The sequence below is a fragment of the Malaclemys terrapin genome, chromosome 6 (assembly GCF_027887155.1).
Source record: "Malaclemys terrapin pileata isolate rMalTer1 chromosome 6, rMalTer1.hap1, whole genome shotgun sequence".
Taxonomy (NCBI): domain Eukaryota; kingdom Metazoa; phylum Chordata; order Testudines; family Emydidae; genus Malaclemys; species Malaclemys terrapin.
The window spans coordinates 98650186-98794364 of NC_071510.1; the positions used below are offsets into that span (position 1 = coordinate 98650186).

Genomic DNA, 144179 nt, shown 5'->3' on the forward strand with positions numbered 1-144179 from the left:
AATAAATAAAGGCTGGGCCATTAACTGGGAAAATATTATTTCCAGGTGCCAGCCAAAATTACACAGCTGGGTTGCCAAGACTGAGAGCCTAAGATCAAAAGGACATGGAACAGTTAAAAACTCTCTCTCTCTGGGAAGATAGGGAGGTTTAGTTGTCAGGGCTGTTCACAGACAGCAGACAGACTGAGATGCAGACTCTGTGGGATGGACCTGGGCAGCAAGACTGGCCCAAGCCCCAAGCATGTAGGCCATTTGTTGTTTTAAGCTTTTCTCTGATCTTTGCGTGAATAAAGAATATGCTTGTTTTTGAAGAAGCTGTTTTGAGTCACTTTGATTAGCTCTGATCACAGGCTCCTGGAGGGAAGTTTCTTGCAGGTGCCAAATATATGTGTGCCTGTCATGTTAACATGGTTGGAGAATAGGTGGCTCCACCCCAGAGTTCCAGCCTAACAATAGTTGAAACATTGGATACCACCCTTGAGAGGCGAAAGAAGCAAAATCTGTCACCTGAGGGGTACCCTCAAGAGGGACTGCAAAGGGGGCTAAGGCAGAGGTCATCCTGTAATTGTGATAGAGGTCTGCGATGAAGATGAAGCCCAGGTTATGGATCTGAGTGACAGGCAAGATGGTGGCCACACTGATCAAGAAATGAGATAGGGGTTAGGGCTTGGGGAAGAGGGGGAGATTAAGAGCTCTGTTTTAGCCTTGTTGAGCTTGAGCTGATGGCTAGACATCCATGAGGACATGTCAGAGAGAGAGGTTTTAATTTGGGACAAAAGGAGATAAATCTCTGAGTCATCAGCATAGAGATGGTAGCTGAATTTGTACTTGCGAATAAGTTTGCCCAAAGATAAGGTGTAGAGAGAGAAGAGAAGGGGACCAAGGACTGAGCCTTGTGGAACCCCCACAGAAAGTTGTAGGGTGGATAAAGTGGATCCTCCAAAGGACACGCTGAAGGAATGATTAGAGAGGTAGGGGGAGAACTAGGAGAGGACAGTTCTAGACGCAAAGGGCACACAAGATTTCAAGAAGAGGAGCATGGTCAAGGGCTGCTGACAAATCAAGCGGGGGATAAGACTGGAGTACTAGTTGACATTTGGCTAGGAAGAGGTCATTGGAGATTTTCGTGAGAGCAGTTCCAGTTGAGTGGAAGGGGCAGGAGATAGATTGGAGAGGGTCTAAAATGGAATTGAAGGAGAGGAACTCTGGACAATGATGGTAGACAGCACATTAAATGAGCTTGGAGATGAAAGAGAGAAGGGAGATGGGGCAATAGTTGAAGAGGCAAATGAGGTCAAGGGTGGTTTGTGTTTGTTTTTAAGATGGGAGATACTAAAGCATGTTTGTATTGTGAGGGGAGGGAGCCAGAAGAGAGTTAGAGGTTAAGGTGAAGAGGAATGGAGGGTATGAAAATGGGTGCAAGGGAGATCAGGAGATGGGACAAAATGGGGTCACTGGGGAAAGTGGAGGGGTTAGAGGAGGAGGAGAGCTGTAGGAGAGAAAAGGAAGTAAAGCAAGGGGAGGAGGGAGGTCACATTTTGTAACCTTTATTTTGGAAGAAATCAGTGAGATCCCGAGAAGTTGAGGCAGGAGGAAGTGGGGGTTTGAGCAGTGAGTCAAAGGCAGTGAAAAGGTAGCTGGGATTGCAGGTGTGGGATTCAGTTAAGTTGGAGAAGGAGAATTTAGATAGGAAGGTGGCAGAAGTGGAGGAGGAGGAGAACAGATTTACAGTGCAGGAAGTCAGCCTGCATGGGAATTCTGCCAGAGATGCTCTGCAGCATGACAGCAGGAGCACAAAAGCAGATGTTGGGGATAAGTAAGGGCTGGGGGTTGGCAGGATGAACCTGGTGGTGGGAAAGAGGAGCAAACAAATGAAGGGTGGAGGAGAGTGAAGCATGGAGAGAACCAACAGCCATATCAATAGAAGAAAGGGAAGAGAGGGCAAGGAGGACAGGGATGAGAGCAGACAAGAAGTCATCAACACTGATGGATTGGAAATCATAGAAAGGCTGAGTGACAAGGCAAGGCAGCTGATGGGCAATGCTGGGAGAGACAAGGTGATAATCAGAGAGGGGGAACTCAGCAATAGAGAGATTAGAGAGAGCAGTGCTTGGTGAAGAATAAGGCAATGTCTACATTACGGAGCCTATACCAGCATTGCTCTCTTGGCATAGCTATGCCACCAGAACCCCTAGTGTAGATGACCCCAAAAGAAGGGTGAATTCTGCTGGTATAGGAACACTACATCCCTGAACAATGTCTACCCTGGGGGTTTTATCTGCATAGCTATGTTGGTTAGGGGGGGTGTTTTTTTCACACTCCTGACTTACATAGCTATGGAGGTATACGCTTTAAGCACAAACCAACCCTAAGTCAAACAAACAGGCCTTCTGATGAGTGGGAGAGTTGGACAAGCACTGCAGGTTCAGTAAAGAGGTAAGGGTGAAGAAATATACAGTTAAGGAGTTATATAAGTGTGGGAGATTGAGAGGAGAGGCTGAGAGAGTCAAAAATCAGAAAGAAAGGCTAGTGGGAAGGAGTTGGATGAATGGTAAATGATTGCAACATGGAAGAGCTATCTGTGTGGAGGAATCATGCAATGAGTCCTCAAATCAAATCATTCTCATCTTTTTTGTCAACCATGGAAATGGAGATGATTGGTCTTGGTCTAAAATGCGACACACAAGCATGCTGGTGAGATGGAAGATTTTTCTGGCTCTATTCACATGCTGCTAGTAAAGGTTGGAAAAGGTTAATACTCCTGTCCAGTTGTCGGACAGATGTTCTGTTTTTTGGAAATGATAACTTACTTCTCTGCGTCATCTTTACTAAAGAGCTTGGATTGTGAGTTGCCTATGGGGTTTGAGCTAGCTGGATCACTTGAGCCCAATTTGGGCTATTTCTCTGTTGCATTTTTATCTGGCCTTGCTTCTTAAATACTGGTCTGCTGGCTTAACAGCCTGTACCAGTATTGGGGGTAGAGGAGGGATTCTACAAACTACATTCTGAACCAAAGAGTACACTAATTATACAATTGTTGTAGACTTATCAAATCCAAAGTTCTCTCTATTGTAAAGACCTGCTCCCAAATCCCCATTCCTTTAGGTAGTCTACAAAACAATTTGTAAATTCAGCATAAAGTTCATCACTCTTTAAAGTCCCCTAAAATTTCTTCCTGTAATTTTCAGGGCCAGTTCAAATTTCTTTATCAAGGTGGTTTTAAGTTTATCATACCCCATGCAATCCTTATTTGGCATTTGCTGCCAGCCCCTTACTGCTCAGTAAGGGAGTTACAAACTTCATCTTATGCATTTCAGCCACCTGGTTACAGGTCCACCCCTCTTATGGAACTTCATCAAAACATCTAAAACACTACCCCGTCACTATATTTATGTAACCACTTATAATCAAAATTGTATAAGAACTGGATGTGTGGTTTTTATCTGCACTTACCAAATCTTTTAGACACTGGCAGTGCAGTGTTGTGATTTCCAGTTCATACTGGCACTGTTTCTCTTCCTACTGCCACAATTTCTCAAATCTGCACTCTGCCAGCTTTCCCCTTGTCAAACTGTCCTGCAGCGGCTTAAGAGCATGAGTACCAATCTCAGGGAAGACTGGCTGTGAATTCTATACTTAGATTTCACCAACCAAATATCAAGTATAACCTTCTCAAGACCTATAACACCTTAACTATGGAGTCACGGACAATCCCCTGATCTATTTTGTCATGTAGGCAAACTTACCTTTGTGATAGATGGTCCTTACACCAAAAATCACAACATTCAGGTTACTCACAGTCCCTACTAAATATTTATTAACTAGGAAAAGGAAATAGTTATTTACCAGGTTAAAGCAGGTAAACATACATACACAAATGATATACAGTCTTAAGTTTCAAAAGGTAGAAGCTGCTATAATAAGCAATTTCTATATGTCCCTTACAGCTAATCCAAGCTAAGCACTGGGGATCTCTTGCTTACGCCTAGAAAAAAACCAATTACTTATCTTTCCATAACCGTTGTTCTTCGAGATGTGTTGCTCGTGTCCATTCCAAGCAGGTGTGTGTGCGCCACATGCACAGCCGCTGGAAGGTTTTTCCCCTAGTGGTATCTGTTGGGTCGGCTATGGCACCTCCCCTTGCCTGTCCCCCTTCACATCCCTGGGGCTGTGAGAGGAAACACAGATATACCTTTCTTAGATCAAGAGCAAACAATGGCCCAAGTAATGACGCTATTCAAGTGCCACTAAAAAAATATTTGACCTAAGCACTCCTTATAGCGAATGTTATAAATTGTATTTCCTGGAGCATCAGAGGGGTGAATCACCCCCAAAAAAGAATTATCACTAATCTAAAAACACTGAAACCAGATATCTTCCTACAGGACACGCACCCCAGTGACTTGGAGGCAGAGAAATTTAGGAGGGGGCAGATGGGGGAAGGGGTGTTTAATAATTTCTCCTCCACAGTAAAGGTGTAACACTATTGTTTCATAAAAGACTCGGCTCACAAATATTATATATAAATAAAGATGAGGAAGTTAGATTTTTGCTAGTGAAGGGCTAAGATTTCTGACTCTCTCCATACCTAATTAATATATAGAGACCCAATAAAGATGATCCAAGTTTTTTTAAACAAGTTTTTTTTTTCCAAATTAATTCATATTCCACTAGAATCAACCATCATAGTAGGAGATTTTAATGAGACATTGGACCCTTTTTTAGGCAAATCAGGGCAACCCCAGCATACACGATCACATGCTAGATATATTATAAAAGATTATATAGAAGAATTGGAGCTAAAAGATGTATGGCATTTGAAGAACCCTACAATGAAGGATTTTATTTTTTTTCCTCCCTACATTCCGCATATTCACAAATAAATTTCTTCCTGGTTTCTAATCTGATGGACTCAATGCTTAATAATGAAATCAAGACTATCGTGATCTCTGATCATGAGCCAGAGATACTATCATTTCCCCCTCCCAAAACAAATTGGACTTGTTAAAGATGGAGACTGTACTCTCTTTTGAAAGATAAAAATTTTCAGAATGTCACCGAAGAAATTTGGTTTTTCTTCAAAACAAATGACACACAAGAAATATCCCGATCCACCCTTTGGGATACACTAAAAGCATTTATTATTAGGGGTAGGATCACTTCCTACTCAGCAGGTCAGAAGGCAGCTAGCCAGGCTTGGCTATGGAATCAACCAAACAACTTAAAGCTATTGATTCAGATTATGCAAGCTACCCTTCCCAAGAAAATCTTTAAAAAATTAATCAGTCTTCACTTGGAAGTAAATAGACAGCCTTCAGCACAAGCTGAATTTGCTCTTTTTATACTCAAAGATATTGAGAGTCGGGGGAGAGAGCAGGGAAACTTCTTGCATACAGACTAAAAGTGAGAGGTCAAAGGCCCCAAATGATACCATGCAAATCGGAAGGTGAGTAGGTTATTATTAACCAAAAAGAGCTCAATGATCAGTTTTTGAAATTCTCTTTACAATAATGATTCAGCACCTGACCCAAAAGAACTGAATAATTTTGTTAAAACTCTTATCCCACAAATCTCAGAAGAGCAGCAGACCAGGCTGGCCTCTCACTGGCAATCAGAGGAATTAATTAAGTCCAGGGAGAACATGGGTCTGGGACACGGACGGACGGACACACACAATTCTATTGGTAGGCCATCGTGTATCAAAAGTTCTGGCCTCCTCAGCTTTTATCCATTTACAAAGATGCCTTCAAGAAAGGTACCTTACATCCAAGTATGAGAGAAGACCTAATTACTGTGCTACTTGAATCAAAGGATGCACAAAAGTGTAACAGCTATAGATTCATCTCTAATAAATACTGATATAAAAATACTGATACAAAAATATTGGCTAAGAGGCTTGAAAAAGTTATGAATGATATGGTTCACCCCAGTCAGCTGGGATTTATTAAACAAAGGCATAGTTCAGATAACACACTTCAGCTGATTAATGTTATGGCGTTCCATCAACACTCTAGAAATTCCCATATGATCATTTTACTTGAGAAAGCCTTTGGCAGAGTGAACTGTCAGTGTCTCTTACACTGGATGCATTTGGGCTGCAGAATTCCTTTATTTCATGGATAAAGCTGTTATGTTCCAATCCCAACTTGTGTCCTAACAAATAGCACAATATCCCCCACCTTTGTTCTGTTTTGGGGAACTAGAGAAGCATGCCCCTCTCCCCACTCCTGTTCAATCTAGCATTAGACCCACTTGCATTACTAATTAGGGAACATCAGAGTATTCAAGGGATCAAATCCGGGTCTCAGGAGACAAATCTTTATGCAGACAACATCTTCCTATTTATTAAAAATCCAGATCAAACATCCTACAACAATAGATAACTTTGGCAAATTCTCTGGCTACAGGATAAATTGGGATAAGGCAGAAGCAATGATGATCAAATTGGATTTAGTTGGAAATTGCTCCCCACAGGAACATTTAGATGGCAACAGACAAACCTCAGATATCACAGCATCCTGTTCCCTAAGGAAATTAAAAGCACAGTGTGATTAAGTGGGAATTTTTTAATAATATTTTTATGAAACCTATGTGTCCCTCCTTTTCCTGTACATGCTGCGTTGTTACCTAGTTAGGGGGACGGGGGACTGTTTGCTCTCAGAGCAGGCTAAGACATAGGTGTGAGTGAAATCTAGTTAAGTGCTAAGTTAACCCCTATGTTCTGGGAATGCTCCTATACCCATATGTTTTAAGAACTTAATTGCAGACTTAATTTTTCCCTATCAGATCAACTTGTGTTACAAGTTAAACATGTAATTTTCAACCTAATGAATGTTAATTGGAAGCTGAATAAATCTGAATAACTGTGGCTCAGCAGAGCACTAAGAATTGCTAAAAGACTAGAACTACAAAAATGGAAATCTAAACATCAACCAACAATTGACGGCTAGAGCACAGACATTGTAAGCTTGGCCACCATGGACAGAATTGTATACCAGAATAGAAATACCCAAGACAAATTCTGGGGTATGGATGGTTTGCCTAGATTGAAGTAGCTGAATTGCCCTATTTAATGCTTGGGCCTCCTCACTTCCCCCTCCTCTCTACACACTTCCTTCCCTCCCCATTTATCCCCCTCCTCTGAATTTTGCTTCTATTCTTTGCCTTATTGTACTATTTTTAACTACACCTCTACCCCGATATAACACGACCCGATATAATGCAAATTCTGATATAATGCTGTAAAGCAGTGCTGGGGGGTGGGGGGGGGGTGTCTGCGCACTCAGGCGGATCAAAGCAAGTTCGATATATCGTGGTTTCACCTATAACGTGGTAAGATTTTTTGGCTCCCGCGGACAGCGTTATATCGAGGTAGAGGTGTAGTTGGATTTTCATAAACAAGTTTTGCTTATTTGTAAACTGTGTAACAAATTGATTTATATATTATATATTAAATGATTCAAATATAGTTAAGGTCAGGTAGCAAATGGTTAACATATTATGAGAAGTTTATGTATAGTTTGTTTTTACTATATTATATATATGTTAATTACAAAACTCTACCCTTACAGTTAAAGACTTTCCTCAGATCTAATCTAAATCTGCACAGCTGCAAATTAAGCCCATTACTTCTTGTCCTTCCTTCAGTGAACACGGACAACAATGAATTACAGTACTTTTTTAAACAGCCCTTGACCTAGTGGAAGACCGTTATCCAGTCCCCCCCCCCCCCCCGGGTTATGTCTACACAGCATAGTCAAAGCACAACTCCCATTGACTTTCAATTGCAGTTGGAAGCACCCAGGTTTCTCACACTGAAGTGGCCACCTGTGAAAAGTTTGATTGCAGTGACTTGACTGGCATCATACGAACTCCGTGGAAAAGGCTGGGATGGAAACGGGTGCATGTGTTGAGGGACAGGGGAAACAGCATTCAATTGCCTTACCACAAAACCATTCTTTTTCTTCTTGCAGTCACCTGTCCCACTCCCTGCACACTTGTGACTCTGTGGGCGGGACTTCCTGCTACTACTAGAGGAGGAGAAGGCTGTTTGCTGAGGAGCTTTTGCTTTGCTGCTGGTGGTGAGGAGAAGCAAGGCATGGAGCCCCCTTCCTGCTGCCTCCACCCACTGCTTGACCACTGCTGCAGAGACGCTATCAAGAGCGCATATCAGGGCACCTGCACATACCGCCTCAGACTTTCCACCCATCTCCTCTCCTCAGTTTTCATTGGGCTGGTGGGCATCCCCACCTTCTCCCCATGCCTGCCCAGCAGCTCCCCCGTCTCACGTGGTTCAATCCTCACAGTTTGCTGTTGCTCTTTTGTGTGGTCCCTCTGCAGTTGCTGCACCTTCTCCACCATGCATGGTTCCCCCCACCCCATTTCATATGGTGACTAGTTTGTTACTGGCTTCCCCCTTACTGGTTGTTACCTGCCTCACCCAGGCCTCAGAGCACACCTCCTCCACCTTTCTGTCACGTCCCTGCAGTCGGCATATAGGTGGAACTCACCTCAGTTACTGAGGAGGACTTCCTTGTGGCAGGCTTCCAGCCTATCTTCCAGGAGACTGAGACTCTAGGTCTGGCCTCTGTGGCCCAGGGGGAGGACAACTCTTTGCCAGCCACCTCAGGCTGGACACTGAATCCATCCCTGGGCTGCATCCGCTCCCTCGCCCTCCCCCAGCCCCACCCCCTGTCCCCAGGCTGCAAATCAGAATGTTGCCCCTACCTATGCTTCTGGGGCACCCCCTGCCCTTTCCATGTGCCTGGTACCAGTGCTGGAGGCCATTGAGAAATGGCGGGTGCTGAGCAGCCAGGCGTAGAGATTTCCAGGGTACCCCTCCCGAGATGGAGCAGCTGTTTCTAGACCAACTCACACCCCAGCCCCATCCCACCACCTGAGCCCATGCCTGCTATCAGAGAGGGCCCCCCACACCCTTACCTGTCTCACTATGGCTGGTGAGGTGATGATACACCCCAATCCCACTCCCAACTCTCCCCTCCCCTTCCACCTCCCATGCTCCTGTTGCCCCAGAAGTTGTTGCCTTGCCTTTCTGGGGGGTGGGGAGGAAAGAAGCATGGCCTACAAGATTGTAGCGAAAGCCATCTTGTGTTAGTCTGGTCATGGCGGATCACATCTTCAACAACCTCTATCTGGGTCCAGACCTAACTCCATCTGGTGTGTAGGGATGGTCTGGCACACACCTTCCTGTCCCTGGACCAGAAGGCATTTGACAGGATGGATTACAGGTATCACATGGTCACTCTGCTTCAGACCCTACTGACTGCCAACGTGGAGTGTCTGGTCAAGCTCAACTGGGCCTTAACTAAACCCATTACCTTTGGCTGAGGGTACAACAGGGCTGTCTGCTCTCTGGCCAGCTCAATACCATCATTAGAGCCCTTCTTCCATCTTCTCCTCTACAAGAGGATAACAAGATTGGTGCTGAAAGCACCAGACTTGCAGGTGGTCCTGTAGATATATGCCAACAATGTGCTTTGTGGCCCAGGACGACGGAGAGCTGGTGCAGTGTCTTGCCAAGCCATCTGTTTGTTGGCATCCTCCAGCTGGTTGAAGAGCTCTGGCCTGATGTTCGGGGTACCATCCTCTGGGCATTTACCTTTCTACCACTGATCCCTCCCTGCTGGAGAATGGAGTGATCAAGAGGCAAGGTGACTGACCAGTTACAGAGGTGGAAGGGGCTGCTCTAGTGCCTCTCTCTTTAGAGGAAGGTGCTGGTATTCAACCAACTGGCACCAGTTCAACATACTGAACCTGCTCCCAGGAACCTTGACGAGCCTCCATCTTTTCCTGGAGGTTTTTCAGGCTGGGGCTGTACTGGGTCTCTCTCACAGACTGAGGCAGCAGAATAAGGAAAGCTGGGATAGGCAGAGTGGATTGTCTACTCTGCATCTGGTCCAGCTGCTGCCCTTTCTGCCTCTTGACAGACACACTAAGGACTGATTTAACTATCAGTTTAGAAATTGATAAATTACTGCCATCCCCTAATATGGATGCAGTTATGGTATACAGGTACTTATATTGGCCAGCCAGTGTCTGTGTCAAAGCTATACACATAAGTAACTGTTAAGGCCCATCATTTTCAGTTTTTACCAAAAATATTCTCAGGTTTTACACATGCTATTATTCAGTTTTTATGCATTTTCACCTGAATTTTGAATCAAATCCAATTCACTTGGTAGATGTGTTTATAGGAATAAATTAATTTAAGTATATACGTGATGCTGCCAAAGTAAGGCAATGTAGTGGAAGATATATTCATGTACATAGTGTTAATGTTCTTGAAATAATCCACAGCATTACACTTACTTTCCATACTTATTTTTCTCTATTTGTTGCTTTTGTTCTGTCCTCCCATTGCCCAGTATTAACCCTGATATTTTCCCAGAAAACTGGAGAGGTCTTTTGCACCAACTTTCACCCATTTTTAAATGTTTGTAATTAACATCTATAAATTCCCAGGAAATTTTAAAACAAAATAAAAACCCGAAACAAAGGGCATTGGCAACTTTATACTACTATAATTGCAATCAAACTAGACACTTGCACCTAATTAATTATACCAGTTTCTGGATAGGTCAGTTTGTACAAAACCATATTTAGAAAAGTCCTAAACTGTAGAGAGCCAACAAGGGTAGTCAAGCCAAGAGGATAATGCAGTTTCAGCTGTGCACAGCAGGGAAGCTTGTAGGCCTGGTTCTCCCTTCCCCATCAAATCTTGCCACGGGTTCAGTGTAAAGGCTAGGACTGCCCCCTTCAAACACTCAGTTCATAGATATTCATATATCTATTCACCTGTCAAAAATCAAGTGTGATTAATTTACAACAGTATAATTTAGAATGATGAAATCCCCATTCTGATAATACCATTTCCCCCAGACTGGGTACATAACAATGGCTCTATACCACTTACAGCAATAGCTTTCTAAAGGGATACTTATAGAGGGGAGAGCAGGTTAGCTTTTGGAGTACACACCAGAAACAAGGACAGCTGGTTCTATACTGAAGTCGGCCACCAATTCCAATGTGTAACTTTGGGCAAGTTACTTAACCTTTCTTTGCCTCAGCTCATCCAAGACAAGTAGGAAAAACCTCAACACTGATGGAAAAACAATTATAATTTATCCTCATTAGGTGATTACCAACGTGCCTGCATCTTTACTCAATTTTAAAAGATACCTACAATTATTTAGTCCCATCATGCTTGGAAGACTATAGTAACAAAGCCCTACATTTTTGGTTGCTTATTTTATTTAAGATGCTCAAGCTAATTAAAGAAATTCCAGGAGGCTTCTGCTTTCTATTACCCAGGGACAAGTCCCAAAGTGCTAAAGGCGATAACAACCTTGACCATAAATCACTTAAGAGTGTTTACACAAACTCAAAAAGGCAGCTTCCATAATTTTTTTCTATCTTGTTTTATCTTTCCATATTAATTTCCTTTCCACTATGTACTGAAAACCTACGTATGCATTGGTTACTGAAATTTGTGCTTTGAATAAAATATTCAATATTAGTTTTTAGTTGCAGTTGTAATATACTGCAAATGATACATCCAAGGACCATTTTGGTAAAAAGGCATCAAGGAATTTTATCAAAAAAGATACTAGTCTGGTATGAAATCTCATTTGATAGACTGATTTGTTTTAGAAAGGGTCCCAATTTTAAAAGACGGAAAGGATGTCATTCTTTTAGAAGCAAAAAAGGAGTAATGCATAAGAAATGTTACCAAAAGCCATAAAACTAAAATGTTTAATAAAAAGGGGGACGGGGTCAGGCAGTCCTTTACCTATTCCCTTTCCTCTTTGCAGAAAAAAAAAAAAAAAAAAAACCTCAGTTAACCCCTTCAAAATTATTAGGAGTAATTTCTTCAATAAACACTCAAAATCTTTATTTTTGAAACCAAGAAAAACCATTGGTTTGAAAATACCTTACAGAATACGTTGTTACCTCTGACTCAGATTTCTTCTCAATGGTGCAAAGTTTATTCCTTAGATGCCTGGAAATGACAAGCTTCTTTTGAGATGCGTTTTTGCAAATGTTACCTAAATGCAAAGCTAACAAAATGTAATAGCTCCCTAATATCTTTGCTACATAAATGGCAAGATGTTTTATGTACCAATATGGCGTTCAATAACCTTGCTGTAACTGCTCACTATAAAAGCAAGAAGCCATTTGAGTATAGAATATTTATATTAACTGGGAATTAATTTATCTGGCAAAGCTTAAGCAATGTCCATACCAACTCAGAACAACAACAAAATCACCGCTTCCAAGATTAATGAGAGGACAACTACTTCAAACCAAAAAGCTTTAAGAGTATGGAATTATTTGAAACAGAATTTCAACTCCTATTATATCCTTTAGCTTCATTAGGGTATAATCTCAGAAAAATATAGACTAAAACAAAGATGTTCTGATAATTTCCTGCCACAAAGACAAAGGAAGGATAACAATCAAGTTGAGGAAAAATTACACCCCCTACTGCTTATACATTATTCACGAGCTGAAAAGGTTACTAAGGCCAACCCAGGAAGGCATTGAACCAGTGAATGGATGACAACAACTAATTTGAACTTAATCAAGCCTGACAGGTTTGTTTTCCTCCTTGCATAAACTTAGAGGAGAGCAGTACAAAATTCTGAATTGAGCAAGCAGTTCACTCTGTGCTCCCCTCCTCGACTTTACAGCACTCCGCACAAATCATCCTGTTCATCTCTGCCAGGTAGCTGTAACAGACTGCAAAAAAGAAAAATCAGAGCAGCATCAAAAAGAAAACCTACTAGTTCAAATGACACCTTCAGGACTTCCGCTAACTTCCATTTTACTGATCTATGCTGAAGCACTGCCAGAGAATTAGTTTTAATATGATATTGAAATGCTATTGTAATTTAAGATACTAATAGATTCCCATGAAACACCACACTGTTCAGAACATGTATTCCTTGAGAGGAAACTTAAGCCTAATATTGATAAACAGAGGCAAATAGTGGGATTTAATTGGTATTTAAAATTCTTGTTTTTCATTAATTTCCCTGTCTTAAGGCAACTCCTTGAATGGCTACTATTAAGTGATTTGAATACTTGCCATAGTTTCATAGGACTTAATTAAAATTACTCACCTTTGCCCATTTATAAACTGTTCAGGTTACCGATGACATACCAAAACAGGACTCACCTACCCTTAATGAAATTCTTTTGTCCATCTATAAACTGTTTTAGTTGTTCTCTATGACACTATTCATTGCTACTTCTGGGGAATAGCATACTCTCCCTCTTAGCTTCCCAGAGGTAGGACCACTCTCCAAGGGTGTAATCTGTTAAAAGTTCTCCACAGAAAAGACACAGAAAATATCGTAACTGAAGTAACCATTGTTTACAATTTTTGTTCTGTTTTGTGTTGTTTAATATTCTCTTTTCCTTTAAGTTAATCATTGTGCTTATTTTGCTTGCTTTTAATCACGATGTACCTTAAGGCAAGACCAAGCCCCTCATGCACCTAAAATAGTCAAAATGATGACGTTGAAGTGGCATTGAGAGAGAATTGTTAAAATTTGGCCTATCGTTTCTTATTTCCCTAAACTATATTTTTTAGTAGCTTTTGGGATAAAGTTACTTGGCATGCAACAAAACTTAACACACGTCTCATCTCCTGGTAAAATGGGTATACTTTCCCATAGGTGCAGAGTTTCTAATCTGCCAGGGGGTTACCCCCCAGGCTCCGCCCCCACTCCACCCCTTCCCCAAGGCCCCACTCCTGCACTGCTTTTTCCCCACCCAGTTCCACCCCCCCGCCCCCAGGCACGCTGTGCCCTCACTCTTCTCCCCTTTCCCCCCCAAGCACCTCCTGACATCGTGGAACAGCTGATCTGCGGCAGACACTGGGAGGGAGGGGGAGGCACTGATCTGCAGGCCCGCCAGCAGGTAGGAGATGCTGTGGGGAGGAGGCGGCGGCTCTGGTAGGGGGCTGCCAGTGAGTGCTCAGCACCCACCATTTTTTTCCCCGTTGGTGCCTATGTACTTCCCTACATCTGTTAAGATGGGTGACTTGTGATATCTAGACAATTTTGATGACAGCATTGTAGGCCTGGGACTTGACTTAACTTCCATACTAAACTAGCTTGACTAGCCTTCGGTGAAATTTTCAATTTTACCACTAAAATTGAGAAAAATGCTCTGCTGCTAATAAGGCACCCCCACCTCAGGAATGCCCCTAACAATAGTTACAACACCAAGGGCTGTAAAATAGAAACACCCAGGCACTGGAAAGCTTAAACAAATACAAAAAAAAAATGGTAAAATAAATAAAATAAGCTCTGACCAGCAAATTTATGCAGACCGTTTGCACAAACTAAAAAAGGAGTCATAAATAAGTTACAATTTAAGCATAAAAATAAAATTTAAAAAATGTAAGCAAAAAGGTGGAAACATAGGTGCCAGTGCATGATTGGGTAAATTTTGTTACCTAGGGGTCATAAATAAAATAGGTTTAATAATTATTTTTTTAATTAATTTTATCTATATAATATAAACAAAGCTCTTTAAAACCCCTCTCTGAACTGCAGTTCAACATCAAGATGCTAAAACTCTAACCCCTCTGCACAACAATAACGTGCAAAGGCATCGTCAAAAAAACCCAAACAAGTAAATCCTGACTGGCCATTGGGAAAAGTTTATATATTAGAAATGGTAAGCATAAAAAATTTGCTTGGCATATATATTCTACATATATTGCTAATAAATAAATGTTTAAAGCACAGCTGTGTAAAAAATATCCCGCAAACCCATAAAGTAAACCCTAAGCAAAATAAGCTGTCATGGGATAAGAGGGAAGGTTCCCTCATGGATTGGTAACTGGTTAAAAAGACAGGAAACAAAGGGTAGGAATAAATGGTCAGAATGGAGACACAAATAGTGGGGTCCCCCAAGGGTCTGTTCTGGGACCAGTCCTATTCAACATATTCATAAATGATCAGGGGAAAAGGGTAAACAGTGAGGTGGCAAAATTTGCAGATGGTACAAAACTACTCAAGATAGTTAAGTCCCAGGCAGACTGCGAAGAGCTACAAAAGGCTCTCTCAAAACTGGGTGACTGGGCAAGAAAGTGGCAGATGAAATTCAATGTTGATAAATGCAAAGTAATGCACATTGGAAAACAATCCCAACTATACCTATAAAATGATGCGTCTAAATTAGCTGTTACAACTCAAGAAAGATCTTGGGAGTCATTGTGGAAAAGTTCTCTGAAAACAGCCACTGAATGTGCAGCAGCAGTCAAACAAGCAAACAGAATGTTCAGAATCATTAAGCAATGTATAATAAGACAGAATATATCATATTGCCTCTTTATAAATCCATGGTACGCCCACATCTTGAATACTGTGTGCAGATGTGGTCACCCCCATCTCAAAAACGGTATTTTGGAACTGGAAAAGGTTCAGAAAAAGGCAACAAATGATTAGGGGTATGGAATGGCTGCCATATGAGGAGAAATTAATAAGACTGGGACTTTTCAGCTTGGAAAAGAGACTGCTATGGGGAGATATGATAGAGGTCTATAAAATCATGACTGGTGTGGAGAAAATAAATAAAAAAGTGTTATTTACTCCTCCTCATAACACAAGAACTAGGGATCACCAAATGAAATTAATAGGCAGCAGGTTTAAAACAAACAAAAGGAAGTATTTTTTCACACCACGCAGTCAACCTGTGGAACTCCTTGCCAGAGGATGTTGTGAAGGCCAAGACTATAACAGGGTTCAAAAAAGAACTAGATAAATTCATGGAGGATAGGTCCATCAATGGCTATTAGCCAGGATGGGCAGGGATGGTGTCCTCAGTCTGTGTTTGCCAGAAGCTGGGAATGGGCGACAGGACATGGATCACTTGATGATTACCTGTTCTGTTCATTCATACACCCCGAGTCCTAGGTAAAAAAAGGATGGGGGTACCTAAATTAACCAGGTCACGCCTTAAGCCCTTGGTAGGGTACAGGGGAATTGCCCTAATTTTTGCAGGTAACAGCATAAAAAAAAGGTGCTATGAAGTGAAAAATCAATACAAACCAGATTAAGCTATCAAAAGTGAGTGATGGGGAGGTGCATTTCGTAACTATTGCAAATTCTGATATTAACATGGCAGTTCTCTTTAGAAAGTAAACATTTCTATTCTTATCAGCATCTTGGACAAAACCAGGCAATTAAAGAAAACAACATCCTTTCAGATATTCTTTGCCCAAATGAACACACGCTTAAATTTGTTCAATTTGCAGTAGAAACCTGCCTTTATGCATGGACTGAAAGTGTATTTGTTTAAACTCCTCTTTTACTCTTTGCCAAAATGAGTCTATGTTCACTTGTAGAAAGTTTTCCCAACCCTAAAAACTAAAATATGAAAAAAATCTGCCCTTTAGGAAGATAATTTTCACTGTGAAAGTCAATCCTGGATAAAACATAACACTATGCAAGATCTAGTACAATAGGAAATATTTTAAGGGGAAGTCTACATATATCTATATAGATCTACATTATAGAAGTATGAAATCATATCACAATGCATTTATGCTTATGAATTACACTGTTGGAACCTCAGAAGGAAAAATATAAAGAGCTAAAAAGGAAAAAATGAACAAAATAAACCTGTACAAATAATTTAAGAATTGGCACTGCCAAATTATCTCCAGTAACAAATAAACCATATAACAAGACCACAGTGGTTTAAGAATTAGTGAGACTATAAAAAAAGATTTTAAAACTAGGCCACTGAAATAAACTGCATATTGTACAAATGAAACTGACATAGCAGTAAACGCAAAGACTGGTGATCAAATTTTGTTTTTCTTTCTCAAAGCTTGAAAGTCAACCATGGCTGTCACAGTATACTTGCAACCTAATAAAGATCAAACTAATTGGGTTTTATAAACAATACTTGTGATGCTATGCACTGAGACAATATTCTGTAAATCCAGTTTATTTTCCATGTAGATCCAGTCAGTATAATCAATTTTTCTGCATGTGAATAATTTATCAAAATGTTTATTTTCCCACAAAAATCTTTGTTAACATCCACTCTGAGAATCCTGAACCTTGCAGCACCCAAATAAAGCTCTTGATTTTAAGTCAGTTCTATAAATCTGAAACTGTAGCAATAGCCTTTTGCTGTAACAATAATTGAACTATTAATGGCTAAAGAGCAATTATGTTTGGAAAAAGTGGAACAGTACAACAGCTCAATTCAGGAAAACAAAGTTTTAGTGCACTTTGCTCGTTTTAGCCAACATGCTACATTGCCCTTTTTTTTTTGCGTACAAAGTAGACTTGAGGGTTTCCATTGTAAGAAAGAAATGACTCAGCAAGCAAAACACTGTCAAGTTGCCCCTTTTTGTTAAAGATCTGGACATTTTAAGACAGAAGCTTTGCAAAACATTATACAATTTTTGTTTTTATTATTAAATGAGAAAATCTCATTTGTTACATTGTCACATTGCTAGTCAGAGAAATGCTGCAGTGATGAAGAAAGTCGACGCTGGATCAACCAAAGTCCTCATTCTACAACATTGATTTACAAAGTAATTATAGTAATGTTCACAGCCCAACACAACATTCCTTGTTTTCTTCATAGAGAAGTCCCAAAATTCTTCCTCTAATGGGGTATTTTTCTACATAAATTATAGTTTGGGGGTGGGGGGCTTGAACAATTCACCCCCAAACCTGCATGAGATCACACAAGCTTCTAAAGCTGTTAGAGAATTCTTCACACATCATCATCATCTGATGTGTCACTGCTGCTGGTCTCTGTATCCTCATTCTCAATTGTGGGTTTGAAAGTGCTGTTTTTCCAGGGGCTAAATTTAAAGTCACAGATGAGGCCATTTTTTAGAATGCCATTTTTTCGAAGGCCATTTTTTCGTAACTGAAATGTAAAAACAAACATTTAGTGGGCTGAAAATTGACAGCAGTAATGATTTGCACTAAAACAATATTGCTTTTTTGTACATCAACAACTATGCCACTCATAGGACAGTTCATATGTATAATGTGGTAAGACTCCACAAAGAAATAGATTTTTTTCCATGTTAATTAGGATCGTATACTAAAAATGAGAAAAAAAACTGTCACAACATCAGAACAGTTTCTTCACCCCTCTTCCTTGGAAATCAATGAACAGAGGTTTCCAGAAGCCAAAGAAAACACAGATTTTAAAAAATTATGCAACTGCAAAAAAGCATGCAGGTAAGAACACTCCCCCCAGTCAGATTGAGATGAAGGAATTGGAGAGTCTATGGACTTAGTGCAGCTCCATCACTGAAAGGAAATTAAACAGTTCTACTGCAAGTCCTAGATGTAAGCTTATCTTTTATAAACAGACATTTGATGCAGCATGAATTTTCAAGGCTCACTCCCTAGCCTTTTGATTTTTAGAGTCCTGCAAATCTGCAGATATCTGCTGATCATTTTGGGGGGATTAGATGCGGATACAAATTTTGTAATCTAAGGATTTTAAATAAACTATTAGATTCAGGGGCGGGGAGGGGGGGAGGGGGAAGAAAAGAAAGGGGGATGTTAAGTGCCAAAACCCTTTAAGAGATACAAGGTGGGTGAGGTAATATCTTACTGGACCAATTTCTGTTGGAGAGAGAGACAAAGCTTGTCTCTCACCAACAAACATTGGTGCATAAAAGATATTATCTCATCCACCTTATCTCTCTAATATCCTGGGGCCAATATGGGACAACACTAGTGCATTAAACCCTGTAAAGCCATCCAGATTTCTGAATTTTCCTTCATATTGCAGAACAAATATATTTATAACTGTTGCAGAGTCATCTCAAGCTACCCTGTTCACTCAATGTCACAATCCAGTTTTGACAATCCCTCAATTGTGTTTTTTGGAACACAAAGTATAAACAAATAGAAAATGTAATGCTTAGTAGTTTTTAGTAAGTATCACCTGTTCACTAATGACTTGGAATTCCCTCATCTCATCCTCTGTTAGTGGAGCACAGGTTTCATCATTTTCACTGTCTTCCTGCCAACCCATCTCCTTTAACAACCTTTTAAAAAAAAAAAAAAGAAAGAAAAAAAAAACGACAACATTGTGACATTTATATCAAACATTCAAAATTCTGCTTTTAGAACACTGCTCTCAAATTTTGAAGACATGTATCTATTTAAGCAATCAACAATACCCAGTTGCAAAAAATACATACTTCATTAGGTTTTTGACTCAGTGGGAGTTTGTTGCTTTTATTTTATTTCACCTATGCACACAGGTTGAAACATGAGCTTGTCCTTCAGAGTTATTCTGATTCTTCAGTAATGCCTATATTTGTAACTTTGATTAATTTCCAAACATGTCTAAATGCTAAAGGTGAAGCTTTCAACAGATTTCAAAAATGTGTCCGCAATACCTGGCACTTGAACATACCAACTGTGTAGTTAGGCATGTCACTACCAGATTTACACATGCAGAGATAAACTGCTAACTAGGAGGCCCATTGAAGAGATACCCATAAAAATCTACTTTAAACAAAGACAGACCACCACCAAGTCTCATACCATCCTGAGTGAGGAGGCAGGGACATATTGTTTACATAACAGACAGCATCCTTGTTTCTGACCACTCAGAATAAATCATATGATCTTTTTTCTAGGGCTGACAGGAGTGCTCTATCAGTCTAAAAATGAACTGAGGGTTCTCTCCAGAAGTATGGCAATAAGGAAAAGCAAACAGACTAGAAGACCAAGAGAGATGGAAGCTGAACCACAGGCAGAAAGTTAGAATGTTGGTGTACAGTCTGTCTTAAGACAGACAATGTGTTAGCAATAAGGACCTGAAGTTCATTAAACTATTGCCATTAGCAAGGAGAGTTAAGATATCTGGGACAACTGTCGATGGGCTCAAAATAGTGGATGCATTAATCTGTTAAGACCAAAATTCAGATTCCATGCTTGAGCTAGTAACATTACCAGATGGTGAAACATACAGCTTTATAATAGGATAACCCAAGAGTAGTTTTTCCAGTTCTGGAAAACGTTATAGATCTACAAGGACTAATGAACTCACATTGGGTCTGCTTGTATCACTCAGAGGCTTTACTCTGCCCCAACTCTTAATACCTTATGGGACCACTGTGTTAGAGAAGGTGGCATACAGGAATTGTTCCTTGAAGGGAAACAATGAGAATGATCTTCCCCCAACCCCCATTTGATACATAGTGACAAACATGTTCTGTTCACTTTACTTCGAGAACCACATAAGAGTCCTCCCACAAGTCAAACACCATCAAAAAAAATTCTAGAAGAGTCCATTCACAGGGCACCAGTACAAGGAATCAGGACTGTCAGCTCAGTTTACCACACCAATAGCGTATGCACAGAACATTTTCACTACAATCCAATCCCAGAAAGTCATCTTAATCTGGAAAGCTGTAGAATACTTAGATGAACACTGTTCAACATGTGTCACTGCCTTACCAGAAAGAATGCAGGCAAGGCTAACTAAGATTCCCTCTACTTGAGAATGTTTCTGTGGAAATCAGTCTAATGATAACTCCAAAAGCCCAAAATGTGGTCTTTTAAAATTGATAGTGTATAAAAGAACCAGTACAGGCAAATGAAACCTAGTCCATAGGGCTCTGTCCAAACATTAAAAAGTCGAACAATTAGGTTTTTAGAAGTACAACTCACTAGAAGTTATATTTTAAACCAATTAACTATGAACTCAATATCACAGCATTAGTTTTATCCATATATTTAAATTACTTACGTTTATATCAGTCATGAATAGGGCCCTACCAAATTCATGGCCATGAAAAACACGTCACAAACCGTGAAATCTGGTCTTTTGTGTGCTTTTACCATATAGTACACAAATTTCACAGGGGAGACCAGCGTTTTTCAAATTGGGGGTCCTGACCCAAAAGGGAGTGGCAGGGGGATCACAAAGTTATTTTAGGGGGGTTGTGGTATTGCCACCCGTACTTCGGCTTCCCAGCTTTGAAGGCAGCGCAGGAGAGTGGCGGCTGTTGGTCGGGCACCCAGCTCTGAAGGCAGCACCCCGCCAGTAGCAGTGAGGAAGTAAGGATGGCAATACCATACCGTGCCACCCTTACTTCTGCACTTCTGCTGCGGTGGCTCTGCCTTCAAAGATGGGCTCTTGGTTAGCAGCTGCCACTCTCCAGCTGCCCAGCTCTGTCTGAAGGTAGCACCGCTGCCAGCAGCAGCACAGAGGTAAGGGTAACAGTACTGCAACCCACCTCCTACAATAACCTTGCAACCTCCCTCCTCCCACAAACTCCTTTTTGGGTCAGGAACTCTACAATTACAACCATGAAATTTCAGATTTAAATAGATGAAATCATGAAATTTATTATTTTTAAAATCTTATGACCATGACATTGATAGGGACATGAATTCTGGAAAAGATGCTCAACAGCCGCCACAGGCATTGATATGAAGTACATACCTATGCTCTGCCTCAAGTGAACTTGAAAGGACATCTGTCTGAGGGAAAGTTGAAGACCGAATGATCTGTTGAGAAATCACTGAAGCATTTCCATTCTCTTGAGGAATTTCATTTTCAAAGTTTCTGTTTATGTCCCTCTCATGATGAGAATTGTTGCTGTTATGCAAATTAAATGAGTCATCCTGTTAAAAAAGTGCATTAAATATACATTATATATAATTCAAAGGAGACATTATCCACGAAGTAATACTCTGACAAACTGTCATTTTTCTGGGATTGTGTACCATTTAAAATTAGCTTTAAACGGAGAAACTCACCATCAATTCACAAAATCTCTTTATTCATACTTCTAAATATTTAAAGTTAGAGGTACTGGATTGCCTGCAGCAGTGGAAAAGGGAAGTTAGTTACCTTATTGTAACTATACTTCTTTGAGATGTGTGGTGCCTGTCTGGATTCCACTATAGGTAGGTATGAAATCCCCGAACCTGAGACTGAAGATATCTTGCAATCAGAGTCTGTTGGTTGATGCCTGTGACTCAGCTCGCCTCGTGCTCCACCTGGTGTGGACTGACTGCATATCCAGTTCCTTCTCTGCCAAGAATCTCGTCATGTTCCGACACAGAGGGGAAGGGATGGGGACAGGGACCACACCTCTTGAAGAGCTCATTATAATAAGGTAAGTAACTTCCTTTTCTTCAAGTGCTGGTCTCTATGTGTATTCCATTGTGGGTAACTGACGAACAGTACTCAGAGGAGGAGGGTATGAGAATGCTAGTATAGCTGCATGTAGAACTGCTGTGCTAAATGATGCATAATGTCTCGTGAATGTATGGATGAAACTACACAGCTGCCCTGCAAATATCAAGCAGGAACACCTCTTGAAGTGATGCAACTGAGGCTGCCTGTTGCCTTGTACAGCAGTGGTCCCAAAACTTTTTCAGTTGCATCCCCCTTACCAGGTCCACATCTGTACCATCAGAGTAGGTGTCGATGGTAGTTCCTTATGGGGCTCTGATGGTATTGCTGGTAAACAAGTCTCCAACCTGATTGTATTTGACAGTACCAGCAATTCCCAGTACTTTGAGTCCCAGTGTTTCGTTTTAATTGGTGCTACAGTTGGTGCAGAGGCTGGTACCGAAGGACCCTGGCCCCTATGTGCCTTCTGATCTGCCCATAAGGATTGGGGGGAAGAGGAGGTCGTAGATTCTTGTGACTTGGGCACACTTGTCCACAACTTGGAAAGGGCTGGGGATGGATCTCTCCTCCTAGAACAGGGCGGAGAAACTTTTTGGCCTGAGGGCTGCATCGAGTTTCCAAAATTGTATGGAGGGCCGGATAGCAGGGGCTGTGCCTCCCCAAACAGCCAGGCGGGGCCCGGCCCTGCCCCCATTCGACCTCTCCTGCTTCTCGCCCTCTGATGGCCCCCCCGGGGACTCCTGCCCCATCCAACCCCCCCCATACCCTGACAGCCCCCAGAACCACTGCCCTGACTGCCCCCTGCCACCCCATCCAACGCTTCCTCTCATTCCTGATTGCCCCTTCCCAACCACTGCCCCATCCAACCACCCTTTCTGCCTGACTGCTCCCGGGATCCCTGCCCCTGACTGCCCCCTGCCATCCCATCTAACCCCTCCTCATTCCTGACTGCCCAGGACCCCTGCCCCATCCAACCACCCCTTTTCCCTGACTGCCCCCCGCTGCCCCCATCCAACCCCTCCTCTCATTCCAGACTCCCCTCGCCTCCCCCCAACCCCCCAGGACCCCTGCCCCATCCAACCACCTCTTCTCCCTGATGGGTCCCAGGACCCCTGCCCCTGACTGCCCCATCCAACCCCTCCTCTCATTCCTGACTGCCTCCCCGGGGATCCCTGCCCCATCCAACCACTCCTTCTCCCTGTCCCCTGACCACCCCCGGACGTCCTGCCCCCCGCCACCTCATCCAACCCCCCCCTCCCTTCCTGACTGCCCCCGGGAACCCCTGCTGGCATTCAACATCCGTTTCCTGCCCTCTGACTGCCCCGACGCCTATCCACACCCCCGACCCCGGACCACCACTCTGAACCCCCCTGCCCTCTATCCAACCCCCCCCCCTCAATCCCTGCCCCCTTACCGCACTGCCTGGAGCACCGGTGGACAGAGCGCCAGCACAGAGCACCGGGTCAGGCCCAAGCTCTCCAGCTGTGCTGCCCCAGGCGTTTGCAGCCCTGCCGCCCAGAGCACTGCGCCAGCAGTGGAGCAAGCTGAGGCTGAGGCCGCGAGGGAGAGCAGGGGAAGGGCTGGGGGCTAACCTCCTGGGACAGGAAGTGGCCCGTGGGCCATAGTTTACCCACCTCTATCCTAGAAGGTGTATGGGGGGAGGGGGAGAGGATCTGCTTTTAAAGTTTGAGAGAATGCTCTTTATTCTCATGACAGGGCCCACACAAAGGTCATTTCCTCTGATCTTTTCTGCTCTGGAGTCAGACAGTAGTAGGCAGCACGCTCCTCGATGACTGGCCAAAGAACAGTGGGTCTCCCCTGCACAAGTCTGACTGGGGCCTTATTGCATGCACCACAATGTGCTTCTGAAGCTGGAGTTCTCATGCCTGCCACATTCAGCTGGGAAAAGAGCAGCTGCTACTGCACTCAGTAGGGATAGGAGCTTCTCCAAGGCAGAGGCATTGCTGGTGGTTGTCGCTGACCTAAAGTGAGCCAGAGCAGGAGATGCAGTTTTTGAAGCCTGGTATTCTGGACATAAAATTTAAGTCACATGCCGGGAGACGGAGAAGGTTCCCTGGGGTGGGGATTCTAACTAAGTAACTAGGAAACTATCAGAAAACTAAAAAAACAAATATAACTAAATATTTATAGAAAGAAGACAAAGGATGAGCTCCGGACAATAGTCTCTGGTCATGTGCAGTAAGAAGGAACTAGAGAGATAGTCCGTCCCACCCATGCCCCTTATTCCTTCTGTGTGGAACACAAGGAAAGCAGGGGTGCAGGCACAGCCCAACAGATACTGTTTGCAAGAATTTTCCGTTTTAGGCACATGGAGCTTATGTATATCCATAGGCCAGAAGAAGTCTCTTTCCTGCTGCTTATCAGGCGAGTATGCAGGCCACATTCTTCCCCACCTGTTTCTGCTACTCAGTAACTTCTAAGCCACTTCTCTGAGCCCACTACAACCAGTCCCTTTTGCAACCAATTTATCAGACTCCTTAATCAGTGCGAATTTTCACTCCATTACATGAAAAAATCTGATTTTACAACAGCAACTCATGCTCTCTCCATAGACAGCTCCACTGGAGTAACTTCATGTATTTGCCATTCTAGAAAACCAATCACCCTATTATGCACAGCTGCCTCCAAGTATCCAGGCAACCACTGAGTGGTGGACATTAGTATGAGAATTTAATCTTCAAGTATTTAAAGAAAGAACTTCAACATCTGTTTCCCCTTTCCCATTTTGAAGAATTGATAAATCCTCAAAGTATTGTTATAACAATAGTTTGCCTCATAACTAAGATTACATGCATGTTAACCAAATATTCTATGATGAACTGTATCACTAGCAGAGATCTCCAGAAGGGGCATTTCCAGATCAGCTCCAGACACTATAAGGTTTCTGATGTGGCATCCATGCAAAATGCAGGCACCATTTCAGTTTTGGAATTTCAAAGGGGCTCTTTCGACATATGCACTGCTCTCAGGTATGTTCTGTATAAGATATATTCTCTTCCATTCTGTTAGAAACTGACCATCAGAACATCCAAAATATAATGAGGAAAAAAAAGAGATGTGTGTTGATAAGTGGAAACGGCCCACCATCTTAATGGTTTCTGTCCATTAGAGGAGAGAAGGGGATTGACAGACTAATATAGTTCTGAGGCATTATTCTATAGGTAGGTCATCAGATCTGTGAGCCCCAAACTGAACAATGTGATAGGTTCCTTTATGAGTACTTAAGATAAAAATAATGCTCATGTGGCTTTACCAAGGATAGGGGATCAATTGGAACCTCTTCTGACTATCCAGATACCTGAGTGACAGAGGAAAAAGGTTTCGAAAGAACTCTGTAGAGGCCTGGAACCTGAATCTTTTAGGGGCCAATTGTTTGCATTAGTAAGCCTGACAACTGAGCAGAAAACTGAACAATGCTGCAGAATCTGCCACACCATAAATTTTCAATAAAAGGTGTTTCTTTTCCCAACTACAGCCCTATATTGTCTTGGTCAACCACTGAGATCCACTGATTACACTTGGCACAGGACTTGAAGCTAGGAATCTTCTTTCTTCTGTACATACCATTTAGTAAACACCAAGCTACCACCATTTACCACCAGACTATTTGTAAATTCTCACAATTTAGATTAGGTTCAGTTTAGACCAGGAAATGAGGGAACTACTAAATCAATATACTTGCAATTTCTCACCAGTGGCAGAAAATTTATGTCCAAAATGAGGACATATACCATAATGCTCCAGAACAGAAAGGCTCAAATCCTTCTACAATGACAATAGAATGTCTATTGCAGGAGCTAGATAGATTCATGGAAGATAGCCATTGATGGACCTATTAGCCAGGATAGGCAGGAATGGTGTCCCTAGCCTCTGTTTGCCAGAAGCTGGGATTGGGTGACGGGGCATGGATCACTTGATGATAACCTGTCTGTTTCATTCTCTTTGGGGCACCAGGCATTGGCCACAGTCAGAGGACAGGATACTGGTATTGATGGACCTTTGGTCTGACCCAGTATGACTGTTCTTATGATAGTGGGTCAATACCTGAGCAGGTAGCGACATTAAAAGATTATTCATCTTTTCCTAATATTAAATAGGCCTGGGATCCTGACCTCATTATTGTTTTACACTTTATATTTCTAGAAATTCTGTCATGGCAAGTTATTTTTTGCCGTCGTAAGTGTTCAGGGAAAGTGAAAGTCTTGTTACAACAAAATAAAACAATGTATGTGTGGTTTGAGATGTATTACAACTATATCTGCAACAGTTGGTGAACCGAACTACCTTCTCTTCCCCAACATGATTCTCATCTTCATGTTCCTCTTCAACTCTATCCTGTTTCAATGCCTTTAAGAATTCACTCTTCTTATCAGTGCGCATTCTTGTCAATTTTGTTAATCGAGGCTGATTAAGTTTGTCAACAGGGGATGAAGAATTTGACCGATTACACTAATGCAGGGGGGTAAAAAAAATAAGAACACTGAAAAATTGGCAAGTAAAAGACAAATTTACTGGATTGGACACAAGACAAAAGTTCCTTTTATGAGCAAGAATTAAAAATTTAGACCTACTATAGTTTCACCTGCATCCAGATTCCAGAACTGACTTAGTATGCTTACATAATAAAGAGGGGAGTTTATTAAAATTCCCCACTACCCATGGGTAGTGGATGTATTCTGTGCGCACCCACTGATAAGTCAAATTTGGAAGGTATTCGAGTATTGCCTCAAAGGCGGTACTTCTGGAATTGTATCACACCATCAGCAATTTTTATGTTCAACATTCTCAGACTTGACTTATCTTCTAAACTAGCCACCTCTCCCCTTCCAAACCCACAAAACAGGTCGGCAGGTATTGCCAATGCTTCAGGTACATAACACTGGTAAAGTTTAAATATTAATATTTAATCTCAGATTAAATCTTGTCTCTCTCACAAGCAGAAGTTAGGCCAGTAAAAGCTTTCAAGCTTAAACAGTGCTCTTTTTCAGGTCTGAAGACAGTCCGGACAAATCTGACAAAAGAGTTCTGTGTAAACTCAAAAGCTTGTCTCTCTCACCACCAGAAGTTGGTCCAGTAAAAAAAAAAAAAAAAAAAAAAAAAAAAAAAAAAAGATTACCTCACCCACCTTGCCTCTAATACCCTGGGACCAAAATGGCTACAACACTGCATAGAATACGCAAAAAGAAGAACAGGAGTACTTGTGGCACCTTAGAGACTAACAAATTTATTAGAGCATAAGCTTTCGTGGACTACAGCCCACTTCTTCGGATGTAGTCCACGAAAGCTTATGCTCTAATAAATTTGTTAGTCTCTAAGGTGCCACAAGTACTCCTGTTCTTTTTGCGGATACAGACTAACACGGCTGTTACTCTGAAACTGCATAGAATAGTCTTCACTTACAGTATATAGCAGGTTACTCAGATTAATCTCAAAATTTTAAAGGGATCTGATGCAAAAAAATACTATACCTCTTTCACTGAATTCTGTGACACACTAAAAGCCTTGGCAGTTGATTTGAAAGCATTAAAGTTGCCAATACCATATGAAGACTCATGAGGGAATGGAGTCCCAAGTTTATTCTCTTTTGTTTGGCTTTTCCACTGTGGAGGCTAAATGAAAAATGAAACCATCATTAACTAACATCTGCTTATTCAGAAAAAGCAACATGAATAAAACACACGGTCATTCTATAAGACAGTACAAAAACCATTTTCTTGTTAAAATAGTTTACATTTGATTTATGAATTATTTGGCGCTTCTTATATCAATACCTTGTTCTGTTAGTTATCGAAACAGACAAAATTAAATTCAAAAGCTGTGTGCAATATTTTGTAGTATATCTAGCACTGCAATATTAAAGAAATCATTTTCAATAACTCAAAATATTTTTCACCCTCAAATAACTTATTCCATTACATACAAAGCATGTAAATTCCTGAAGTGAGGTAAGAATGAATCTAACACGGAGGCATGGCTTCATTTAAAACAAAACAAACAAACAAAAAAAGACACGAAAATGGCACTGGTGTTATGATTATTTTCAATTACTTCAGTAACAAATAGGTTCAATCTTTTAATGATTTTATTCAACTGCCAGCCCTGCAAATTCAGGCTGAGCTCTGAGAATCAAGCTGCATTACTTCAGTCAAACATTACCAAGAGTACTGCAGGCCAAGTTACACCCCAAGTAATACCTGTGCAGACCCTTTATCTTCACTCTTAAATCATTCAAGGCAATGCACTTTAGAAGGAATAATCTGACCTACTCATCACACCTGTGGATTCTAAATTTAACCAGAACCACTGGGGGGAGAGGGTGTGGAATAGAGCTTGTCCTTATGGACAAACTTCATTAAAGCCTCTACTGCGCATGCATGGGGGGCAAAGTAAAATGTTAGTATGTATTAAAGGATTGGATAGAAAAATACTGAAAATATATTCACATTACACAAATTAATTGTGTCCCTTCAACTTTCACCTAGAAATACACTGTTCAGTTCTTATCCTACCTCAAAAAGATGTAGCAGAAATAGGAAGGCTCTAAATACAGTTCAGAAAAATGTTCAGTTATTTTTTAAGTATAACCGTACTTAAACATGGTAATGCTACATGAAGCAGTAGTACTCCCAGATATGAGACAAGTGTATCAAAAATTAGTGCACATTTCACAGACGACTTATGCATATTTCCAACAGAGTTCAAACTTACCTTTGCAGGTGGAGTAGCCGGTTTAGGGACTAATCCTTTATAAACACTTGTACCAGTTCCATTCTTGACTGGCTGTGAATGAAGACCTCCTACTACAGGGAATCCAGATATTTGTAAATCTTTTGTACTACCCTTTTTAATGACCAGCATTCTTGGAGATCTAGATTTTGGATTCAGAGGATATTCTATATAGAAACAAAAGGAACATAAAATAAATCAGAGAATGAGCCTTCTCCCTAATGTTTCAGGATACAAAATGCTGGGTGGTAGTGTGGTCCAGGGAAAAAGAGGCCAGGGAATCAGAAACTGAGGAGTTCAATCTCAGATCTGTCAATAACTAATGTGGGGCACGTAAAGTAACTGTTCTGACTCTCAGCTGCCATACCTACAATACCCTATTTACCTCACATTTGTTGTGAGAATTAAAACTTGTGAATTGTTATTTACATACACAATTATTAATGCTCCTGAGAAACAGTGCTAAATGTTTACAAACATTTTCTTCCCTCGGGTACATTACTTTGCTAATTCAAAACCAGAGACAGTGTTTGATTTTGGTAATTTTACATCTGAATGTTCAGATGACAGTTATATAGCTGCTGAGAGAAGATGTTTTTCCTGCTTATTTTTTCAACAACTGACCAGGGCTAATTACCATTGCACTTGCTCCTGAATGATGGCTCATAGCATAGACTAAAGGAACAACTCTCCCACATGAACAGAAGAAATATGGCACCCTTGAGCTTTAGAGCAATAAGTGTCTCTCACTCATTTCCTGTTTCAAGTTTATTATTTCACCTCAACATGCCTCAGTTGTGGAAAGTACAATAAAATGCACTATTTGCATTTACTATCCGCTTTAGGGGGTGAGACATTTTATTTGAAAGACAGCACTTAAGGTCATTAATCACGTTTGCTTAGAGACATGGCATTCCTTTATAAAATGCAACTCAAATAAATTTACATAACTAAGAAATGATCACACTAAGTCTTTCGCACTGAGGTATTCTACTAAAACTCTTTCATTAAAAGATATTGGATAGACTATTTTCAACTCTAAACGTTACTACTCCATTTCTATTAGAGAAGCTAATTTAGGGATCGTCTATTGTTAGCACAGAATAAGCAAGGGTATGAATTTAAAGCCCAACAGCTATTCCACACTGGCTCCCTGATCATGCTAAATTGCAAATAGGCACTCTTAGTGCAGATTAAGTGTCCAAATGAAGTTAGAGTAGCATCAGCAAAACCAGTTTATATGTAATACACTAGCAAAGGCTACTTAAAAGTCAAATCATTATGCTGTTCCTTTTATTGTTGATAAGTGTTAGCAACTTATCTTAAGTCTAATTTTGTAGCCAAGCCAGAAAACTCTTGCTGACCTTTCTGGCAAAGATAAATAAGTGGCCTGATTTTCAAAAGTGGAAGCTGCTGGGTAGACATCTAAAAATGTACTAGCCTAACTTTAAAATAAGTTCCTAAAAATCTTGGCCTGTGTCTGTATTGCGTTCTAAAGATGTGAAACTGTACAGCTGAAGTAATGCAGAGTTAGCAAATCTTTTGAAAAACAGCACTCATTTCTCAGGTTTCAGCTTTGACATCAGTACATCCATTTCTAAATAGCAGCTTTTATGCATGTTTAACAGAATGTTACATTCCTCAAAAAGGCAGACACTTGAATTACTCAAAAGAATATATTCTCCAAACAGGCATTTCCTGTATTTGTCAACCTGTTACTGCGAATCATGTATCTGTAGCACAAACTGTAAGCTGGCAGGCAGCTACACCAGCTGGGAAAGGTAAAAAAGCCCAAACTACAATTCAGTCCCTCTCCTCAGAGTTGGCTTTATTACCAGAAAAAAATCAGAATAAGAGCCCAGCTACTCAAAGCACTTGCTCCCAGGCACCAGAGGCCTTTCCAACTTTCAGCAAGACAAGGGGAGAGGATGCACTCTTCCCCCTGGGCAGCTGTCTTGGCTATCTCGTAGGCCTTCTGCCAGATCCTCACAGAGGAACTTCCCTCCAAGTCTTACCTCTAACATCATCTTCCAAGACTGATCCAGAAGCATTCTTTTATAAAATCTCCAGCTGGCAGTCACACAACACTTGGTCAACTGAGCCCTCTTCATCATGTGCCCTGCCTGGAGACCAAATCCTAGCAACCCGTTGACCAAAAGATGCCTTGCAGATGTGCTGACCATGCCTGTGCTTACAAGCCAATGTTTTGTTACACAATTATAGGCAATAAGCACTGTTTTCATAAAGGAAAGGTAAACCAAATTTTTGTAAGGCCTGGAGTCCTTTTGACTTCAAATTATGTGTTTGTGCAAAACAAACTAGTATTGTTATATCAAAAACAAAAACCCCTCACACACCTCTTTTCATGTTTTATTTAAAACAATCATCTCCAAATCTTTACTGTATTTTCTATACAAACAATCAAAAACACTTACCCCATACACCTGCTGCTAAAGATTTATTCTGGTTTGGTTCTCTCTCGTATTCAGGATTCAGAGAGGGCTGAAAGGAAAGGATTTTTTAAATTATTGCTTAGTTGGTTCATAGTTCAAGACTGATTATGAATTAAATTTAGTACTGGAGAATCGCATTAAAATTCATTTCAAATGTGAGATCCTTTGTCAAAGGAAATCAGTTCTTAAATAGACAGGACTGAGGACAGACCCAGTTTTGTTTCTGAAACAGACCAATACTTTAGCTGAATGTAAATTACTGTATTTTCCTCTGGTGCCTAACCCCTCTCCAATATCAGATCCTTCATAATGGGCTTCTCACACTGCAATCAAATGTCATTTTGTGGACTGTCCAGAAAAGGAGGAGAATGGTGTTGGTCATCCAGAACAGAAAGGCTCAATTCCTCTTACATCCTGCAATTCCCAGGTTTCACAACTCAAGAGGAGGCTTCCAGCCTGCGTTTCTACATGGCAGAAAGGCTACTTAGTTATTCTACTCCCAGTTTCTGAAAAGAAAGTTGTGTAGAATTTATTATATAGTACTTGCCATGGTAAACTGCTGTAAAATATTGTAGTGAAGGATTTGGAACACACCTATATCCCAAAAGCTATAATCTATAAACATATTAAATGAGTACTATACACAATAATACAATTACAATAATAAAAGGAGGTAAGAATAGAAACAAGTTAATGGACAAACCACCAATGCCCTCTTACCTATGGAAAGGGTGATCTCTGTATAAGATGAGCTGTAACTGGTGAAATCTCATGAAGTAGCTTGCATAATGGACAAAATGGCACTTGCAGAAACAATGAAACCTTGATTATAATTACAAGTAACTTACAAAATCCTCAGCCTCAAATTGCTTGGGTTCTTCCTTGTCTTCCTTTTTCCCAGTTTCATTGTCAGGTACATTATTTTCATGCAGCAGTCCTTGGCTTTTTCCAGAGTGGAAAGTGCTGGTACGAGAGCGGGAACCTCCACTATGGTATCCTCCCCCACGATGGTGTATGTTTTCTGTCCCATTCCTGCCTTGTGAACGCCAACCATTTTTCTCTTTTCTCCCAAAATGTCCTTAGATTTTTAAATTAAAAAAAAAAATGTAATTACAAGCAGTTTTGAAAGAATTTCTACATTGCAAAATTGATACAGAAAGTTAAAAATCATGAATGAACCAAATACCATTCTATGCTCATTCTGGATCTGATAGAATAGCGAGTTTCTTTTCACTCATACAGGCAGTAGAGTAGGATCTCTACCCTGTACTAAGGAGACGAGCTCAGTTTCAGAGCAAGACAGGAAATAGATGGCCCCAAAGGAGCTTGGTCTGACAATTAAATATTGTCAGGCCCCTCTCCTGTTTGCCCATGTATATGTTGCTGTCTACAGCATACACTAGCTGGGTATTAATACTGCTCCTTTTCAAAAGAGCAATACAGTGCACCCAGTGGCACACTGCTCTAACCAACCCTGGGCCATCCTACCTGCCCTTAAAGAATTGCTCTTGTACCACATACCCCTTGCATTGCTTCCAGGGCCGGCTCTGGCTTTTTTGCCGCCCCAGGCAAAAAAGCCTCCTGCCATCCCCCCAGTGCAGCAGGGGAGGGTGACGAGCCCCGGCCAGGGCTCTCCGCTCTCCCCGGCGGCCGGAGCACCGCACCACGCCGCCCCCCTTCAGATGCCGCCCCAAGCACAAGCTTGGTGGGCTGGTGCCTAGAACCAGCCCTGATTGCTTCCATTCTCCATTGTCCTAGAGATTCAGCCTTCCAACGCTAAAGCATTCAGTGCTTGCATATTAAGAAAGGACAATGTCTATAGGTAAAATACTCCTGAGGGAATTCTTCGACAAAACATTTAAAATTCTGCACACAGTATTTTAAAATTCTGCAAATGTTATTTGTCAAATAAATGTGGAGGCTCCAGCATGGCATTGGGGAGCACAGGCCACTGGCTGCACAGAGATGGGAGATCACTGTGCAGCTCCCCTCTGGGACACAGATTCAGTGGTGAGGCTGCACCCAACCCTGACACAACACAAGAACTGGGCCTGCCCCAGAAACACTATAGAGCCCTGCCCCTCCATGTCAAGTGCACCAGGTATGGGCAGGGAGGCTCAGCAAGACAGGATACAGGTGGGGAGGGGCTTAATGTGTGGAGGATCCAAGTGTGGGTTGATAGGGTTTTGTGTGTGGCAATCTGGGTACAGGCGGCTCAGTGGGGGATTCGGGTATGGGGGGGGAGGGGAGATCTGGATGCACAGGGGCTTATTGGGGGTTCTAGGTGCAACAATAATGGGACTCTGCAGGAGGGTCCAGGTGAAAGTGGTTGGGGCTCTGCATGGAGGTCTGGATGGGGGCCGGTAGGAGAAGATGGAGCTTGGCAGAGGAGTCTGGGAACGGAAGTCTCAGTCGAGGGGTCCAGATGCTGGGGGAGTGGGGTGGGGATCCAGGGTCAGCTGGTTGGGGCTCGGTCGGGTGGGGATCCGGGTTGCTCATGGGGGCGGGGAGGGGTTCCGAGTGCAGAGAGAGTGGGGTTCGTCAGGAGGAGGATCTGGATATGAGGGGGTCTGAATGCAAGGGGGTTGGCTGGATGGGGGAGCAGCTCCCTCTATAGGGATCCCTCCCTCTGCAGCTGAGGAGCAATGGGTGCAGGAAGCACAGGGAGTAGTTTGCAGAGTTTCCTACAGCTGGGTAGAAACCTCAGGGTGGGTCTGACATGGCCCCAGATGTCATGCTGGGGAAGAGGAAGTCCCAGCCCAGACAGGACTAGCAGCTGAACCTGGCGCAGTGTAGGAGCCACCAGCCAGGTCTTCCCCAGTCCCACCCCCCACCCCACAGTGATTTCTCTCTCTGACAGCTGCCCTGGGCACCCAAAACATACTGCTGGGTAGGTGGCATGACCACTCTTGTGGCTTCCCTTCGCTTCCCTGTCAAAGTCAAATCTGCGGGGGACAAATGCTGCACATGCACAGTGGCGCAGAATTCCCCCAGGAGTAGTAAAAGACATTAAAGCTCTATAAAAAAGCTTATAAACACACAGCACCAACTGAGATGTTATTTAGAAACAAAATTATACCTCCATTAGGACGTCCAATACTAGGATCAAACCCATCTGAAGAGTTGTGTCGTCTGCGGTTTGCTTCATAACGATTCTCTGTCCATGATAAATTTTCAGAATGCTTTTCAAAATTCAGTGATGACTGGAAATGAGTACAAAGAGTACATTAATGAACATAAGAACGGCCATACTGGGTCAGACCAAAGCTCCATCTAGCCCAGTATCCTGTGTTCCGACAGTGGCCAATGCCAGTGCTTCAGAGGGAATGAACAGAACAGGTAATCATCAAGTGATTCATCCCGTTACCCATTCCCAGCTTTTGGCAAACAAAGGCTAGAGACACCATCCCTGCCCATCCTGGCTAATAGCCATTAATGGGCCTACTGAACTTATCCAGTTCCTTTTTGAACCCTCGAGTACTTGTGGCACCTTAGAGACGAACAAATTTATTTGGGAATAAGCTTTCGTGGGCTAAAACCTACTTCATCGGATGCCCTGTTATAGTCTAGCCTTCACAACATCCTCTGGCAAGGAGTTCCACAGGTTGACTCTGTACTGTGTGAAAATATACTTCCTTTTGTTTGTTTTAAACCTGCTGCCTATTAATTTAATTTGGTGATCCCTAGTTCTTGTGTTATGAGGAGTAAACAACACTTCCTTATTTACTTTCTCCACACCAGTCATGATTTTATACATCTTGATCATATCCCCCGTTAGTCATCTCTTTTCCAAGCTGAAGAGTCCCAGTCTTATTAATCTCACCTCATATAGAAGCAGTTCCATACCCCTAATCATTTTTGTTGCCCTTTTCCAATTCCAGTATCTGTCTTTGAGATGGGGCGACCACATCTGCATGCAGTATTCAAGGTGTGGGCATACCATGGATTTATAGACGCAATATGATATTTTCTATCTTATTATCTATTCGTTTCTAATGATTCCCAACATTGTGTTAGTTTTGACTGCCGCTGCACACTGAGTGTATGTTTTCAAAAAACTATCCACAATGACTCCAAGATCTTTGAGTGGTAACAGCTAATTTAAACCCCATCATTTTATATATATAGTTGGGATTATGTTTTCCAATGTGAATTACTTTGCATTTATCAACATTGAATTTCAGCTGCCATTCTGTTGCCCAGTCACCCAATTTTGTGAGAAACAAAACAGAATAGTCTGTTAGGATCCAATAAAACAAGCACTTTTGGTTATGAGAAGCAAAATAAAAACTTATGGGAAAGTTGACAACAGGAAGTTTCTTTAACCTCTCTCTCAATTCACCATAGGCCATGTATTATGGCAGATCCCAGATAAACTAGAAGGGAGAATGAGCAAAGATTTTTAAGTTTTTTGATTCCAGTAAAGAGCACTAGAAAACTGCTTTAAATTGAAAGTATTCAAGTAAGCCAAACCAATGCTTTTACTAACACTCATGTGACAGATATGGCAGTTTTCTCAAATATACTTGGGAAATCTTACTGAATTAAGTTTAAGTATCTTTGGGGCACATTGTATTAAATGAATGATTTATCTATTATTGTAGGCCGGGATTGTATGTAACCTCTCAAGGGGAAAATGTAACAAATGTGAGACCTGGAGGTTCAAAACTGGTACTGAACAATGGACTTTCGAATTAAAAAGTGTTAAGTGGTTTTCCTGGGGAATATCTAGGGGGGAGGTGAACGCAAATTCTTCACGTTTGATTATGCAAGAACCTAGCCTATGCAAGAAGCTATGCCCTGAGGAATGGCCCATTGTCTGCTGATCACCTGCTACATGAGGCCAAGATCAAACCCCCAAAGTGTATAAAGGAAAGACTGAACTATTCATGGTGTTCTGAGTCTGAGACAGCTATGGACTTGTAAGCATGGGGGAAACCCAGTGGTGGGTTTTGGAAGACTAACACCTACCCGAGACCAAGGTTGGCATTGGGGATGACCTCTGGTAAGCTTTCTAGCATGTGTGTAGGTTCTTTCATATGTTTTCTCTGTAATGGTTTCACCTTAAGAATAAATGTGCTTACTCAGGAAGAGCTGCGTGGTAACTTGTGACTGCTGGCAATTACACTGTTCGTACTCTTTGGAGAGAAAGTAAAGCACAGACATTGGCCTGTTCAGGCAGCCTGGCTTGCTGAGGATATCACAGCTCAGTCAAGGAATTGTGCAGCCTGGAAAAACCCTGGTCAAGAGGGAGACACAAGCAGGTCTGTGCCCAAGAGAGAGAACTGCAGCCAGAAGCCTAAAAGTGGGCTCCCTTGGTTAACCACAAAGGGGGAATATAGGTAGCATTGCCCTGACCTGTGACAGCTCATTCCTCAACAGAATGAGTAGGAGTATGCATTACATCATTTATCTTTGCTACTACTTCTACTTCGCTATGCTGCTTCTTTGATTGGCTGATTTAACATGACAGCGTTTTACTAACATGGCCTCCTAAAAATAAAGGACTTTTTTTTTTAAATTCAATTGAACTATTCAGAAACAGAAAAAAAATAAAAAAAAAATAAGAAAGGGAGCCAGAAATTTATTTTCCCCTTGACATTTTCAGCGGTTCAATCCATTATCTGTGGACTTAAAACTTCTTACACATCTAACAAAACGCAGCCACAGTGTTAGGTGGTGGGCAGGTATACACTTTTTGCAATAAAAGTAAGTAAAAAGAGAAGTTTTCATATACCACAGATACTTGGAAAGTCAGGTTAAGGAACATTTGTGTACATTTTTAAAACACGTTATGGGAGCAGCACAATACCCATTAAACAGTGATGATGGGTTTGCCATGCATCGTTAATGTCATGTTTTAGAAGTTTAGCGCCTACGCAGACTGCACAGAAAAATTTTAGGTTTTTAATTTTGCTCACTCGTTTTTACAAGACATTAATTTCTGATAAAATTATAATAAGTGGCAGAGTGACATCTCAGATGCATAAAGAAGTGTCAGTGAGGAAATTTCGAAGTTATTTTTATTCAGTGCTAGACTGTAAGTGAGACACTGAAAGCAGTAGCACTGTTTTTAAAATAAATGTTTATGGCAGTCTACTGTGTTATAGCGAAACAGACAAAACATCCAACACAGGGGAGGCAGTTAAATTACTTTTTAGAACTTCATACAAAATTCAACCCATTAAAGGGTGCCTGAACAAGGTTGCCATGTCTTTTTATAACACCACACTTATTTCTTCATGCAAGGTGTTATACAAGAGAACACTGGCAGAATTTTTCTACAAATTCCAGCTAGTATAGGAAAGGTGGAATTACCCTCCCTACATTCCTCTTGGGAGGAAAAAAGAGTGGGGGGAAAAAGGAGGGTAGAGCCATTGGTTTGTTATTGTACAGTGGAGAGGATCAGTTCCACTAAAGATTCCACTTCCTCATTTGAGAGGAGACAATCTGATTGGCTAAATTCCCTCTAAGCCAGGGATTCTCAAACTGGGGGTCGGAACCCCTCAGGGGGTCACAAGGTTCTTACATGGGGGGTCGCGAGCTGTCAGCCTCCACCCCAAACCCCGCTTTGCCTCCAGCATTTATAATGGTGTTAAATATATAAAAAGTGTTTTTAATTTATAAGGCAGGGTCACACTCAGAGGCTATGTAAAGGGGTCACCAGTACAAAAGTTTGAGAACCACTGCTCTAAGCTGTGCCGCACAGGTGCTCAGGGCTGGGGCAGAAACAGATGCCTCTCCCCCAGCCCCAGACCTGCCGCAGCAGGGAGAGGCACCCCTTCCCCGGCCCCAACCCAGCTCAGGACCTGCCGCAGCTGGGGGAGGAGCGCCCTTCCCACAACCCCAACCTGGTCCCAGGCCCAGATCTGCAGCAACCAGGGGAGGGGCGCCTCTCCCCTGGCCGTAGCAGCTCCCCATCTGGCCTGGAATATGGCTTTAAGCAGGGGTGGAGACATCGTTGTGGAATTCTTGGGGGAGGGACTAGAGCTTAGAGAAATCAGACTGTCCCCCCCCAGAAATCCCAATATTGGACCTTTTTCCTGTCCCAAATGAAAGGAGTAGGAGGGAGCGCAGGCTGCCCCTCGCTCTGCAGAGGTTCCAGCCAGCATTGGTGGGAGGCAGTGCTGCTCTACGCTGCTCTTGAGAGGGGCAGTACCTGACAGGCCCAGCCCAGCCCAAGGTTGCAGCCTGTCAGCGGAATAATGCAGGCATCACAGTGCCTTCGGATTGCACTTTCCAGCCCTGTTCTGTGAACTGTCACTAATAAGGCCTTGATCCTGCAAACACTCACCATCCAGCACAGCGCACAGCCACTGACCCCAAGGGGGCTGCACATCTGGAAGCACCCAGACGTGGGTAGGGCTCAGGTGACGCCCAGGTTTGTGCTGGCCCATTGCATAGAGCAGACTCTTACCCTCTGCCTGATGGTGGCTGTAGAAGCTACTTGTGATGCTCCCAACAGTGATGCAAGAGTGGGAGCACCACCCTCAGGTGCCCCTCCCCCTCTCCCGGCCCCAACCAGTCCCAGCCTGGACCTGCTGCAGCTGGAGGAAGAGGTGCCTCTCCCCCCCAGCTCAGGTGCTGCTGCGGGGAGAGAGAGCGCGAGCTGTGGGGAGTCCTCTCTCTGCACCATAGCCCCAGGGCAGCCTGCAACCCAATCCCCACATCCCCAGCCCCACCCCAGAGCCCAACCCCCCAGCTGGACTCCTCACCCCCCTGCATCCCAACCCTCTGCCCCAGCCCTGGCCCCCTCATCCTGGCCCCACCCCAGAGCCTGCACCCTCAGTCCCCAGCACCCCAACCCTCTGCCACAGCCCCCTCAGCTCCACCCCGCCACATGAATTTTGTTATGTGCACCAATATGGAGGTGATGTCTGTTTGGGCCACTTTAAGCCTCCAGAATCAGAGGTCTCTAGGCACACTCTTGCATGCATGCTATTATGTTCTCAATCAGATTACCCAACTGTCATTCCTCATCTGGAGGACTGTGTCCAGTTTTAGGCCCCACACTACAAGAAGGATGTGGAAACATTAGAAAGAGTCCAGCAGAGGGCAACAAAAATGAATAGGGGGCTGGAGCACATGATTTATGAGGAGAGGCTGAGGGAACTGGGATTGTTTAGTCTACAGAAGAGAAGAATGAGGGGGGATTTGATAGCTGCTTTCAACCACCTGAAAGGGGGTTCCAAAGAGGATGATCTAGACTGTTCTCAGTGGTAGCAGATGATAGAACAAGGAGTAATGGTCTCAAGTTGCAGTGGGGGAGGTTTAGGTTGGATATTAGGAAACTTTTTCACTAGGAGGGTGGTGAAGCACTGGAATGGATTACCTAGGGAGGTGGGGGGGAAGAGGGGGAAATCGATCTAAGTTACGCAACTTTAGCTATGTGAATAACGTAGCTGAAGTCGACGTACTTAGATCAACTCACTGTGGTGACTTCACCGCAGTGAGTCGACTGCTGCCGCTCCCCCGTCGACTCTGCCTGTGCCTCTCATCGAGCTGGAGTGCAGGAGTCAACGGGAGAGTGCTCGAGGATCGGTTTATCACGTCTAGACTAGACGCGATAAATCGATCCCCAATGAACCGATCTCTGCCCACTGAAGACATACCCTTAAAGGTTTTTAAGGTCAGGCTTGACAAAGCCCTGGCTGGGATGATTTAGTTGGGGATTGGTCCGGCTTTGAGCAGAGGGTTGGACTAGATGACCTCCTGAGGTCCTTTCCAACCCTGATATTCTATGATTCTAAGGCAATTTGGGTAGCTCCACACAAAACTGGTAATTTTTTGTGCAAGTAACTAGTTTGCTGACTAAAAATCAGAAGCACAACTGTCCACATTTCTGCATGCCTAACTTTCTGAAATTCAAATCCAAAACTGCTAATATTGGCAACAAGCTTTAATTTTCTTAAATCAGGTAAACAATAGAGGCAGCCACGACCAAGTTTTGAAGTTTGGAGTTTTTCTAGAAAAATTTCTAATTCAAACCTGGAACTCCCTTCCCAACACCACCTACAATGCTTCCTCCCTGTTTTCCTTAAAATACTCTCTCAAAACTCACTTCAAGCTTGCCTGAAAACAGTGAAATTCAATCAAGCCAATGATGATCAAACTTTTTTTGGAACCACCTAGATGCATACATTCACCTCCCACACAACCATACACTTACCTTGTGCACTGTATTAACCATTCGATTCCCCAGAATCAACTTTCAATTAAATGTAGTGTCTAGCTCAGTGGTCTCCAACCTTTTTACACCCAAAATCACTTTTTGAATTTAAGGGCAACCCAGGATCTACCCCGTCCCTTCCCCAAATCTCCACCCACTCCATGCCCCCCCCGGTCTCCCCCACCCTCACTCACTTTCACCAGGCTGGGGCAAGGGATTGGGGTTCGTGAGGGGGTGCGGGCTCTGGGCTGGGGCCAAGGGGTTCGCAATGTGGGAGGAGGCTCTGGGCTGAGGCAGGGGTGCAGGAGGGGGTGAGGGATGCAAGCTCTGTGAGGGGTGCAGGAGGGGGCTCCGGGCTGGGGCAGAGTGTTTGGAGGCAGGAGGGGGTACGGGGGCTGGCTCCAAGGGGAGTGGTCAGGGCTGGGGTACAGAAGGGGATTCTGGGTGCAGGAGGTGGTATGGAGTGCTGGTTCCAGGAGGGGGCTCAGGGTTGGGGATACGGCCTCCCGCCAGACAGCACTTACTGTAGGCGGCTCCCGGTTGGTGGCGCATCGAGGCTAAGGCAGATTGCCTGCCTACCCTGGCCTCACGCCACTCCTGGAAAGGGCCAATGCCCCTCTGCGGCCTCTGGGATGGTGGCTGGGGGACATGTGGCTCTGAGCGCTGCCCCTCTTTGCAGGCACCGCCCCCAAAGCTCTCATTGGTCACAGTTCCCTATTCTCAGCCAATGGGAACTATGGGGATAGTGCTTGCAGGCAGGAGCAACGCACCGAGAAACCCTGTCATCCGTCCCCCCTAGGGCCATCCTTGCCCTGCTACACCACCGAAGATCGCGATCAGTGGGAGAGTCCCCAGGATCGACCAGTCGATTGCGATTGACGGGTTGGGGACCACTGGTCTAGCTGTTATGGTTGTGCCAAAAACCTTGAAAACCTGAACCAAGCGTAACCAATGCAAAGATGTCAGAGTCTGCAGACAGGCTGAAAAAAATAGTTCTAAAATGTTAAAGGAAAGGAGAGGGAGGACCTAATGAAGATCTATAATCTACCCTGAGTAGCTACTTGTTTTGGTACCACAAGTGGCTAGGCATGGGAGAATACCACCAATTTTTGTTTTTCCACCCCCAGTCAAGAAGCAGCCATGGCCAAGCAGGGCATCTGAGCTCCACTAAGGAGCCCAATAAAGCTCACAAGTGTATTCAAACCTCAGTAAGCGAGACCGAAGCCCAGCAAGCATTCACCGTAAAATCTGAAAAAGTACATCCTCATTCTGGAGTCTCAAGTGGAGGGGAACTCTGCTGCTCCCCTCCCCCATGTGACCTCTAAACAATACAGGTGTCCTATTTATTGGTGAAACATTACAACCAATAAAAAGCCATAGCTGAGGGATAATGTTAAAAATGTTTGGGAAAGCAAGAAAACTATTCCGCTTCCAGAATTATAAACTGAACCTTGGAACAGCCTGCCAGGAAATATCTTTTCATCACCAGGGGGAGCTGCATTTGTTGTATTACTGATAACCAGTACAGGCAGACACAGCAATTGTAGAAGGCAGCTTCATGTCTCATTTATACAGTCACACAGAGAGCTTGTAATACTGCATTTAACTGAACTTAGTTAAAGGAATTTGATTTTTTTCTGTCCATTGGGCCTTTCACCCTTGGCATTCAAATAAAGAATGTGGTAATATACATGAGAGTCACAAGCCTCTACTCAAATTATTAAATGTACAGTAGTTATCAGATAATAGAGCTTGGCTGAGAGACAACCTGGTTCATCTAAAGACAAGTAAGGAGTAAATATAAACTCAATATGTTTCTCCAAATAGCTCAAAAGTTCCTTTCGCTGTGCAATTAACTCTTCAGTGTGTTTTAACAATAAACTCCTTAACTGGCTAAATATTAATGGCCCTTCTATTTAAAAGAAACGGTCAGTCCCATGTAAAAAAAGTTATAAAGCTATAAAGATTTAATATACAAGTTCAAACAATAAGTTTCTAATTTGTTGAAATTAATTTGTGCATATACTAAGTCAGGCAGTTCACATTTTCACCACACGATGGCACTAACGCGCTGTCAAGCTTGTGTTGGAGACAAAAGTAACCGTTTTGTAATCATCAGGATCTCTATTGTTAATATCTGAAAATTGAGACGTTATCTGGCACTCCATTCTTTCAGCAAAGAGAAACAAAACTGATATTCAACAACATGGGAGAAGAAAGCTTGTTGCTTAATACGAAGTAATATGGTAGTCTTGCAAAAATCATTAAAGTTTTCCTGCCTAGGTATAAAAAATTCTTTACTGAACTGTTGTTGGTTTCTTTTTTTTTTTTTTGGGGGGGGGGGGGGGCGCAGAAAGGTCGGGAGGGGCAGCTGGGGGGGGGGGGTGCGGGCGGAGGGAAAGACAATAACAATCTATCATCCTCAAAAAGAAACTCCCACCAATAGGTCAGGTCACATTTAGCCTAGCTGGAACATGGATCATGCATATTCAGACAATGTTCACAGAATCCTGACTTCTTGGTGTTGGGTTCTCCCAGTGCTAAATGCATTTTGTATTAGTACTCAGGTTAGCTATTAAGTAAAGAGGTTTCTGACAATGATGCATTAGCTAGAAAAAAAAAAGTACTGCCAACAGGTACTGGTGAAAAAAGCTTTGGTTCTTCAGAAAGAGCTTAAACAGAACCTACGCTAAACACATCTAGTTTAAGTGATCATACTTGTAGCATTAGATAGAGATGTTCACAAGCCGCAAAGTCGCTATCAAACTTTCTCCAAATCCAGGGTGTTTGAATTCCTGAGGATCTATTTTCTTTATAAAAACCGTAATTAGAAATTAATTGACACCAAAGGAGCTTGAAAGTCCTGGAATCTGAAGGACCTTGACACTATAGCTCACCATAAAGCATCAGAGAAGAGTTCAAATCTGCCGTAACAAAATACTAAATAAAGATCTTGTTTATAAGCAATTAGAAGGTGAGAGATCTGGATCTGTACCTCTTGCTAATCTGTACTTTTGGTTTCAAACTAAGAGCTACCTGAGTGACTGCTCTGCGTACGTGGCTGCCTATACAGAAATCTGGAAGTTGGGATCAGAAGTGGAAGATGTGGTTATATTTAGACAAATAAACCTTCCTGTTCCTAAATTTTATGTTCTCATCCTAAATCCAGTATTGAACATTGCATAAAGACCATAACATGGAAAGCAGCCTGTAAATAAAGGGTGCAAGGTCCACAGAATACATTCCACCTTACCTTTTTTTTTTTTTTTAATTATTTAATGACTTTACAACAGGGGAATTTGAAGTCACATGATTACTATGCAACAGTCATTGTTATGAAAGAGAAAACTCAGATATAAAAGGCTGAACACTAGAGTAGATTTCAGTGATGCCAGAAACCTGGCTTTTTCACTCGAAGTTGCTACTTCATAATGACAACAAGTACACCAACAGAGGGTGCTAAAAATAAATATCTTTACAAGTATAATAGAGGCTACTTTTTAAAATTTCTTAGGCTATCCTTGTATATTCAGAAGGACTCCAGAAAAGGTACCTTTGTTGATGATGGCGGAGTAGGAAAATTAAGCCAGGCTGGAGCAAAGTCATGCTGCGCCATTTAGGTCCAGTCTCTCCAAATCGGTGAAACAAGGCTTCAGCACCTCATGGCAAGTCTCTGTCATTGGCAAAGAAAGTTGATACATTTTAGACTTGTATCTTAACAGTATGATGCATAATTTTGTCTTATATCCAACCATGCCTCAATTTTCTGATACGACTTTCAAGAACAAATCTACCCACAACCCCGTAATATCAGAGTTCCTCAAACACTAGTAACTGCTCTCCCAACACCTGTGAAGTAGGTAAGACACAAACCAAGTAACTTGCCCAAGGTCAGAAAGGAAATCTGTGACAGTCAGCTCCTACATCCCGGTTCAAGACCATCCTTCCTCTTAATTATAGAAACTCAGATTTGAAAAATGCTTTAAGCCTCTAAATCCATATTTAGACATCTAATAAAGTGGCTTGATATTCAGAGCTGAGAAGCACCCAACATTCTCACTAGAGCCAACGGAAATTGTGGAAGCTCAGCTCTTCTAAAAGGCAGGCCCCTTACTCAAGTATTCTAGAATTAAGTATCTCTGGCTTTGTAAGAATTACAATTTTACCGCAGTAGAGTAACCCTTTCAATAACTTCTCATTAGAATTTTCTCAATAGAAGTTAAATATAAAGTTTGTGGAGATTATTCCTTTTGATTATACAAAAATTTACTGTCAAATAAAGACCATGAGATACTAAAATTAAATTATAACAATCAACTACATACCCCATGTATTTTTTTACTCCCGAATTAGCTAATTAGCAACTACAGAAAGAACACACACTTTAACATGTATTAATTGAGAGCACAGAATTGTATTTTTGTACTATTTCATGATTCAAACATTTGCCATTTAAAGTGACTCAATGTTTGAGTATTTGCAAATGTGAGAAAGTACAAGAGTTTGAATAAAGTACTGGAGAAAAAAAGTTTCAAGATAGTTCCTAAAATGAACAAAAGTATTTACAAATAGGTATATTTTTAGTTGATTTAGTAAATTAGTGGCTAAGGGCTTGTCTACACTTACAAAGCTAAGTTCCTGCAGCAGTGAGGACACTACCTATGCCAACAAGAGGGGTTCTCCCAATGTATAAGTACTCCACCTCCCCAAGAGGGGCTAGGTAGATTGACTGAAGTGTCCTGTCAACCTACTGCTGTCTATACCAGGGGCTAGGTCCGTTTAACTGTGTTGCTGTGAATTTGTGCAATGTAGTTATACTTATCTAATTTCCTAGTGTAGACCTGGCCTCAGTTGCTATGTCCCAATGCTTGTGCAAGAAATTGAACAGGTTTGGGGCTTAGACAAAATTGCTGATCCCCAGAGATGTACCTTGCATTAGAAAAAAATATGTACTGCCCAGCATAGCAGGCTGATAGCAACCTCTGGTTGCAGGACAAAGGCCATATAAATAAATAAATAAATAAAATCAGCCAGAGCAGAATTAGGACTGGGCTGCTGAAAGATGGAAAAAACTTTCCTCCCTCAGGATCACAACTCAGAGATCTGGAAATCCTGCTTTACATCACATTACACTCTACAAACAACTAAACATCAAGCAAACACTAGACACAATAGCATACTACCTAGCATATGGCCAATAACTGAACTGCATCAGGAAATGGGATAGAAAAGACAACGTGCTAACATCTTAGGTTAACAGAGCTGCTGGATGTGTGTCCTGGAACTAAGAGTGTGCAAGCTTTAGTTAAAAACTGATCTTTTATGTCATTCTAAATATGTTCTGTTGGAGATTTAAACAGAAAAAAAGTTAAATGAATGTTTGCTCATGCACTGGAATATTAGGGCACCAAATGAACGTCTGAGTTTACTCACTATTCAGTACAACAGTGACAGGATATTAATTTTCAAGTTAAAAACAGAATTTAGAGTATTATTCTTTGACATCTAAAACTACTAACCACAAACTATTATATTCTATATCAATATATGTACAGAAAATAATTTTAGGAGAATGTAATCAAGGTATTTTGGGAAAAAAATTAGACATGAAAATTGCTGGTGGCAGGGGAGAGGCATTTTAGGAGGTAGAGAAGTGGGGAAGGGGCAGAATAGGGGTCAGAAGTTTGGGGCTTCACCAAGGGGAAAAAGATAATTGGGGATGGGTGAGGGGTTGGAGGACTCAGGTGGCTGGCAGGCAGTAAGTGGGGAAGTAAAGAACAGGGACACCCGTCAGCCCCACATTCTACTTGTGCATGCCAGGATCTGGGGAGTCTTAAGCCCCTCTCCCTATCCCCTATGTGAGCTGGGATATGGAGGGGCCTTTCCTCTCCAGGAGTGCCTCAGCTCACCCCTCCCCCTATGCGTATGCCAAGATCTGGGGACCCCTGGCTATCTATTGGGGTCTAACCCCCCTCATGGCCCTTCATGTGAGCCACATTGGGGGGGGGGAACAGGGGCTTGCCTTTTGGCAGGGGTTCTGAGCCCCTCTCCCTATCCCTCTCAGGTAAAGTGTAATCTGTCCCCCAGGGGAGTCTGAGCCCTGCTCCCTACCCTACCATGTGTATCAGGATCTGCAGGGGCCCTGGACCCTCTCCATCTGTGGGTGCCTGACCCCACCTCCATCATGTGAGCCAGGTTTGGGGTGAGCTTGCTCACTTACTGCAGGGGTCTGAGCCCCGCTCTGTACTCCCATGTGAGCCAGGATCTAGGAAGCCTGCCCCTCTGTATCGTAAGCTTAGGCCTTGTCTACACTACAAAGTTTTGTCGGCAAAAGATACCTTTTGCCAACAAAACAGGAGAGATGTACACACTATAAAGCTACTTTTGGCGGCAAAACTGTTGTTTTGCAGATAAAATAAAACCACCTCAATGAGAGGCATAAAGATTTTTGCTGCAAAGTTAAAGCAACGAAGCATCAGTGTAGACACTGCTGTTTGTTTTGTCGACAGAACTGGCTTCCCACAGTACCCCAGGACGCATGCCGTGACTGCTCTGCTCACTGTTTTGATCTCTGCTGCCCTTCAGGCATACGCCCCTCCCCTCTCAAAGCTCGGGAAGTATCTGACAGCTGGGCATGCTGCTCCCTTTGGGGAGCAAAGAGCAAATCATTCACGTGGAAGGAATGCTCCTATTCCGTCCTGCACTAGGAACGGCAGGCAGACGGCTGCTGCAGGGAAGGGGAGGAGGGGGATGGGACTGCTGTGCTGCTTTGACATTCCTCAGCATGGAGAGCTCACCAAGCTGCTCAGGAGGCTGTGGGAGAACACAGAGGTAACCACAGAACTATAGGCAGGCAGGGCAGGCTGCTTCGGGAGAGTGCGCGCAGAGCACTGCCCGGGGCTGACCTGCGGGGGTGTCCCCCACCTCAGCATAGGTCAGTCAGCCTGCTCTCTCCCCTGCCCCAAACACACCACTCTCCTCTCCCTCACCCCCACACTGCAGTTGAAAAAGCGGCTGACAATCTACAGGTCTGTCACATCTTTGCACGATTTCAGCTTTACGTGGTCAGCAAAAACAAAACAAAAAACAAAAAACAAAAAAAGAAAAACCATTTTAATACTGTACCCGTAGTGTGGGCGACTCCGCCCGCCATTACACTCAATGTAATTTTGACTATATGCGATTTTCGCTTTACACGCTGACTGAGGAACGTAACCCCCAGCGTAAGATGCGACAGACCTGTACTGGGATGTACCTGGAAGGATGGGATTAAGAAACCTACATCATGTAACGCTGTACCTGCCCCATTAGGCACTGCAAACCCTTCCCGAAGACCCTGCGGCCAGTTGCACAGTGGGATAGCTACAACAGTGCACTGCTCTCTGTGCCGATGCATCCACACTAACAGCTCTTGCACTCCGCTGACATACGGATCTCGTGTGGACATGCAACAGCGCTTTTAATTAAAGCGGCATAACTTTTGCCAACAAAGCTTTGTAGTGTAGACCAGCCCTCAGAGAATGCACCAAGAGCACTGCTGACCCTGAGGTGCGGAACTGAGAATGGGCTGGGCGTACATGACTTAAAGAAAATCTACAGCACCTGGAGTGAGGTGTGGGGAGGAAGAACAGCAACACTCTCTGGCCTTAGCTACACTTGCAAGTTACAGCGCAATAAAGCAACCGAAGGCGCCCTAGCTCACTCCCCCCCCCCCCCCCCCCGGAGCGCTGTGGCATCAGTGTGAACAAGGTGTTGCGTTACTGCGCTGTGATCAGCCTCCGGAAGCTTCCCATAATCCCCGTAAGTGGCCACTCACTGTTGTTGTGAAATCGGGTGCAGAAATGCCCTTTCAAAGCCCATTTCTGAGATGCCAGCTGCTTATCAGTTCTGAGAAAAAGCAAACATTTACTGTTTGCTTTGAGCGAGAGAGAGAGAGAGAGAGGGGCAGGGGGGAGCAGGGTCTGAACTTACAAGACAGCATGCTGACACTCAGCACCCTAAAAACCCTCTCTCTCTCCCCCCACATACACACAACACACTCCCTGTCACACTCCACCCCCATCCCACTCCTGTTTGAAAAGCACATTGCAGTCACTTGCATGCTGGGATAGCTATTCATAATGCACTGCTCCCAATGCCGCTGCAAGTGCCGCAAATGTGGCCGGCCAGTGTGCTTGAAGCTGTCAGTGTGACCAGACTGCAGCACTTTCCCTACTGCGCTCTACGGCCTTGGCTATACTCAGGGGTGTGAAAACGCCCCTCTCCCCCCCCCCCCCCCCCCCCCCCCGAGTGCAGCGCTGTAAAGCGCCAGTGTAATCAGAGCCTGCAGTGCTGCACGCTCGCTTGCAGTGCTGCAAGCTATACCCTTCGGAGAGGTGGAGTACATACAGCGCTGCAAGAGAGCTCTCGCAGCGCTGGCGGCGCGACTACATTCGCGCTTCACAGCGCTGCCGCGGCAGTGCTGGGAAGTCCTGAGTGTAGCCAAGGCCTACATCTGCAAGTGCAGCCATACCCTCTGACATGAATGGAGCAGTTACACATCTGAGAACTATTGTTTCAGGCTGTATTCATCTCTTTGAGGAGTCCTCATTCATACGGAAAACCCACTTCACACCTCTCTGAGCCTCCTATGCTGCTGATGGATATGAAGAGCTGTGTGCTACACCCACCAAGAGTATGGGAGGTGGGGGGAGGGGCAAATACAGACTTGCCAAGTAGGGCACAGAATACAGCTCATTTTCAGAAAATTGTGGTAGCTCTTAAAAGGGAAAGCCTGATTCCAAGGCCTGATCCAGCTGGAAATCTGGGTACACCACCACATATACCGGGGAGAGGAGGAGGAGGAGGAGGAGGAGGATTAGATAAAATAGTGTGGTGGGGGGCCAGCTGGGATAACTGCCAGACTGGATGAGGCAGGGCTGGTTATTGGGGCTGAGCAGAAGGGGGAAATGGCTATAGGGCCAGGCTCAGTAATCCACTCAACTGCATGTTATCTACAACTCCTACTAACAAGTTCTCCTTCTGTTTAAAAAAAACAAACCTAAGAAACTAAATGGCAAATAACTTTGTATTTCCTGGTTTTCTGAAGTTTGTGTTTTGCTAAAGTCACTGTTCTGGAAGGCCACAGGCTGTCACCAGGAAACCCTAACTGCATTAATGAAGTATTTTGCCAAGTATTTTGTTTATAAATGAACCAATACAAAAAGATTAAAATTTGCCAACACAACAAATATAATTTGTCAAGAACTCAATGCATATCATTTGACAAACAAGGAAATAATTTGCTTCTCCCACCAGACACCACTAAAAGGAACATCATCTCTCCCTAGCTTCCTCACTCCAGGTAGGCTGATCATTGAATTTCAGAAAGGCTTATTTCATAACATAAGGTCAGGGTCAAATAAAGATCTCTACTCCAGGGAACTTACACTCTAAAAACCAAACGGAAACACAAATACGGTGAGAACATAGTTAGCTATCTTCATTTAAAAAAAAAAAAAAAAAGTGTTACATTAGTGTGTGAAGTGACAGAAGAGGAAAGGAATGATATACAATACAGATGCAATTGCATTTTAGGTATCAAAACAACATTTTTCCTGTGTTTAATCATGTGGCACTAGATCTGCCTAATTTTAACTGACTGCAGATGGAAGAATTGTTTCCAATAAAGTCTTTCACGGTCACATGAACATAAGACAATAAAGCAGCCCAACGCAGAAGTGCAATGAAATCAGGAAAATGTGAATTCCTATCTACAAGTTTACAGTAAGTTACTTTGGAAATGCTTATGGTCTGTTAGGAATACAAAACTAAGTGTATGCTAACATTTTTATGTCTCTTCTGTATATGTAATACAGTACATCAGCTACTGCTTGTGACACCTGATGATCAGACATATGTATTAGGCCCGCAGACTAAATAGCTACTTTCTGAGGTAAACTAAAAGTGTGGGTTATGGAGATATTAACATGATGCCTGAGACACCCCCCCCAAATTTCATTCTTTTCACTACATGCCAAAAAAAAAAAAAAAAAGGTTTCTTGGGCCTTTGATTAATAATCTAGTTGAATTTGCTAAAAATGCAACCTCAAATCATATGCCAACAAAAAACAAAACCACAGTCACTTATTGCCTAGATTAGGTCAAGTTGTATATCAAAGTTGTTATGTATAACTGCCCAGATCACCCCTAATATAATACTTGTATTAACATTTACATTTATTTAAGCTATTTAAACCTCCAGGCATGGTGGCATGTGCCTGTAATCCCAGATACTTGGGAAGCTGAGGCTGGCGTATCACTTGAGCTCAAGGGTTCTGTGCTGTGGAGTGCTATGCCGATCGATCGGGGGTCCAGTGCTAGTGACGGCCTGGCCAGCAGGTGGCTGTAGCACTGGCTAGATCACCATGAATGACGTTTTGTGGCTCTCTCTGTGAGGACTGATTTACTGATCAAGCAAGGTGATTTAAATGCAAGATTAAAATAGTTAAATTAATCTGATCATGGAATTGTTGACTGAGACTGGGGAAGTTTTATAACTGCATATACATTCATATTTTGCTTGCAGTTGTAAAAAAAAAAAATCAGGGCCCAAGAACAAAAAATTATATTTAAATAGCATGCATAACTGTTTTATCATGACTTGGAGAAAGCCTGGCAGATAATTATTTTTTTAATTTATGTATCACTTCCACCTCTATGTTAAGAGAGTAAAATTAATTTTAATCAACTTAAGGAAGAAACTATAACAAAGTTTTCTACATGCATGACCTATAAATGTATCTGAATACTCAATTAAGTAGTAACTCTGAACAAAGACATTTTACAGCAACAGAGAAGTTGGTCCATTTTAATAAATGGGGCTTATTATAGTGCACAATAAAAAAACCAGCCACAATGCTCACATGTGCAAAGGATATAAACTGTCAGGTCCTAGAGCAACACTAAACAAGAGTCAGTCCTCTAATTTTTAGACAGCGAATATTTTCAGTGATAAGTATAGTATGAATAGTCAGACAGAGATAATGAACAGCTGGTTTCCATATGATGTAAAGTCTAAAACAGATTTTACATAAAGATTTACATAATCCACTACCAGAACCCAAAAACTGAACAATCCTGTCATTTAAAATGAGAAAATTTGTTTTCCCTTAAAGCTGAACCCATTGTGGTGAGTCAACATCAGATGAGTTTTTATAGTAGGAAGCATTTTTTACCACTTAAAGTACCTGAAAACAAAGCTTTAGGTAAAATTGACAGTTATTTGCATTTCTAAAGCACCTTCCCCTTTCAAGAATATCAGAAGTACTGTAGAAAACATGACACCTTACAACATTTGTGTAAAGCAGACAAGTATGTTTTATTTTTTCTCAGCTGTTTAAAATAAAAAGAAACGAGGCACAGAAGAATTACATGAATTAGAGGTCAGATGAGAGTTTTGTGGAGATGCTGGGAACAGAATCTAAATTAGATCTCCTTACTCCCAGAATTGTGCATAAGCATAAAGACCACCTCAGAGGAAGGATGATATCTCAGCCACCTGTGCTAGTATATACTGAAAAATGTTCATTTGAAACAAGCTGGGTAAGGAAGAACAACTGGATGGGAGTGTTTCTAGTGAGATTCCACAGAGACTGGTACTAGACCTGGTTCTAGTCAACATTTTCATCATCAGATCATCTGAAGGTAAATCTAAAAGTCACTGCTGATTTGCAGATGACAAATATTGGCAGATTGGTAAATAATGAGGACAGGCTAGTCAAAGCACTCTGAATCACTTGGTAAACTTGGCCTATTCAAACAAATACAGCCAAATGCAAAATTACACATTCAGGAACAAGGAATGCAGGTAATACCAACAATAGAGCGACTGTACCCTGGAAAGCAGACATTCTGAAAAGGAGCCACGGGTCACAGTGGACGTGTAATTGAATATGAGGTCCCAGATCCATGCTGGGGCACATAGGAGTAACATGATCCTTGGATATAAAAACAGGGAAGTAGGAACAGGAAGTGATTTTACCTTTGTATATGGCATTGGTGAGGCCAATACTAGAATACTGCATACAGTTAAAACTATGACATGAGAAAAGGATGTTGAAAATTGGAGAGGATTAATAGAAGAGACTAAATTGATACGGAGGCTGGAAAAATGCCTTAAAGTGAGGCCTTCTCTACACTACAAATACTTTGTTGGTATAGCTATACTGGCAGAGGCCCCCAGGGTATACGCGGCTTATACCAATGGAAGGCATTTTTCTGTCATTTTAGGGCTTGTCTAAACTTAAAACACTACAGCCACACAGTTGTAGTACTTCAGTGTAGACAGTACCTATGCCAACAGGAGGCACTTTCCCTTTGGCGTAGGTAATCCACCTTCCTGAGAAGCTAGGTTGATAGAAGAATTGTTCCATTGACCTATTGGTGTCTATATGGGGACTTAGGCTGGCTTAACAATGTCACTCAGGGGTGTGGATTTTTAAACTGACCTAATCTTCTAATGTAGACCAGGCCTTAGTGAAACCACCACCCTGAATGACATTGTCTATGCCAGGGGTAGGCAACCTTTCAGAAGCGGTGTGCCAAATCTTCATTTATTCTCTTTAATTTAAGGTTTCGCATGCCGGTAATACATGCTAACGTTTTTTAGAAGGTCTCTCTCTATAAGTCTATATTATATAACTAAACTATTGTTGTATGTAAAGTAAACAAGGTTTTCAAAATGTTTAAGACGCTTCATTTAAAAATTAAATTAAAATGCTGATCTTATGACGCCAGCCTGCTCAGCCCACTGCCAGCCTGGGGTTCTGTTCACCTAGACCTGCAGTGGGCTGAGCAGGGCGACTCGAGGTCAGGGCAGAGGGCTGGGATGTGTGTGGAGGTGCAGGGCAGAAGGCTGGGTGTTGGGGGGAGGTCAGGGCAGAAGGCTGGGGTGCTCGGCTCGTGGGAGTGCTCCCAGCCCCCTGCCCTGCGTGGCTCATGGCAGGGGGCTGGGAGGAATATGCCCTGTTCCACCCCTTACCCCCAGGCCCGTCCCTACCTCTCTCTGCCTGCTCTATGGAGCTGTGTGCAGCCTGCCGCTCTTCCCCCTCCCCCTTGCAAGGGCCATCCCGGCAGGGAGAGGGAGGAGGAGGGGCCAGAATGCACCAAGCTGTTGGAAAAAGCAGGGGAGGGGGGAAACTTGGCTGCCACAGGACCAAGCTTCTGCCTCCTGCCCCCGCAGGGGAGAGCGGTGGGCTGAGTGGGGCGGGGGGCCAGGACCCCCACAAACACACTGCTCTCCCCTGCCGGGGCAGGAGGCAGAAGCTTGGTCCTGCCGCAGCCAAGCTTCCCTCCTCCCCTGCTTCTTCCCCCAGCGTGGCGCTTTCCGGCCCCTCCGCCCCGCCTCCTCTCACCGGCAGGCAGTGTGCCATAGGTTGCCGACCCCTGGTCTATGCTAACAGAAGCACTCTTCCATCCGCACAGCTACGTCTAAACTAGCTGTTTTGCTGGCATAGATATGCCTGCTGGGGAATGTGTTTTCACACAAGCCTGACCAACACCGCTATGTTAACAAAACTTTGCAGTGTACATCCGGTCTGAGAGACTTAAAGAACTCAGTATGTTTAGCTTATAAAAAAAGATAGAGATTACTTAAACTGTAATCAAGTTCCTTCACTGGAATACACTTCTTTCCACTATAGCACACTATATTGTAACAAGCTGGAAGCTGAAGCTAGACATAGTCAAATGGGGGGGGGGGGGGGGGGGAGAGAGGATAGAGACAAGTTTTTAAACAGTTAGGGCAATTATCCATTGGAACAAACTCCAAAAGGGAGTAGTAGATTCATCATCTCTTGATATCACCAAGGCTGAAAGCCTTTCTAGATATGCTTTAGCCAATCAAGTTATTGACATTAATACAGGGATTATGGTGAAATTTAATTGCTTTGATATACAGGTCAGACTAAATGATCTAATGGCCCCTTCATGAATCCTAGAAATTAAAATCAAGTTTTCCTTCTGATTTGATACCAGATTAATTGTATAAAGAGTTTTACTTTTAAATATTTAAAGGAATATTAACATCAGTTTAATTGACTTCTTTTAAAAATGTAATTTCAGACAGAACACTTTAAATAGTAAACCCTAAAACTTTTTAAAATAATTTTTTTAAAGAAAAATATTAAGAGTTTTGCTGCTTCCCTATTTATATTTGTAAGGGATTTGTCAGCAAGGGAGAACCTGACTATTGAAGCTGAACAGCTAAACTAACTAGACACAAGGTGCTCATATACACAGACAAATGAAGATCAATACTTTCACTAATTCCCTTCAGTTATAGTAATATTACACGTACTTATAAGTACAGTAGGCAGAAATATTTCATAAAAACGTAATTTTCAAGTTGAGTACATCCCTTTAAACTAAAGTTTATGTTTAAACAGCAATGTTCTTTTGAAGTTAAGACCACATTAATTAAAGGAGGATGGCTTACCCTTTACTTTTTATGGGATAATTCTAACTTGTTTGTACTGCCCCACTTGCATTTTATAAATATATCTCCTGAACAGTAAAATTCAACAACCTAAGCCATAATTAAAAAAAAAAAACTCATTTCTTTTGATTGTAGAATATATAAAGTTTTATACAGTGGATTCTATCAACTTCATTATCGGAAAGTTATTTTGACTTTGTTCTAAGTGGCAGTGGAAGAAGGCACGAAATTCATAGTAATGCTTTCTGCTCGCCTAACTCTGAATTTTCCTCATTATCCTTCCTCCATTAGTCATTCAAATACAAAACCTGTCCCCTTAGCTGACAGGGCACAACACTCGTCATCATCTCAGAGCTTTCTACTTAGAGTGCAAATCAATGACAAAATTTACACTGAGTTGCTTCTTAATTTGTTTTCTGTTTTTATTATAATTTAAAAATTCTATCTGAACTTTTTAATCAGCTACTGATTTTCAGGGGAATTATTTTTGAGCTAACAATGTGTATTAATATTCAAGCTGCATTTACAAAATTAAGTTGGCAGTTACATAGGCCACCTTAAAGAAAATAAGAACGTAGAGGTGGGGCATTAAATACACATGAAAAAAAGATTCAGCTGTGAAAACTTATGAAGCCAAGTGTAAGGTTTTCATCAATTCACTGAAAATCCATTGTCTTAACTAGCTCAAATTTCAACAACAATGTATTATGTTTCTTGCTGCAAATGAAGTATATTGGAATATATTATAAATAAATTGAAAAAAGTATGAGATGCTTGCCTATGCAAGTGTATATGCAGTGTATTTGCTTAGACACATTTTGAGATTGTGAGGCCTAAAATTATACCTACCTATGCGTTGGTTGTTGGGAGCTGGACACCTATAAACAATTTTTCTGTACTTGGTCCTGTTTGCATGCAGAATATTGAAAAGTACATGAATGTGCACATTACATAGCAGAATAATCTGATTTTTATTGGGGGAACTTCTATTATATGGTAGATGGCATGGATAGCTATAAGATATGACTGTACTTCATTCGTGTGTGTCAATGTTCTTTTCAAGAGCCCTCAAAATTTTCTAGAGCACGTGCGCGCACACAGAAAAGTAGCACCTTGGGGGGGAGTTGGTTGGTCAGGGAATTATCTTGCTACTCTCATACCAGGAGACACATTTGCGGCTTGTGCATCTTTTTTTTTTTTTGGCACTCATTTACATTAGAAGGTAAACAAACCCTGCTGTGTCTGTAGAATTTATTCAAGAAACAAGATTCAACAATGCATGTCCCAGCTTTAGAACCATTAATAGGAATACACTCCAAGTTCACAAACCTAAAAATCTAACGATCCTAATACTCTGCTGCAGTTACATGCCTATACTCATGATGCTTTCTTGCTGAGGAAGCATGGAAACAGTGTTAAGGAATCAAAAGCAGAAACTGGAAAATTGTTTTGCTTATGTTCCTAAATGATCACCTTTCTACAAAATAAGGTCCTTTCTCTTAGAAATACACAAACCCTGATCTTGTATTAAAAAGACAGCTCCAAAGCAGTTTGTATGACTTCTTGCTGTCTCAGGTCATAAGTAGATTTTCTTTTTTTTAAAGAAACTAATATGTAAACAAAAGAATGTGAGGAACAGGTTGTTAAAGTTTTAAATTCTGATATTTATGATAGGGCAAGAATATATAAATGCAGGTGGTCAGAAAAAAAATTACTGAACTTTTAAGAGAGATCTGAAGGAGGACTGTGTTGGATGCTTAGTGCATCGTAACAGAAGTCATTCCAGGTGAAGGGAGGGGGGGGGGCTAAAAGATGCAAGAGTGGGAGGACTACGTAAACGGGGCAACAAGATCTTTGAGTGGACATGAAGACACAGAACGGGGAAAAAAAAATGACCAAATGGTTACTAAATAGAAAGTTCTGGGCCCAGCAATCTAGCAATAGTGCAACTCATATGCAATTCAGTGGGTGTGTCTTCATTGAGAATTTTACCGTTGCAACTTGCATCAGTTTGATGGAACCAGACCAAGCTGCAACCTTCTACAGCATACACTAGTCATCCAGTTTTAAGTCACACACTTCAGAGTTCACATGGCAAAACTCCTTACAAACAAGTAAAAGGCCTGTGGATTGCTTTACCTATCTCAAAATACTTTAAACAGTTCCCCATCTTGGCATGTACACATAATAAGAACAATATATATCATGGGTATATCTGGATTCTTCTTTTGCTTGTTCTGAAAGGTTCTGACTAGCATAAGGAGCCATGAATGTGCTGGAAGGAGAAGCTAAACCTTCGCACTTCCAGCAGCTATGGCAAAGAGTCAGCAGCTGTCTCTGCACCTGCTAACAGACCAACTCTGGTCCTGGAGATCCAATACTAGAAGAGGAGTTTATAGCAATGCTGTGGTTATAATTACCAGTTTCCATTTTAAGTCCTCCCTTTCTGTTGCTTAAAAGTTTATCAAAGTTTAACCATTTGACTAGACTTTTCCACAGCTGCTCTCTGCCTCAGGACTTTTGTTTATTTATTTTTAATGTTTCATTGAAAACTCCTGTCACTTCTGAAAGTGATATTAGGTAGCTTTGCCAATTATATCATCACCCGTTGTGCACTCCCCTGTTCAAACAGGTGTAGTTTTTTTAGGTTTTTTTTTTTTGTTTGTTTTTTTTTAAGAGCTCCCGTTCTTCCGTGCTTTAGAGCAGAGGTCGGGTCAACCTGTGGCACACGTGCCAAAGGCAGCGCATGAGATGATTTTTAGTGGCACCCTGCTGCCAGCCAGGGTCCCGGCCACCAGCCCCGCTCAGCCCGCTGCCTGGATGAACGGAACCCCAGGCCGGCAGCGGGCTGAGTAGGGCCAGCGGCTTAGCCCACTGCCAGCCCCACTCAGCCCGCTGCCAGTCTGGAGTTCTGTCCGCCGGCCCCTGTAAACGTGAAATGTATTACTGGCACGCAAAACCTTAAATTACAGTAAATAAAACGAAGACTTGGCACATCACTTCTCAAAGGTTGCAGACCCCTGCTTTAGAGTGGAAACCTGAAATTTAGCAGGGGAATAGTCCTGGTGTCAGAGGAGCACTTTTTGCTATCCCATGAAAACTATCACATGCAGTAAAGCTTGAGCATCTTACTACCAAACATGACATTTGCACTGAACATGCTTCAACCCACAGTGTACCCTAGTTACCACCTGCATTGAACATGCTCCAAATCACCACTGAGCCTGCGGCAGGCAAAGCAGAGCTATACCTCTGGAGGGTTTGGGGGATTTTTTCTGGGGAAGAGGGTGGAGAAGAAAGAAGAAATGCAGCAACCATCTCCCACTTTGGCACAGAGGAAGATTCACAGGGTTGGAAACCAGAAGAGCATGAGTTCAGGTCAGAGCTTCTCCAGACTGGTGTTAGTACTTGGTAATCGTTATGGCATGGGTATGAAGTCTTGCCCGGTGGCAAACAAATAGCATACATTTATTTATAAGATGAGAGGGCACAGAGGTTTAACAAAGTCACTTCTGGCAGAGCGGGGACTAGACCCCAGATCTCTAATATGGCAAGTCTCACTTAACCTCACTGTCTTTTAGAATGAATGGGTCATGTCTGTGCTTAACTATGGTATCCATAACTACTAGCTCACACTACTGTAGTCAAGAAATTCTTGATTCCAAATATTCCTATACCGTCTAGCAAACAGTTATGCATGTGTGTTTTGCATCCCACTCAAGTTGCTGATCCACATATAGGGCAACTACCTACAACAGGGCATACTACTACTACCACCACCACCAGTTACTCAAATGATGAAAGTATGCCATGGAACTGGAGGTCCTATCTTTTAACTTAGTGGATAATCCATCCAGAACCAAATATGATTCAACATGATGGAGTTTGTTTTCCCAGTATACTTAAAACAAAACAAAAAACATATACACCATCCATCTAGGAAATCAAATATAAAAAACTACATTAAAAGAATTTGCCAAGTCAACCATTCAAGCCAAAATAAAGGTTACCAGCGCATCCTTAATTCAGCCATTTTGCATGCAGGCAATGTGACACAGTGCTTATGTAAATGATCACATACCAATTGTTCAAAAGGATCCCTGCCTCATTCAGTGCACAGAATGAACAACGAATAAAGCAGAGGACTGTAAGAGAAAGCATGTTCTCTTGTGTCTAAAGTATTGGATTAGGGCCAATGAGAGCAGAGTTCTACACTTAATTCTGCCACAGACTTCCTATGGGAAGTTGGGCAAGCCTCTGCTAATGCCTATGCACAAAAAAGGGAGGAGAGGGAAACAGTGCGTGGACAACCTTAATTTTGGCTGTTCCTAAGTTAAGTGTACTTTGCAACCTTAATTTTTTTTTTAACAATTTGTTTATTCAACTTTATTTCCAGCACTGCCACCTTTGATTTTGCTCTGAAACAGTGCCAACCAATCTCCTTATTGTTTCAAGGTCTTCATTTTCATTTTTTGTTCCTTCTTTGTTTTGTTGGGAAAGGGAGTGACTTTGGGGGGTGGGGGGAGGTTAGGTAAAATTTCTCTTTCCTGTGTTCCTCTCCAGGATCCCGAGGTCTGAGTGATTCAGGCCCAGGTCCTAACACAGAACATCCCTCCAGGATTCTCTATGCACACCACCCAGTTCTTCCCTTCACCTACTCTAATGGGGACACTGGAGAATGTACAATTTTGGGGGTGAAGAGAGAAAGAAGGCAGGTGTGTGCTTGAGCATCATGGTATGTACTGTACTTGGGAGAAGGCAGCATGGAATAGCATGTGTCTCTCAGGTAATGAATGATCCCGTTCTCTCATTCAGAGGTCTGGTGTTTGGGAGAAACATGCCAGATTTCTCTAACCTAGAGAAGGCTCCTGATCATTCATTCAGCCTTTAGGAACAGAAAGTTGGGATGGCTTGCTTTGTTTACAAAGCAAGTGTAACTATGACTCATTTAAGTGTTCTCCTTAAGCTGAGTCAGACTCTTGAGGTTGTAAGCAGCAAAGTCCATGGACCATGGGGGGATTGTCTCCTCCTGAGTCGCTGAGGCATGGTTACCCAGCAGGTAGGGAAACTGCACCTTCCTTTTTGAGGCCTGTCAATTCCCTCAATTGAGTCCTGATCGTTTTTAAGGTGGAAGAATCTATTCTCAAATGACTCTTAATTGGATTGAATTACTAGCGCAGCACTATAGAGACCTCAGCCTTTCTGGGACACCTGCCAGTAACACTTTCCTTTTTGAAGGTGGCCAATGAGGCTCTGCTGCCCTCTCCTTCTAATTGCGGTAAGTATTAAACCCTGTAGTCAAGGCCACACAATCCTATGTGGTAAGGCTTTGAAAAGCCACCCTACAACCTCTCTGAGAATGCCAGGATTCTGGCGTAGATGTTCTACACAATCTCTTTTGTCCACTCTGGGATTGTCTGAAGATTGTCTGGGATTCATTGCCTCAGGCACTAAGAACTGGCCACTTAAAACTGTTGGAATGGCAGACCCCACTTCTCTGGCCAGTCCCCAAGACTGTTCACAGTGACGTCACAGGCAATGGTGAAGAGCCTGAGCAGCTATGCTCAGGACTATGGAGACCTGATGACTTGATGGTGAGAGTCAAGTCTATGGGGCTGACCCAGTAATGGCTCGTTTCAAACTGTTGCCAAGGAAGAGTCTGCAGACATGATATCCTTGAGAGCAATGCCAGAACACGTGGTCGGTGCATAAAAGCACTAGCAGAATTTTGACTAAAAGACTCGACTGCGAGTCACCAGCCCTTGAAACAGATCAGTAAATTCTTTTTACTGCTGGCTTAAGGTTCTGAAGATACCTGTTCCAAGAGGTAATTTCCACTACATGCGTCTGACCAAGTGGGTATTCACCCACAAAAACTTATGCTCCAACACGTCTGTTAGTCTACAAGGTGCCACGGGAGTCTTTATCGCTGTTCCAAGAGGTCGCTTTCCTCTTGCGATGTTCTTTTTTCCTACTGTCTCTTTTCCAATCTACCCCTAGTTTTCCCTAAGGAATCTCGTGATGATTACAACAATTCATGACAGCTCACATGGATGTAGGATATGGCAAGAATGGCCATCTTGGGTGACCAGACCCTGAATAACCCAAAAGAGAAACCCCTCTGGGTTTGTAAAAAATAGTCACTTTGGCCAACATTGCAAGAAGCATTAGCAGGCTCCAAAAAGATCCATTTCAAGCACTATTTAGTTCAAGAGGGACTTATGAAACAAACCTCTAGAGGGGGGGTATGAGAAAAACCTTGAACTCAAAAGAGATATGTTCTGAAAGCTAATGGAGGAGTAACACCTCTGAGACTTTACCACAACATTATATAAAGTTTATCCACTCCTGTCTGAGGCTTTACTACCACCTATTTTAAAGAAAAATGTACCTCTTCACTGCCAAATCGAATGTTTCCAGTGAAGTCATCCATTAGATTCACATGCCCTCCCTATCCAACTATACTAAAAGGTGACAGCAATAGGGTAGAATTATGGTCTCAAGCTGTGGACTATGGAGTTCCTCTTGCAATTTCACAGAAATTAAAAACTGTACAATAGGAGTGTTAAAAGAGGAGGTGGTCCACGAAAACCTCTGAATCTCCCTTCACATAGGGGGTTGGTGTGTCTGGGGCAGCTTTGATATGGATATGGCTGTTTAGGTAGGTTTATTTTTGACAAAGAGTGTTAGCAAATCCTGGGAAATTCTGATGGCACTCCACGTTTCCCTAGCTCATGGCAAGAGTCAGAAAACAGGGGGAACCCTCCTGGCTTCTCTCCTGCCAACCCCACTACTGAGGGGAAAAAAAACGCCCCGGAGTATCTTTGCTGGTGGAGAAAGGAACCAGGAATTGCAGAGGACAGGAAGCAAATGCTAAAACATAGGGCATTGAAGTGTCAGATTGGCTCTGCTAATGTCCATCTAGCTAATTGAAGGAGGCACACCTAGGAGTTGCAAACTGGTGTCAGCCAGCTGCAAAAAACTGTGCTATGAACTACATATATGAATTGGAGGCATTTAAAGTACAGTTTAGTTAGCAGGCTGCACGGTGGTGGAAAAAAATTCTTTATCCACAGAGATATAGTTCCAACCATATTAGACAGAATTTAACTCTGCTCTCACAGCAATACTACCAGCTCTGATACAGTCTGTTCCAGCACTGAATAAGCATACCAACTATTATGTATGTAAGTAAATACAAACAGTCCACACTACTTTGGACATCTTTCCAACATCAGAAAGAATAGCAGCTTCAGAACTGAAGACTGGCATTAAACGTCAACTGGGGACTGAGTAAATCAATCTTCTGCCAGTTAAAACTCATCAGCACAATAAAACAAGCAACTTGCTCTAATGGAAATGGGCCTGGAGATACTCAGTACATTCCAAAAGAAAGAGGAATAAGCTAACAAAATGAAAAATTTTGAGTCCTAGTTTCTAAAGTAGTTACAACAAAAACGAACACCCCCACCCCCAGAAATATGATTCACTCTTTGTTGGTTAGAAATACACCTTTCCTCTTGCTAAGCATGATTTGTACTTCTGATCTGCCAGGAAAAAGATTGTTTCCTCTTGCTGAACAAAGCTGATTTTGAGGACACTCATTGTTGAATACTAATATTAGATGCTTTGACAGAGCCTTAATGAAAATGTCAGATTATACCAATAATGAATACCTGCAAGTGTCTATTATTCAGAATATTAAGACTTAAGCCACCTCATTTTTAGACACTTAGCAATTTTCTCAGGCTGTTAAAAGATCAAGATACAACACAAAACAAATGTAAATAAATTCAAGCTTCTTGGAAAAAAGATTAAATGTGCATTCATCGCACAATTGGTTGAAATACTTTTAAGCAGTCTGCGTGGCTCTGTAAGCATGTCAATACATGTTTAAATAGCCTGAAAAAGACTGACCTAACAATCTACTCTAGGACCAACCCTAACAAATTGAGTGAGTACTACCCCTGTCACCACTCTCCAAAAGCTATATATTTCATTTCCATCAGCACATCTTCACTCACCAATTCCATACCTAAAAATCAGTTCTGTCCATCACCATCTCTTAGCAGCAGGAGAGCCTTGCAACCTCTATTCTCATTGCTCTCCTGGACATGCCACAGGGCCCTCTGCCTCCTGCACTCCTCCTCACCTGCATCCTTCCTCTTAGAGATGCAGCAGGCCAGAGATAATCCTGCTCTTTGCCGGTCCCCAACCCACCAGTCCCATTCTGGTAAGAGAGAAGTTACCCTGGGGCCACACTTCTTCCTGCCTTCCCCTTCCATTCGGTGACAAATATAGTGTCAGCGCTGCTCTATTCCTTCTAGGGTCTTCCCATCCTCCAAAAGAACTGGCTCCAGAGACTGATCTGCTCACTCACTGCCTCCATTAAAGGAGCAACAGCAGTTGGGTACTTTGTACTCCCCCCAGCCCCACGCCTTCCCCTGTCAGAAAACCCCAACTCAGCACCCTCTTCATAATAAAGACTGCTATTTGCTCTGGGTGACCAAGGTTTCTCAAGACCTGGTTCCAACAGTGTTTGATTTACGTAAAAATGCTTAATTTCAAAATTAAATCAAACACCTCTTAACCTTAGAGTGAGGTAAAGTAACAAAAAGCAAGGCTCAAATTTTAATGCCAGAAAGGATCATCATCTAATCTGATCTCCTATACAACACACAGGTCATAGCACTTCATGCAGTGACTCCTGCATTAAGTACAGTAACTTGTGGCTGAACTAGAGTAATACCTTTTAGAAAGGCATCCTACATGGATTTGAAGACAATATGAAGAGATGATGAAAACTGCACCCAAACTAATTGTTATTTAGCCAACATCATTAATTACCATCACACTGTTCAAGTGTGCCCCTTATTTGACTTTTCCTAGTTTCAACTTCCAGACACAATCTTGTTTTGCATTTTCTTATTAGGTTACAGACATCCCCAATATCAAATCTCTTATTCCTTTGTAGTTTCTGTGATCAAGGTATCTCAGTCGTCATACTGAGCTCCTCAGGTCTCTCAATGAATAAAGTTTGTTTTCCAAAACTTGAGTTATTGTAGCATTTCCTTGAACCCTCTCAAATATTTCAACATCCTTTTAAAAGTGCTAACATTGAAAATGGACACAATATTCTAGGAAAAGTCTCACCAATAGCACATACAGAAGTAACATCACCTCCCTGATCCTGTTTCAAGACTAAAATTCTGCCCTTAAAATATTATAAATTGTTGGCTTGCTAGTTGTGAAGCTCAAGTGCCAGGGTCTCTTTTCAAAGGCCAACTCACTTTCCTTCAAAATATCAAAAGCAAGATATACCCTGCAACTAATTTGCATTAACTTGAGGCCTCATCTCTGGCAACTGAGGATTCAGGTGTTTCAATTTTAAAGGCTGAATCATTTCAGGTTTGAGTAGCATGCTTACATAAGGCAATGAAAGTAGAGATCACTGGAAAAGTTAACACAAATAGGAGCAGACACACTTCTAGTACTCGTTATACAATTTAAAATTCAGTTGCATTTCTCTACTGACCCATTAATACAATGTCCTTCTTAAAACTTTATAGTAAAAGCCAAAGGGGAAGTGAGGTGTGAACTGCACTAAGAGCCTCACAGAAGCTGTGCTCCAATTAAAAGGTCTGTACACATTCCATTCCTTAGTCACAAAAAACACCATCTTAAAACACAAAGTCATACCAGTATGATATTACAAGCAGTTAATTCAATTCTTCCTCCAAAGGAAAGAAGAGGTAAGGAAACCATGTCAGGCCTTTAGATCAGAGGAAGGACATTAGATTGATTATAGAGGCCATCCCCACAAAAATTTAGAACGTGTCTTGCTTAACTTGCTTAACCAGTTTCTAATTGAAGACAGGAATGATGGTCCTTTAGTTAAAGCATCGGGTGTGGATTCAGAAGATTTTGCCAGCTCTGGCACAGATTTCCAGTGTGCGACCTCAGGCAAGTCAACCTCTGCATTTCTTTAGCTACAAAATAGAAATACTTCCGTAGCTCAAAAAGGTATTGAGGCTAAATTCATTAATTATGAAGTGCTCAAATATCAGTGACAAATGCTATTTAAAAGCCATTAGATAGCAACATGTAGTTGTATAAAGACGACACAGATCAACTTTTTTAAAAATGCAAAGCTTTTAGGTTAACACTGTAAATGTGTTATAGTACATAGTGAAAGGGAGTGGATAGCCAGAATGATAGCAACAGGACCACCAAATAGATGGTTTCTAAAAGCTTAGAGACTAACTTTACGCCTCTTCCTATTTGGGGGACACATACTTTATAAGTTTGGGCAATTTTGGGCAATTCAATTTTAAATGGAAACAAGCTTTAAAACAATTGCTTGTGTCTTTTTTTAATCTATTATAACAAGTGAAACCTCAAGCTCACCATAAGCAAAAGACTGGAAATATAGTTCAGTACTTCACATATAACTTGATTAATTGAATTTACAAGTGAAACTAAGGGCTTGGCTACACTTGAAATGCTGCTGCAGCAGCTACAGCTGTAGCGCTTCAGTGTAGATACGACCTAGGCCAACAAGAGGCGCTTTCCCATTGGCAGAGGTAATCCACCACCCCAAGAGGCAGTAGCTAGGTCAATGGGATAATTCTTCTGTCCACCTACCACTGTCTACACTGGGGGTCAGGTTGGCGTAACTATTTCACTCAGGGGTGAGAGTTTTTCACACCCCTGAGCAACATAGCTATGTCAGCCTAAACTTTAGTGTAGACTAGGCCTACATTTCACTGTCTTGGGGGGACTCACAGCAGAAGAGAGAAAAAATTAGAATAGAGAAATATGATTGTAATACCACAAAAATCAATAGGGGTGGCCATCGGCAGATGTAATATTTAAGACTACTTAGCTTTTTTTTGTTTTAATTTAATAAATTTCAAAGTTGACAATCCCCTCTGAAGCTACACTTTAAAGCAGGAGAAGGGAGTTCAAATCTCTGGATGCTCACTGCAGAATGGTTAATAGTAGATATAAGTACTGATGTACAGAATGAAGGCTTTAGTAAGAAGCAGAAACTAAAAAGGGGGATGTGCACACACAAAAAAATCTTTGTGAAGCAGTTAGGGTTCCACACACAACATACCTAACAAAAGCAAGGAAATTAAAAGTTAGGTAGTTTAACAGTATATATCCTCTTCTCATTTACCCACAGACTCACATCTTACTACACCTCTACCCCTGTATAACGCTGTCCTCGGGAGCCAAAAAATCTTACCGCATTATAGGTGAAATCGCGTTATATCAAACTTGCTTTGATCTGCCAGAGTGTGCAGCCCCGCCCCCCCCCAAAGCACTGCTTTACCGCGTTATAGCCAAATGCATGTTATATCGGGTCGCATTATATTGGGGTAGAGGAATGCCATAACTACAGTACACCACAGCCATGCACCCAAACCTTAATTCTGCCCCTCAGACTACCCTCCACTACAAAACCCTTTACCGATCTACCATCACCTCACACTATCGGTTGTGAATGCTTGTGTCAGTTGTGCAGGGATGAAATAGCTTTGGAAAGGGGAGAGAAGGAAGGTTGGAGACCTTTGGGGAGCAGAGCTAAGCTTGCACTGCAAGGTCTGTGGCATGCAGTAGTAGTGGTAATGCTAAGGTATGTGCCTGAGGGTAAAAGAAAAGAGGTTATGTACTGTTCAGCAACTTAACTTTTCATTTTTTTGCCTTTGTAGATTTGAGTCAGGCACATGGTACAGGACATCACTACCTGTTTCCAAGATTTTTGTATATTAAATTCCTTGCATTTTGGTTTTTTGAATGTTTAAGTGAGGATTTGGTAATGCATGAAGATGGGGTTAAATGGTGGATGTAAATGCAACTCCCAATGAAGACTTTCTGCACCAACAGCTGCTATACATTAACCATTATTGCCATGTCTACACTACCAGCATTACAGTGCCATAGTGTAGACACTTCCTACAGCGACAGAAGGGATTTTCACATAGCTGTAGGAACTCCAACTCCGAGCGGTGACAGCTAGATGACAGAAGCATTCTTCCATCAACCTAGCTACGTATACCCCTGGGGTTAATCATCAGCACGGCTACACTACTCAGTGGTGTGAATTTTTCACACCCGAGCATCATAGCTATACCAACCTAACATTTAAATGTAGACGAGGCCTACAGGTCAACAGCTGCACTTAAAAACCTCCTGTTGTACAACTATAGGGCACCCAGTAAAGTTTTTGCAGAAGTTTCTCATTAACTGTTTGTACATAAATATTTTCTTATTACAAATAACTGCCAAAAGTGACCAAAAATCCATTAAAAAAAGATTTACATGTTGCACCAGTTCTATCTTCTAGAACAGGGGTCTCAAACACGTGGCTGCAGAGTTATTTGCTGTGGCCCGCCAAGCTCCCGCCCTCCCCCCCATAGTTATTTCCTGTGGCTGCCAAGCTCCCCTCACTTCCTGCCCCTCCTCCTCCTCCCCAGCACACCGCGTTCCTGCTCCTCTGCCTACCTCCAGGCGCTTCCCACCAGCAAACAGCTGTTCGGCAGCACTTAGCACTTTCCAGGAGGGAGGAGCCACGCACTCAGGGGAGGAGGCAGAGAAGAGGCGTGACAGGGACGGGGATTTGGGGAAGGGGTTGGAATAGAGGCAGGGAGGGGGCGGAATTGGGGTGGAGACTCTGGGGAAGGGGTTGGAATGGGGGCGGGGCAGGGCCTCATGGAAGGGGTGGAGTGGGGGTAGGGGGCTTTTGTACCTTTATATGAAAAGGTGTCAGTGATGCGGCCCTTGGGATAATGTTACTAGTCTTCATGTGGCCCTTGTGGTGATTGGAGTTTGAGATCCCTGTTCTAGAATATACCTCTCCTCTAATTTTGTGTAGATACATGATCTTTTATCAACTGAATAAATGGACTGCCAGGAAAATTTTCAGACAGCCCTATTTCAAACCCTTCCTCTTAAGTTATGAAAAGAAACCAAACTGCATAAAAATTTCAAAGGGTTTAAAAATGTGATGTTTCACACCAAAAGGCTACCTACTTTTAAAGACAAGCAGGGATGTCATGTCATATTAGGCCCACGTTAGAAAGCAAACCTAACTATGGAATAGCTACTAGAGCGGTGTGAAACATTTCTGCTGAAATAAAATTTCACAGAAGTATGCTGTTCCCTCAAAATGATTCAGCTTTGAAAAGACACATTTGGTTCAAAGTTTACATCAGTAAGGTTGAAAGAGACGGACTTTCCTCACCCTCTATAGAGTAGCAGTATTGGCTTGGGATGCAAGAGACTCAGGTTCAGGTCCCCGCTTTAATTTGATGAGATGAAAGACTTTGCTCTGAATCAAGTAGAGTGGAGACTTGAATCTGGCTCTCCCACATTTCAGGCCAGTGCCCTCACCAGGCTATAGATACATGCCCTATTTCCCAAATCAAAAAGCTCAGGTTTTGATCAGAAAAACAGGCTTTTGACAATTCCAGTTGTGATAACATTTGAAGTGTTTGGTTTTCATTCAAACGTGGAATGAAAGTTTTTGCAAAATGGAATTTTCATCCTCCAGTCAGCTCTAGTCATTAGCAGAGTGCCTCCACAATAAGGCAAATTCTTTTTTAGAGTTAAACATTTCTAAGAAAAAAATGTCCTTTTGTCTTCACCTTGTATTATTTCAACTGAAGTCATTTTAAGTTATGACAGGTTTCAGAGTAACAGCCGTGTTAGTCTGTATCCGCAAAAAGAAGAACAGGAGTACTTGTGGCACCTTAGAGACTAACAAATTTATTAGAGCATAAGCTTTCGTGGACTATGCTCTAATAAATTTGTTAGTCTCTAAGGTGCCACAAGTACTCCTGTTCTTCATTTTAAGTTATGTTGTTTACTCTTTGCCATTTATTTAGTTTCATCAATTAAAATAGACTAGTTAGTTTCAATTTGTAAAATACAGCAGGGAGTATGTAAATCTCCAAAATATTGTTTTTGCTAAAAAATTTAAATTCAGTCATTTCTATTGATCTTAAGAGTCTGTAAAAACAGGGATTTACCAAAACTAAGTTCTTGGTCCAAAGCAACCTGATTTCCCTAGTAGTTTTTGTTTGTTTATTTTTGAAGATGGCTATGCCCCACAGAGTTGCTTATACCAATTCCTATCTCATAGGGATAGTGTACATCTTCCTCTAATGTAAAGATGACCAGAAAAGGGTTGGTTTTGAGTTGGGTTTGTGCCTTTTTGTTTTCTTTTAACGTAGAAAGGACGTCTGAAAGTATAGGGGGGTGGGAGTGTTGCCACAGAATATTACGCATTCAAGTTTGATTTTCCTTAGTTTTGCTGGAAGAATTCTTTAGTGTTTACTGTGAGATTTCACATCTTAACTGAAGGAAAAAGGAGTGCAATCTTTAAACAAATTTCTCTCTTCCAATGACTTTGTAGCAGGGTGGTTACCTGCTCCTGGCCTGAAACGGGTTAAAAGCTAGCCCTTGAAGAAGGCTGGAGCTGGGAGCCTTAGGCTGGGCTGAGTGGGAAGCAGGTTCAGCTGGCCCTATAAAGGCTTGAGGCCCCAATCAGGTCCCAGCTGGACCGATAAAGGCTTGAGCCTGGAGCTGAAGCAAACACTTTCTCTCTGCCTTTAGAGAGAGAAGGGCCTGGCTGCTAGGGAGCGTACCTGGTACCTAAGATGGAGCAGGGCTGGGGGAAGGCAAGAGGAGCTGGGGAGCTCCGGCCAGGAAACCCCCTAGGCTCCAGGCCTAGGGTAAGGCCAACTGGGTACTGGGGTTGCAAAGGGGCAGCCCACGGGTAGGCAGAGGCAGCAGGCCCAAACCCTTTTGCCAATGATGAGTGGCTTACACTGCAGTCTGCCCCAGTGAACAGGGGCTAGATGGAGACTGGGCAGTAGCCAAGACGGAGACAAAGTGGGGATAGTGGGTGGAGGTTTCCCTGGGAGGGGGAGACCCAGAACTGTGGGGGCACTGCCAGTGGGCAGCACCAGATAAAGGGGCTGGGAGGGACACTGGGTCAGTGGCAAGGCGGATCAACAGCCTGCAGAGGGCGCTCCAAGGCTGGGAGAGCTAATTCCTGAGGACAACCAGCAGGAGGCGCCGCAGGGGTGAGTCTGCACTGCTACAGACTTCAACAGATGTCAAAAACTTTAAAGCTTTTAACATGGACAAAAAATCCCATCCCATTCCCTCTCAACTGCACAGCATTTAGTTCATCTCCAATTGTGATGTCAATTTCACTATTCTCACCAGTTGTCATGAAGTCTTTCATGATTGACAAGACCTGATTTTCCAATATGTTTTATTTAAAAAAAAACACAAACAAACAAAAAAAAAAACACACATACACACCACACACACACACACACCACCATAGAATTTTAGTGGATTTTTTTTGTGTGTGTGTGTGGGGGGGGGGGGGGGGGGGCAAGAAGAGAAGTACCTCTCAGTTCTTCTCTATAAATAACAAACAAGCAACAAAAGGTACAAACTTATTTTCTCTCCCTCCCTTTTCAAGTCATCTTTAGAAAGCCAGGAGGACAAATGTCACCTGAGGACCAACAGCAAGAGAAAAATATAGGAGTTTATTGGGAAAGAACAAGTAGTTAACAGTTCTTCCTCCACATTTTTTTAAGTTATTTGTCAGACACTTTCTGATGTGCATGGGGTTTTTTTAAATAGTAATATGGTTGGGCTCCTTAAATACACTTTGATAACAGACATGTAAACTTTGATGTGTCTCGTAACCAACAATGGAAACATATATGCAGGTGGAGTTCCCCCTCTGCTCCAAGTAGAGAGTGCACACAGACACTGTACATATTCTAAACTTACTCACTTCCTGGGATTTGGCAAGCGTATACATAAAACTATAACATCAGTCTAAGCTCTATCAACACTGGCTGCTCCTAGGAGGTTGGGGGTTTTGGGGGGGGGAGGGGGAGGACCTCTCCATTCCTGTCCCTTATACCATTTACTTGAGAGAAGCACTTTCACCCCCTCTCATATTCAAACCATGTACATACCAAAGAAGTGCACCAGCTGAACTAAGCCAACTGTTTTTAAAATCTATTTAGTTAAACCAATGCATTTCTCTAGTACAGACAACGCCTCACATTGTAGCTAACTGGACATACCTGACCAAACTTCAGGGTCATTTAGCAAAAATACTTCTGCATTTCTACACAGACCTTAAGAACCTGACATCAGGATGACTCAACAGAAGAGTCCTGAATCCCTACATATGAACGGCCATACTGGTCAGACCAAAGGTCCATGTAGTCCAGTATCCTGTCTTCGACAGTGGCCAATGCCAGGTGCCCTAGAGGGAATGAACAGAACAGGTAATCATCAAGTGATCCTTTCCCTGTCGCTCATTCACAGCTTCTGGCAAACAGAGGCTAGGGACATCATCCCTGCCCATCCTGGCTAATAGCCATTGATGGACCTATCTTCCATGAACTTATCTAGTTCTTTTTTGAACCCTATAAGGGTTTAAGAATCTGTCACTGCTACAAAGTTTGTGGGCACTAGTGTTAAGACTATTACTACCATATTTCACAACCTTTTCTGTATCCTATGGAATTCCATCCATCCAGCCACACATCTTTCCTCATTTCTCCCCTTTTGTATTCTCCCCCGTTTTCTTGCTTTTTGCTGTTTAATCCTTTTATTTTGCTGCAGCATTTTACACATACAAAAGGACTCAAAAAAGAGAAATTGAGAGAAACTAGTCAGTTTTGTACCTGCAGCACCTTGCAGATGCAAGCTAATTAAATCCTGATCTACTTCCCTATGCAGGAGGGTCAAAGCACTTATTGCAATAAATGCTTTAGCTGCTGACTGTCTAGTTTCCAAGGTTCTCCTAAGCTGTGTTAAACAAATAGGAGCTATTATATTATTATGTACAGAAACAATAAAGTGATTGAAAAAGGAGTTGAGTATATATTGGATACTGAAGGCAGTAGAGAACTGCCACGAATGCAGCAGTCAGCCTGCATATAACCTCCTCAGTATGGGAAGGCAGCCAACTGTGGAGCTGTCCATGTGCATTATGAAAAAGAAACGAAGGGCCCTACCATACCAATTCAGGCACCTCACTGTAGGATAGTCAATGACTGATGTCACAATCACTGTCAAGACAGACTAACGGCAAAGCATTACTATAAACTACAGTATTTTGTTACAGTATAATACTGTTGCATCATTTTATAACCCTAGTGCTCAATACAAAGAGGCCTATCGCAACTAATCCTCCCCACAGAACATTAACTCAGATTACTAAAAATTAAACACAAAACAAGAATAGGAAACTCCAGAAGTCCATGAGGAATTTATCTATTGCCAATCTGTTCTATTCATATTTATTTTACATGGAAGAAACTCTTTACGGTGACAGATAGTAGTGCAAAATCTTGACGTAGATAAAAATCCAAACAAATCGAAAAGCAGGACATCTGCTCAACCTCCCCATATCATCACATTAACTGCATCCATTAATCTGTTTGCATGTTGCCTCTTTAGGCCATGTCCAACGATAAAAGCTTATATATGTATAGCTTATTTGAGTACTGCAAGGAAATAAGCTGTACCAGTATAAGACTCCTTTATAGCAACATGACTCCATTCCCTAGGGCAGAGGTTCTCAAACTGTGGTCCGTGGACCATCAGTGGTCCATGAGTTCCATTCAGGTGGTCCGTGGATAGTTCCCTCTAAGGTGCGCGCCTGGGCGGCTGCACACAAGAGAATGAAGGGCCACCTACCTAATTAGTAGAGCCACACAGGCGTGGCTCTACTAATTAGGTACCTGGACCCTGGAGAAGACGCACACGCAAGGTGAGGTGGTGGCCTTAGGGGGGACAATGGGGTAGGGGGCAGCAGGTGAAAAGAAGGGGTGGGGGAATTTGGGATATGCAGGGCTGCAGCGGCCAGAGAAAAGAGGCAACTTTCCCCAGCTCCAGGACTGTAGCTACCAGGGAGAGACGGGCCTCCTTCCCAGCCTCATCTCTGTGGCAGGGAGAGACCCCCCCTCCTCCCAGCTCCAGCCCCAGGAGGGCTGCGGTTGGGGAGAGAGGGAGAGACCCCTGCCGCGGCAGCCCTCTAGCTGGGACCGGGAAAGACAGGGGAGAAAGGGCACATCCATCTCATTATAAAGGTGAAGACTAGTGATACTAAAATATGAGTTATGTGCTTTTATTTGTTGGGGGGAAAAAATGTTAATTATTGTTTGTTTTTTTTATATAGCGCTTTTATCCAAAGCACTTTACAATAGTTAGCAAAAGTACAAACAACATTTGGAAAGCTCATTAAGTGGTCTGCCAAGACGCTCAGCAATTTTCAAGTGATCTGTGGGGGAAAAGAAGGATGAGAACCACTGCCCTAGGGGTTGTATCAGGATAGCTATATTGATAAAAATCCTACAGCCCTGACAGTTATACCAGTACAATGAATGTGTTTAAACCAAGCGTTACAGTATAAATTCTTCAGGGCAGGGACCTCATCTTCATACCTATCTGCAAAGTGCTGCAGCCTAGTAAGTGCTATCAAAATTTTTAAAATATCTATATAGAAGAGGTACTGTAGTCAACCAGCATGGTGGCAGTTTTTAACCTTAGTAGGCCCTACGTACCTGTATGAATTTTGGTCAAGGTGCAATATCCCATCAAGAGATACAGTAACACATACAGGAGAGCTTCATACTATGGCCAATACATATGCATGCAAAGCAGGATACTTAGCTCTCAAGTGAGGTCATCCTGGGATCCTAAGTTAGGGGACAATAGTGAAAAGAAAGGCTTTCCTGCTGCCAGCAACTAGGAAAGTGTAAAGAATAGAGTCAATTTACCAAGACTGAAGGGCACCCATCTATATACCAGACAGAACTAGGGTAGAACCATCCAGAGAAAGGGAAATCACTTCACAGAATGAGTGTCCCAGGCTGGAAAAGGGCTTGATTTCAATGAGAAAACCTGATCAAGAACAAGTTGTAGTAACACTGGAAATCAGTAGCTAGAAAAGCATTAGGGACTTTCCTATTACTATGAGTTTTAAATGGAAGACACTTAGATACTACATTGATGGGCAGTAGTATGGAACCTATAGATAGGTAATTTAAGGAAACACCAACATCACTTATGGATGAATTTTTTTTTAACCTACTTGAAGCAATATAGTAGTGCATTATTACAACTGAAAGATTTAAGAAAGGAATTTCTCCATTTTTTAGTTTGCTTACTTTATAAATTTACAGTACTTTGTGTATAACCCATCTCACAAATTATCCTGTATAATCAATTAACCCCCAGTCATTCAATGAACTCCACTCTAAGAGTCATGAGTCAGTGTAGAGCCCAACTAACTTCAATGGGGTTCCTCACAGGCATAGAGATCCGCCCATGCAGAGCTTATTACAGGATCAGACCTTTAATCATTTTCTCATGATTGCATGGGTTAAGCAAAGGAGGAAAGAAACACTTAAGGAAAAGAAAAAAACAATAGGGGAATTAGTGCTAAAAAACACATAACTTGGCCATGGGATTTGAGAATAGGTAGAACACCTGAAACTATCCCAGAACCATGACTAGATCATGGTAACCCTTTAATGATGGTGAACACAATAGATTTTGATTCAGCAGAAGCCAAATAAGACAGCACTTCACAATAAAACTCCTCACTCTATTCAGTATAAAGCTCCTCCAGCACTTAGGAGGCAGGTGGAAAAGGGTAATTCTGATCACACAGGTACCTGAACACAGGCCCTATGAAATAGGCCTATTTAAAACAACATCTTTCATTCCTGGTCAAAATATCAGCATATAGAAAAGCAATTCCAATACAATCATCTAGGCACAGCTTCACATTCATTTAAAATTGCTTGTACAAAGGCTTCCCTTCAAGACACTGCCCCAGATCCCATTTTAGAGCCCTTGAGGAGACTAAAAATTGGTATTAGCAAATACAAGTTTTGAAGAGCTTAAAGAGAAAATTATGAAAATATGTCCACTTCAGTAAAGGTGACAGACTACAAATAGTGCTTTAATTATTTAAACCTAGGTCAACGTGATCTTTATGTATGAAATACAAGATTAAAGCTGAATAAAGTTACCACTGACTTTTCAACTAGGTTGTTTTGTCCATCTTAATTTTTTCTTGAGGCAGTAGTGGATCTGTTGAAAGCAAACCTGCAGAGAAATTAATTCAAAATATTGCAGTAAATGTATTTACAATTAATAGGAAAACTGTTTCTTGTAATAAAGCTACCCCATGTTTCCGATGAAAAAGAGGAACAGCAATAAATTTAACAGTAAAGATGTGAAATTGAACAATAAAAATGTGAAGGGGTGAATTAAGCAGCCTGTTGCTATCTAATAAATCAGAAAAATCAAGGGAGCTTTCAGGAACTAGACAGAGGGTTAAAACCCATCACATTTCTCTGAATACAACTTTAAAAAGTCAGCCTGCTTAAACAGATGTTTTATCAAAACCTGAGCGTGGACAGGAACTACTGTCTCCACTCTTAATTCTTAACATACACTGCAGGAAATCAATTTAGCTACATAGCGCAAAATTGTGCAAGTTCTTAAGCTTCTATCACTTCAAGCAACCTTATGAAAAGTTTCTATGCTGTAGTGTGCGTATTGAGAATTTCATTTTTTCCATTTGTATGCTGCTGAATCAACTTAGTCAAAGGTATTAACTTCTTGATGTTCAGGATACAATGTAAACAAAAAGACACAGAATACCTAAAAATTCATGCAACAGCATACAGTTTAAAGGAAATCCTCAAAAATCACATGTTTTTCTCCAGTAAATGCTATTTCTTCTTGCAACAGCTTCCAATATTTACAGAGACCTTGCTAGTTACTAAACACTACAAGTGAAAAATTGGACTGTGAACTCATTTGAAGGCTTTCAAAAACAGCTTAACAATTACTGCGTGCGGGACATTATTTATGCCTCTACTGAGGGGATAGTTTATTCAAATGTATATTGATTCATGCACAGTACGATACTTACAAAATCCAAGATGACTGTACAAGGTGTTAGTTCAGTGTAATTTGTATTTTCCAGTTTGTTTTCCTTGAAATAATAGCCCGAGTCCTTGAAGATACTACATCAGTAGCTATTTGACAGAGTTCACCTCTTAGAAATCAGCTACCCATCCTTCTCGTTTACAGCCTTCACAAATCTATTTCCAAAATTTCCCAAGTCTGATTTAAGAAGCTTGTTCTATCTTTTTGCAGCCTCTCCTCTTTATTATTCCATGTACATCCCACTATAACGAGCATCAGCTCCTGATGAAATAAATATACCTTTTATGACACCAAGAGTAAAACTGAAAAGCCAAATTTCACATCTGAACTGAAGAACATTTCTAAGCTTCAGCTCATAGAGGCATCTGCAAACAATGGCTATCTGGATACCGCCATATTGATTGTTGGCAACATTATACCAAAAAACTCAAATAAAATATAAAAGAAAAAAGGAAAAACAAAGTTCTATTAGTCTCTTCATTTAGAAAATAGATTTCATTGCAAAATAAAAAAGGCTGTGTCAGAATATTTAAAAAATAAAATAAAGGTAAAAATATCTGCCATGAAATTCTTCAGCCGTGTTTAAACAGAACCAAGGATTACATTTAATGCAATCTAAAACCAGTTGACAAAATCAGTTATGCATATGACTCAAACGTATCTTAGCCAGTGCCTGAAAAGTTTTAATTCCAAGAAAAAAAGCTTTAATTTTGACAGCAGAAGTATGCTGAGAAATTTAACCAATTATCCATTCCATATGGACAAGTGTCCACGGATGAGATGTCTCGTACTTTTGAGTAGAGAAATTCAAGACTTCACAAGCTTTCAATTTACTTCTTAGACGTCTTCTGATGGTTTCAGAAGCCTTTTGAGTAGGGCTTGACTGAATAAATCATAATTCCAGGTCGATGTCCAGTTATTTTTTCCCCTCTTCAACTGAAGCAAAGGCTGCAGGTCAATGTCCACCTTCCTCCCCCTCCACAACAAACTGAAGGGAAAGGCTCTAAATATCCAGGATAGCCTTTATAATCCAAACTGCCTACAGGAGGGGAAAAAAAAAAAAAAACACAATCAGTTTTCCTTTCTGAAAGTTCAATTACATACTGTATTTGCCTATAAAACTAATCTCATATCTTTTAAAAAAAAAATGCAGTGTTCATAAGTAGCAATTCAACCTTCATTCACATGACAGAGAGAAGAGGAACAAGGAAGAAGCAGACATTTCCTATGAACAGAGCACAATATCAATAAATATGCTGTGCACGCTGAACTTTCTTCTTGTCCTTATACAAACAGACGTTTGCTCCCCCTTCTAAGAGAAACCAACCAGGAAGCCATACAGTTTTCTCATTTTCATAAAAAAATGTGTTACACCAAAAGAGGAAGCTGCTGAGCCTAGGTTAAAAATGCCAAACGAAAAAAAAAAAAACCCTCCAGACATTAGAGAGCTACCTGGGAAATCCCTCCAGCACTCCCACTAGGGAAGAGAAATAAACAGGAGTAACGAACGCACAGGCTGCAGTCGGGATTAGCTCACACGCCAACGTGATAGCTTTGAACTGAATGCGTTTGTTTTTAAGGCAACGGTGGAAGCGTATTTACTGCCACCCCCACCCCCCAGACACACACGCACAGTGGCAAGGAGACATTTCCCGGAGGGGTTCGCCTTGAGGCTTCGCACGCTGGATTGGTCTAGGAGATGTTTAAAATCCTCACTCGGGGTCTATTGCTGCCCCTCAGCCAAGCACTTGCGGCTCAGCCAGCCCCCCCGCCAAAGCCCTGTGTTCAAACCCAGAGGCCACATGCGCCTCGGCTGCCCAGGCGTGGGGAGAGGGACCACCAACAATGAGCCGCCCGAAGGGGGGGGGGCAGGAGAGAGGCTTCCCGTGCTAGGAAGCCCCCGCCCCCCGTGGGACCCACTCGGGAGCCCGAGCCCCCCACCAGGCAGCAAGGGGATCATTCCTGCGCCTGTTACCCCGCAACTCAGCCCCGCTCCCCTCCCCCATACCAGCCCCAGCTCCCCCTCCCCGCAGGGCGCCGCCGGGCCCGGACCCCCTGCCCACCACCGCATGGAGGCCACTAGCCCCCTCCACAACGGGGATTCCCCTCCACGGAGCTCCCTGCCCCCGCCGCGAGCGGAGCCTAGAGCCCGTCTCCGTCCCCCTCCCGCAGCCCCTCGGGCCTGCCCCGGGCCGTACCCGGCTGGCTGGTCCCGGCGGCGGCAGGCAGAGAGCAGAGGGTCCCAGATTTGAAAGCTCCTTTTGCCGCTTCTCCACACACAGTCACACAACTCGCCTCGCTCCCAAAATGGCGCCGCTCCGAGCCGCAATGCTCTGCGCCCAAACCTCGCGAGAGTCAGCGCGCCTAGCCGACGCCGCGGGACGGGCCCCAGCAGGCCAGCCACCCGCAAGGAAAAAGGGGAGGAGTTTCAAGAGGCGCCAGCCCACGCCGTGGAGGAGTTTCAAGGAACCCCCGCCGTCTGCTCCGCCCCTCCCCCACCGCGCCACCTGAGCCAGCGGGGAGCCCCCCGTGCTGTGACGTCACCCGGAACAATCCCGAACGTTCTGAGAACAGCTGAGGGGGAATCCCCAGCGCTCGCCGCTTGCCTCTGATCTGGGAATGCGGAGTCCCCGACCGCGGCTCACCCCAGTGGGGCGCAACAAGGAGAGTTTATTAATCCTAATTAATAGTATCCCTCGTGACCCCACTGTCTCTGGTGTTATATCACCTGGAGACTCCCGAGCAGGAGCAGCACGGGTACCAGGCTGTGCTGTGTATTGCGCTGACTGTGGAGAACACAGATCGTTTTCACTCTGTGATTGAGGCACTCGGTGACATTTGAGAGCAATCTTTAGTTCTCCACGATAGTGGAAATTAGTTACAATGCATCTCTGCGGTGATAGACCTATTAGCGATGAGTGAGTTAAAGAGAAAACAGACTGCGGCTAGCAGTACAGGGTTTTGTTTTTATAATATATAACCAGTGGGCAAACATAGAGACCTCAAAGTGTTATTTTGTTAAAAATCTGATTATTTTAAACCAATCTCATGGGAGGGAGGGATGGGGAGTGTGCTTGACTTGAGTTGTAAACATTTGGAGTTGGCAGTAGTGATCTGGGTCTGCCATCATCGCAAGCCAGCGGAGCCTAGTTATTGGAAACTACCAGGCTCGAAGACAACCAAAAGTGACAGCCTTGGAGAGAGTATAGAATCAGACTGGATGAGATATGAATTCCCACTAAGTTTTGCAAGGGAGCATTGCTATGGCAAGCAGCTGATCCCTGGCTCCATTCCTCCCTGCTCTGGTTCCAAATACCCTACAATGGAGAACAAACCCCACAGAGCTGCAATAGAGGAGCTTCCATGTGGCTCCAGGGAGGGAGAGAGCATAAGACATGGAACTAGCATTTCTCCCCTCTAAGCCCGCTCCCAGTGGATTCTGATGGTCTGTATTCTCCTCAGCTTGCATTAGTGGAGGGAAGAATGTCACCCTTAAACGAAGACTGCCCATTGTACAGTAGTTTTGTAATGTGAGCAAAGGGGGACAAATTCATTTTCATTTCATCCATCAGCACAATTTGCGGTGAAAGACAATGCACTACAGTAGAACCTCAGAGTTACGAACACCATTGATACGAACTGACCAGTCAACCACACACCTCATTTGGAACCAAAAATACACAATCAGAAGCAGAGATAAAAATAAATAAAGCAAATATAGTACAGTACTGTGCTGTGCTAAACATAAACTACTAAAACATAAAGAGAAAGCAACATTTTTCTTCTGCACAGTAAAGTTTCAAAGCAGTATTAAGTCAATGTTCAGTTGTAAACTTCTGAAAAAACAACCACAACATTTTGTTCAGTTACAAACATTTCAGAGTTACAAACAACCTCCATTCCAGAGGTGTTCATAACTCTGAGGTTCTACTATAATTCACTCTGCCATATAAACCTCTTTTAATTTTGTTTCCATCTATTTTTCTTCTTGTTGCTTTTCTTCAATAAGGATCTTGCTCTGAAAAGAATAAGATAGAACGTGAAGGAAGCAATCATTGTCTTCTCCCATCCTGTTTAGTTATTCCTCATTACGGCACAACATATTTTCTATCACTTCACTGCACACTTCTCAATCACACATAATCACAGCTTTGTGCACCATGCAGACTCCATGGATTCATTCATGACATACCCTAACACAGAGGTGGGCAAACTACGGCCCGCGGGACTGTCCTGCCCGGCCCCTGAGCTCCCGGCCAGGGAGGCTACCCCCAGCCCCTCCCCTGCTGTCCCATGGGCAGCACTCTGGGCAGCGGGGTTGCGCGCTCCTGCAGAGCAATGCAGAAGCATGTTTGGCTCTGGCCGGGCAGCACGGCTGCCAGACATGCTGCTCTGAGCGGCATGGTAAGGGGGCCGGGGCCAGGGGGTTGGATAAGGGGCAGAGGTTGGGGGAGGCAGTCAGGGGACAGGGAACAGGGGGGTTGGATAAGCGTGGGAGTCCTGGGGAGCCTGTCAGGGGGCAGGGGTGTGGTCAGGGGACAGGGAATGGGGGGGGGTTGGATAGACGTGGGGTCCCGGGGGGCCTGTCAGGAGGCAGGGATGTGGATAAGGGTCAGGGGGCAGTCAGAGGACAGGGAACGGGGTGGTTGGATAGGGGGTGGGGTTCCAGGGGGCAGTTAGGGGTGGGGGGGTCCTGGGAAGGGGCAGTTAGGGGACAAGGAGCGGGGGGGTTGGATGGGTCGGGGGCTCTGAGGGGGGGCAGTCAGGGGGCGGGAAGTAGGAGGGGGCGGCTAGGGGGCGGGGGCCAGGCTGTTGGGGGAGGCACAGCCTTCCCTACCCGGCCCTCCATACAGTTTTGCAACCCCAATGTGGCCCTCAGGCCAAAAAGTTTGCCCAACCCTGCCCTAACACCTCCAGTGCCCCTAAAGCAAAACCATACACATACACCGGTCTTAGAATTCAGCTACAGTCATAAGAATTGCCATACTGGATCAGACAATGGTCCACCTCTCCCAGTATCCCATCTTCCCACAGTGGCCAGAGCCAAAGCTTCAGATGGAATGAACAGAACAGGGCAATTAGCAAGTGATCCATCCACTGTCATCCAGTGCCAGCTTCTCGCAGTCAGAGCATAGTTTTGCATCCTTGACCAGCTTGGCTAATAACCATTGATGGACCTATCCTCCATTAAGTTATCTAATTCTTTTTTTAACCCAATTATAGTTTTAGCCTTCACAACATCCTCTGTCAATGAGCAACATGGGCTGACTGTAGATTGTGTGAAGAAGTACTTCCTTCAAATACTTCCAGTCAAATACAAAGTTAGCAACATTCTTTCTTTGTTATATATCCTGCTTGCCAAATATATTAGTCATTTTGTGGTCAAAAATGGGGCGTTCACAGTGTTCAGCTTAATGGTGCCTAGGGTTACCATACATCCGGATTTTCCCAGACATGTCCGGCATTTTGGGCCTCAAATTCCCGTCCGGGAGGAAATCCCAAAAAGCCGGACATGTCCGGGAAAATAGGGAGGGAGGGGCCAGTGGTGCTCGACCGGGGGCCGGGGCTGGGGCCGGGCCAGGGCCTGCGGTGCTTGGCCGGGGGTCGGGGGCTGGGGGCCGGAGGCCGGGGGCAGCGGTGCTCGGCCAGGGGTTGGGGCCGGGCCAGGGCCGGCGGTGCTCGGCCGGAACCAGGGCCAGCGCCCCAGGGCAGGGAGACGCTTGGGCCAGAGCCTCTTGGCCTGGGCCGGCCGGCCGCCGGAGGGAGCTGCTCGGCCAGGGGGCTGGACTGGGCCGCGCTGCGCCCCGCCCCACCCCAGCCCCAGCCCACCTGCTGTCTCCCTGTTTCAGGCTTCCCACGAACATTTGATTCACGGGAAGTAGGGGAGGGGGAGGAGCAGGGGGCGGAGCGTTCAGGGGAGGGGGCAGAGTTGGGGCGGGGACTTTGGGGAAGGGGCGGGGAAGGGGCAGGGCCAGGGCCCTGTGGAGTGTCCTCCATTTTTTAATTTAAAATATGGTAACCCTAATGGTGCCAAAATTGGTCATCACTTATAAAAACATGGATTAAGGAGGTAGCTACACAAATAAATTCATGGCATCCTGAAGTGGAGATCTATAGATGAATCAGTCCTAAACCTTTTCTTAAAGGTTATGATCAAACCTATATCTTCTCCCAGCTAGGAGCCATAACCATAAGAGGGAATTAAAGGCAATTCAGGAACTGAGCCTGCAAAGGCTTATGCATGTGCTTAACTATAGCCACATGAGTTAGTTGCATTTTGTTATTAAAGTTAAGTATGTACGTAAGTGTTTGCAGGATTGACATCCCTACATCCTGGGATCCCATGGAAGCAGATCAGCTGCTTTAGGACCATACTAATTCTAACAAAGGTAGCAGGAGTTGTCAGGAAATTTAATCTGAGCTATTAAAGGCAATTGGGTGAGAAACCTGCACCAATTGGATTTTGAGATTGGGAAAACAATATTTTAATTCTTGTGATTTAAATTTTAAAAAGCATTGAGAGGTTTCATTAGGTTTCTATAAATTAGATTAAAAATAATTCAAATTTATATATGTATAGGAAAATGTGTTCAATTAATTTGAAGTAATTTTACTTGTATCTATTTTAGAGTTATCGGTAACTTTGGCAACTGTAAAATTTCTGGTTAAACTTCTTGACACTTTGAAATCACATTTTTAGATAAAATTATTTCAATATAAGTCTGTGGAGATGAAAGTATGATGTAAGGAAAGGTAAAATGATTCTGCAATTAATACAATGAAAAAATTAAACAGAAAATTATGTGTAATTATCATTAAAATAGATATTGGCAAGTATTTTTACCATTTAAATTTGATTCTATGTCTCCACTATTTGCAGTTCCTTTTATGAGCTTAAAATTGTTATAAATTCCTATATTATAGGCTAATTTTAAAATGTCTTCTAAATCCTGCCAAGTTACAAGTTTTTAAAACTTATTATGAAAAAGTACATGCTGACAAAATAGATCATTTTTTATATTATTTGATAAAGTTATTATGTAAAAGAATAAAAACCAGAGAAAATTAGAAAATGAAAAAAAATGTAACGTGCTTTCTTCTCTTTAAACATTAGAAAAGCACCAGGCTCAGATGGCTATGCAGCTTAATTTTATTTCAAATCAATGCTGAGTAGTTAACCTCAATTTTATTAAAAGTCTTTAATTATTCTGTAGAGACACTTTCAATTCCATGTACATTGAGCTCTGCATTGATAGCTTTTGGGTCTAATGCTGCAATTCTTAGCTTAGCCAAAACTCCCGCTGTCATCAATGGAAGTATTGTCTGAGTAAGAGCTGCAGGATTGGGTTTTTTCTTGTTGTTGTTTTTTTTGTTATATCAAGCATCTTGAAAAACAGCTCTCGCTGTCCAGCAGGAATCACCCTGTGTTGTTGGTTTTTTGAGGTCCTATACAAACTAACACATTCAGAGCCACACCCAGCACCCTCCTCACCCATGACCATTACACCTCCTCCCTTCCGGCTACCTCCCAACTTTCTGCAACCTCATTCCACTCCCCCAAAGTCTGAGATTATGTAGGTTTTGGTGTTTGATTTTCAGCTACTAGTGCCATAAAAGTTCATCTATCCAAACGGAAGACAGAAAGGTACTAAGGAATTCAGTCTCTTCTATGGGCTGCTGTCACCAGAGTCTTAAAGAACCCATGGATGGGAATCAAGGATAGTGCTCTATCTGGCAGGTTGACTATAAATCAGGAGTGGGGCCAGTAGTAGAGCAAAAATACAATGGCATACATTCCATAGGCCTAAATCTGCCACCACTGTTTAGTTTTGTTATTAAAAATATTTGTCAGCACAGCAACATATAGGCTGAGCTGTAATGAATCTAACACAGTTAGCTCAGTTAGTAATAGTTTGTATGGCAGTAGCACCTAGAGGCCCAAATCATGAGTCAAGACAATTGTGCTAAATGCTATACACACACACATCAGAAAAACAAGTCTCTGCTCCCAAGAAACTTACAGTCTCAGCATATGACAACAGGGAGGAGGAGGAGAGCACAAAGTAACAGTAAAATTATACCCAGTAAAAGCAATAGTGTCAGCCCACCAAAGGTACATTTAAGTCAATGGGAATTTTTCTATTGATTTCAATGGGCTTTGGTTCAGGTCTCGCCATTTTTGAGTGCTGTGTGGCTTTGCATGCATTGTGCAGTGTGGATTTACCAAAAACAGAGACAGACAGCAAGAGGCTATGCATCTCTTCTAAATTAATCCTCCCACCAAATTAGTGTTTGCACTCTTTAACATATTGTTATTATATTTTCTGTGATTATGTTAATCATACTAGCCATACAAAAAGCTTTTGATTGCCTGGAAATTACTTTAGAAAATATTAAGAGGAAATTGTTTTGATTTATATTATATTAATTTGTAAAAACAAAATATGACATTTCTACTCTAGTGCAAACCAGGGCCCTAATCCTGCAATAACTTGGGGTTAGATCCTAGCCCTATTGAAGTCCATGACCAAACTTCCATTGACTTCAGTGGGGCCAGATTTCTCCCTTGTTGTTTCATTTTATAGATTGTGAGTACTTAACTAGTCCCATTGAAGTAATGGGACTACTTACAGTGCATATAGATTTGTGTAAAGGCTCCAAATGCAAACACAAATAGTTGCAGGTACAAAAAGTTGATGCATGGTTAAGGTCAGTCTGAAGATATACCATAGTGTGCATTAACTTTTTAAAAAGTTCGCTCAAAACTAGTGGTAAAACTAGCTATCTGCTTATATAGGAAAATTAAGGGAAAAAATGGGGAGGAGGAATAGCTCAGTGGTTTGCACATTGGCCTGCTCAAACCCAGGGTTGTGAGTTCAGTCCTGGGAGGGTCACTTAGGGATCTGGGGCAAAATCAGTACTTGGTCCTGCTAGTAAAGGCAGGGAGCTAGACTCAATGACCTTTCAAGGTTCCTTCCAGGTCTAGGAGATAGGATATCTCCATTAATTTATTTATTTAATTTTACCACTGGAAATAACAATGACCCTAGCTGTTCCAACTCTCATGGGACCAGATTAATCCCTGGCATAACTCTTTTGCCTTCAGAGGAACTACACTAAACTGGGGATGAATTTGGCCTACTATGCCAGCAAATAATACATATTATAAAGCTAATTTGTGCAGTGAAAGGCTTTGAGGCAGAGCACTGACATGGGGAAAGAAATGAAAAACAATGTTTTATTATGTTACATTATTTAGACCAGGGGTGGCCAACCTGAGCCTGAGAAGGAGCCAGAATTTACCAATGTACATTGCCAAAGAGCCACAGTAATGTCAGCAGCCCCCCCATCAGCTCTACACACACCCCTCCCCGCTGCTCCCAGCACCTCCCGCAGCCCTGCCAATCTGCACCTCCCCTTCCCTCACTGTAGGTCCTGATCAGCTGTTTCCTGTTGTGCAGGAGGCTCTGGGGTGGGGAGGAGGAGGAGCGAGGGCACAGCAGGCTCAGGGGAGGGGGCAGGAAGGGGTGGAGTGGGGGCAGAGCCTGTGACAGAGCCAGAGGTTGAGCAGTGAGCACCCCCTGGCACATTGGAAAGTTGCCAACTGTAGCTCCAGCCCCAGAGTAGGTGCCTATACAAGGGGCCGTATATTAACTTCTAAAGAGCTGCATGTGGCTCCAGAGCCATAGGTTGGCCACCCCTCATTTAGATCTTTAAAATGCTATTATAAATCATGAAAAACATATTTTGTTTTCCTGTCTCAATACTGTTTTACAGGGACATTCAGAAGCATGTAAGGTGTACAGGAAGGAGATAGATCAGAAAAAGTTTTGGGTGAATAACATTTTCATGGATGGGCACACTTTTAAATAGAAAGGCAGCACAGACAATTTCAACATATAAAGAGCATGGGGCAAATACTGTGCTTTCCCACTGTGGTCAAGGGAGAGAATAGGGACTGGGAACCTTGGGGTGGGTGTGTGCAGGCGAGGAGTATAGACAGTGAGAGAATACATCATCCCTCTCCAGTCCTAGGAAGGTTATCTGGAAGAGATCATACAACAGCTGGCTGTTATCTTTTCCCGGGGTCTCTGAAAGCAGCTGTGGCACTTTCTTGGTAGCATGTCTCCAATGGAATAGCACTGCCAGGAAGCAAGCGATAGAAGGGGTATTAGGAACCAGAGTTGGTGCAGAGGCATGGGAACTTGTTTTAATAACCCTAACTCATCTTGGATGCCAGATATCTGCACAGATTTCTGGGGATCTGCCAAACTCAGGGGCAGGCCTCTTAGCCTTTTCTATACATCCAATGAAACAGCATGTAGAGATTCTTGCCCCAGTATCTCTGCAGAGATTTTGTCCTGCAGGAAGATGATGATACAGGTCAAGGATTTATTTCCTTACTTTTGACCTTAAAGTTTCTTAAAATAGAAAACCCAAACCTCCCTTTCTTAAAAGATTTTTTTTTTATTTATCTTTCAGGTGTCCTATAAGGTATGAAGTTTTAAAGGGACAATTTAATGTCTGGTATTTATTGAGAATAAGAATATATTTTTACATAGGTCATTGTATTTCCCTGATTAGATATTCTACATAGACTTTGCCTTATTTGCTTTCTGGTCTAGTCTCCAACACAGGCTTCATGCTTCCTTACAATAAATTGGAAGAGATAAATTGGCTTGAGTGGCATTGGATTACCCAGCAACAACAACAAAACAAAACAAAAACCAAGGTTGTTGTTTTTTAAACACACACAAACACAACTTCCAAGTAAGTGTACATATGGAAACTAACCTATCTGTGAACAGTACTAAGAGGTATTTGATGACAAAGGACACAATTTCCATTAAATTAAAAAGTTATGAACTATTTTACCAGAAAAACAAAATAAAAATTAAAACTATCCTGTTACCTCATTCATTACACAGTGCATAGGTTTACCTTACATGTGTATAAAGTAAAATAAGATAATGTGTATTAAACAGAAAACCTGGTCCCTATATGTCATTACTTTCACCTTACAAATCTGTATGTATAGATCTATACACCTGTTTATCTGTGTCTAAATAGAATTAATTCCTGTTTAAAACTGAAATCTCCTCTTATTTCTTGTAATTTATATACAAACATTTAAAGAGTGCCTGTTTTAAATCGAGCTGCTTAACTCCACCTAACTAGCCAAAACTGGCCAATCAAAAATTAACCTGAAAGGATTTAACTCCCTCATCGCCCCAAAAATATCATTGCTCACACAGAACCCCCTCAACTGTGTTTTCATATTTTACTATAGTGTTGATTTTTGTTATTTTATTGTAATATAGTAATTGCATGCTGAGGCTCACACCTAAACCCTTTTCTCTCAGACATGTCCATTCTTTGCTCACAAATTGTCCTTTTTAATTTGTACTCTTGGGAGTAAGGAGAGGGCATACAAAGAAAGAACATGGGACTACCATTCGATTCAGGGATCTAACTGTACCTAGTGCTTAGTGTTTGCTGCACCATGTGTACGCTCCAATCGCACTTGCAATGGAGTGTAACTTTACTTCTAGAAAGTAACATACAATCTCAAAATTTTTGGCCTGAAAGCAATTTCCAGGCATTGAAGTTCTAAATCCTATTGTCCCAGGTCCTTATACAGAAGCCTTCCACCTCCACAATCTGTAAAAGGGCCAGCAACAATCACAGTTCCTTCCCTGGAGGGGTACAGGGACTGCTCCCTCCATGCTTCCCTTGCCCCCAGGGATTCAGAGCAGGCTGAGAGCAGCAGGGACACAGACTGCACTATCCCAAAGAATGGTACAGCCAGTGCACCCACTTTGCACACTGGGGAGTGTGAAGGGAGGGACTCTGTGAGCTCCACTGGGACAATGCAGCTCTGCACCATCCCCTACTTTCTCCTGAGGCACATGCTGGTCTTTACTGATCAGGTACTTCTTGTCTCTAAGAAGATAATTTAGGGGGTGAACACGTTATGGGCATAATCCAGAATAGCAGACTTCAAATTTCCTAATCTTTTATGCAATGGTTGTGTTTAGCTGAGGTTCATTTTCAGTTACACTCTCCTGCTTTCGTGGCGGAGTTACTCTTGTATTGATTTACTTGCAGCTAAAACGCATCACCTGGGAAAACGGCAAAGATTTAGCTCTTCATTTATTTCCATCTCTCTGGTGAAAGCCTCATCTCTGCTCTGGTCCCTTTATGCATGGTAAAAAGGCATAAAGGAGAACTAAAAGCCTCATACGAGGCAATAAGAAAGGCAGTGTGGAAGCACTGCGAAAGATAACCATAAGGCTGCCTTTGGTAAATCCTCCCAAGCTCTGACTGAGGGGATGTGCCTCTTATGGGCACAGCACAGAATACCCCTGGTGTCTAAGGGCTTGATCCTGCAATATCTGTGCCTCCTGAGAGGTGCTGAATACTCCAAATTCCCAGTTAATTCAGTGGAAGTTAACAGTAGTCATCCCTTTGCAGGAAGCATTCAGCAATTTTCAGGATCATGTCCAGGTCTAGAGCTTGATAAGCAGGTGGGGATGTATATTTATTCTGAATGAGTACTTTTCATATTTGGTAGTTTCTTCACTGCTGAATGTTAACATTTTTTTATAACCCACAGAACACATGACAGTTTAGATAATAGATTGTGAAGTTTGGAAGGTTCCATGAAGACAGTGTATGGGAAATGTTTGCTCCTGAGTTTTGGATCATTTACAAACGTTTAAAATATATAAAGCAATGTCAATGTAAACAATTAAAGCAATACGTTGGGAATTTCAAAGCAGTTCTGTGCCCAAATCTCACTGAAAATCTCCCATCTTCCATTTTTTAAGAAAAGAAGTATTAATCAGAATCCCAGAGCCTTCCTATTGGAGGGAGTAAAGTTCAGCCTACCAGTGTTCTGGGGTGCTATACTTTATACATGGTAATAAAATGTTACATTCTTGTACAGAATAGAGCTTAGTTCCAAAATACTGTGTCCTAGCTACATAGATTGGTGATTTGACAGCAAAAAATATATATGAGAAAATGTCTGGGAAACAGAAAAAGCACTTTAGTATCTTATTTTAATTTAGAAAGATAAAACTAGTAAAAGATCAGGCTCAATGTCATCTAAATCACAGTAATACTGAGAGAAATGAACATATTGGGCTATAAAATAAGTCTTAGTACCATCACCACACAGATGTTATAATACACCGTGCTGACAAACAACTTGCCTTGAGCAATATACGTTTAATAGCAGAGGCTCAAAACAAAGCACTAAAGTAATCTAAATAGAACAGAAACAGCTTTTGAAATTAGGAAGGCTGAGCTGAACATGATGTCTGTTGTGGAAAACTACTGTTTTAGGTTATAACAACAACCCTTCTGAGCAGGACCAGAAAAAAAAAAAAAAGCCGTGATCGGCACTTCTACCACCGCTTCAGTCCGAGAGGGACTGAGGGACCCGCCACTGAATTGCCACCGAAAAGCCGGACGTGCCGCCCCTTTCCGTTGATCCATCCCAAGCACCTGCTTGCTGCACTGGTGCCTGGAGCCGGCCCTGCTTCTGAGATTACGTTTAGGAAATGAAAGGATTTAGGAGAGGCGGTGGTATCTACTGTGAAGAGTTTTCTCCTGCTATGTTAGTGTTGAAGAATAAACCAAGATTTTTGCCACAGATGCTCAAATGCCTTTAAATATCCTTTCAACAAGTGACGATATTAGCAAGGGATAAGCCAGGGTGAATTTAGACAGACACGGAGATTTAAGAGTAATGCAAAGTATCCCATTTTTCAGAATGATTAGAACTGTATATAGTATGTTGGCTTTTTAAAAATGAATTAAAAATCATTGCAAGCATATAACAATTTCCTTACATTTAGTGTTCTAGAAACAGTGTATAATTTGAGGCTCAGTTTGGCTTTAGATATGACTAGAGACTTTAAGGGGAATGATGAGATATAGAAATGAACCTATTCTAGGCTGAGGAATTGTCTATCTCATTAAATTCATAAATTAAAAATAAGGTAAAGAAAATATTGAAATACTGAAGCATAAGTGATAAACCAGGAATCCCTTAAAAAAAACCCAATCAATTTAACAAAAATCCTAGAGTCAAACACTGCTTAATAAGAAAAGTATAGAATGAATTGGAAATTAAATGATTAAGAGTTCCACGTTGGCCTATGTACATAAGAGTGAGAACAAAGATTAAGACTAGATTTTGGCAGACAATTCAAACTTCTTAATCTTTCATTCATCTTGTGTGTACAATACCAAACACTTACACAGGAAAACTAGAAAGCAAAATAGCTCAGCTATTAAACAAATAGTAAATATATATATATTTGTAGAGAGATTGTCATTAAGGATCTAAGTGCCATACAATAAAGCTGGTGCAAAAAAATTATGTCACACTAAAGATCCAAGCAGCCTAAACACACAGTCAAGTTGAACCAAAGAATCTGGCACAGAGCCCTCAAGCCAAGGGATGAAAAGGATTAATTCCCAGTTAATACAGGGCCTAAACCAGAAGGTAGCTGAGGAAAAGCTTCCAGTGCTGAAGAATTGGGATGTTATTGCTTTGGCTGGTCATTTCAAAGCATTCATTTTAAGGTACATTCTACTTGGAATGGTAAAACAAACTGAAGAGTATTTCTACAATGGGGACCTAATCACAGTTAGAGTCTCTGGGCACTCCCATAATACAAATAGATAGTGCTCACTTCAAAGTTTTCATTAAGTTATCATCCAGCTCTATGTTCAAAATGTTAAACTGTTCAAGATAGAAACATGAAAACATTTAATTCCTATACACAGCAGTCACAATCCCAAAAGACATTAAGGGCATGGCTACACTGGCGGAGTTACAACGCCGCTCAGAGAGCGTTGAAGGGAAACCACTGTTGTGTGTTCACTGTCAGCTGCCTGCGCAATGGCGTGTTCACACTTGCAGCACTTGCAGCAGTATTTGGAGTGGTGCACTCTGGGCAGCCATCCCACGGAGCATCTCTTCCTCTTCTCCTGCTAAGAGTTGTGAGAAGGCAGAAGGGGTCACGGGGCATCGTGGCTCCTGTCCCAATGATGCATCCCAGCAATCCCTGTGCTTCCGTCCGCATTTGGCGCCATCTTTCAATGGTTTGTGTACTGCGCGTCCTGCCTCTTCAGGCTGCAGAAATGGATCCCCAACTGTTGACCAGTATGCTGCTCACTCTGACTAACACGTCACGAGTGGCAGTGGAGTTATTCTTTAAACTACAAAGACATAAGGAGTGTGTCATTAATCTCACCACACGTAGTAGCTACGACACAAGATTGCTTGTGGCATTCATGGAGATGCTGACCACAGTGGAACGCTGCTTTTGGGCTCAGGAAACAAGCACTGAGTGGTGGGATCACATCGTGATGCATGTCTGGGATGACGAGACGTGGCTGCAGAACTTTTGGATGAGGAAAGCCACATTCATGTGTGATGAGCTCGCCCCAGCCCTGAAGCGCAAGGACATGAGTGTGACGTTGCACTCCATATGATTTTATGAAAATATGCTAATGAGTGTGAATATAATGTAACTGGAATATGCTTCATGCAAAAGGTCTCTTATAAGGTGTCATTAAAAAGCTTATAATCTACTGAGTATGGTCATCCTATTTATATAAATGTATCATTCTTGTATTTGAAACTAGAAGTATGAAATATAGCTCCTAGGTCCTATTGTAATTATGCAAAGTGTGGGCCATTAATGGTGGTTTGGAATCTTGATGGCTCCCATCAACTAGGACAATTGGTTGTAAATGGCTCTGTTTACTTGCAAGCCTTCCTATGAGTCAGGCCAGGAAGAATGAAGGCTTGGGAATCTCACAGGACATGTGACCATGTCACCTGGTACAGGAATCCATCTTAAACCTGGTGCTTTTCCATTTAAAAGGAGGGGTGGGGACGCAGAGAGACAAAAGATTCCCGCCTTCGGCCAAAGCTATATAAGGGGGTAGAACAGAACAAAGTAGGTTCCAGTCATGAGAAATCCCCTAGCTAACAAGAACTATACCAGGGGAAAGGATTGGGTCCAGACTAGGAAGGAGTCCAGTCTGTGAAAGAAGCTTATTGGAACATTTCTGAGGGTGAGATTTATCTGTATTCAGTTTCCTACTGTATTAGGCTTAGAATTGCGTGGTTTGTTTTATTTTGCTTGGTAACTTAGTTTGTTCTGTCTGTTATTACTTGGAACCACTTAAATCCTACTTTTTATACTTAATAAAATCACTTTTTCTTATTAATTAACCCAGAGTAAGCAATTAATACCTGGGGGAGCAAACAACTGTGCATATCTCTCTATCAGTGTTATAGAGGGCAGATAATTTATGAGTTTACCCTGTATAAGCTTTATACAGAGTAAAACGGATTTATTTGGATCCCATTGGGAGCTGGGTGTCTGGGTGCTAGAGACAGAAACACTTGCTAAACTGTTTTCAGTTAAGTCTGCAGCTTTGGGGGTGTGGGTCAGACCCTGGGTCTGTGTTGCAGCAGATTAGCATATCTGGCTCAACAAGACAGGGTTCTGAAGTCCCAAGCTGGCAGGGAAAATGGGCTCAGAGGTAGTCTCAGCACATCAGGTGACAGTCCCAAGGGGGTCTCTGTGACCAAACACATCACAACAAGAATGAGAGCTGCCCTGCCATTGGAGAAGTGTGTGGCGATTGCACTGTGGAAGCTGGCTACTCTAGACTGCTACCAATCGGTCGCGAACCAGTTTGGAGTGGGAAAGTCAACCATTGGACTGGTGTTGAGCGAAGTCTGCAGGGCCATTAATCGCATCCTGCTCTGAAAGACCGTGACTCTGGGCAAAGTGCGTGACATTGTGGATGGCTTTGCACAAATGGGCTTCCCTAACTGTGGCAGGGCGATAGATGGCACACGTATTCCAATTCTGGCACCAGACCACCTAGCACATTAATCACAAGTGGTATTTCTCAGTGGTTCTCCAGGCGCTTGTGGATCAATGGGCATTTCACAGACATTAACTCAGGCTGGTCCAGAAAGGTGCACGATGCACGCATCTTTCGGAACCCTGGCCTGTTCAGGAAGCTGCAGGCAGGGACATTCTTCCTGGACCAGAAGATCTTTGATGGGGAAGTCAAAATGCCCATTGTGATCGTGGGAGTCCTCGCCGGCGCCTAACTCTGAATGCCGTGGCTTATGAAGCCATACATGGGGCACCTTGACAGCAGCAAGGAGCAGTTCAACAACAGGCTGAACAAGTGCAGAATGACTGTTGGGTGTGCTTTTGGCCATTTAAAAGCCCGCTGGCGCTGCCTCTATGGGAAGCTGGATCTGGCTCATGACAATATTCCTATGCTTATAGCCGCGTGCAGTACGCCTCATAATATTTGTGAAGGGAAGGGTGAAAGCTTCACTCAGGGCTGGACCCCAGAGGCTCAGAGCCTGGGGGCTGAGTTCGAACAGCCAGAGACCAGGGCTATTAGAGGGGCACAGCATGGGGCCATAAGGATCAGGGATGGCTTGAGGCAGCAATTTGAAGCTGAAAGCCACTAATATTTGTTGCTATGCTCAGGAGTGCAGTGCTTGTAATGCTTGGAGGTGATTGGTGCAGAAGATGAAGTATGGGGGTTTAACATAATTGTCTGGTGCTTTGCAGGGCTCTTTTTGCTTTCAGTTAATAGAATAAAGCTTGCTTTCAAACCAACACAATTATTTTATTAATAAACAACAAAAAACAAAAACAAAAACCCAACATCAGCAGTGAGGGAGGATGGGGGAAGGAAAGGTCCCAGGAGGAGGTGTGGTCCCCAGACAGCTAAAGATTGGTGTATGTCCAGAGATCATATCCAACCTTCTCCTTTGGAGTACAATGCAGTGGGTACTGTACTTCAGCAGGGCTAAATTGCAGAGGGATGGGTGTTGAGTGCAGTGGGTAGTGGAAGTCCACAGTGCTGGACTGTGAGTGGGGAGGAGTGGAATGCTGCGGATATAGACTGGAGCCAGGAAGTTAATAAGAGTGTGTTGGCGATGTCTGGGGGGAGCATGGGAAAAAGTTTTGTGACAGCGGCTGCAGGGGAGGGCAAGCGTGGAGCTGCTCAGTTTACAGAGCTAGTATCACCTGGAGCGTGTCTGCTTGGTGCTCCATAACCTTTAAGAGCTTCTCCGTGGCTTCATTCTGGCATGCCACATTCTCCTTTCGGTCCCACTTCTTACTGTCCCACCATTCCTTCAATTCCCGTTTCTCAGCGGCGGAGTACATCATAACATCACGCAGAAAGTCCTCCTTAGTTCTAATTGGCCACTTTCTAATTCTGTGCAGTTGTTCAGCTGCTGATAAACAGGGAGGCTGGGCTCCCAAGGTCCTCTCTGTGAAGTTTAAACACAACATTTTACAGAAGCAGTATTGTTTGCAAAACAGAGAACACTGATTCATTAATTTAAAAACACACCCATTACTCACACACCTGTCACTAGCTGGCTGACCCCAGCCAAACACACGAGCCACAAGACCCCCAAAAATGGTGAGTAGCCACAGGGGCAGGGGAAATCACTCTTCCCGGACCCTGCTGTACACTGGGCATGTGGCTCTTAGTCTTGTGGAGAGCCAGCACTATAGCAGGGCCTGATAATCATTCCTGTCCCCACACTTTCCACAGGCTGTGTTCATTATGGAAGATATCTCGCTGCTGAGGGTGAGCAAGGAATCAAGGAAGGGTCTTATCCATGACTGCAGCTTCCATCCTGGCCCCTATGTGGCTTGCCTGTGTGCAGCAATGTTTCCCCTCCTCACCCCCGTGAGGGCACAGTGGCGCAGGAAAGTTACCGTTAATGGGGCATGAAACAAAGCAGCTCTGCAGAAGAACCTGCGGCAGCGGATTGCCCAGTATCTCTACGAGAGTTTCCTGGAGATCTCTGAGGGAGATTCCTGTGAAGTGAGGGAGTCAATCAACAGCCTGTTCTACCATTCAGACTAGGCATGCAGTGGGAGACACGCCTGCTTTCTGCAACTCTCCTACCCCCAACAACTTGCTTCAGCAATTCCCAAAATCAAATCCACATACAAGGGGCCTCCTCTCCTGTGTGCACTTCGCCAACATCTGACAGCTGTGACTGGCTAGCCTCCTCCTGGCTGCATACATCTCTGACCTCCGAGTCATCATCTGCCTCTGGGTCCTCCTTCCCCTCCACATCCTTGTCCAAGATTTCCTCCTCCTGGCTCGGTCCACTCTCAACTGGCACGTGACCCACCAAAGTATCCGCAGTGGCCTTTGCAGTGGAGGTGGGGTCGCCACCGAGTATCGTGTCCAGCTCTTTGTAGAACCAGCAGCTCGTGGGCGCAGCACCGGAGTGGTGGTTTGCCTCCTGCGCCTTGTGGTAGGCATTCCACAGCTCCTTCACTTTGACCCTGCACTGCAACGTGCCCCGATCATGGCCTCTTTCTATCATGCATCATGAAATCTGTCCATAGGTATCATAATTCCTATGGCTGGAGCACAGCTGGGACTGGATAGCCTCCTCTCCCCAAATGCTGATGAGGTCCAGCAGCTCGGCATTGCTCCAAGTAGGGGATCGCCTGTTGCGTGGAGCAGGCATGGCCACCTGGAAAGATGCGCTGGGATCACTGCACGCATCACCGAGCAAACAGGAAGGGGACTTTCAAAATTCCAAAGGAATTTATGGGGTGGAGATGACGGTTGGTCACCTGACAGCAGGGCAGTAGAGTTCAAACCAATGACCAGAGATGTGAGAACAGGCATTGTGGAACACCTCCTGGAGGCCAATTGCAGTGCTATAATCGAGCACTGTGTCTACACTGGCACCGCAGCACTGTAAACCTGGCGCAGAAAGCTGTACGCCGCTCGTTGGAGTAGTTTTTTTAAAGCACTACAACTGCGCAGTTTCTGCACACTAAGTGGCTTGGCACCTCATGAGTTACACTGCAGAAAGCTGCTTTACTGTGCAGAAATTTGCCAGTGTAGACAAGGCCTAAGATACAATAGTAGGGTAATACATATATGTTATTATTTCTTGGGCCAGGAAGAAAGGACTATGGGCCAAATCCTGCAACTCTTACATGAGTAGTTCCTTGATATCAAAGGGTCTACTTACACAAACTAGAGCAGGATTTGGCTCTGTTAAAAAATGACCAATGTCATTTAAATCAAAGGGAAAGTAGCCACTAATGGCTTCATTTCAAAGAGGCTGAGCACCTGTAATTCCCATAGGCATCAATACATATGTGAGTGCTTAGAAGAAAACAAAACAAAAACAGATCATAAGTATTGCACCTACAACAATTGCATGTCAATTGCACCTGCAGTTGAACTTGGGTATTTACACCTCCAACTACCTGGTTGCAAGTGCAAATTTTAAGAGGTGGAAATACCCAGACTTTCACCCACAATTCAACTAAAAATACACCAGTAAGTACTAATTTTTCCTTTCCTATTAAAGTGGCCATTGTTAGGAGTAGGCGGCTCAGAAACACTAGCTTAGTTTAAAACAAACTTTATGTTGAAATACACTTAATTCATTTTGATTGGAAAGTGCTGCTTTCTATGCAAGCTATCCGGCTAGGTGAAGTGGGTGCCCTATAAATGTACCATGAATGAGTGATGCCTAAATCATTTACTTTGCTGCAGGATAAACTCATTTAGTGAACCTTCCCTAAGTTACTGTACATCAAAGATTAAAAAAAAAAAAAATAGGGCAAGTTCTGGAGCCCTTATTCTTGATGTTCCTATTAAAGTCAATGAGACTACTTATGTAAGCAAGATCATTGTGCTTAATTCCTGTGTTGTTCCAATTAGGGAACTGCAATGACCATAATGAATAGGAGAAAAGGTGGGTGAGGTAATATCTTTTATTGGACCAACTTTTGTTGGTGAGAGAGACAAGCTTTTGAGCTTACACAACTCTTCTTCAGGTCTGGGACAAACACAAAAACTGCCTAGAAAAATGAATATGCTATTTGAAATTTCAGGAAGAGAACCATCTTTTTTTTTTTTTTTTTTTTAAGTGTTCCTAATAACAAACAGTAATTTACTAGCTCATGATCTATTTGTGCCTATCCTACCCTAATTAAGCTCTACTTCCAATGTATAATGGAATTTTTGTATTTTCCATAAGTTAGAGAGAGAAACTGACTGGGTTGCTAACTCAGGGCACATGAAGTTTACAGTAAATTGTTTAGCTAGCTGATGGACTCTCATACATAAATGCTTTAACAAGAACTCCTTCTATACTAGCAAATGTTCATTTCATAATCTCTTTATTTATTCTTTAGCATTCATTTTAAATTTTGTTTACCTTATTTTACAACTAGGTACATTTTGAAACATTTTACATATAAGCAAGAAGCAAAACGTATCTTTGAAAAGTTTCAGGATATTCAGTATATCATCAGTTTAGAAACTTCCAAGATTTTCTTTCATTTCTCGTATCTCTAGTTATTGTGGTGGCTTCCTTTGGGAAACCAGCTCAAATAAGTGTCATTATTAAACCAGTGACATTCATTTTTGTATCGGTGTTAGAACCCTTGGTATTATTGCACATATAGTATGCTTTGGAAAACACTCACAGTTCTGACAGTCTCTGAGCTTTGTTCTACAACCCTAAAAAGAACTGGACGGTTAAGGCTGATGCAATAGCCTAAACTCAGCATTTTCTTGATTTTATTGCCCCATATCTCACTTAGAAAGACGCTGTTTCATCACTTAGGGCCAAAGTATGACCCATCTAAAAATGTTTGCAAAGGGGTCCAAGAATACCTGCTTGTGTTGCAACTAGCTCCCTACTTAAACTCCAAACAAAGGATTAAATCCACTCTCCCCACACAAAGCTCAAGTGTTTAGGGGCTATGCGGGTGTAATGAAGAGACTGGAAGGAGTGAAATCATCCCAGCCTTCCCTTTTTCCGTGGCTGCTATTTTAATCTATGGACTGAAAGGGCAACCAGAGCCTCTCCACAGCTGTTGCTTGGGATGCTGTAATCCTGAATTCTACAATAAACACCAGAAGAAAACAAATCAATGGACACCAAAGGCAGAGGACAAAACCAGGAGTGAAAGAAGTGTTCTTTTCTCTTTATTTTCTCCCTGAGGCCTAGGCAACATCTAAACCGGCAGGCGATCTACCTATTTCACTCAGGGATGTCAGAGAGACATAGTTAAACCTTACCTAATCTCCAGCGTAGACTTCTTCCATCAGCCTAGCTACTGCCTCGCAAGGGGGTTGATTTGCTACAGTGACAGGAAAACCCCTTCCATCATTGTAGTGAATGTCTACACCAGGGGTCAGCAACCTTTCAGAAGTGGTGTGCTGAGTCTTCATTTATTCCCTCTAATTTAAGGTTTGGCGTGCCAGTAATACATTTTAACTTTTTTAGAAGGTCTCTTTCTATAAGTCTATAATATATAACTAAACTATTGTTGTATGTAAAGTAAATACAGTTTTTAAAATATTTAAGAAGCTTCATTTAAAATTAAATTAAAATGCAGAGCCCCCCAGACTGGTGGCCAGGACCCGGGCAGTGTGAGTGCCACTGAAAATCAGCTCGTATGCCGCCTTCGGCATGCGTGCCATAGGTTGCCTACCCCTAGTTTACACTGAAGCTGGAGGGTAGACGTCTCCTGAGAGTCCTCTGTCAGAGCCTAATGAAGCCCTCTGGGCTTGTTCCCCAGTGCAGTAGCAGTCCCTTTGGTCAGAGAAGGCATGCCACAGAGCCTGCTCAGATCAGGGGGAGGGGTGGTATTAGCCCACCCTTCTTGTGTGAAGCCTATTCTGGAGGCAAGGACCTTAATTCCCATCCCACTAGAGCACATGGACTGCCCCTTATGTTTGGCAGGGGTTACCTGGTCCTTGTCCTCAAGGGGTCTGGAACCCCCTTTGTCTGTTGAGGGATAGGTAGGTGAACCCAGGCCACCTACTCCCCTGGGTTCCAGCTCAGGGCCCATAAGCCAGGCAGGTAGAATCAGTCCTCAACAATTCTCCTGCTATACCCTGAGCTCCTTCTTGCCTCCGTTGGTTCTGCAGGCTTTTGCAGTCTGTAGTGCTGGTCTTTCCTGCTTTGGGCTGTTGTCACTCTAGGGCAGCATCTCACCAGCTTACAGGTAGGATCATTTTTCCCTAGCTTGCTTGCTCCTCTCGCAGTCATCCCACCACTCCGCTTCTGAGCTCTTTTATTTTCTCCCACCTGCTGTGGGGCTACCAATCAGTGCTGGCCAGCAATTGTTGCATTAATGCTTTGGTTGCCAGTTCTGCATGAGTTCTATATACTCCATGATAGGCCAAGTATCAGGGGATAGCCGTGTTAGTCTGTATCTACAAAAAACAACAAGGAGTTTGGTGGCACCTTAAAGACTAACAGATTTATTTGGGCATAAGCTTTCGTGGGTAAAAACCTCACTTATGCCCAAATAAATCTGTTAGTCTTTAAGGTGCCACCAGACTCCTTGTTGTTTTCATGATAGGCCAGTTATCCCCCACTTTACAAGCTCCCAAGCCTTTCCACTGCATGTTAGCCCAGAGGACATGGTGCAGGGCTAAAGCTGTGGTGGATCCCAATGGAAAACCAGCTCAACATAAGTGCCATTATAATATCAGCGATGCACTCTAAATAATAATGAACCAAATCCCAAAAGGAGAGGGTCACTGAGAAAACACTCACTGCAAAGTCTGATTCCCTGTGAGAGAGGAAACAGGTAGTTGATAAGTTGAAACGCAAATTGGATAACTCCTAGCTACAGCACCCAAATAAAAAGAAACCAATTAAATTTTTTGTTTACAGATTACTTCAGGTAATACAGTAGAACCTCACAGTTACAAAAGCCTCGGGAATGGAAGTGGTTTGTAAATCTTTCAAAAGTTTACAACTGAACATTGACTTAATACAGCTTTGAAACTTTACTATGCAGAAGAAAATGCTGCTTTTAACCAATTTAATTTAAATGAAACAAGCACAGAAACAGTTTCCTAACTTTGTCAATTTTTTAAAACTTTCCTTAAATGTAAACTGTGTTTTTTTTAAACGCAGAACTGTACTATACTTGCTTCTGTTATTTATTTTGGTCTCTGCTGCTGCCTGAGTGCATACTTCTAGTTCCAAACATGGAAGATACAAGCCCCTTAAAGTTTACATCAAAGAGAAAAAAAGGACTCTCCACAAAACTTTGAAAAATGTGATACTTGTCAAGAAAAATCAGAAGAATGCAAAAAAAATGGTCAAAAGTTATCAGCTCTGGACAGAATTCCATGATGCTGGCAGCAGAAGCAAGGAGAAATAAATTGTACTGGTGGCTACTGGATGAGTTTTCTAATTTAGATGATGTGCCACCAATACTCTATCAGAGGGATTGCTTTCAGAAATACACAAGCAAATCATATTTGGTACATGTCAGATTTGTATTGAACCCAGGAAAGAAAATGGACTCTGAATCTGATCAGAGAACATCACATTCACCTGCTTCTGTAGCTACCACAGCAAGCACAACCTCTAGTCCTGGTCCTGTTGCACTGTTTGATTGAGAAAAAACACACAAGAAAGATAAGAAACTTCATATAATAGAAACATTTGAGAGCGCAACCAATCTAATGGAGGTAGCACTTCAAAGAGCAGATGATGACACATTGCATAGAATATCTGTGGAAGACTTGACTGCTAAGTATCAGAGGGGTAGCCATATTAGTCTGAATCTGTAAAAAGCAACAGAGGATCCTGTGGCACCTTTAAGACTAACAGAAGTATTGGGAGCATAAGCTTTCATGGGTAAGAACCTCACTTCTTCAGATGCAATCTGTTGATTGCTAAGGATACAGTTTATCACTCAACATGCCTTTCTACTTGAGAAAAACAAATCTCTCAAACCAAAATCTTCTAGTTACACTGCAACAGTCACCTTAGGATACTGCATTTTATCAGCTGATTGAAGAGACAGACAATGTTATGTACAACAAGAAGGCTCTTCTGTCAAAACTGTGACAAAGATATAAAGCCCTACTTCCCTGAGACATAGAAACTGCAAGCTATTCCATTAGTAAATTACAGGCAAGATCAGAAAAACACTATGGATCTGCAATTTCATTCCATGCATAGCATGGACTAAGCAAGTCTACCTTTGTTCTATGTAGTGCAATAAAAATAGTTGATACTATCTAAGCTGCTAGTTTCTGAAGCAGGAAGTTAAGCCATCCAAATGTTTTCTGGATGTTCTTCTCACAAATGAGCCGGATGAACAGCTTTCAAATAAATAAGTGGTTTTGTATAATGCTGCTTCAATACAGGTCTGAAATAGCCAAAATGAAAGCCTCAGAATGTTATCCAAAGCCAGGTGATCATAGTTTAAAGAGGTCAGCTATTTTTGTGCCCCATTGATGCAGGAGTTTGTCCTTTAATTGATAAAGAAGCATGTAATTCAGCCAGCAATGAGCATCATCTTTCAGGAGACATTCAGTGAAGGTGCCTCTGAGTTGCAGAGGGCATAGTATTTAACAATTCCAAAATTATCACACTACTGCACATAAGCCTTCCTGCATGCCTATGCCATGAATTTGGGTCTTGCAATTTAACTGACATACTACACCTTCATGGATTCTGCATCAATTATGATGAGCTGAGAGGGTTCATTACTAGTGCTGCAAAAACTGAAGTAGAAAGACTCCGGGGATGAGTGTTCATTCCAAATGGAATTATACTACTTCAAGCTCATGGAAATTCCATCCATGAAGGGGATGATAATATAGACATCAGTATATAGACCACTGGTGGAAAGAATACATTTAATTCAATGGCTAGAATAGTATTTCAAGAAAAGTCTGAAGATATTTCTTCTGATGGTGGACTGTCACTGAAACATGGGAAAGAAAGGTCATTTACTCACCCCAGGCAATCAGAGTCTCTTACTCAGTGTTCAGCATTTGAAAAACTTAGAACACATCTAGAACCAACTTGCCATGAAAAAGTACTTGAGAAAATAAACTCATCTACATATGAACGCTGTTTGAGATCTCCCCTGGTGTCTTTTAAGACTACTACAACATGAGGTATTACCAATACCAAATGATGTCCACACTCAGGTGATTCCATTTTGGTTGATTTCAACCACAAGCTTGCAACTAAGAACTCCTCCAAAGCAATTGCATATGCATCTATTTGGATGCCAAATCAGTTGACATGGTCACAGTCTATGCTATAATCCTGAAACGTAAGGAAAAGTCAGCAGCTCTAGGACCCCAGCATGTGGTTCAGACCATGGGATTCGCGGCTGTATGGGGTGGGGGTGATGTGTGGGGCATGTGGTGCCCCCCCCCCCCAGATTGCTCAATCAAATGGTGTGGCTGGGTGCCCTCCCTGCAGAGCAGTTGAGCCGGGAAGCAGAGCTACAGGAGGGACCCCCGCTTTAACTCTTCCAGGAGAGGCAGCTAGGAGCTGCACAGAGGGGCTGCTGCTTTCCAGGAGGGGAGGGGCTGCAAGGCGGAGGGCATAACTTCAGCTGTTCCAGGGTTGTGCCTCCCCACTCTCAGCAGGCAGGAGTTGTCTTTAGGTCACTGTACAGAGAGCTGCTCCCCCATCTGCCCAACCCTTGTGCATCCAGAACCCCCATATCCAGATGCCCCCAGTGAGCCTCAACCCCCCGCACCCAAACTCCCCACCACATCAAGACTCACCCCCTGCATCCTGAGTCCCCTTGCATCCACCCACCTCCCCCCTGCCGAGCCTCACCTCACCTCCTCCTGCATTGGGTCCCCCACCCTACACTCAGACCATCCCCACTGAGTCCCCCGCACTCAAATCCCCACCCCCAACGAGCCCCACACTCCCTGCCCCGGACCACCCTGATAAGCCCTCCCCCCCCCATACCCAGATCCCAATCCCACTGAGCCCCAACTAGCTTCACCTGACCTCCTACCCCACAAGCCCCACTCCCCCAGCACCCGAACCCCCTTACCAAGTCCTATCTCCCCCGGCTAAGTCCAGATCCCCCTGCTAAGCCCCAACCACCTTCGCCTGGACCCCTCTGCAGAGGCCCATTGCCCCTGCATCTGAAACACCCCAATGAGCCCCTGTGCATCCAGATCCCTTCCACACCTGGATGCCCCACAGAGCTGCCCACACCCAGATTGCCCCACACAGAATCCTCTCACCCCACACCTGGATTCCCCCCATACTAAGCCCCTCCACAGTTGGATGTTGCCAGGCTACACCTGTTGGCCCACACCTGGTGCATCTAGCATGGAGGGGCAGGGCCCCAGGATGTTTCTGGGGCAGGCCTGGCCCTTGTGCTGTGTCATGGTCGGATGCAGCCTCACTACTGAGTCTGTGTCCCCGGAAAGGGGAGGGGAGGCTGCAGGATGATCTCCCACCTCCATGCAGCCTGTGGCCTCTACTCCTCATTGCCATGCTGGAGCTGCCACATTTATTTATCGACAAAACTAGCAGAATTTTAAAATTGTGTGCAGAATTTTTATTTTTTTGGTGCAGAATCCCCCAGGAATAGAGCAGGGAGGAGGTACTCAGGTAATTCCAGCATTTGTCTGGAAAACATTGGCTGATACTCAAAAGGTGTTTGAGTTTGCAAACATCATTAAAGAGCTTAATGATGCTGTAACTCAGCATATGTTACCACTACTGGAGACATTTCAAATATGGGGGTAGGTTTCAGCGGGGTAGATGTGTTAGTCTGTATCAGTAAAAACAACGAGGAGTCTTTGTGGCACCTTAGAGACTAACAAATTTATTTGGGCATAATCTTATTTATAAGCTTATTTTATTTGTTGCATCTGATGAAGTGGGTTATATCCCACGAAAACTTATGCCCAAATACATTTGTTAGTCTCTAAGGTGCCACAAGGACTCCAAATATGGGGGTATGTCCCGTCTCCTACATTCAAGTTCTGGGATCATTTTCTCCAGGTTATGTAGATACTACTTCTAAATGTCTGTGCAAAGTGAGAGGATGATTGGAAACCACACACACATACACACGCTTCCTACTTCTTTACTACAAACAGGACCAACTAAACCATGTAGATACCAGTCTACATTCTTGACATGTTAAATCTCCCTGGAAAAATACACAGTGCCTTTGAATCTGGGGAATTTGCTGATGATAATGATGTTGACTAAAAATGTCACCAGCGCTATTACATTTCAATGACACCTATATACATTTATTATTAGATTTCATTGTACTCTTTAGATTGTTGTTGTGATGCTTTGAGGTCACAAAAAATCCAATTTTATGTCTTGAAATGATGCATGGAGTCATTACGTTAATAGGAAGGAATGCAAGTTGAAAGTGGTCATTTTAATGTGTTGATAGTGTCATTATTTCTTTTTCTATGGTAGTGGCATCACTTTACAGCTCCACATCATATCTCATCTTTAAGTAGACTTAATACACTTTCAAATGATGTATGACGTGCGTGTGTGTAGAAAGGGTACATTAAGTCGACCAAATTGGTGGTGTTTTCCACTCACCTATATGCATCTCCCCCCCCTCTCCCCCAAGCACATGAGCAGCACTCATTAGTGTTTGTGCTTTACCCAGGAAAAGTGTAAAGGAGACCTCTCTCAATGGATCACACAGTGGAAGACAGGAGGGCCGTTCTCTTCTCCTGATGGGAGAGGAGTGCCTAGGCAGCTTTCCTGCATATTGTGGATGGAAAATGCCTTTTCTGAATGGGCTATCAGGGGATCTGGACAGCCCTCTGTATTGTGGGGTGAAAAGCGTTCTCTCAGGAGGGTCCCCTGAGCAGCCCCCCTTGTGGGATGGACAGCGCTCAGCACCCTCTCAGGATGAGATACAGGTTACTGTGTAGCGCTCCTGTATTGTGGAATGCACTCTTGGGATGGGGTAGAAGTCTGGACAGCCCTCTGTGTTGTGGGGTGGGGAGCACCCAGCACCCTCTGGGGATAGGACGGGGCGGTCCCGGGACAGCTCCCTGTGTTGGGTTGGGTTGGGTTGTGTTGCGTTGTGGGGAGCGCCCAGCGCCCTCTTTGGCGGGGTGAGGGCAGACTCTGGAGAGGACAGGAGAAGGGTGCCTGGGGGCTGCCCTCGGCTCTGCGCCGCCTCCCCTCTCCCTCCCTGGCTGTCTGCGGCTCCAGCTCTGGCTCCGGCTGCCATTGGCTTAGCGGCCCCATCCGGGCACTTGGCGCAGCGCTACTGCTCAGCCCGAGCGGTCCCAATATGGCGGAGGTGAGCGGGGAAAGCGGGCAGGGGCGCTGGGGTCCGGCCGGCTCGCTGCGGGGCCCCGCTGTGGGGAGGCTGCTCGCGCTGGTCCCGCCGGCCCGGTAACCTCCCTCCGGAGACGGGAGGCCGGCAGCGGGGCTCCGGGGGCGGCATGGGGTCTGGCGGAGCCGTCCGCACCGGGGCAGCGGGAGCCTGCGCGACTAGGCCGCGGCCGCTCGCTCTGCGGAGCAGGGTGCCGGGTCCCAGCCCCGGGGCGGCGGACAGGCCCCGGGCACGGCCGGGGCGGGCTGGTTCCCTGGCCGGAGCCCCGGGGGGCGCGCAGAGGGGCCCCAGCGGCTAGCGAGAGGCGTAGGGGGAATTGGCCGGTGGAAGGAGGAGAGACCCGGACTGGGGTGCGCGGAGGAGGCGGCGGCGGCCGGTCTGGCTCCCTCCGTCACTCCCTGCCCCTGTCACCTCCCGGCCGGGCCGGGCGAGCTGGGGTGGCTGGACGGGGCTCTTTCTCCGGGGCCTCTCAGGAGACCGGGCCGGGGAGAGGGAAGAGAGGCGATGTGGCGGAGGAGAGCCAGCAAGCGAGAGACTGGGGCAGCGGGGATTGGGATGGAGGGGCAGGACGGAGGGGACGGGAGAAAAGCGCTGAGAAGGAGAAATGAGGCGTCTACCCTAGGGGGATGGGGAGAGACAGGAGATAGAGGGGAGGAGGAAGAAGAAAACTGGGGGAAGGACAGAGAGACTCCTTCACAGAGAGTGATGCGGGGAGACAGGCAACTTGAAATGATTGAGAAACCTACCTGTTATCCTAGCTGTAGGATTCCTTCCCTGATTTCTAGTTGCAGCGCATCCATCTAACATCCCTTCCTCTTTCTCCTTTATATTCCAGGCTTCCTTTGGAAGTTCGAGCCCAGGTTTGTCCTGTTTACTTAATTCTATGGTCCCAACAGCTGGGTAGCGTTTGGTAGGGGCTGGGTGGCAGGTGCTTCTGTGAAAGACCCACCACAAACTTTTTCTACTTCTTTACAAAGTTCCCCCTCCTTCCCCCCCAGTTAGTTCACTTTAAATGTTTTATTTCCATGTCTCCAGTTTGCTGCCTAATAACAGATGGAGTGTGCTGTAGAACAGTTCTCTCACCAAATCTGTAGTCTCAACTAATTGCCCAATAATTTATCCTTGTGTAACTGGATTTTTTTTTTAAACTTTTGGAAGTCAATTTCTTAATAAAAATATGTAGACTTAAGAGAGTGACCACTTAACTGATATCCCTTAACTACAGGCTTCTAAAATTCTGATACTAGTTATTAACAAGTTTCAAACACTTTTCAGTTGTTACTTAGTCTTTCTTCTTAACCTTAATATTAAGTATTATTATTTATCTCCCATTTAAGGCCTCAGTCCTGAACAAGTGTATAAACATTTAACTTTACACATGCAGCTATTCCCACTAACTTTAATAGGACTGTTCATGTGTAAGATTAAGTTCATGCATAAGTGTTTTTAGGATTGGGACCTTATTTTGCTTTTGTTCCTGAGCAATCATCATTCTCCAGATGAGCTCAAATAGTAATTTATCTTTGATAACAAAAACTAGTCTTTACAATTTAATTGGCTGCATTTTAACTACATTTGTTAAACATATTAATTTAAAATAAAATGTTTACATATCTGAATAAAAATACTTTGTCAGATCACTGAATATTCCAAGTTAGTTAAGTAAATGGTATATTTTTGTTTAAAGACTGTAAATGGAATACACTTTCCACTTTAGTTATACAAACAAATGTAAAACAACATAGTGCAGTAATTAGCAAGTTTAGTTTTCAGAATACATAATGTACAGCATCTTATGTTTGAAATTATTATTTAACAATTATGTATCTGGATACTTCTTTAGAAGCTGTGGGATCAGTGTCTAAATAATGTAACTAAAAAATTCAACATGTAAATGTAGTTATCATAATTAAAAGGATATTATCAACTAGTTTTAGGATCTGTAGATTTTGAGAGTTCTACAAGACCTAATACAAATTGTCAAGTTTTAATGGATGCTTTTTTTTTTTTTTTTTTTAAATATAAAAGGAACAACTTTTGGTTTGAAATGTTTCCCTGCAGTGTTGTGAACTCAAACAATATTGTTCTAGTGAGAACTGGAAAATGAAATTGAGTGTTTGTTTTATTTCTGGATAATGAAAATTATGTTGAAAAAGAAAGTAATGTTTAAATCTAGAAAGTGAACAAGAAATGAAATGCTTTAAAAATCTTAAGTGTTAGCAATAAAGGGAAGGATCTTTTAAAAATTAGTGTTATGAGACTTTGCCTTTGAACCCAGAAGTATGGTGTGTGTGTTTTATGAAACCTAGGACCAATATGGATGTTTCAATTAAATTTAAAATCAAAACTGCATATGGAAATCAGTTCCTACCAAAAATATTTCTGGGCACTTTCTGCGATCTAAAAGTTACAACATAGTGCTAGTGCAAAAGAACCGGAAAGTGAAACTGAATGGAAAAGAAAGTGTATTTGGCTAGTCTGTCTACCCTAGCTGAAAGAATGCAATAAGTAAATAGAATAGTGAACAGTTAAATTTTTAAGTTCGTTCTTTCTTTCAGTAATCTGTGATGTTGAATGTAGTCTTGTGGTGTAGAATACTTATTTTTTTAAAAATGTTTTAAATCTAATGGCTTCCTTTCTAATATTGTCATAAAAATTTATTTAAATTAGAAAATGCAAAGCAACAGAATTGTAAAAAAAAAAAAAAAGACTGTAGGTAGCCACTTAAATAATGTAGCAATTTCTGTTGGGCCAGATAGTTTGTATTCCAAAGAAATTAATAAATGAATGTAGTCTGTTTCTTGTTCTGTATCTTTCGTGTATCTTATTTGAGAATTAGAACTCCAGTGGAGTTTGTTCCTCCATTCTGAATAAACTACATAGAATGCAATTGAATTTTAATGAAACATCTCATTCATGGGACTAAATTCTTCTGACATAGGTGCTCAATTCTTATTTTGCTATTAGAAGAAAGTTGATTCATCAGAACAGCTTTGAAGCTAGGCTGGCTATTCTATTCAGTGAAAAGATATGCTAGTCTCTTGTCAAAGACAGGCTCCACAAGCGACATATTGCTTCTAGTTACAGCATCAAATCTAAGACCTTGTGTCAGAACTATATTTTACATTGTTATGCTCGTTTTGGACATGTTTTTTAAGATGGTTCTTATCTTATACACAGTAAAATGTGTAGATATGACTAGACTTTCTGAAAATGACCTAATTTGATCACTTTCAACGTAATCTCTTTAGATCACCAAGTGGCTCAAATTGCAGAGCACAAAATTGCACCTACAGTTTACAGGTACAAAAATGGAGGCCCAGTTAAAGCCACTTTAAAACTTGTTTCTTACTCTATACACCTCTACCCCGGTATGACGCTGTCCCCGGGAGCCAAAAAAAATCTTACCGTGTTATAGGTGAAACCGCATTATATCGAACTTGCTTTGATCCGCCGGAGCGCGCAGCCCTGCCCCCCTGGAGTGCTGCTTTACCACGTTATATCCGAATTTGTGTTATATCGGGTCACGTTATATCATGGTAGAGGTGTATCTAGAGAATATTGACCTTTCATTTAAAAGAATGCACACAATCTTATTTTGATTATAGTATGGCTTTGTATGTTGGTAAAGTGATTCATATTGTTTTTCTTGTAGTTGGTTCTTTATCTTCTGAGGATCATGATTTTGACCCTACTGCTGAAATGTTGGTACATGACTATGATGATGAGAGAACTCTTGAAGAGGAGGAAATGATGGAGGAGGGCAAAAACTTCAACTCTGAAATTGAAGATTTAGAAAAGGTAGGAGAGGGGCTTTTACCTTCTTTTCCTAATCATAAGCTACACTGTACTTACTTTAGTAAATACAAAGGACATTCTACCTTCTCTTTCATTTATCTTGTTTAAGTAAATTCCATAGAAACAATAGTAAATGCCTTTGCAGCCAATATAAAATAGTCCGATTTAGCTATTGGATATATGTGGGTGGATCTTCAGTTGGAAGTTACCACCGAACTCAGTTGATCAGTTCCAAAGATTTCAGAGCTGTGTTAATTTAAAGTACTTCCCTTCTAATTAATATGACAATAGTGCTTTTGCTTTGGAAGAGAAATTACTCTCCCATGGAACAAGTTTGTCTTGTGTTTATAGTATTTGATACCACTGTATCAGTTCTTGTTTTTATTAAGTGGGAAATATATTAAAATCATACACCACAAATAGTATTTAATGAGGACTAGCTTCACTTCAAATCAGAATATTGATTAAGCACAGTATGAACTATTTTATCATGGCCATAATTTCATTCTTATCATCAATTGCTTTATTCCATAGCCTTGTTTAAGTATGATGGGCCAAATTAATGGTGGTTCTGAGGCAGAAAATGGGTGTAAGTGAGTTTAGCTTGCATCAATTTGCCATTCTGTAAATGTGCAAAATAACTTGGCCCACTCCTGCTTTATTTTACACTCTTTTGTTAGTTGCTTTTCCTGTTACACCCCATCTTCATCCTTGTCTGTGTGTTACCCATTTTGCACATCCACTGAATGCCAAAATTGATGATAGTTATACTGCTGTTTGCTGAGCTGCTTATAGCACCATTCACATAGCTGCAGAATTTGGTCCAGAGATTTCCAGGGAGATGCACCTGGTAACACCAGATCTGAAATTGGCTGTATATGTTTACTATAGTGTAAGTTTGTATTTGCTGTATGTGGGACAACACTGCACATTGGTAGGCTTCCATACCACCAATTCTACCCTTTAGAAATTACCAATTTTTGTTGTAGGTTTCATACATGCAGTTGTAAATCAGAAATAACATGGTTTTAAAAACTACACTTGGTAAACTATTACTCCACAAAATTACCTATTTGCTGCTATTTTGGAAGAGAGAGAATCAGTGCCAATAAATTAAAGGATATATTGTTTTAGGTCACAATCCTGCAAAGATTTAAGCATGTGCTTAACTGTACTCACTGTGAGAAGTCTTTGCTGGGGCCCTTAGATAACTACAAGAAAAAAAATCACTTAATCAGAATGTGAGTTCAACAAGGATTTTAAAACAATGTTTATAAATACTTGAAAATATTTTCAAGTATCTCCATTGATATGAATCAGGCAACTGACTAATGCCTGGGAATTGCCACATTATTAATTGCAATAGGAAATACAGCCTGATGACATGTAACAAGACGGGATTATCAAAAGCTGCTGGTATGCAGTTGCCCTCCCCAGTTCTTCCTCAGCTTACCCTCTTTGTCAGTCTCCCTATTTTCTCCTCCTCCTTACTTCCCCAAAGCAAATAAACTGGGAAGTCAGTATAAAAAGTATTTTTGGGGGTGGGTAGAAGCAAAAACTAACAATTGCTGTGAAAATCTGTTGCTGGCTTCTTTTTGTGTCTCTGGCTGCAGCTGTGATTATAACATCTTGCCACGTTGTAAGTCTTCAAGTTGATAATATGGTTGCTTCCTGCTTCACTATTTCATATTTTTTTAAATATATCTGTTACCATAAAGAAATGTTAGTCAATCATACTTTACACTGGATCAAATTATTAGAAACTGTTTTTATATTCAGTTAATATTTACTTCTAAGCCTTCTCTTGTATATATCCAGTAAATAATTTTCAGAGAAATTTGAAACAGATTTTGAAAGTGCCTTAAATACATGATTATGAGCCAAGTTCAGCCGTGTGTTAAAAAAATTTGAAATACGTATTCAATTTTTTTCTAAAAAGACACTATTCTTCTCTTTGGAATTGGAGAGTTATAATCCTTTTAAAGGTTTCAGAGTAGCAGCCGTGTTAGTCTGTATCCGCAAAAAGAAGAACAGGAGTACTTGTGGCACCTTGGAGAAGTGGACTGTAGCCCACGAAAGCTTATGCTCTAATACATTTGTTAGTCTCTAAGGTGCCACAAGTACTCCTGTAATCCTTTTAAATTCACTATTAAACGATTTCAAAATTAATCTTGTCCCTTTATGCTTGTATAACAATATGTAGTATTTGACAATATTAAAATGTTAAATATTTATAACCCTTCTTATATTAGGAAGGAAGCATGCCTTTAGAAGATTTACTGGCTTTCTATGGCTATGAACCTACAATTCCAGTTATAGCAGGTTCCAGTGCAGATAGCTCCCCAAGTGAACTTGCGGATGAACTTCCAGATATGACTCTGGACAAAGTAAGTCAAAAACATTTTTCTCTGTATTTAAGTTTAAAGCTAGGAACCTGTGTGATCTTTGTCGTTCTCTTGGTAATACAAAAGTTATTGACACCTATTAGTCTGAATGCAAAGTATCCACACTAGTCTTCTTAATGGACATTGAGAATCTGACTCTGATTTTACTTATTTACAGTACATTTGTAAATGAGGCACAATTTCATTAAAGTTATTGATGCTACACGAGCATAAAATAAAGTAGAAGTTCTTGAGTCATTTGTAATGTTAAAGACTTATAGTTTTATTTTGTTTAATATCACTTTTTAAAAAGTTAAATTTGGAACTTTCAGTTGTGTGTGTGTGTGTTTGTGTGTGAAGCTGGGGACTAATATTTATGACTTCAACTATATATACAGTGTATCAGAATTTCTGTGGATATATAGTTAATTTGAAAACTTGCTCCTGAATACTTTGGAGTGTTCCCTTCTGGATAAGAAAAGTATTAGATTTGTGGAGGTGAGAGAGAAACTGTCATTTATGCAGAGACTGGGTGTATTATGCAACTGGTATAAAACCTGAAACTTCAGTGTTTTAAATTGTGACCCTTGGAGATGGTTTTCTCAGTTCTCCTGAACGTTTAAACTGACTGCTGTGCATTTTAGAGTCCAATTAGGATGCACATTTCAGTGTTACCATGTGGTTACAAAAAATGTGGTCTGGATTGTTACCTGATGCATATCCACATGCAGTTCTTCCTCTCCAACTTCTCTGTGTGGAAGAGGGAGGCTCAGACGTATCTACAAACTCTGTAGAAGTTGCTGTTCACTGTTAAGGAGACTGAGTGGGGCAGGACAACAGGATTCACATCATCCTTTGTGCAGTCCTGCAGAGAACCCTAAGAAAAAGAAATATGGGTCTGGGCTGTATTAATTCTTCCAGAGAGTTCTGGGGGACGACATGGTTAGTGATCAGTTCCTGGTAGTGCAGCTCCAGTGGAGCTGTGATGCTAGGACTAGGGGAAACTCCAGATGGGCCAAGTTGATGCACAGCCACAGGGTCTCCAAAGATCCCTAGGCTGCTTCAGGTTTGGGGGCAATTCCCAGTGGGCTTTTTCACTGAGGGCAACTCCGTCCCAACCCCCTCTCCCACCTCCCAAGGGTTTTAATGAGGTCAGGATGAAGAACCTCAGTCAGCTCTGGAGTGAGTGGTAAAAAACCACTTTCACACTGGTTTTGGTTTCTATACTTCAAAAATCTTAGGAATGTAATTCTGATTTTTTTGTGTTTAAGTTTTTGGGGAGTGTAGAAGAATAGAATAAATTTTGGTTAAAAGTTAGATAATGTATTTGCTAATAGAACCTGAAACTTGCTAGTTCCAAAGGCTCACCAACCTATACTTCGTCCTAATTCTTTGATTTTCTTTCTTGAATGATACAGGAGGAAATAGCTAAAGACCTCTTGTCAGGTGATGATGAAGAAACACAGTCTTCTGCTGATGACTTGACACCATCAGTTACTTCACATGAAGCTACAGACTTCTTTCCTCGACCATTAAGATGTAAGAAAACTAACGCTATAGTAGTGCCAAAACATTCTAAGCGCTGTATAGATATATTAAAAGATTGTCTAGTTACAAAATTAGGGCCCAATCCTGGGAGGTGCTGACACCATTGATTTCACTGGAAGTTGAGGAACACTGGCACTTTGCAGGATGTTCTAAGGGTATCATTTTTTGTTGACATTACTGATGATTCAGCTATAGAATCTGATACTTTTCAACTGAGTTGTGATCACAGAAAATATATGGTGGGTTAATTTCTTGACAAATACCCAGTTATTAATTTGGCTTTTATTTGGAGTGCCCTCTTGTCCGTTTACAGGAAAGGGTAAAGAGGAGCACACAGTCAACTTTCTTTTAATCTACTATTCATTATTTTATATCTCTACCATATTTTCTCTCGTACTTTTTTCCAAATTGATAATACTTGTTTAGCTCAATGTCCCTGAAACAGTTGGATAACAGAATTTTAAATGGACAGTGTAGAGAACAATTACCACAGCAAAGTAATCTGAAAGGCAACTGGGAGATAAATTGTAGTACTAGTATCTTCCTGTTGCTGTTCCCCAGACCTATACTTGCAGTGCCTTTGAGACAAATTATCTTATTTCCTTTGACAGTCAGCTATCCATTTCTAACGCACTCAGTTGCAGATATAGTACCTTCTACTATTTAACTTTTATGCTGCAGTTCCACAGAAAAGCAAATTATTAAGAAGACCATTGACCATTGTCTCTAAATGAAAGCAGATGCTCTTGTTTAGTTTTTTTAAAGTAAAACAAAACAGATGCAATTGTAGTTCTATGTGCAAACTGTAAAATACTGCTAAGTAATACTTTTTTTTTGTTTTTGTTTTGTTTTGGTGCATATAAAGCAAACACTACGTATGATGGAGATAAGGAATCGGATGGTGAAGATATTGAGGCAGACACTGGTAATTCATCTGAAGATTTGAGGAAGGTAACTAAAGTATTAATTACTTCCATATAATAAATCTCAGTGGAATTTTCTTACATAAAAAAAGAATCTGAAATAAAAACAAATTGTATCTAAAACAGTGCTTTAATCCTGGAATCAAATGCATCTTGTATTGACATTTTTAATGCTCATATGTCTTTGAGTGGAAAGTTAAAGTATGTGTGTGTGATTGTTTTGTTTTTGTTTTAAACCTTCAGGAAATAATGGTTGGTTCACAGTATCAGGCTGAAATACCACCTTACCTGGGCAAGTACAGTGATGATGAAAAGGGTAAGTTCTTCTGTTTTACTTCTACTTGGTTACATAAAAACATTAAACATTACTTAAAAATCACAAGGATCAAAAATTGACTTCACAAGTTATAACAATAGTAGCCAAGACAAAACAGTGCAACTAAATTATCTCATTGTAATATTTAATTCTAATGAATAACTTTGGGTATAAAATTCTCATAGAAAAGGAGAAATAAGAAAAATCAAATATTAAACCGGAAGGATAATAATACTAGACCAAATCATAAAATGGCTCCAGGAAGAGTTTGTTACCCACAGAAAATGCAAACTGCAATTGAATATGAGGTCAATTATTCAGTGACCTTCAGAAAGAGCATCTTTGCTTCTCTTTTAGAGAGGTCAGGCACTTCAGCCATAATCAAAGAATATTATTGTATTGCCTTTAGAATGGCATAGCTTTGTGGGATACAAAACTACTGCAGAAAAACATTAAGCAACAAACTCTCTGTTCTAAATAATTTCCTTTTACTGGCCAAATAGTTTTGGAAAGAAAAATCCTGTGATCATTCTATAAGTGTGCTTTTCTTTATTCCATTTGTTGCATGAGTCTGTCTCTATCTAAATTAAGGTAAAAATTAGTTTCAGTAGGAAAAAAGAGTGGATTTATTCAGTTTAGATGAGATTTTTATCTGAATACCTTTCTGCCCCAACTTTCTGGATGGTAAATAGCTGTAGGATTCAGAAAAGGTAAGTATTAAAACTGAAACTTCCTCACTTCCAGATACATCAGGAAATCTTGGAACTGATTGTAGAGTGCATCAATAACTGGATGGTATTAATTTTTTTCTGTACACTTTCAAAATTGTTTTTAATGACCTTTTTTACCTGTAAAATTCTATCAGAAAACAAATCTAATCAAACACAAGCCTGTGGGTGCTTTTGGTGGTGTTTCTGATTCCATTATGCCATTTATCTATAACTCTGTTTTTATTCCTTTCTGGAGTCAGTTTTAACAATTTTTAAAGTTAAATACAATGATAGGGGAATACAGCCTTCTTAAAACAGTTGAATATAGTGCTAAGTAGTTTGGCTGTTTAGAGAAAAAATGACATCTCTCCTTCACCCTATCCTTAGACTTTCCAGAACAGCTGAGAGGTTTATACAGCTGTAATATTACAGTAGTCTTGTTATGGGTTTTTTGTTTTTAATAAAACTCCTGACCTTTCCTAAGATTTCATTTTAGAAATTAAAAGTACATGAAATGTACATCCTTGGTAACAGTGACAAAAGCAGCGGTGATTCTGGTGGCTTGGGCTTTGTGTTCCCTGGGACAGCTCTAAATTCAGTCTTGTAACGTTACTGTTTGTAAAGCATCTTCTATTCTTGGGCAGCAACAGTATCTTATAAGGTGAAAGGGGTTGTTTTTTTAATTCCTCCTCATTATAGGAGGTACAGATCTTCCTCACTCTTTTGGCCTGTACCAGCCTTTGATTCCTTTGACTGCCGTGGATCAGATAATTTATCTAATTTTGCATTGTCTGCAGACTGTATGACATGTTAAATGTAATGTCAAAAATGTCTGTTCGTAATACTAAATATTTTAATAGCAGGGATTGAAATTTGAATGTTTGCTGCTAAAGATAATTAATGTTCAAGTCATGTCTCGTGTTATTTGATATACATAGAAGATATTTATAAAAGCCACTTACTTGCATATTAGATTTTTTCCAATGTGATTTGACAAGATGTATAAATGCACAACCCAAACTCATTACAGAACATGTATGTCCCTTACTCTAGTAGTTGATGACTATTTGAGCCAGAAATCCCAGTATTAGCATCAAGATCAGCACGTCTAATAATAGATAGCAACAAGTTTTTTTTGAAGACAGTGACTGCTTAGTCACTTGCTTTTTTCCAGCATGGAAAGTGTTTGAACTGACTGAGGAATAAATGTAGTGCTAGAATTCATATTTTTTACTGCTCATTTATTGGTTTATTCTTTTTTACTGTTTTCAAGGATTGTGTGTAACTCTAAGCAAACAGAGATGTGACTGTATTCACTAGTTTATAAAACACCCAACTTTGTCATATATAAATATGCATAAATTTCTTGATTTGAATTCTCTAGTGGCCAGTAGATTTTTCTTTTTTTTTTCTTTTGGACAGGTCCTTGTCCTTAGAATTCAGTCCCTTCCCTCCTTGTTCCAATATAGCCTGAATCTGTTCACCTTTGTGGCACAGTGCAAGGCATATCTCTTCAGTGAGGTATATGGAAAGGGGGGGGTATTATTTGTGCATGTGACATGATGCTATCAATATGTTTGATTTGATTACCTCTAGCTACTTTCTTGTTTTCTATCTTTGGGGAAGCTGCTAATTTCTTATCTCGTAGTTCTAAAACATTTGTGCCAGAAACTAAAGTATATAAATTCAGTGGGGCCATATAAATTTACATCTGCTGATATTTGGTCTACAGTATCAAAAACACCAGGATAGGTGTGCATGCTCTCACTCACACAACCTTGTTTGTATCTCAATGGATTTTCCTCTTAACAGTGTATGAAAATGATGATCAGTTACTTTGGAGACCTGAGGTGGTTTCAGAGATTAAGGTTAAAGAATACCTTTTTGAGACCTCGTTAAGAACTGGAAATGAAAAAAATATTGGAAGAATTCCTGAAGGAATACACACACGGGACAATGAACAAGTATGTTTTATATCCTATCCATTTGTGACACATTGCCTTGGAACTAGTGTGCATTCTCTTTATGCGTATGTGCAACAGGTAACAAAATAGTCAAACATTTCTTTTCCACAGAAAGTGCAAAGTAAGACTCTGATCCTGCCAGTACTTAATTAAGCACGTGAATAAGGATTGGCAGGATTGGAGTCTATAGTATCAATGTTTGTGATGCAGCATGTGTATATGATTATGTTCTTAACAAACAGTTCTCAGTATAACTCACATCAAGCTTTAGATATCCACTTATATTTTCTTGTGAAACCTTATTTTAAGTGGTATATTAAGTGGTACGTAACTTTGTTTAAATTGTTTATTTTGTTTATGAAATTTTAATGTAAAAATTAATTGACTGATATGCAATTTGATCATTGAAGCTAGACACAGTACCTTAAACTGCTTAGCTACAAACTTTAAATGACTTGTTTTAAACAAAAATATTTCCTTAATTTCATAGGCACTCTATGAACTACTCAAATGTAACCATAATATAAAAGAAGCAATTGAGAGGTATTGCTCAAATGGAAAGGCATCTCAAGGTAAGAAATTTCTGAAATAGTAGGGAATACTTTAAGACTCTCTTCAAAGTTATAATGTACAGAAATACTGAGACCAGGTTCTCAGCCCTAGGTCATCACCCTTTTCACCACCTGAATGGAACAAAGTGGATGTAACATGACTGTAGCTGGCCAGTTGGGAATTTCTACTGGAGGAGTTCACAGCGGGTGCAAAGATGGCAGAGCCAGTTCCTACTCCACCAACAGTTTCACTCTTCCCTACTCTGATGGGGGTAGGGAGGAAGTGGAGCACAGCAACACTTTTCTCCCCTCTGGCATTTCTCAGTAGGTTTATAGAACTGCTGAGATCAGAGCCAGCTATCGTAAGTTAGAGCAGACTACAGGCTACTCTAACTCATGCCAAGGCTGAGAATCAAGAAACCATAGTTGGCTCTGTGATGTGGCCCCACCCTTTCCTGTACTGAACCCTGAATGTATTTCATCAGCACAAGATAGCTCCACTATGTAGTAGGATAGGTTGGTTTGTGTTTTCCACCTCTTGTCCCCAGCCTTTATGCTTTCCTTAAAAGTTAGTAGAGCTGACCCATACAGATAACAGGGGGGTCGGTCTTTCGCTCCCTGTAGTTCCCTTTAACCCTATGCACAGATGAAAGCAAAGGCAAACTTAGGGCTTGGTACTGCAGAAACATCTTCTGTATAGTGCTAATCTCGTTCAACTGCCATAGACTTAAAAAGAAGTTGAAAGCACTCAATACCATGCAGGGTTGAGCCCTAAAGCAGGCTGTGAAAATGCAGAAAAGTGAAGTTAAAGTGATTTCGTTTTCAAAAAGACCCATTATAAGCAGTCCTGCTTCCTTAAAGTTTCAGATGAGGATGTTTTTGCCATTCCACAGACTAAACTTCAGGAGGTAGTCCCTGAAGTCAGCTAAGGCTTTGGGACAGTTTCAAAAAAGCATTCTGATGACCCTAGCAAATATGGTGTCCTTGCCAAGTTACATATTACAGCTCTAGTGCCTAATCTTGTAATGTGGCACGTTTGTAGTCCCACTAATTGTATTTGCTCTTACTATGTATTTGAAATGAACAATTATTCCATCATTTATTTCAGTGAGACTTTTTAGCTAATAAGCATAATGTGAGAAATATGTAAAGAGTGTCGTAAGGATAAAATAATTGTTACATCATGTGACAAAAGTATTCTGTGCATTACAGGCATTTTCACTAAATATTGTTTCTGCATAAACTCCTATTAATTGGAATGCTTGCAGCCTAGATTTCAGTGAGGCTTTGCAAAGTAAGACTAAAACCCAATAATGTGAAAACATGCTGCATGGTAAGAAAGTTACACTTGTGGCAGCAGTTTGTGATCAGAGGACAGTGTTCAGTCCATGGAACCAGGGTGGATTTGATTTAAATCAATTTGATTTTAAATCACTAATCAGGAAGACTCAATTTAATCATGGATTTCTGCATAAAAGTGCATTCTTGTTGGTTGTTATAACCTTAATACATAGTCTTCACAACTCTGAGACAGATGTAGGTTTCATTTTTAGGAGGTACACACTATACGTTTTTAAAGTGATGTTCCTTTCATCGTCTTCAACACAGCTTCCTCCTGAGAAGGAATACTTCTCATGATGTTTCATTCGGGCAACCAGGCCTTGCATTTCTTTGTTGCACTCTTTTGCATTTTGCACGCATGCCTGTCTTACCCACAGGTAGAGTAACGTCATTAAAATATTCCCAAACTGGGTCTCTTTTATGGCCTGCTGCCATTATAGGTTTTCCATTCTAGTGAGAGAATGGTATGGTAGATCTCAAATCAATAAAGGCTACACTCAGAAAGACCCCAAGACTTCTGGAATATCCTGCTCAAATAGTTTCACTTTTGTTTCTACTGCTTGTCCCTCCCTTTTCACATTTATCTCCAGACTACTTCTCCTTGTCCAGATCCCCAACAATCTTCTGTTCATTGAACTTTTTGAAACTTTTGCACTTTTAGAGGGAGGTATTGACTCTGTGTACAGAAATTTGCAGATGGAGAATAGGGTTGAGGTCTGTTATTTCTCACCTCTATATATGATGATATTTAATTATTTAAAAACATTTATGCTGTTAACAAGCATGTTATCTCTGGAGACGCAAATCCACAGTTTGAGAACCGCAAAACGAAGCATCTCTGATGGTATCTTCTAGACCAGGGGCGGGCAAACTTTTTGGCCTAAGGGCCGCATCGGGTTTCCAAAATTGCATGGAGGGCCGGTTAGTGGAGGCTGCGCCTCCCCAAACAGCCAGGCGTGGCCCGGCCCCACCCCCTATCCGACCCTTCCTCCTTCTCGACCCCTGATGGTCCCCCGGGACTCCTGCCCCATCCGACCCCCACTGTCCCCTGACTGCCCCCCCCCCAGGACCCCTGCCCCCATTTAACCCCCCTGTTCCCCGCCCTCTGACCACCCCGACCCCTATCCACACCCCCGACCACCACCCCGAACTCCCCTGCCCTCTATCCAACCCCCCCATTCCCTGCCCCCTTACCATGCTGCCTAGAGCATCAGTGGCTGGCGATGTTACAGCCGCACTGCCCATGGCGCCAGGACAGGCAGCCGTGCCGTCCGGCTGGAGCCAGCCACGCCGCCGTGCAGCACAGAGCACCGGGTCAGGCCGGGCTCTGCAGCTCGCAGTCCCATCGCCCAGAGCATTGCGCCGGCTGCGGGGCAGGGGCTGGGAGCTAGCTTCCCCAGGGCAGGAGCTCAGGGGCCGGGCAGGAGGGTCCCGCGGGCCGTAGTTTGCCCACCTCTTTTCTAGACTGAGCACTGAGTCCCATTGGGTAGATAGAAAGATTAACCTAAATAATCTATACAGAAGCCCTGGAACCCCATAAGATTGGGTCCCTAATCCATGAACTATTGGAACTCATTTACAAAACTTTTCTTAAACATTACATGAATATATTGTCTCATACTATAGAATTCGAATTTATAATTCCTATTCCATAATGAGATACATTATAGCTGAAAGATATCTTAATTAAAACTATCTTTAGACAGGTTTTTTCCTCAATGAATTTTATCAAACAAATCCAATTTTAAATAAAAAAAAACGTTTTTTTTTTATTTTTTTTAAATCATTGATTTTTATCCACCCTGCATGAAACTCTCCCAGGTCCTATAATGGGAATTTCAACCTACTGTATTGGGCTTGCTGGCAGGTTAAAGTTTCAGTGGCAGGTGGCAGTCAGGACATTCTCAGTGGAATGCCTGCACCCCTGGAATCTACTCCCTGCATTGTTCTGCCAGAATCCTGTTTTGGTGAGCTGCAGGACACGGTGTAAGATTGGTCAACTTTTTGAATAACTTAAGATTTCACTTACTAGGGAATTCTTGTTTTGGCAAAGAGATCATTTGTGTTGCCTGTAAGCTGAAAGGCTCTTGTTTTACTGTGTAACTGAATGATACAAAAAGGACATTAAAAACAATAAGCAGTAATTACTACTATAACTGAGACTACCTCATAATAAATGTACAGATATGTGGTTTGCCTGCTACTGTCTTGTTCCTTGATGAGGTAAATACGTATCTCCTCTTTCAGTATACTTCAACGTGAAACAAAATCAAAACAAATTATGACATAACAGGGAATGTCTGCTATTATATAGTGGTTTGAATTTTGGGAGAATGGAGGTGAGAACCCAGGAATGTGATGATGGCAAACTATGTACTAAATACTAAGTAGCAATAATATCAAACTTTGAAAAAGCAAGGGTAGTGGAGGCTAAAATGATCCTTATATAGAGTTTGAGCCACATGATCTTAAACTGTGTATTATAGTACTAGGTTGAGGCGCACAATAGAGAAAGATCTGAAACCCCATGGAAAACAGGTTTTTCCTTTGATCTGTGTGCGTGTGTTGAAAATGAACACTAACTTGCATTGTTACCAATTTGTAAAAAGAACTACAAGTTTTTTACAGAATTAAATGTATGGAAAAGCAGTTTCTCCTTTGCCTATTTTCCAAGGTCTGTGGTTCTTTGTACCCCTGCAAGAGTAGACACCTTTGAAATCAGTGCAGAAAAATACTTTGCTTCACATGCTGGTGATGTTTTCAAACCTTGGCAGATTTGGGCCCTGATCCACAAAGGAACATAGGCATTGCAACACATATTTAGGCACCTTGCCACCCATTGGAATGCACAGCCCCAAGTTAGGTGTCCAGGCTCCCTGTACAATGCATGGGGTGAATTAGGTGGCTAAGAATGGGATCCACAAAAGCTAGCCCACTGAGTCGGAAGTCATTTAAACTAGCCAATAGGAAATGCTGAGGAGTGAGGCCTAAGCCTCTCAGGTAGTTAGGCACCTATCTCTGCTTGGTGTCTCAGCTGTGAACCCCTTCCTGGAGTTAGATGCCTAAGTGGTGGTTTTTTGTTTTTGTTTTCTGCAAGAAATGCAGGAGGTGGCAGTGGCCTCCCTTATAACTTCTCATTCAGTAGTTCAGGTGCTCAGGAGGAATATGGGAAACGCAGGTTCAGTTCCCCACCAAACCCTGCACGTCAAGTGGAGAATGTATTTGAACTTGGATAAGCCACCTCTCAGGTGCATGCGCTAATCACTGAACTATGGATTTTCTCTGGTCTGATGTCTATTTAATTATTTATACACAATGGAACAGCTTCAATGGGACAGATTGAGAGAGACCCATACCTGAATATCCCACAGTCAGCGGTTAGGGCAGTCACACCTAAGAGGTGGAAAATCCAAATGGGGGAAATGACATTAAGCAGAGGGGTAATTGAACCTGTGTCTTCACATCTGAGGTGAGTGCCCTGATCACTGGGCTAAAGGTTATAAGGCTGGCCACCTCCACCCCCCCCAGCAATTTTGTCTGGGTTTAGGCATGCTCTGAAAATGCCTACTGGATTGGGCCCTGCAGGTGAGAAGATCCTCCTTGGATTTAGGTGTGAGATTGGTGCTTAGACTGAGGCAGCTGTGTGCATGCTCTCTGGCAGAAACTTAGGTGCCTAGGGAACTTTAATGGTGGAAACTCCTAGCACCTAAGGATTTTAGATGCCTCCACGGTCAGGCAGCAGCTAAGAGTTTTGGGGATCTTGGTGGTGCCTAAATGATGGATTTAGGTACTTAAAGGAGCAGTTAGGTGCCCAAGCCCTTTTGTGCACCTGGCCCTGGATGACTACAAATAAAATATAATAATAATAAATGAAACTCTAACAGTCCTTTATCATTCAGTGAACAGCGTAGTGTATCCAAAGTTGATGATTAGCAGATTCAGTTTTCTAACCAACAGTATAATTAGAGGCTTCAGTGTATTAAGAATAAGACAAATTCTAAAGAATTTATCAGTTGCTCTTCAAAGTGCATTTGGATTTTCATGAATGTTATCAGTACAAATGTTTGTAACTCAGTTTCTGATGGAAATTATCTGAAAATAAGTGCTGTTCTTATTTTGGGAATCCTCTAGAAGAGATGACCGCTTGGACAGAAGAAGAATGCAGAAACTTTGAACATGCACTTCTGATTTACGGGAAAGATTTTCATCTCATACAGAAAAATAAGGTAAGTGTTATGTACTTAAATTGGATGTAGAGAATGGTAGTTTAGTCACTTAAAATCTATAAAAGCAACTAATTTAACAGAAGCATTGCCTACAGTGAAATATGAGGCAATGTATTAGAGCTGATTTGTCATTTGCACGCTAACTTTACCACAAACGACATTCAACAGTCATCATTTTCAAGATCAGTCAACCTATTAGTCTCTGAAATAGTGTTGTATTCACATTGCATTCATTTATGCATTTGTAATATAATTTTGTTGTGTTATACTCTGTGCTGCTCTGGCTTTGCACTGCCCTGGATTCATTCTCTGAGTCTAGACCAGCAAAATAATAAAATACCTTAATTAGCTTATCCATCTCATAGCCACCAGGGGCTTGGAGTTCTGCAGCCACACAGGACTCAGCCACTAAGGTGCTAGCAGGAAAGTCGAGTACTGTACAGTTGTCATTCAACAGTAATTCTTTTGACTAAGGAGTGGTGATGTGGACTCACTCAGCAAGGAGACCCATCTACTCCTCAAATGGAAGGATGGACGCTTCTGTAGAGGGATGGAGGGGAAGAAATAATACATGGAATAAGAGCCTAGCTAGACTTAAGGATTGGTACTCTCAGAAACTGACCTGTCTTTATATAAGGGAAACAAGTGTATTTGAAGCCTTAAATTGCACAGTGCATGTAGATTCATGGATAATAGGAATAAAATGGATCTTTTGGATCATCTAGACCATCAGGACTACTTCTATTTTAATAGTCTAGTTTTGCACACACCTGTTGTCGGAGCCTGGGCAGTCTCTGCTGACTAACCTTACAAAAAGGAGAATTTCCATAATACCTTACTTATTTTCCCTTTTAGCTTGTTACTCTTCATACTGCTCTTAGCTTTCCTCCCTTTTTTTCTTTGCATATTTTGACTCTTCATAAATGGTTAAGCTGTTATGAACTGCTATTGAGACATTATTTTTTGTCCTGGACACTGTCTCAATGTAAAACTTAATTAAAAACAAAAACTGGATTTTCTATAGCTGAGCATATTAAATTGCTTTATTGAGTGGATCTAAAATAGTACATTTTTCAAATTTATATTGTTAGAAGAATCTCTTAATCAGAAATGTAACTTAAGAGAATGTAGGAGAATGGGGAAGATGGAGAGTACTACAAACCTGCCCCCCTTCTCCCCTGCCCCTCTTTTTTTTTTTTTTTTTCCTTTCCTTCTTAAAACAAGCATGTTAATTCTTCCTGCCCCATTTTAGGTGAGAACTAGAACAGTTGCTGAATGTGTAGCATTCTACTACATGTGGAAGAAATCAGAACGTTATGATTACTTTGCTCAGCAAACAAGGTTTGGAAAGAAGAGGTACAACCATCATCCAGGGGTCACGTAAGTACAGAGTGCTTGGAATATATCCTTTCTGTTGTCAGTTCTGCATCTAGAGTTTTTTCCAACTTTTATCAGGGTGGTGAAATGCTGCAGTGATGTTGGATTAAAGAAATCCATCTCCTAGTCACACACCTGTCTCTAATATAAGAATGTCTTTCTAGGGACTATATGGATCGGTTGGTAGATGAAGCAGAAGCCCTTGGTGGAGCAGTACATTCTTCAGCCTTAACTGCTAACAGCAGAACAGAGCCCATTCCTGATCAACAGCTCAGCATTCTGAACTCTATCACTGCCAATGACTTGACAGGTAAATCAAGAAAAATAAATATTGAAGTTTAAAAGACTGTTTTCTGTTGTAACTGTACCTCAAGAAAGTCTATTTTTATTTAAATTTTGTTCATTTTTTTTTTTTTTTTTTCCAGCATTGACCAATAGTGTAGCTACAGTCTGCCACTCTACAGATGTGAACTGCTTGGAAGATGCCTTTTCTCCTCTGGACAGCTTACCCCGAGCACCAGTTAATCATGTGCCTGTTGTAACAGAAGAGTTGCTTACCTTGCCTAATAATGGTGAAAGTGATTGTTTTAATTTATTTGAGACTGGATTTTATCACTCGGAGTTAAACCCAATGAACATGTGCAGTGAAGAGTCAGAGAGACCTGCCAAAAGATTAAAAATGGGGATTGCAGTCCCTGAATCCTTTATGAATGATGTTTCTGTAAATAACTTGGGTGTGGACTTTGAGAACCACACACATCATATTACCAGTGCCAAAATGGCTGTCTCAGTGGCTGACTTCAGCAGTCTATCTGCAAATGAGACAAATGGTTTCATCAGTGCCCACACTCTACACCAACATACTGCCCTTCACTCAGAATGATTCCAGTGGTGGACTGCAAAAACAGCGGGTACTTAATGCAGCAGCAGACTTGATGGGAACTGTCAGGTTTGCTTAGTCTTTCACTGGAAGTTTGAACTTTATGACATCAGTGATGTCTTTGTATGTATAGAACTATATCTTGATTTATCAAGAATAATTTCATTTTTCAATCCATACGTGTGGAAATGTCCTATGATGTTCGGCAGAGTTTGGGATTAAGAGAACTCTGGTGCAGCTTTAAGCTCTGCTTCAATTTTTTTTAAAGCCTGTAGACAGAGGTCACCATCTCAAAACCAGCACAGAAGTTGTGAACTGATTGAAGTGGCTTTTTAGTCTAAGTTACTTTTGCCGTAACAGATGCAGTGGAATAACAATGTTTACAGGTACAGATCCTGATTCCTGCTCAATGTAGCATTTTTTTTTTTTTAAATAAAGGCAGGGATGGGTTTCTTTAATTTAAACTGCACAAAGAAGGATGTTTTTTAATGGAACCTTCTCTCATGTGATACTAAACTAGGGCACTTCAGTTTACAAAACAGCGAGTTCATCTTGGTGGAAGCTAGCACAAGGGACTGCATGAGCAAAGTGTGAAGACATACACTTAGATGCTATTGCAAAATTATAGGCCATGGCTACCTTACACAGAAGTAATTATACTGCCAGAAGGTTTCTGTGTACTTAAACTTATTGGCTAAACAAATGCATTTTAGAATATTGTATTTTGATGGGGTTTTGTCCACAACTTTTAAGAGTGTAATGTAATAAATAACACCAGTTATTTGTATCAATTTTTTTCTGAGGCAGCTGATGTATAAAGCCACAGTCTGCAAGGTTTAGGATTGACCACTAAATGGTTTACATTTGGGACACACCTTAAATTGTTTGGAGCACTGCAGTTCATTTGAGGGACTATCTAGATTTTTATATAGTGCAGTACAACCTTGAAGTATACACTTGAAAACTTCCTTTAGCATGGATTGTGTTTATTTCTTTTGGCAAGTCATTGTCTCAAAATGGCATTTCAATACTTTTCTCAAATGGGAATTGACAGCAGCACAAATGCATCTCATACTCAAAATTGTTTATGCCAATCAATTTTTTGGTGAATATTCAGATGAAATTTTGGGTCACCATAAATTATTCCATTTAATACCCTTTTATTTAAGTTGTGTTACAGATTCCCACAAAACATAGTATTGGTATGTGATATGCTTCCAGAGCATACAACTTTCAGGTTTGTGCTTTTTTTTTTTTTTTTTCATTTTTGTTTACAAGATTCTGAAGTTTAGCCCAGTACAATTGAATCGTAGTAGACTTTCCCACACACACTCAGATTTTTCTTTGCACTGTCTGTAATGCAGATTAATTGCCACTAATTTGCTTGCATTTTTTTAAATGCTTAAGTTTGACTGCATTGGTAATATTTGTAGTAATTGCTTCAAGGTTATGCTGAGTAATTTAGTAGTAGAGACTTTGGGTAGTATTTGAAAGGGACGAGGGTATTTATTATATATACTGTGAACTGCATTGACATCCTGATTTTTGGATGCAGCGTACTCCCGAGTTTTCTTTACAGCATTGTAATGAAGATTGCTTTGAACTGTTTACGCAATAGCACATTTACCATAAAAATTAGTTTAGCACAGTGGACAAAAGTAGTTAGCGATAATTTGTTATCAATTCTTTAACTTAAACATCTGAAATATGTAATTCTAGTAAGTACACAGTAAATAACGGGTAGCCTTGGCTACAAATGTCAGAGTACAACACAGGGTCAAGTTGTCAGCTTCTTGTTGCTGTGTTTTGTGCTGAACTTTGTACCTTGTTTCTTTTGTTTATGAATCAACACATTTTTATGTAATTTTGTAAAATACTGGCCATATTTTTTCATTGTTATACATTCAAGTTTAACTATGGGTTTACAGTGGCTGGTCTGTATAAAAATCATTACACAAAGATGACTGAATGCTTATACCAGTTGCACTTAAATGAACATGCCCATTCTCATTAGCTGATGCAGTAATATATTCAGTTTATCTATGCATTGCTGGGATCTTAATATAGACAGAGACTTGTCTAAAGTTTGGATTGTCGGCAAGTTGAATGGACACTTTAGTTATTTAATAAAGACTTTTGACCAAAATTCAGAAAATATGAGAGAAAAAAGATTTCCGGCTAGTCTAATAGATTTTTAAATTCTAATCTTATTTAGCCTCGTGGCTAGCTAGCTGGTAACGTTTACTTTTAATTCCTTGTTAAAATGAGGCAATAATTTGCAAGATTTGTAAATATGTACATTCTGCATATCTTTTTAGATATCTATTTCAATATTTTCTGACTACTTGTGTATAGTAACATTTTTGTGCATGCTTGATGTGACATTCATAAATCTGTACCACTATGACTTTATCCTTGTAAAATAGCTATTTATTGAATTTTTCTTTTAAAATCTGGACTTACCTGTTTTTCTCTCAGTTTAAACATTTAAATGGAGAACTTGTTACTGTTTATTAAAAGAATTGCGTTTTGAGGGTCAGCATGAAGGTAACTGAATTGCAACCATATGAAGAAATTCTATTGCCTTGATTCTTGGATGGTGAAGCACAATTCTTGTAACAAACTGTGATGAATTCTTTGTCCTTTGCCACGTTTTTTTCTTCATATGAACAAACCAAAAATCCATAATGGGCAATTGCAGTGTTGGTAGATGTATCTTTTATGTACAGGGAATCTGAAGAGGATAGCTGATTCATTTAGAAGTGTAACTGGTGCTGTGATTATAGCAATACTTTTACTTTTGTTAGTCATGTCATCTTCTCATGCTAGATTTTTAAATGTTTAGTTTTCCTCTTGTCATGGTCAAACTGCTGAATTTACTTGAAGGATGTACATTACTGTTTGCAGAATACTAAATTGTGTACAATTAGGTCAATGAATTGTGCAATTGTTTCCTGTTTTTAATTTTTAAAACTGAGGGTCAAAAATGTGTGAAAACTTCAGATCCAGTAGAACATAGTAATACTACAGAATTTAACCAAAGTCTCTAGTGCATATTTCAACTTTGAATGTAAACTAATGGATAAACTGACCAACAGGGACACTATTTGCCCAGAATTACAAGCACATTATCTACAAAGGGGAAACTAAATACAGTAATTTATAAAATGACAAGGTTACTATTTTTTTAATGTTTTTCACTTAAGGAAATTACCAATTATTGTTTAAAATAGTATAGGTCTGATTATGGCCCTCTTACGCCACCAGTGATTCCAGCCTTTCCCAGTTTGAAATAAGCACCCTGTGTATAATGACCTAAACCAGTGACAATCGGAACAAGTTTTAGTATCAGATGTTCAAGAGGAAGTCGCTATTGTTGCATTGGTTTTAATATTTGTACATAAACACTGATTTTTTTGAGCATTATTTTGTATTTGTTGTACTTTAATACCTGGTGTACAGTTCCAGAAATAAATGTCTGGAAACCTTTTTTTCTTTTGTAAAATTGCTTTCATGCATCTGCAACACATTATTTATCACTTAGAATATCTCTTAATGTGTGAATGTTTTTTAAGATGTGTAGGACACTCACTTTGATAGTATGGCAATGTCTGATCTAGTTACTATATAGGGAAGAGAGATTCTTTGGACGTCTGTTGTAACAGAAAGGCAAAAACAGTGTTAGGTTTCACTTTATCTACTCACTGTGGCGTTGGAACAGCACGTTTTGGAGTATTCAATAGTGGTATCAATAAAATAGCACTTCTCAACTGCAGACCATTTTAAGAAGCCTTACCTTCTCCTTGTGGGGAATGGGAATGAGTCCTATGTACAGTATATGGAAACTAAGTCGGAGCTAAAGTGACTTGCCCAAAACCATATGAGGGTTAAACCAAATTAGAATTTTTAATTCTTGGCTTCCAGTGGTCAGACCATGCCTTCTCTTAAGCAAGTGTGTTTGAGCCATTAATTTGCAACTGAATGTCTTTAATATCTTTGAGATGATCAAATCTAGGAGTAACACCATGATGCTGAACTTAATGTTGCTATGCTCAGCATTACAGCACCTAACCTCTAGGTAGCCTGCTGCCTGGTGGAATCCTCAAGCCCAAGGTTGAGTGCCAGGCTCCCCACACACTGCATGGGGAGAGCTAAGTGCCTAAGGTCTTGGCTACACTTGAGAGTTACAGCGCAATAAAGCCACCCACAGCACTGTAACTCACTCCCCATCCACACTGGCAAGGCACGTACAGCACTGTATCTCCGTGGCTACAGTGCTGCTTGTACTCCACCTCCCCGAGAGGAATAGAGAGTATTGCGCTGCCGCTGCAGCGCCAGTGTGGCCGCCCAATGCGCTCTGATTGGCCTCCAGAAGTATTCGGCAGTATCCCACAATGCCTGTTCTAGCCACTCTGCTCATCAGTTCGAACTCTATTGCCCTGGCCTCAGGTGACTAACGGTCAGACCCGCCCTTTATATTCCCCAGGAATTTTAAAAATCCCCTTCCTGTTTGCTCACCAGGTGTGGAGTGCTATCAGTGAATCTTTCCAGGTGACCATGCCTCCACGTGCAAAACGAGCTCCAGCATGGAGCAATGGCGAGTTGCTGGACCTCATCAGTGTTTGGGGGTAGGAAGCTGTCCAGTCCCAGCTGCGCTCCAGCCAGAGGAATTACGATACCTTCGGGCAGATATCAAGGGCCATGATGGAAAGGGGCCATGACCGGGACGCCCTGCACTGCAGGATTAAAGTGAAGGAGCTGCGGAATGTCTACCACAAAGCCCACGAGGCAAACTGCCGCTCCGGTGCTCCCCCTCAATCTGCCGATTCTACAAAGAGCTGGACACGATACTTGGGGGATGACCCCACCTCCACTCCGAGCACCACCATGGACACTTCACAGCAGGGGGAGGAGGAGGAAAGCGGGAGTGAGGGTGCTGGGGTGGAGGTAGACACCCCGGAATCCCTGGAGGCATGCAGCCAGGAGCTCTTCTCAAGCCAGGAGGAAGGTAGCCAGTTGCAGCGGCCGGTACTTGGTGGAGGACAAACAGAAGAGCAGGTTCCCGGTAAGCAGCTTTTATTTTCGGAAAGGAAATTTTTCGGGAGAGGAGGGTTAGGGCTGCATACATGTCTAGATGCGGAATAGTGCATTGATGTATCTATCACATTGTGGTAATCTGCCTCGGTAATCTCTTCGAAAGTCTCATCCAGAAAGTGGGCAATGTGCTTGTGCAGGTTTATTGGGAGAGCCACCGTGGTCCTTGTCCCAGTCAGGCTAATGTTTCCGCGCCACTGTGGTGCGAGGGGCGGGGGGACCATTGCTGCACACAGGCAAGCTGCATATGGGCCAGGGCGGAAGCCGGATTGCAGTAGAAGACCCTCCCTTGCTTCCTAGGTCACCCTCAGCAGCGAGATATCTTCCAGGATAAACTCTTGTGGAAAATGTTGGGACTGTGTTCAATGTAGGTGCCCCCTGCAGCTGTTGGCTCTCCCCAGGGCACAGAAACCCAGAAGACAGTACAGCCTTGAAACAATCAGTCCCCCTTACTCACCAGTTTGGGGCTCCCGTGGGTTATGTGCGCTCTCTTTGGGACAGGAAAATTATGCTATTGTGTAGACTGTGTGCGCCCTCCTTAAGTGCAGGGGAATCATTACTCTGGTATAAACAATGCTGCCTCTGTTAAGTATTGCATTTTGCCTTTACAGATGCAACTTTGAGATCTCAGCCGTCCATGTTATCACCGGCTGAGAGACTGCAAAAACTCCGGAAGAGACCGCGAAAATGCAAAGAAGACGTGATGCATCAGTCTCTTACAGAGAATCAAAAAGCGCAGGAGTAGAGGGAGAGTAAAAGCAGGATCCGCAAGGAAAATGCAGCGCACCGGAAGCAAAGCACGGAGCAGCTGATAAGCATCATGGGGCGCCAAGCGGACTCTATCCAGGCGCTTGTAGGCATGCAGGCAGACCACTACCACGCCCGCCCGCCCCTGCAGTCCTTGTCCCAAAACTTTCCCTTGTGCCCCCATGTCACCTCCAACCCACTTTCCCCAATATCCGGGTTCTTACCACCACCAGCTGCCTCCAACACCTGTATCTTAACCAACCAGCCCTGAGAACTACGACCCTTACCTTCTGCACTCAACCCCCATCACTGTGCAGTATAGCCATCCTGAAGTGCAGTACTTATTACACAGCACTCCAGACAGGACATATGCAAATCTGTGATTGTACCGTTCCCCACCCCACCCCCTTGCCCTTTCTGATTCCCAAAAAGTTGTGTTTCTTTCAATAAATGAATTTTCTTTTCAATAAATGGATTTTTTGGCTTTGAAAACATTCTTTATTATTGCATAAAGAAAAAGATACCTTAGCCTAGGAAAGAAACGGGCACTGCAAATCAGCTTAGCAAACACAGATTCCTACTAACATTGTAACCACTACACTTCACTCCTGATGCTGTTTTCGGCCAAGTCCAGCTTCCCATACAGAGATCGCCAGCGCCCCTTTAAATGGCCCAAAGCACACTCCACAGTCATTTGGCACCGGCTCAGCCTGTAGTTGAACCATTCCTTGCTGCTGTCAAGGCTCCCTGTGTAGGGTTTCATGAGCCACGGCGTTAACGGGTAAGTGGGGTCTCCAAGGATCACAATGGACATTTCGACTTCCCCTACTGTGATCTTCCACTCTGGGAAAAAAGTACCGGCTTGCAGCTTCCTGAACAGGCCCGTGTTCCAAAAGATGCATGCGTCATGCACCTTTCTGGGCCAGCCTGCGTTAATGTCAATGAAACACCCACAGTGATCCACAAGTGCCTGGAGAACCATAGAGAAATACCCCTTCCGATTAATGTACTCGGATGCTAGGTGGGGTGGTGCCAGAATAGGAATATGCATCCCAGCTATCGCCCCTCCACAGTTAGGGAAACCCATTTGTGCAAAGCCATCCACAATGTCCTGCACGTTACCCAGCGTCATGGTTCTTCTTAGCAGGATGCGATTAATGGCCCTGCAAACTTGCATCAACACGATTCCAACGGTTGACTTTCCCACTCCAAATTGGTTCGCGACTGATCGGTAGCTGTCTGGCTAGCTTCCAGACTGCAATAGCCACCCGCTTCTCCACCGGCAGGGCAGCTCTCAATCTCGTGTCCTTGCGCTGCAGGGGGGGGGGCGAGCTCCTCACACAGTCCCATGAAAATGGCTTTTCTCATCCGGAAGTTCTGCAGCCACTGCTCATCATCCCAGACTTGCATGACGATGTGATCCCACCACTCAGTGCTTGTTTCCTGAGCCCCAAAGCGGCATTCCAAGGTGCTGAGCATGTCCATGAATGCCACAATCAATTTCATGTCGTACGCATTACGCGACTCGCTATCGTCGGACTCCTCACTGTCACTTTGGATCTTAAGGAATAGCTCAACTGCCAAACTGTGATGTGCTGGCGAGACTCGTCAGCATACTCCTCAGCAGTTCGGGCTCCATTTCCCACAGACCGAAATGGAACACAGATCGCGCTGCACAGAAACCGTTGGAAGATGGCGCCAAATGTGGACAGAAACACAGGGATTGCTGGGATGCAAAGCGATGTATCACGGGGCGTTGGGACAGAACCCAGAATGCCCCGCACCCCTCGCCCCCTTCCCACAACCCACGGTGCCAGAATGGGAAGAGGTGCTCTGTGGGATAGCTGCCCATAATGCACCACTCCCAATGCCGCTGGAAGTGCCGCAAATGTGGCCACGCCAGTGCGCTTGCAGCTGCCAGTGTGGACAGACTGCAGCGCTTTCCCTACTCAGCTGTACGAAGACAGGTTTAACTCACAGCGCTGTACAGCTGCAAGTGTAGCCATACCCGAAGAAAAGGATCCTTAGAAGGTAGCAAGCTCAGCAGGGAGCAGCCTACAGTAGCCGGAAGTGAAAAGCAGAGGAAAGGTGGGGAGAGGAGAGTGGCTTAGGCACCTGACTGGTGTACCTCACTGATAGGCCAGAGAGAGGTGCCTCCCTCCATTCAGGATTCTCAGGCATCCATCTTCAGCTGGAGTAAGGCACATAAGGCATGTCACCTGCCTAGGTAGTCCATGCCCTAGCAGCTGAAAGCTCCCTTCCCCTTGCTCATATTTAATAACTTTCTCACACTCTCCCTATTTTTCCCTGTGTTCCTGGCTATCGTTTGAGAGTGCTGGGTTCTGCTCCCCCCACCCCAACCTCTTGGAAGCCTGCAGCAGCATCCAACAGATACCAGGTCCTAGACTTGCTCAGAGTAAATCTACAGGATCAGGCCTGGCTGGCAAGATAGACCCTGCTTGGTGTGAGAATGTCACTGTTGGACCTCTGGGACTTTGGCATATGCGAGGGCTCTGAGCAGCTCGTTAACTGCGGGATGGCATCAGTGTTTAAGCAGCTTTGTGAATGCCAACTGGCAGAAACATATGACCTGTGGTGTTAGGTAGCAGCTGAGTGGTAGTTTTGAGAATGTCTGAGGCTAAATAGTAGATCTAGGTGCCTTAAGAGTTAGGGCACTAGAGTACCTTTGAGGATCTGAGTCTCTGCTTCCCCTCACGGGCATGCTTATGATAGTTTCTCAGTGGCAGCTTTTTCTAATAAACACCCACAGCTTGCCAAACCAGCCCCTAGTTGCTGCATTTGCAGTCAGGGAAGCCATCAGCCCACACAGTTTAGCTTCTGATCAGGCCTTGCCCTGCAGCTCATTACTTTAAGGGGTGGAGTCTACTGTTTCCAGTTATCGCACTACACCAAGTGACTTAATTATCCCTCCTTTTAGCCTGAAAGAGGGTCCATCAGAGGAAATGTAAGTGCAGCTGCTTCCTAAACTTACTGTTGGATGGATGAAAAGAGGATCTTTTTGCTTTGCCCCCTTTGACTCTTATGCTGGTCTGGTCTGAAAGAATAGAGGACTTCCTCTTTCAGTTGCTTCCATTCTTTTATGTAAGCTGAATAAATGAGTAGACACTACACATTCTTTTGTATATTGCTATATAATTTCTGAGACAGTAATTACAAAACTAAGCAACTAGACTACACAACTCCCTGATGGAATGAGTTATACTGTAAAGGTTGAATGAGAAACCACTATTTAGAGTATGCAAGACCCTTTGTTGCTAAGAATCAAGCTAATATCTATTTTAACCACAAACTTAAATACCAATCAGGGTGCATACAATTAATTATGCTTACAGCGATCAGAAACCAAGCAGGATACACCTAGAAATGGAAAGGCAGTAATAAAGGAATTAAGAGGAAGTGAAGTGTTATAAGAAACAACGGTCAAAACTAAAATTATAGCTGCATATTTGATGTGTCCAAAAAGCATCCCATAAGAATCAAAATGGAAGACTTGTAAAGAAATAAAATTGGTTGTAAAGTTTGCCAGACTCTTTCCCCTAGGTTACCACCCAATTTGTAATCTATCACATATCAAATCTTACTTCTTAAATCAGATCTAACACAGCAATCACTTCAGGTCTGTCTTCAACAGGAAGTGCATCTATATGACAGACAATTATGGCAGAGTAGATACATTTTATTATTGTATAACAAATTCTGCTCAGGATATGGAAAAGATTTTAACTAGTCAAATTGATGTTCCTAATTAAGATTTTGGAATGTCATTGAAAGGTCAATTACTCACACTGCCTTGGAAGTATTAGATCTTTGTATGGGTAATTTGAAACTAAGTGCTTAAAGAATTTCTAAAGAATTGTATTTACTCAATGTAATTCATGATGCTTGTTAGGCATTGGTCCTAAATATATTATTTGTATCCTGGCACTAATACATCATTTTTATTTGTGTGTTAGGAGCTGACTAACAGCCTGCTATTTGGGAAGAGGACCTTACTGAACAAGGATGAGTAATTTAAAATGGTCTTACATTTTTAGTCTTTGCACTACTTATCCTTTCCCTACACTACTAGTAATGTACAAGGATTTAGAATTAATTAGCACAAGAATGCTCCAATTTTTGAGGGACTTCCAATTAAAATTAACCAGTCATCTTCACAGATTATACATCCAACAGAGAAATTGTTTATTGTATTATTCATAGATTCCAAAACCCAAAGAAAATATGGTGATCATCTAGTCTGACGTCCTGTATAACACAGCCTAAGAACATCCCCAAAATAATTCTTAGAGCAGATCTTTTAGAAAAACATCCCTTCTTGCTTTAAAAATTGTCAGTGATGGAGAATTCTCCAACAATCCTTGGTAAATTGTTCCAATGGTTAATTAGTCTATCAAAAATGTACACCTTATGTCCATTCTGAATTTGTATAGCTTCAACTTCCAGCCATTGGATTATGTTTTTAGAAATCTGATTTGTTGTCATGCTGGTAATTAAGTTACTAACAATTCTACATTATCTTCTCATCTACTCCATTAGCCTTTAAACAGCAGCATTTACTGAAACAATGATTAAGATTTTATAAAATAAGGGCCTGTTTCCTTTGTGTAGCTAAGTAACAGAAAGCTAAATGCACAAGTTTTATGATTGTCATTTCGTGTCCTCCCACTTTATTGCATTGTTCTTGTATCTTTCTCCATCCCCTCATGTCTGCTTAACCTCAATACCACCACCAGCACCTGCCCAGCTTCTCACCACCTTGATTTACCTCCTGGGTGTGTCTGGTAGCTCACAGCTGTATCTTGCTGCTGGTTCTGCTCTCCTAAGCATAGTTTTTGGTTCTCTCCTGCTACCAGCAGGGAGATATTTGCTGCCACTGCCAGATCTAGTCCAGGTTCTTATGAGGCCTCTTGCTTCCTCTTACATAGAAGCAGGCCATAAGAAGGCTCATTTTCAGCAGCATTAACAAGGAGCCGCCAGCCCCATGTGTTCTGCTCACACTCTGCAGAATGCAGCTGAGGACCTGCAATCCTAAATTACCTTATAACATTCAGAGCGAGTAGTGCTGGAATAAGGAAGCCATTCTGAGTAAAACACCAGTAAATGTGACCTCCATAGTTTTAAGATAAGAAATTATCATTTGAAGTATACTCAACACTATTACCATACAAGTAGGATTATGACAATTAATGGCTTTGGGTTGCACTGATGCTTGGAGATTAAACATAGATAAGACCTAGTTCTTCTAAAATGCCAAGACTAGTAATTTCCATATGGCTGTAAACTTCACTTTGTGCCAAACACACAAGAAGATACAATAGCCAGAGAGTCTGAGAGCTGCACTGTCTTCTTGGGGGTGAAAGAGAAGGCACTGGTTACTGTCCTTGCATCCAGGCTCTTCTGCAGAGGTCAACCAGCTCTGTTGCTTGCTCTGATCTCTTGAGGAGATGGCCTTGCACTTAGCAATCTTCTGCTAAAACTAGGCCCCTCTAAAGCAATTCATGATTCAGTCTCAGATGAGGTGAGAAGAACAAATGGCAAAGAAGGGAAGCGGGTTCCAGGTTGGCCCCTGAAGAGGAGACTGGACACTGGTGAGAATAGCAGACCACTCTGCTTCCTGTTTAACATTAGCACTGTGAAGGGAAATGGCATGTACTGGAACCAGGGCTGTGTTCTGACCCTACCCACAAAACAAAACGGGAGGTAGGCTTGCAGCTTTGGAATAAAGGCATTGGGGGAAATCATACATTGCTTCACCAGACCTAAAGGCTGAAACATTCTCTAGAGTTTATGAAAATAAAATTTTCAAATCATGCTTCAAAGAAATTGTGTTGGGGAATGATCACGTTAGCAAAAATATTAGACACTTGCTTTCAAAAAGACACTTCACTGGCATAAGTTTAGTTAAACTGTAGTTCAAAATAGTCTTTCAAAACACCATGTGAAACGGCACACCTCAGAAATGTGTAGGGAAAGCTACTGCTATAAAAAAAAGGGGCAGTAAGAGTGGAACTTATTTTTCAAATGTAATGTTCCATTAATATGATCTAATTGCACCTGCAATTATGAAGAAGTGTGGTGTGCGGAGGATCCCCTTAGAAACACAATTGAAGCAGACACACTTTACTGAAAGGAGATGTTTTGTATAAATTATGTCCATTATAGCAAGAACAGCAGAATGGGTTAGAGGTTTAAAATGGATCACAGTGATGTGCATAGAGACAAAACAGAAGATGAAATAGCATACTCAGAAACTAGATTTTAATTTAATGAGCTATTGTGCAGTTAGCTGAAAACCAATTAAACTAGCAGTATCATTAGCATCGGTAAACTTAATGATGTAAACAGCTGCAAACCTCCACAACTGTATCAAAATTGAAATAATATTTACATGAAAATACAGCTTTGTAGCCCATTTTTAATTGGAAAGCACAGCTCTCCATTACACAGATGCCAAGTGTACACACAATAAATATCTTAATGGCAAAGAATTCTTTAATCCATGGTTTCACTGATTCAGTTGACAATGGTGTAGTAATTAGAAAAAAGCTCTTCTCCTTGCTTAATCTCTCTGAGAGCGACAAGAACCACACACCTCAAGGGGCTGCAAAACAAGAGAAGTAAAAAGGGGCATTTCACAATTTTTTAAACTGATCATGGCAAGATGCTAAGACTGGTTATGGCTATATTAATTCTAGTTCACACCGAAGAACTGGAAGTCCTTTGTTACGGTATAAATATAGCTGTCAAATGATAGGCTATACTCATGTCCAATTTCAATCTTTAACCAAAGAAAAGCACAGAAAACATTTACATGTAAATACTGTTACAAAGTAGACAGGCTGTATACACAAACAAAAGACTTTGTCATGATGTGAGGAAAAGATACTAAAGCAGACGGCAGGGGCTATGGCAACGATGATCAAGCACAAGGGCATTGTTCTACACACACCTACCACCAATTGCAGATAAACCTACACTCAGGCAAGCCACCCCTGGAGAGGAGACCAGTCAGCTGAAGTCCTTGTCCTACCAGGTCATATGACTAGAGTGGTAGCTTTCCCACAAACCTTAGTTTACGGATCAAAAGCTGCTGTTGTGTTTAACATCGTGTCAGCTGGACATGGTGAACCCTAGGCTGAATCACAACTAGCTGGCACAATATTAAATGTGAGAGTCCTGTCTATGCTAAGTGCCAAGTAGTATTACTGTCATGTACGCTATCTCAACTCTTCAAGGGCTGTAAACAGGGGAGTGGGAGTTCTGTTGGAGGAGAAGGTATGTGTAGCTATTTGTATGTGTATGTGTAGAGGCTGGTAGGGGCAGTGTGCTGCGAGAGAAGCTGAGTCCTGATTAGGGGGCGGGGCTTCTCTGACTAGGGGTCCTATAAAGGTAGTCAGGCAGCGGCCCAGATGCCAGCAAACAGGGGAGTTTGCAAGGGAAGGGAAGGAAGGGGGGGGAAGAGACTAAGAGGCAGGCAGAGGAACAGACAGGCTAGTGAAGGGAGTGTGCAGTGTTCTGGCAGTGTTTTGGTGCTCGTGGGGGGTTTGTTTTGGTTTGTGTTTCCCAGACTACCAGGACTTAGGTGAGAAGGCTATGACAGATACAGAGGCAGCAGTGATAGTGACCCAAGCAGTGGAAGACACAATGAAGATGACTGAATGTGGAAGCTGCGGCATGTACATGATCCTGGAAGGGGTACCTGAAAAGAGTTTTGTCTTCATGAAGTGCCGCTTGATAGAGCTGATGGAAGAAAAGATCCGAGGATTGGAGATGCAGGTGGAAACTCTGAGTTTAGAAAGGGGTTCGAGCAAATGATGGAGCAAAGACATGAGGAGGCTGAAGGGAAAAGCTCAGACTTGCAGATGGAAGCAGGACCAAAGAACTCTTAGGGGAGACTGCTAGGTGAGGAAAGTGAATAGTGGAAGCATGTGACTAAGAGAACCAGGCAGAGGTAAAGACAGGCTAGGTGAAGGAGAAACAGAGCTCAGGAACAGGTCTGAAGACCTGAAAAATGAAGAAGGGGTTCAGCAGGTCATCGCTGAAGGTGAGAGGGCAAGGAAGAAGAGAAGAGCAGCTAGCCCTATAGGAAGAGGGAAAGAGTCAATGGAGATAACACCAAATATGAGCCCCAGGAGGATATGGGATGGGTTGCGGAGGATTGCAAGGGAGAATAGGAATCAAGAGGACTTGCAGCCACAGGGAACAGGGGATAGACTGGAGAATCGCACCATCACTAGGAAAAGGCAGGTCTACGTGATTGGGGACTCCTTACTGAGAAGGATAGACAGGCCTGTAACCAAAGCTGATCCGGAGAACAGAAGGGTGTGCTGTCTGCCGGGTGCTAAGATACGGGATGTGGACCTGAGGTTGAAGAGGATTCTAATGGAAGCGGGAAAGAATCCACTGCTTGTCCTTCATGTGGGAACAAATGATACAGCTAGATTCTTGCTGGAACATATCAAGGGAGATTATGCCAGGCTGGGGAAGATGGTTAAGGAAATTGAGGCTCAGGTGATCTTCAGTGGGATTCTGCCTGTTCCTAGAAAAGGGCAACAAAGGTGTGACAAGATTATGACCATCAACAAGTGGCTCAGGCAGTGGTGCTATAAGGAGGGCTTTGTGATGTATGGCCACTGGGAGGCCAGAGAACTGAGGACTATTGTCTCGGGATGGACTTCACCTGAGTAGGGAGGGAAATAGATTTCTAGGTTGGAGGCTGGCACAACTAATTAAGAGAACTTTAAACTAGGAATTTGAGGGAGATGGTTGGGCGATCTCCAGGTAATCTCCACGCCAGATTTTAACATTGAGAGGGAAGAAAACGAAGTAAGAAAGGATACAGCCGTGGGAAGGAGAATGGACATAAGGAGGAAGGGTAGTGTAGATACCAGTCTAATAGTGATACTGGTGGTAGAATGTCTGTGCCTAATCGGGTAAAGAATGTGAGCAAAGCCAAACAAACAACAAAAATTAAGATGTTTGTAGACCAATGCGAGGAGCCTAAGTAACAAAATGGGGGAACCAGAGTTACTGGTGCAGAAAGTGAAACCAGATGATACAGGGATAACCGAAACATGGTGGAATAATAGTCATGACTGGAGTACAGGTATTGAAGGGTATGTGCCGTTTAGGAAAGACAGAAATAAAAGCAAAGGTGGTGTAGCAGCATTGTATATCAATGATGAGGTAGACTGTAAAGAAATACGAAGTGATGGAATGGATAGGACAGAGTCTGTCTGGGCAAAAATCATATTGGGGAAGAAAGCTACTAGAGCCTCCCCTGGAATAGTCCTTGGGGTGTGCTATAGACTACTGGGATCTGATTTAGATATGGATAGAGACCCCATTAATGAAGTAAATACTAATGGGAATTGTGTGATCATGGGAGACTCTAACTTCCCAGATACAGACTGGAGGACAAGTGCTAGTAATAACAGGGCTCAGATTTTCCTGGATGTGATAGCTGATGGATTCCTTCACCAAGTAGTTGCTGAACCAACAAGAGGGGATGCCATTTTAGATTTGATTTTGGTGAGAACCTCATAGAAGAAATGGTTGTAGGGGACAACCTTGGTTCGAGTGATCATGAGCTAATTCAGTTTAAACTAAATGGAAGGATAAACAAAAATAGATCTGTGACTAGGATTTTTGATTTCAAAAGGGCTAACTTTAAAAAATTAAGGAAATTAGTTAGAGAAGTGGATTGGACTCAAGAACTTGTGGATCTAAAGGCAGAGGCAGCCTGGAATTACTTCAAGTCAAGGTTGCAGAAACTATTAGAAGCCTGCATCCCAAGAAAGGGGAAAAAATTCATAGGCTGGAATTGTAGACCAAGCTGGATAAGCAAGCATCTCAGAGAAAAAGCAGAAAGCCTACAAGGAGTGGAAGATGGGAGGGGTCAGCAAGGAAACCTACCTTATTGAGGTCAGAACATGTAGGGATAAAATGAGAAAGGCCAAATGCCATGTAGAGTTAGACCTTGCAAAGGGAATTAAAACCAATAATAAAAGATTCTATAGCCATATAAATAAGAAAACGAAGAAAGAAGTGGGACCGCTAGACACTGAGGATGGAGTGGAGGTTAAGGATAATCTAGGCATGGCCCAATATCTAAACAAATACTTTGCCTCAGTCTTTAATGAGAATATTAGGAATAATGGTAGGATGACAAATGGGAATGAGGATATGGAGGTAGATATTACCACATCCAAGGTAGAAGCCAAACTCGAACAGCTTAATGGGACTAAATCGGGGGGGGGGGGCAGATAATTTTCATCCAAGAATATTAAAGGAACTGGCACATGAAATTCCAAGCTCATTATCAAGAATTTTTAATGAATCTGTAAACTCAGGGGTTGTACCGTATGACTGGATAAGTGCTAACATAGTCCCTATTTTTAAGAAAGGAAAAAAAGTGATCCGGGTAACTACAGGCCTGTTAATTTGACATCTATAGTATGCAAGGTCTTGGAAAGAATTTTGAAGGAGAAAGTAGTTGACAGTGAGGTCAATGGTAATTGGGACAAAATACAACATGGTTTTACAAAAGGTAGATCGTGCCAAACCAACCTGATCTTCTTCTTTGAGAAGGTAACAGATCTTTTAAACAAAGGAAACGCAGTGGATCTAATTTATCTCAATTTCAGTAAGGCATTTGATACCGTTCCACATAGGGAATTATTAGCTAAATTGGAAAAGATGGGGATCAATATGAAAACTGAAAGGTGGATAATGAAATGGTTAAAGGCGAGACTACAACCGGTCATACTGAAAGGTGAACTGTTAGGCTAGATGGAGGTTACTAGTGGAGTTTCTCAGGGATCGGTTTTGGGACCAATCTTATTTAGTCTTTTTATTACTGACCTTGGCACAAAATGTGCAAATAAAGTTTGCGGAGGACACGAAACTGGGAGGTATTGCCAATACAGAGAAGGACCGGGATATCATACAGGAAGATCTGGATGACCTTGTAAACTGGAGTAATAGTAATAGGATGAAATTTAATAGTGAAAAGTGCAAGGTCATGCATTTAGGAATTAATAACAAGAATTTTTGTTATAAGCTGGGGACTCATCATTTAGAAGTAACAGAGGAGGAGAAGGACCTCGGAGTACTGGTTGATCACAGGAGGACTATGAGTCACCAATGTGACATGGCTGGAAAAAAAGCTAATGCGGTCTTGGGATGCATCAGGCGAGGTATTTCCAGTAGAGATAAGGAGGTATTAGTACCGTTATACAAGGCACTGGTAAGACCTCATCCGGAATACTGTGTGCAGTTCTGGTCTCCCATGTTTAAGAAGGATGAATTAAACTGGAACAGGTACAGAGAAGGGCTACTAGGATGAGCCAAGGAATGGAAAACCTGTCTTGTGAAAGGAGACTCAAAGAGCTCGGCTTCTTTAGCCTAACCAAAAGAAGGCTGAGGGGAGATAGGACTGCTCTCTATAAATATATCAGAGGGATAAATACCAGGGAGGGAGAGGAATTATTTAAGCTCAGTACCAATGTGGACACAAGAACAAATGGATATAAACTGGCCATCAGGAAGGTTAGACTTGAAATTAGACGAAGGTTTCTAACCATCAGAGGAGTGAAGTTCTGGAACAGCCTTCCAAGGGGAGCAGTGGGGGCAAAAGACATATCTGGCTTCAAGACTAAGCTTGATAAGTTTATGGAGGGGATGGTATAATGGAATAGCCTAATTTTGGCAATTAATTGATCTTTGACTATTAGCGGTAAATATGCCTAATGGCCGGTGATGGGGTAGTATCTGAGTTACTACAGAGAATTCTTTCCTGGGTGTTTGGCTGGTGAGTCTTGCCCACATGCTCAGGGTTTAGCTGATCACCATATTTGGGGTCAGGAAGGAATTTTCCTCCAGGGTAGATTGGCAGAGGCCCTGGGTTTTTTTAGTCTTCCTCTACAGTGTGGGGCAGGGGTCACTTGCTGGAGAATTCTCTGCACCTTGAAGTCTTTAAACCACGATTTGAGGACTTCAATAGCTCAGACATAGGTTAAGGGTTTGATACAGGAGTGGGTGGGTGAGATTCTGTGGCCTGTGTTGTGCAGGAGGTCAGATTAGATGATCATTATGGTCCTTTCTGACCTTAAAGTCTATGATATAGGATGAGATTTTAAAAGTCACAGAAGGAATCTGGATTTAAAATTAATAGGAATTGGGCAGTCAAATCTCTGCTGTAATTTCCAACTGTAGATGAGCCCTAAGCAGGTAAATGTAAGGTAGGTTGGGTCTGTTTATGGTGAATTTCCACACTTGTCAAATATTTGGGTTTCTTGTAGGTTCTTAACTTTGGGGACAAAAAGCCAAGAAATTCAACTACAGTCTTTATTTACCCTTAAGTTACTGATACATATTCTCAGCTTCAATTTTGCCTTAACTAAGTCTTTTGTCTGAGATTAGTGATAAGTCTCTTCCGTGATATTGCCAACCACTCTCTCCCCACAAAAACCAGCATTCTGAAATAGCTCCAGAACCCCATGAAAAGTTTTAGCTGATCCACCTACAACTTTAAATTCAAGAATATATTTAAGTCTGAAGAAGGTGATAGGTTCTCCAATCTCTAAAATCAAGAAGCACTTGAGCCACTTGACCAGATTAGCAACTAACTGCATTCAAAACCAGAATTGATGCTGGAATCTGTTCAGGTTTTCAGCCTGCTATGAATTCTCTCAGATTTCAAAAAATGAATGTTCCCAGATTCTTTGTAAAGAATAAATTTACAAGATCTCAGTTCATAGCCAGGATTTTGTGACTATTCAGCTACAGATCAATTGCCCTTTCTATCACAGTCTTTATTTTGCCAGAGTTTGTAACTCTAGTCGTTTCAAATTGCATCTGCCTGAATATAAAGATATTGTGGATTTCCTCTAGTAAACTCATACGCTTGCGCTCTTATCTAGAGTGAATTGGAAGAGAGGGATATTAAGAGGATGATGCTAACTAAATATCACCTACTTTAAAAGGGATATAAGCTGATAAGGAATATTGCCCAAATTTTAAATTTACATTTGAATT

At 42.3% G+C, this 144179-nt stretch overlaps 3 protein-coding genes across 5 annotated transcripts in view; 1 reads left to right on the forward strand and 2 right to left on the reverse strand.

Annotated features, from left to right (window-relative positions):
* Positions 1-17442: 17442 nt before the first annotated feature.
* GPBP1 (GC-rich promoter binding protein 1) lies at positions 17443-78375 on the reverse strand. Its single transcript, XM_054032244.1, has 13 exons — positions 78250-78375; positions 76035-77090; positions 75131-75199; positions 44108-44227; positions 34465-34588; positions 32234-32463; positions 31368-31434; positions 28915-29099; positions 27675-27815; positions 26491-26655; positions 21487-21668; positions 18970-19072; positions 17443-17931 (listed from the first exon to the last, which is right to left on the reverse strand). The coding sequence occupies exons 4-13, from the start codon at positions 44168-44170 to the stop codon at positions 17773-17775; spliced, it is 1419 nt and encodes a 472-aa protein (XP_053888219.1). The 5' UTR covers positions 44171-44227; positions 75131-75199; positions 76035-77090; positions 78250-78375; the 3' UTR covers positions 17443-17772.
* Positions 78376-105176: 26801 nt separating this feature from the next.
* On the forward strand, positions 105177-128769 carry MIER3 (MIER family member 3). Its single transcript, XM_054032020.1, has 13 exons — positions 105177-105225; positions 106097-106121; positions 108917-109062; positions 111312-111446; positions 112862-112982; positions 113857-113942; positions 114158-114230; positions 116753-116904; positions 117395-117476; positions 122928-123022; positions 124275-124402; positions 124564-124709; positions 124825-128769. The coding sequence occupies exons 1-13, from the start codon at positions 105217-105219 to the stop codon at positions 125280-125282; spliced, it is 1656 nt and encodes a 551-aa protein (XP_053887995.1). The 5' UTR covers positions 105177-105216; the 3' UTR covers positions 125283-128769.
* Positions 128770-137380: 8611 nt separating this feature from the next.
* The window catches only part of SETD9 (SET domain containing 9), a 16218-nt gene continuing 9419 nt past the window's right edge, over positions 137381-144179 (reverse strand). For all 3 annotated transcript variants that reach the window (XM_054032023.1, XM_054032021.1, XM_054032022.1), the window contains exon 7: positions 137381-137742. In XM_054032023.1, the coding sequence (XP_053887998.1) occupies positions 137655-137742 (88 nt within the window). In that variant the 3' untranslated portion in view covers positions 137381-137654. The remainder of the gene's footprint in view (positions 137743-144179) is intronic.

Coding starts and splice junctions, on each gene's coding strand:
- GPBP1 (XM_054032244.1), bottom strand. CDS start 44,170: ATGGCGCAGCATGACTTTGCTCCAGCCTGGCTTAATTTTCCTACTCCG. Junction 34,589..44,107: donor CTCCGCCATCATCAACAAAG/GTACCTTTTCTG, acceptor ACTCATTTCCAG/TCATCACTGAATTTTGAAAA. Junction 27,816..28,914: donor CGGCTACTCCACCTGCAAAG/GTAAGTTTGAAC, acceptor TTTTTCATTTAG/CCTCCACAGTGGAAAAGCCA.
- MIER3 (XM_054032020.1), top strand. Junction 109,063..111,311: donor AAATTGAAGATTTAGAAAAG/GTAGGAGAGGGG, acceptor TTCTTATATTAG/GAAGGAAGCATGCCTTTAGA. Junction 124,403..124,563: donor AACCATCATCCAGGGGTCAC/GTAAGTACAGAG, acceptor ATGTCTTTCTAG/GGACTATATGGATCGGTTGG.